Raw genomic sequence first — 144179 nt, forward strand, 5'->3', positions numbered from 1 at the left:
AGAAAAAAAATGCCTACAATTATATACCTAGAAAAGTTATACTAAAAAAAGGAAGAAAACTTTTCTCTAACAACCAAAAACTGAGAAAATTCATTACCACCAGTTGTCCTTGCAAAACGTTAAATGGAACTCTTCAGGCAGAAGTTAAATGATATAGGCCAAATCTCAGATCTACATAAATAAAGGAAGAGACATTGACATAATACTCCATTCAACAACAAAAAATGTACATTCTTCTCAGGCTTACATGAAGCATTTTCACCAAGATAGACTACATTTTGGGTAATAAAATTCAACTAAAAAAATGTATAAAAATGGGCAGCCCAGGTGGCTTCAGCAGTTTAGCACCGCCTTCACATTCGGCTCCCTGCATGGAGCCTGCTTCTCCTTCTGACTGTGTCTCTGGCTCTCTCTGTCTCTGTGTCTCTCATGTATAAATAAATAAAATCTTTTAAAAAAAGAAAAGTATAAGAATAAAAATCATACAAAATATGTTCTCATATCATAATGAAATTAATCTAGATATTCATAATAGAATGAAAGCTTGGAAATCCCCAAATATTTGCAGAGTAATCCACATACTTCTAAATAACACATGAGCTAAGTAACAAGTTCCAAGAGAAATTCAAATATTTCAATGTAAATGAAACTATAACATGTCAAATTACGTGCAGTGTAGTAAAAACGAGGTTTTGACAGAATTTTACGGTATTAAGTGCATATAGAAGAAGATAGTTCTAAAAACCAATATCTTAACCTTCATCATTAAGAAGCTAGTGAAAAAAAAAGAGCCATTTAAGCCTAAAACAAGAAGAAGAAAATAATAAAAAATAGAGCAGAAATCAGTGATATTGAAAACAAAACAGTAACAACAAAAAGAAAATCAACACAACCAAAATCTGGTTCCATGAAATAATAAATGACATAATGAATAACAAATAATTCTCTTAAAATCTCATATAAGGTTTGCTAAAATTTAAAGAAATGATAGTGAAAATGAATGGTAGAACAACAGGATCTTGTTCATTACTAGCAGAAATTAAAAATGGTACATTGACTTTGAAAGTTTGGCAATTTATCAGTGATAAAATGAAGTGATCTATCATACCACAAAAAGACACGAGTGAATCTTAAGTACTCATTGCCAAGCAAAAGAAGCCAGTGTATGAAGTCTCTGAAACATATGATATTCTGCAGAAAGCAAAACTATGCACATGGTAAAAAGATCAGTGGTTATTAGGAGTTTAGTGGAGAGACAAAAGGTTAAATAGGTAAAACGCAAATGGTTTTTTATGATGGCAAAACTATTTTTTTTTATAATACTGTAATGGCAAATACATGACACTATGAATTTGTCAAAAACCATAGAACTTTTCAGCACAAAGAATGAATCTTAATGTATGCAAGTTTAAATAAATATCGTTTTGGATATCTGGAGTTCCCAGTATGGAATAAGAATGTGACAAACAAAATAACTGTATCACAAATATGTGAAAAAAGCTCACGGAAAAGGATAGGGTGAGGGTAGGGGGAAAGTATTGGCCAAAGTAAGTTTGGAATTCATTAGAGACTGTATGATTAAAGGTAAAGGCAACTGTACTAAACACGGTACTCTTAATTGATAAAGTTAATTCCCACAACAATATGTGTTCACTATCACTGTTAAATATATCAAACTGAACAATAAGTAAATGTAAGGTTAATGAGGGTGAATCAAATTATTCACTGTTGGATTGAGAGGTTACGTATAAGCAGATGCTATAGGAGGCTAGAATGATCCATGTTTAATGGATTAGAGTTGTAATCATCAGTAGGAACTCATGTTTGCTTAATATGCATGCAGATGGTTACACACAGAAATTTTATGTAACATACGCACTGGTATGTGAATATACAGGGGTTGGTATACACACATGCGTTTCCTTGAACTGTCAAATCAGAATAGTTAGAAGCAACTAACTCTAAATCATAATAGTACATCTCATTTTGAACACACGTAGTACTCAGATACTATTTTTATTACTATTCTCCAATGGAAAACAAAACAGAGCTCCTTGAAGAAACTCTAGAATGGAATGGGAAATATACAAGATGAGCCTAGAGCACTGGTAGTGTCAGAAAATAAGGAAGTGTAAACACACTTACACACACATAATGGTGGAAATATGTCAAAGGGACACAGGAGCCAACTGGAAGAGCTATCAATGGCCAAAACTGAAGCAAAAAAATAAACAAAACTGTATTGGATTATAACTATAAATATAAAATAAATCTCTGAGTCCATAATATAAACAAGTGATTAAACAAATAAATGAGGGTGAATAAGCAAATCTCATACACAGAATTCTAAATAATTTACTTATGTACACATTCTACTGTAAAGGAGATAGAGCATGACTCCTCACTTCCATAAGTGTGGGCTGGGCACAGTGGTTTCCTTCCAAAGAATGATATGAAAAAGAAAAAAAAATAGTAACCTTATAATGGAGAAACCTGACAAACAATATATCAGCTATGCGATCAAGATTAATATCCTCAGTGCTAAGTCAGACTGACAATGTGTTCCTTGATATGATAATAGTGGGTACACTGAAGTGATAAAAATGACACTTTACTTCTGTGGTCTCCCTTCCAAGAACATGTAACTTTCGTCTAATTATGAGGAAAATATCAGACAAATCTCAATGGAGGAACATTCAGCAAAATACCTTACCAATACTCCTCAAAACTGTCAAGGTCATCAAAAACAAGGAGAGTAGGGAAAACTATCACAGGCAAGAGCTGCTTAAGGAGACATGAGGACTAAATGCAATGTGGTATCCTGAACGGAATCTTAGAACAAAAAGAGACTTTGTTAGAAATCAAGGAATCTGAATTAAGTATAGGCTTTTGTTAATAGTAACATATCCATATTGCCTCATTAATTGTAACAAACGAACCAACATGCTGAATGATGGTAATGATAGGGGAAACCCAGTATGGGGACTATGAGAAATCTCTATTTTACCCTCATACTCTTTCTGCAAGTCTAAAATGTTTATAAAATGAAAACTTTAACAATGTACTTGATTTTACACTTTCCTTGAATCACTTTATAACATATCTAAAATACTTCAGACAAATAAAAATGAAAGAAAATTTCCAGTTTTGGGGGGAATCAATTCTTCCTGAGTCTCTGTTTCTACACATCATGTCAACAGGGGAACTGATTATCTTTTATTCCAGGCTATCTTTTCAAGGATTTTGTATAACGAACATTTTTTGAAGGTGGAGACAGTGTCTGCCTCCACAGGAAAGTGCTCACAAGTTTCCTACTCATTTTTAAAGATTTGTTTGGGGCCACCTGGGTAGCTCAGTTAGTTAAGTATCTGCATCCAGCTCAGGTCATGATCCCAGAGTCCTGGGGTCCTGGGATGGAGCCCTACCTCAGGCTCCTACTCAGTGGGGGGGCCTGCTTCTCCTTCTCCCTCTGCTGTTCCCCCTGCTTGTGCTTTCTCTCTCTCTACTCTCTCTCTCTCTCTCTCATTCATGAATAAATAAAATTCTTTTAAAAAATTTTTTTCTGGTCGAAATTCAGAATTCTTTTGTAATCCAGCCCACTGTGCGTGCAGGCTTTAATCTGGGCCCATTGACATTGCTTAGTGTGACTTCAGGACAAGGGATACTGAAACAAATGTGCTGATGCTCCTGCTGCTTGCTGGACCATGAGTAATAATGTCTTTGTGCTTTGACCCAGTGATCACATGTCTACCATCAGCCTCCCTAAAACCATGGCAGTTTAATTTGTTAGCTTTCAAGTGGGACAAAAATCTCAAACCTTTCACAGTTCTTAAGAGTCTTTATATTTGAATATTACCATTGATTTTTTTCACTTATGAGCAAATTAAACTCTAAAACGTGTAGAAATTTTGTCTTAATGTTATTCTGGCTGCAATTTTCTACTAAATATGAACTTTCTTTCATTGCCCTTCTGTTTTCCATTTTATTTGACATATTATTTTTACCATAAATTTATCAATTCACTTTTATGAACCATTTTATATATGCATTACCCATGTGATCATCACAATAAACAAAAGTGGCATTACTGTCTTATGCACCAATTAAATATATATATTTTTTAATTCGTTATTGGTTAGTTAATAGCTATAGTTCCAAAACTTTTCTCCCCAGCTATTCCCACTGCTCCTGACCCCCAGGTACCTTCCCAAGATTCCCACACCACCGTCTGTTGCAGCAACTAAAAGGTTAACATTGGTTCCAGCCCAAGGTCAAGAATGGCTTAAAGAGTTACTGGCCTCCTGCATCCATAAGTTCAAATTCTTCAAAAGTGATAGCTAAATGTTTAATATTACATCTGGCAATTTCCACATTGTATTGACAATAAATCTGAGGATCAGAAAGGTTGGTAACGTACCAAGTTGCTTAGCATAGATATTCTGACGCCAGGATTTAAGTGGAGAACTGATTGAATCAAAAGACCTTACCTTGTCTTCCATGTCCTTTGCCTCTGCTATTCTAAGCAGGTATGTTATCTTTTCAGTCTTTTAAATGAGAAATGCTTATTTGCTTTAATTTATTCATATCTGTAAATATGTCCATATTAAATGACTCAAAATTCTCATTATAAGAAAGCCCTAAATGTTAGTGCAACAGTCTATAGTCTTAATACATGATGAGGAGTGTAAGATCTTAAAATGTAAAGCAAAAAAGTACAGATCTTGAAGTATTTCATATACCAGAAAACCTGCATTTCATCTACCATGGTTTATGGTCCTTTTTCTTAATTAATTCGGTCTAAGAAACAAATACCTAGGCAAAATGATAGCACTACTGAGACTTGATGAATAATCAAGACCTAAAAAAAATTTCAGCTATTTGAGCTACAACTTTGCTACTAACTTGAAAAATTTAGTATTTTCTTAAGTCTATCTATAAAAAACGTTCTTTTCCTCAAGCACTAAAATATCTTGGAAAAGATTTCACTTGAAATTATTATGGTTTTCCTTTTTTCTACTTTCCAAGGCTCTAATGGAATTTTGCATAGGTTAGCTGCAAGCAGCGTTTGGTAGAAAAGGCCTTTGATAACCTCTTCCACAACCAGATAGGCTCATGTAAATCTATGAAAATCAAATGACAGAATGAATGTTTGTGTTCTCTTTTTACTCATAGAGGGTTGGAGGGTAGATGTCTGGAGATTCAAAAAAGCAAAATTGAGTTCTAGATATAAAAGTACAGGACACCAATTTTCAAGTAGAAATTAAGGTATTGAAAGAGGTTATTTAATCTTGAATTTGCAAAATTACACAATGAAAAGTAATGATTTCAATAGGACTGGCAAAAGAGGAGAGTAGGCAGTAAATATCTTTGGCAAATTCCCTTTAGAAATTAATTCCTGCACATAAACCTTATCAAATAATCAGAAATACATGTATGATTTCAAAAATGCTAACACTTAAAAAACAACACTTTTCATGAGGGGCAATTTGTTTCTGTATTAACCAACTGTATAATTCAAATATGAGAATAAGCGTGTCACCAATTCATGGTTAAAAGACTGAACTGTAGCCCTCCCTCTAGACTCAACTAATTGGTTTATTGCTTTGAAGAGCTGGTCACAAGGAAAATAGTTGGTAGCAGGGGCTTTCAACATAGGTTGTTATATGAAATAACTAATTTAAGCCTTCTCAGACTCAATTACCAGCTGGTCAATATGAGACCACATCTTCAGATGGATAATGAGAGGAATGGTGCTCTAGTTTAGAATCAACAGCTACACTCCAACCTAACCTTTACCACCAATGTCAATAGACCTCAGGAGCTCTCTATTTCCTGTCAAAATCCTTAAATTGGTTTGTATGATTTGTCCAAATATATGTACTTCCTCTTAGCAAAAACAAAAACAAAGATGATGGTATTAATATCAAATGAAGAATCTTTTCAAAGAAGACGCATCACATTATTTTTATCAGACTATATTTTTCAAAACATTTTATCATAGTTCAAATTTGGATTCACAATCTAGCTATGTCATGCAGACAGGAGATCAGAGGGTAGTATATTTGCTTATTTTGAAGAAGCAAAGACAGTTTTTGTTCATTAGTAGTATATTATGATTTTAGAAAATTGCTATGGCTGCTAATAAAATGCTGTTGACTTTCTAAATGTGATTAATCCAGTTGTTTTCAGGTTGTCCACCTATGACTGAACATATAAGGTATATGACTAATAGGTAAAAGATGATCAATGATGTTTAAGTCTACAAGACCATTTCTGTGGATTCTTGACCTTCATTGCTACTGGAGCAATGCCTCATAATCTTTAAAGTGCACATGAACTGCCTAGGGACCTTGTTAGAATAGAGGTTCTGATTTAGGAGATCTGAGATGGGACCCATGATTCTGCTTTAGTTGTGATGCTGCAAATCCATGTATCACAGTGTTGGCAGCAATGTGCTAGTGAACACATCTGAAAAAACTGGCTTTCATATGATACTCTGAACCCAGTAGGTGTCTTTTCAAACAAGAGTAAGTGACTACCCACCCCGTGATACTAGTTTATTTTCCTGCTTGATGAGATTCTAGGAGAGCTTTCTCACAAATATTATAAATGTGCATGTGAATTCTAAAATCATTACTTGTAGCACTAAACTTAATTAGGGCTTTAAGATATATTTTAATCTTATTTTTATATGTATCTATCTCTTAAAAGTCACCAGTTCATACTAATATTCCAAAAACAAAGAGCTCATTCTCATCTTCCCCCTTTTCTTAGTGCTAACTTCCTTTCCCAACAGAGACCAGCCTGTTTCTTACTATCCAAATCTATTTACTAATTTGCTCAGTCCTGAAGGTAACACAGGGAATTTCAGAATTGCTAACAATTCTGGTTTCAGAATTGCTAACACAAACTATGGTGATAAATACTTACTGATTGGAGTACATTTACAATTTGATTTGTCCTCAGTTACATAGTCAACACGCTATTCCAAAATTATTTAAGTCCATTTTTCCTGAGTACCATCTTCTCACATTTATGGAGTAGGTAATATTTACTTGAAATACACTTCGGCATACTTGTTTCAGTTGATATTCCATATTTTTTCTTTCATGTCCTCCGATTTTTGCTGATATTATAGATCTATTTCTTAACTGTGAAACACTGACATGGTTCTAAAAATCAGAACTTTATCAAAATTTACACTCAGAAGAGTGTCATTTCTCATCTCTTTCACTCAATGCCCTTCCCTCCATCTTCTCTACTCCCACTTCTTCCTGTGAGGCACCAATCTCAATCATGTTGCTTATCTTGTTTGTGTTTCTTTTTGGATGAATGAGCACAATCTATGTCCCAGAGCAATTTATTAAAAATTATATCTATGAGAGGACAATTTTATCATTTACTTAATTTCCATGTGTATCTGTTTGAGTTCTGAACTTTGTATTCTATTCCACTGATAGGTTTGTCTCACTATGTCCCAGTACCTTATGTTTTATTACAGAGGTTTCTAGTATGCTTACTATTAGGTAGGAATCAGCTTCTTCATAATCTTTTATGGAAAGCTAACATATTGAAGATACTATTTTGCTTTTTCCTTCCTCATTTAACGGTATATCCCAGAAATCACTCCATATAGGTTCAAAGTTCTTTGTAATTTTTTTCAATGTAATAGTATTCCCACAATTCAATCAATTACTTGGTTTTATATGAGCATTTTGTTTGCTTTCCAATATTTTCAAACCAAACCATACAGTGAATAACCATATGGAATATCCATTCCATATTTTCAGAGATGTATCTTCAGGATAAACTACTGGAAGTAAAATTACTTTGCTAAAATGTGAGTGTTTAAATAGTTTTGTTAAACATATTTTTTTTATTTTTCTTTTAAAATGGTTTACCAATTTGCTTTGGTAAACATTTCACAGCTGTAAATGAGAGTATCTCTTCCCATACAGCCTCACCAAGGGAATGTGTTGTTGTACTTTTTAATTCTCATCAATGTGATAAATGAGAAATGGTTTGAGAGTATAGTTTCAATTCCCATTTCTCTAATTTATAAGTGAGGGTGAACATCCTTTCATGGACTTAAAATGATAATACGGACTTAAAAATCTATGAATTATCTGTTTATATATTTGCCCTCTTTTCTATTAGTTTTTTGGGCTTTTTTCTCTCATGTTTTAACAATTTGAGAAGTGCATCCATAATTCAAGGAGTTTCTAAGTGCACTCAGTATTTACTTTCTACTGTCCATGTTGGTTCTTCACTGCCCGTGTGTGCCGGCTCTCTCTCCCAGCAAAGAAAGAATGTCTAGAGAGCAATCAGAAGCTCCCAGAGTTCTAAAGGCCTTGGCTGGCACTGACACAGATACCTGCCACAGATGATATTCGTCAAAGCAAGTCAAAGATTCAACAAAACTCAAAGTATTGGTCATAGAGAAGTATCCTTTGTTCCACCCCTGGAACAAATTTCTGTTGCAAAGCAAGCAGATACATCAAGGTCAGGGAACTGAATCACTTTTGCAATGTACACCAGCGATCTTAAAAGAGAGGTGATGAGGGAAGGTAACAGATTGGATGATTATAATTTACATTGGAGAATAATTCAAGACATTTTCAAGGAAGAATTTTTGAAGATGAGATGTAAAATTTAAATAAGAACCACAATAATTAAGAGAATAGCAAGACCCAGGCATAGGAACCCAAGGCAGGAATGATTATAGTGCTAAAAATCTGATGAGCTAACTATAATAGAATTTACAAAAGGCCTACTTGCACACTAATCACTTGACAAACAATTCCCTGTAACATAAACCTCATAACAATCCCATGAAAAAGGATGATAACCCTTTCTTTATGAATGAGGAAATGTGTTCTTGCCTAAGATTACAAGCTTGACCCCATAATAGAATTGGAATTTTAAATCAAGTCCTTAGTTTGCTAAACCCTATATGAATCCCTCTGTATGAGGAAATATCTATTTCAAGCAATATTTCCTCCAGAGACTATCTCACAGTTCAAACATGTCTTGTGAAGTGTGTGAATGATTTTTTAAATAGCAAATTACATACTTGTTCATAGTAAAGATTGTCTTGGGTGCATAATTCTATTAAAAAATCTTCTTCAACTAGCTCTCTATTTAGAGGAAGAATCCATGGGATCATAGCCAGTCATTATTTTGGGCTGGTATACTTTTCTACCAGTGGCTCTCTACCTCAGCTAAATATTTTAATCATATAGGGAGCAGTTTTAAATAATCTAGAGGGAAGGGCCAAAGTGAAACATATCAAATTAGAAATTTTAAGGTTGGAACACAGGAACTGGTATTGATTTTTCAAGCCCCCAGAATACCTACATGAGCATTCATCGCTGAGATTCTGATCTAGAATGAAACTAACCCACTGGGAAAATAACACTGATGAGCCCCCTAAAACAAAACATTAGCCTGAATTCACCATTTATAATATTCTATTCCCCAGGAAATAAGTATAACCTTCATTCCCATGCAAGCCATCATATCCCTTATTTATGCACTTTTTTATTCATTTTATTCATATTTGTTGATTTTACATTCTTAATTCAAAAAATAATTATTATATTTATTGCAGGAGTTTTTATTGCATATTTGATAATATTTGAGGACCCAGTACATAAAAGGTATTGTGAGAAAATCAGTAATGAAAATTCCTCTCAAGAATTTATTGAATAGATATAGAAAACACATACATGAAAACAGTGCAAACATTTTCACAAAATAGAACTATATCACAAATTGGCATAAAATGCTATGAGAATTGAAATTGAGAAATATAATTTTGACTGAAGGTATTAGGGAGTTTTTGGAGGAAGTGGCTTTTAAGCAAGGACATCAAGAATGGATAAACTTGCTGACATTATATGGATTAAAATAATCATGTTCTATATAGATTCTTACTAATAATAGCAAGGTATCTGCCATTTTGAATTGTACAGACAGCCGGAAATGTCCATGCTTCTCAACTTTCTGTAGTGGAAGTATCTAATAGTGATTTAGAAAAATCAATAGCTTTGGAAACTCTATAGCCAGCATCAGAAATTCTAAGTATTAAATGGGATGAATGAGTTCTTCCTTCTAACATGGAATATCATTTGTGCTTTATTACAGTGTTATTAAACTAGAGCTTACTCTATTAAAGCAATACAAGAAAAAAAAAAAAAAGCAATACAAGAAAAAAAATCAGAATTAATAAAAAGTCTAAATTTTTAAAAATAGTCTTTAATTCACTTTCAATTGCTCAGTATATCAAAGTACTTTATTACATGTTTCTAAGGAGGACTGTTTGGATAAAAAGATGCCTTTTGCAATTATTATATTATTTATCTGTAAATTTAAAGAAGAAAACAGTATTTGGAAAATGGTTGCTATTTTGAATGATCATCTATCCTGATCTTTTTTGCACTTCTTACTTTGTTTAAAAAATTATTTTTTATTCTTTTGTCATAGTGTGCATAAAGGTTATCTTAATGGCTTTATATATGTTGGTTTTTAGGTATTTCTAAACACATTAGGAATAAATAATTTCTTATACTTTTAGTGCTCATGGGGCTTATTCCTCACTTACCAAGAACTAAAATAAATCATATAACTGCTGAAGATGATGTTGTACAGAGAAGCTCCCTATATAAGCATAAGTTCAATTATCTTCTAAGTCATGTAAGAATTATGGAAAATCTTCCTTGGAAAGAATAGTGACCCATAGTCCATGTTGGATATTTGATTTTCTTATAAAGAGGTTTTTGAGGACCTTCAATTTATGTAATTTTACAAATAAATTGAGCAATAATATCTTAGTGAGTTTTAAGTGTATTTTCTTGTTTATCTATTGAACAAACACCTAATAATCATCTACTATATGCAGGAGACTATATTAGGTTATGTTCACTATTTAGAAGAAGTTAATTCAAGATTGGTAATTTTTTACAAAAAGAAAATTGGATCATTTGGTCATTTATGATTAACTGAGGCTAATATGTATGAATTGGGTCAGTAGGCAATAAAATATAGTTGGCTTAAGTTAAATCATTGATTATAGTGCTCTGAATGAAGCTAAAACACTATTTTCACTAGTTTACTTAAAATCAGCATAACCATTATATTTTACATTAAATTTTCATTCAATAAAATTACATTAAATTTATCTAAATCACAACTTAGAGAGTTAACAAACTGATGGAGATTGGCTACACTAACTTAATGAAAGAAACATGGTTTGAGACTTAATTGTTTTTAGAATAGCTACAGTTTTCTCAAGAAGGCCTAATAACCTTTTCAATCAGAATCCTATTGTCAGTTTCTTTTTCCTCTTTCCAAAGAAAAGAGCCCATCCCTAAATAAACATCTCTTACAGAAACCAGAATGCCATCTACTGGCAGCCGCCAAAATTTTAGCTTTTAAACAACAACAACAAAAAAAATGTATTCTTAATCAGTTTAAAAAATATATATTTTAATGAAGAAATGCCTACAGTTTGAAATAAACACCTACATTAAATGTTTGTATGTTTAAAAGTTGAGATATTTTCTACATACACACTGCATTTATTTCCATCATAGGAAAACCACTTTCATTGAGTCATGTAAATAATATAATTATCAAATACCTAATACCATCCCAACGTTCTTAATAATTGGGAGAAGTAACACTCCCTCAAAGAAAAAAGATACTCTGAGTGGGAAAATACTGTTTGATATTTCTAGATATTATTAGTCACATATTTACCTCTTACCTTAATATTTAGTTCCAAAGAATATTGATGGAAATTGTATATAGCATAGTATTGAGAACTTTATTGAAAACTGATTTTGTGATAAAAGACTCCAGTGAAGGCACAGTGAAATTCTCCCATACTTAGTTATAGAATTAATTGACTTAATCATATTTTTTGAGGTAAGGCTTTAAAAACATATTGTTACCAAATATATAATAATTATTTTTAAATAGATAAACTTAATATTGAATTTATACTGTAATGTCATAAATATGTGTCTGTACCTATATCTATATATAGTGTATATATACATGCATATATACCAGATGTTTCATTCAATTGATTCTACAATAAAAGAAGGTAATGAACATGGAAAATCAACTTTAGATTTTAAAGTACCAATAAGCTCTTTCAAAAATAATCCATGCATCATTTTAATGGTTTACTACAAGCATATTCTTATCTTTTTTATTGTTCTTTCAAGTATAATTTTGCACACTTACAAGATTTAATTCCATGAGTAGAATTCACACAGAGATTATGAAAGCTTGGAGAATGGATGCATATCATAATCTGTCTCATAAAGCACCCAGTCCCCCTCTATTTTGCAGAGGACTTGTTTCCTCAGTCACGAGTAGGAAGCTTGATAAGGAAAGCCCAAAGGCAGCAGTCAAGCCAACCTAGGAATGTGCATAATTCATGCATAACAATGCATTTCAGGAAATCTTGAAATCTTGTCATGTCTTTTTCACTTAAAGTACGAGAGGAGTACTTAAAAAGTAAGTCCTATCAGTCCAGAAAGGCATTTTTAAAAGGCCATTATAAAGGAAGTTCTCAGAACTCTGGCTCCAGCGAAGACATAAAGGTTAAAAATTGCCCAGGCAGCCCCTACTCTATGATCATCTTATTTTAAATGCAGATTGTCAGCAACTTTGAACTATGCATGTTCATGAAAAAGTTTAGAGAAATGAAAAGATATGGTAGTAAGAACAAGAGCATTTTCATGCACAGAAATTTGAGAGCATAACATATTGAATAAGCCAGCCTTAGAATTGTGATGATTCTTATACAAGGCAAAGAAGATAGTATTATTAATACTTAATTAATTGCCCACATACATTAATATTGTGTATGTTTTTAATTTAAATATAAGAATTCCCAGAGAAAGTATTCTTTAGTGACATACTCAAATTTTGAATGATCTATATAAAACTCTTATATAAGTTTTATAAGCCGCTTTTAAAATTCTAAAAAAGATCCTGAAAATTAATCCATGAAGAAAATTCAAATTAACTTATGCATGTACACAGATACATGTATGACCTGTATTGCTTAAACAAAAACAAATTATAAAGAAACTAGACTATCTTGCCTTTGTAAGAGACACTGCACTGCTTTAGATCACTGAACAATTTTTAAAATGAATTAAAATGTTACATATCATCTGCTCTCCTCTCCATCCTGAAAAAATTTTGAGGTAGCCGACTGTTTTGAAATAAATTTCCCTGCAGTTGCTATAGTGATGATAATAAAGTTCTTGCTTCTATTTGTGTGACAGAGGTTCCTAGCAGAACACTTGAAAAGGTAAGCTAATCAAAATGAAGACACTGTTAGTTCTCGTCTTCAAGACAGCCTTCTTAAAGATAGTTCACAATTACAAGACTCAACCATTGTCGACAATTTTATTGTATGTATATTATCAAAATCTTTCTCAAGGTAGCCCTAAAAAATTATACAGCAGAGATGAGTTCTCCTTTTTTTTATTATTATAGGTCAAAGTCATTGGACAAAGGATATGTAAGTTAATTTTGGATATTTTTGTATGAAAATTAATGATTGAATCAAAGATACTGGTCCATTAACAATTTTTGTCCATTACAAAGCTTTATTTTTCAACAATACAATGATTGTATGATATTTTGCTTCAGTAGTATACGTTGTTCAAGTCTCATTTCATCTCAGTGTTGATGCAAACCAAAGAGCTCAAAAGCAGACAGTTACTTGTCAGACTGGATGAATCATCAAAGATGTGTCATGGATAAAGCAGCGTGGCTTAGATACATGTCCTACTGCATCGATGTAAAAGTCTAATAATATTTACCTTAAAACATTTGAGAAATTTAAATAGCTTTAAAAATTATTGGTTCAGAGAGAAAATATGCAAAAGAGCTCATACGAGTATAGAAGGTATTTTATGTCTTTTTGATAAATAAGCAGAAATATTTATCCTGACTCCCAAAACCCAAATAGTTAAAAATAGCAATCACAGTTCAAGGAAGTATTTTATTAAAATACTCACCATACTTCCTAATCATGGCAACATTAAAAAGATGCATAACTCTTGTGTATTAACTAGGACCTGTAGGTATTTTATTCATAAGCATGCATTCTCTTTTATATTTTCACTAATCTTTAGGAATGGTTCTCTTGCTTACAAATAAACCATATTCTAAATGGTTTATATTCATTTTCTTCATTTTCTACTACAATGTGACAATTTATCTCAAATTTAGTGACCTAAACAACAGCCTTTTGTTAATGAATCCAGGTGCAGAGTGATGGGCTCAGAAATCACCCATTGGTCTTGGTCAGAATTCACCCATTCTAAGGGTGAAATCAAAATGTTAGCCAGTCTGATTTTTCATCTGGAGTCTTCCAGGGGATCTCTTTCAGTATCAGTGTATGGGAAGAATTCAACTTCTTGTCCTTGTAGTACTAAAGAACATGTTTCCTTGTGGACTATTATTATTTGGGGGTCCACTCTGCCCATAGAGGCTGTTTGCATTCCTTATCTTATGGCTCTCTATAACTTCACAACCAGAATTGGAGAATCTCTCTCATATAAAATCCTTCTCACACTCTGAATCTCTGACTTTAGAAAAAGCACAGTCCTTTTAAAGGGCTCAGCTGATTAGGTCAGGCTCACCTCAGATAATCTCCCTTTTTTTTAAGGTCAACTGTGGCATATAAATTAACCTAATTATGGGAATAATTAGATTATGGTATTCATAGTCCTGGGGTGTACATACTAGAGGATGGATATTTATGGGGCCATCCTATAATTTTTCTATCATGTGATACAAATGTATTTGGTTATTCCATGAAACAGAGGGGATTTTTCATCTATTTTCATCTTAATAGACTCGAGATAAAACACACATAATATGTGCTAAGAAATTGACTTTAAAAATCATTTGTAAGTTCTTTCCAAGATAAAAGATAAGTACACTGATATGAGGCATTATTAGTATTCACACAGCATTATGTAAAGGGTAGGTGGTAATTAGAGCTCTCTCTTCCTTTTCAAAATTTCCAATAATAGATGATAATCATAACCCAGAATCAAATTCACTGAAAGGCAACTTAAGTATTTTACAAAAGCTCAGTGGTCAAAAATCCTAACCCTGGTTCATTTTCCTAACATTTTTTCTTTACTAGTAGATATTTGATCAGAAAACTGAATATTATCTAAATAGCTACACCTATATATATTTATGAAAATTCAAATGAAATTTCTGTAAATATCAGAGAACACCTAAACTGAGAAAATTAATTTCATTGTCTACACAAATGTCCTATTACATTAACTGGTGGCTTTAAACCATGTGACAAACACAATCTAAGTCATCTTGGTGATGAAAACAATTGTATGTGAATTTCTGATGATAAGGTTAATAATTTATTTTACTATGGACATTTTAAAACTGAAATTTAAATTTAAATTTAAAACAGTATTTTCCAAAGTAGTATATGCTTATAGGTCAGCAATGTAAAGCCATAACCTGACCAATGACATTCAGGTCATGAGCAAACATATGGTCTGCCACCGTGACTCAATTAACCATCCATCAATGTAATTGCATAATACATCAGAAGAGGTAGTCTCCAACCAGCATTTGTATTAAATTTAACAGTAAAAAGCATCACTTTGATGTAGTTTATTTGCCCTTATCATGTGAAATCTTTTAAAATAATGTATTTGATATTGTATTTATATTATTTGTTCCTTGGAAGAAATTTTTGACAAACTTGAGTTTGGACTGCTGTTTAGGAATGATTCCTCTTGTAATAAGCTGGTATAGGTGAAAAGCACAACTTACAAGACAAGTATAGGACTTTAATCAATTCTAATCATATTAATATTGTAATAAGAAGATAGGCCATTTACACATTGTGCAAATTGTGCATAAAGTTAACACAATACAAACTTCTAAGAAAATCCATGGCAAAACTGATTAATGAAACTTTCTAGACTTTGAATCTTTCTAGAATACCACGCGCGATAAAATAACGGCAACAATTTATAAGTAATATTTTCTTTAAAAATATGTGTATAGAAATTAACCTGGAGTAGAAGCATGATAATAAAAGAGTTTGAAATTATAAGCAAATAAACAATGTATTGGGCTTATATTTCATAATTAAGATGATTTAGGAAATGCCACATTCCTATCTGACATCTTTCTCTTTAAGTTCGCATCCTGAGGAATGGTTCCACCAATATTATGTGAATTTGCCCATAAGCCTTAGTGTAAAGGGGAAAAAAACTGGAAAGGATTTAAAGAGAGATTTTACTCAATTAGTAAATAGATACTATTTGCATTACCTTTGGTGAAGGGAATCATCATTGGCTAGAGCCCATTGCTATATGATTCTTGCTATGGAAAAAAAAAATTTGTGCTGTTAGATTATTTTTCTATTTTTCCAGGATTTGAAATTCCTCTGGTATGATTCTATTTTTCTGACCTACAGTTGTTTAATATAAAATCTTACTAAATATCTGGTTTTCTTTATTTTTCCCAAACTGGCCTGCCATTTTAAAATAAAGTATGATATTTCACACAAGAAGTATAAAATGTTAGCGATATCTAAATTCTAACAAAACAAAAACTGTATATGGTTTCTAATTACCAGTTGTGTTAGGTATTAGTTTAAAAAAGGAAAAAAGATGACGGGTCAAGAAGAAGAAATGAAGAAGGCTTCAAAAACTGTATTTGCCATAGAAACTAAACTACTGTGGCTGTCAGCACTGATGAAGATGGCTAAACTGTTTGAAAAAGAAACCAGACATTGCAATGCAAAGATAGTTTCCATTACTAAAATTAACTTGAAAAGTCAACATCTACACAGACTATTTACCCAGTTGGTCCCAAATATGAACTATTCTCTATTTGGAAGTTGTCAGCTCTTCCTATTCTTTAAATTTGCATTATCAACAAGCCTATATAGACTACTGATAATTCTTTAGGGTCAAATGTGCTCTATTTACCATATTTTTGAGATACAGAGATTTAATTAAAAAATAATGTCCTTGTATACTTTGATGCTTCTGAAGAAACAAATGCTTTTTGCTGCAACTTCACTTCTTCAATAGAAAGTCATGAGGCTGCTGAGATTACTCTTTACATCAAAATTTTTGTCATGTTGTATATGTCATACTATCCAAGAGCAGTCTCTATGAAGTTTCCCTATACAAAAGATAGCCGGCATGTGCAGTGCCAATGCCAAAGCCATTCAAAGACATTTAACTGGTAAATTTCCACTTGAAAATTGTGAACTGAAACTGGCTTGTTTTTACCATTATGGATTAGTTTGGAGGCAACCTCGGTCCATTCAATTGTACTAAAGCAATGAAATCCTTGTAAAGTAGCGATGTCTGATGTTACTTCACACTTTCATCCAGTAAAGAAGGAAAGGCAAAGGTTAGATAAGGATTTCCATAATAAAATAAAATCTTTCTGTTATAAAAAAATAGCTTTACATTTTATTTTGAACAGATGACTCCATTTTTTACTTGATTGAATACATGAAGGTCATAGCAGTTTAATGCTTGCAACCCCCTTTATTCTATCTCCATGTGTATTTATAGCTTCTCTCAGCTTTTACCTCTTTCTAATTTTGAGGCCAATGGTTTTTAACATGGGGATTGGGAGGGTGCTCTTCTTAGGATTTAAGGTAGGTAGGATCAAAATCAGAACTATAACAGAAGTCCACATTATCATTGTGGAGAAACTGAGGTGTCATGTCCGAAATCAAGGTACCAGGGCAGCCCCGGTGGCGCAGCGGTTTAGCACTGCCTGCAGCCCAGGGCATGATCTGGAGACCCTGGATCGAGTCCCACGTCAGGCTCTCTGCATGGAGCCTGCTTCTCCCTCTGCCTGTGTCTCTGCCTCTCTCTCTCTCTCTCTCTCTCTCTCTCTCCCTCTCTGCATCTCTGTGAATAAATAAATAGAATCTTTAAAAAAAATCAAGTTACCAGGTGAGAATAATTACCATGGAGAACTTCTGCTCTGCATGAAATTATGCTACTTTAGGTTCAATATCATTGTTTATCAGAAAAATGCAGGTTGAATAAAGAATGAGCTACTAATAGAATAACTATAAAATAAAAATTAAAGGGAACAATTCCAAGTGCTGACAAGGATGCAGAACAACTTCAACTGCCCTACATTGTTGGGGAAAATGCAAAATGGTATAATCACTTTGGAAAAAATTTAGTAGTCTTATATTCATACAAAACCTGCTCACACTTATTAATAGCAGCTTTATTTGTAATAGCACAAACTGGAAACAACCTGTCTCTCAGGGGAGGAATGGAAAAACAAAATGTGGTACATTCATATAAAGGGATATTACTTGACAGTGAAAAAGAACTGTTTAGTGAATCATGCAACAATGTGAGTGATCAAATGCATTAAGTGAAGGAAGTCAGTAGAAGGCTATAAATCCTACTATTCCTTTTATATGAGATTCCAAAAATGCCAAAACTATAAAAATGGAGGACACAATATTTGTTACCATGGGTTAAGAATGAAGGAAAGGTTTAAATACAAGGAATAGCACCAGGGAGAGAGGGTCAAATTTTATCATAGCTTGATTATAGTGGTGGTTATGAGTGTATGTGTTCATCAAAATTCATAGAACTGTTCACTTTATGGTGTGAATTTTTAATGCATGCAAGTTATAAAATTTGAATAATACATACTTTGCAAATTTTAATTTTGAACAAGTAGGAGGGCTCGGTGATGGAAAAAGTATGACTTTCTTCTTTAGAGCTGTAGAGCATTTAGGTGCAGGTACCAGAACATGATGACTGATGAAATTTCTTGGAAGCAGCAATTCTTGGAGGATAAAGGCTTGGTCAGGGAAAATACAACATAAGCCTGGAACATCCTGTTTTGACACAAATTTAAAAAGTGCTAAAAGAAGCGTGCCTGGGTGGTTCAGTCAGTTAAGCATCTGCCTTAAGCTCAGGTCATGATCCCAGGACCTTTGGATCAAACTCCATGGGCTCCCTGCTTGTCAGGAAGTCCCCTTTTTCCTCTCCCTCTGCATTTCCACCTTGTTCATTCCCTCTCTCTCTTTAGCTTGCTCTTTCTCAAATAAATAAATACATTCTTTAAATAAATAAGATAGATGATGATGATGATGATAGATAGATAGATAGATAGATAGATAGATAGATAGATAGATGATAGATAGATAAATTGTGCTAAAAGAATGATGAGACATACCAAAAAGACATCAAAGTCACTTTGAAGGACTGTCCACTTACAAATTTGAGATCATTTGAACATTAAAATACATAACACTATTAATGGATTAGAACCCTTTGAATAAAATAAGAGTCTGAGAGACAGAAAGACAGGGAGGAAGGATGGAACGAAGGAAAGAAGGAAGGAAGGAAGGAAGGAAGGAAGGAAGGAAGGAAAAAGGTTTTTCTTTACAACAAACACGATACTAACAAGTACATTTAGTAGACATTATGAAATTAAAATTAGAAAATAATTATTAGGCAACTGTCATGATAAACATTAATAGATGCTAAGACTAGTGGGGTAAGACTTTATAAGTGGGATATTTAAAAAAAAAACTACCCACAAAATACTTATTAATTACAAACAGGTAAAAAAAAAAAACAATAACTATAAAATGAAAAAACTAAGCAGGCACAACTTTAATCAAGTGATTAAAGTTAGCATAACAATGAATGAGACAAATCAAAATCATATACTACTTGATAAAATGTAATAAAAGGAAGAGATCTTCTCTACAAGAATCTTGCCAGAGTGCATAAGATGAATTTAATATTAAGAAAAAATCAGACAAATATAAATTGTAGGACATTCTCCAAAGTAACTAGTTTATAATATTTAAATATATCAAGGTTATAAGTCAGAGAAAGACTGACTATTCTAGACTGAAGAAGACTGAAACAGCATGGAGCTATGTGGTCCTGGATTGGATCTTTTTGCTATAAAAAAATTATGGAGATAATTGGCATAAAAAAGAATGGGTCCCCATATTGATAAAGTTATGTATCAGTATAGTAATGTATTGATGTATCAATATTACTATTGATATAGTAACATACTGGTATTTATTGCTCAATGTTGATTATTATGCTATAGTTATATAGGAGAATGTCTTTGTTCACTAGAATACTTATTTAAACATTTGGGGATAATAGAGTATCATGTCAGCAAATTACTCTCAATTGATTAAAAAGTGTACTTTTTAAAAAGATTTATTTATTTATTTATTTATTTATTTGAGAGAGAGAGAGAGAAAGCATGTATGCATGCAAGTGGGTGAAGGGGCAGAGGGAGAGAGAGAGAGAATCTCAAGCAGACTGCCTGCTGGCTGGATCTTGGGATGCTGAGATCATGACCTCAGTGGAAACCAAGAGTCCAACTCTTAACTGACTGAGCCACCCACGTGTGCCTAAAAAGTCTATTTTTTAAACTAATTTTTCAAAAAATATGAGATTTCAAGATAGCCTCTGTTGATTGGTTGTATCAATCTATGGGATTCCGATAAAGCATATGAAATGGTTTTCAGGATTGTCTTGTAATGGGGTGGATAAGGAAAGTAGTTTTCTACTAACTTCCTATCCTTTATTGTTTGGGTTGCCTAATGAATATCAACTCTCTTATACTTACAACTTGCACATTATGTGAACAGAATGGGTTCTTTCTCTCTTGACACTATAAAACCAGTCAAGGAGAGGAGATTAAATGAGTACAATGTGGGCTTGAAATAATGTGTTATCAACCAGGAGATTACACAAAGTTGTGCTGACCCTGTTTGCACAGAGGTGGCTGGCAAGAAACAGGTGAGGTGAACTATCAGAAGTGATATGAAAGAAGTGGTCAATGTGGTACACTCCTGGCATCATTCAGATCCATATTTGGCTGATATCCTATTATATGAGAGCCTGAATTTTTGGCTAAGGGGGAGGAGGTACAAGGTCAGTTCTTCACAGGGTCAGTTCAGATGTTGGCTGGACACAAGCTGCAAAGTGGTAATGCAGAAGAGTTAGTGAAAAAGCTATAGTGGCTAGAGCTACTGAAGATATTTTGAGAATATTTATTGTTTACTACAGAAGGTTATGTCTTTACTCAGGAACCCAGTCTATACTCCTACTATCCAGGCTTGCCACATAGCAACCCTTATCCAACAGAAACTACTAACACCTTTGGGTTGATTTGATCATAAAGCTTATGTAGCAGGGAAGATTGTGCTTTCGACTGGACGATATTTGAAACTTGCAGCTTTCTAAGTCACCTAACAAATGGATTGGATCAGTAGTTGCCTTCAAAATGCCCTGTGCCTCTTTCTAGTAGTTATGAATTGCTAAAGAAATTAGAAAAAAAAAAACAAAAAACAAAAAAGATGAAGGGGATGTATCAGGATGGATGCCTCATGTCTTTAAACACCCAAAATTTTCACATTTTTTCTGAAAGCTTAACATTCCACCCTCTCGTGCATGCCTTGTGGTTTACTAGGCCTTCAAGCATACTTCCTAATCCTTGCTCACCTGGTCCAACTGAAATGATATTAAAATGTACTGTGAACCAGTATGACAGCATGACATCTGCACAATGTCAAGACTGCTTCTCAGAGCCTTGGTAGAACTGGTCACTACATTAGTGAATGAAATCAAAGACAGATAAGACCAACAGGTTCTGAAGTGATAACACAAATGGTGTCTAAAACAAGCCAGTAGCAAATAACAGAATCTGGAGAATGCTGCGTGTGTGTTTTCTGTTGCTGTCATCCACAAAATTTAGTTGCTTAAAACAACCTCCATTTATTATTTCCTATGGTCTTTGCTTAGGGCCTCCCTTAGAGTGGCTCTATGTAGCTTTGTCTCCGTCACCTCGGCCCTTCAATCTACCCTCTGACTTTTCTTCCTTTTCATAAATAATGGCACATATTTGCAACTGAGTATCCTTCTCAACTTCCTTCCTTCTCATAGAATAGACTTTTTTAAAAATTATTTCAACACTTTTAATGCAAGCTGGTAGTGGTTCCTCCAATATAGCTGTCTTTAAACGATGTGATTGTATGTGGTATGGATGGAGCCCCTTCATCTAGCTTTCGGAGGCAAAACTTTAACTCTTTTTGATGTCTCAGAAAGTGTCCTTCACTCTCAGCATCAGCTTGATGTTTACTGCGAGGTCATGTGTAACTAACTAGCAGCACTCAGACGTTGATTGTGACCTGAGCTAATTTCTAATTTTGAAAATCTTCTGCTGGGACAGCCCAGGGATAGGAAACAATTTTGTTTTTTAACACAGCAAATCATATCTCTCTTATGTTTCCTCTACATTTTGCTTAAATTCTGAAATGCTATTTTTTAGCTCATCTAACTTCTTTCATATTTTATGATAGGAAAATAAATATGTCTAGTTGCCACCTCAATATTATTTCTAGAAATCTCAGAGGCACTAATACTTTTTTGATGTTGCTGCTGCAGATGACAATCTTACTAATTATCCTGTGGTACAAGACTACAGTCCTCTTTACTCCAGTGTCTGATAGAAATTTCCCTTATGCTCTTTAGGACTTCACCTGTTAGCTGGCCCCTAGGCATATGCCATAAAATTTACTATTTTGTTATAATAGAACCTTACTCTGGGTACAAATCTTGGTTTCAAATTATCTATTACTGTCTAAGAAACCACCTTAAAATCTAATGGTTTAAAACATTAAGTATTTATTTGTTCATGATCCTTCAATATTGACTGAGTATGATTGGAATTGCTTGGCAGTGTCCCACACATAGTATCTACTGGGGGCTGGATGCCCATGAGAACATCTTCTTTTTTTTTTTTTTTCACATATCTGGTATCAGCTGGGATAGTTCGAAAAACTAGAACCAGGCTGAGTCTCCCTCTTTACCTCTCTCCATATTTTCATCTCCTTCTCCTTCTTCTTCTTGTTTCTCATTTTCAAATGATCCCTGTATTCTACAGAAAAAAAAAATTGAAGGTCTTCCAAATTTAGAGTGGACAGAGCTCCATTTCCCTACATCTACCATCCATCACTGGACACATGAGACACTTTTTTAACTCTATTACACATGCTCATTTGTCTATCAATGGGTTCTCTTCACCCAGAATGAAGAAATTCTACTAATTTCTAAAATCTCGACTAATCATCAGTTCCTTATTTTTTTCAACAACCCATACCTTACACTCTCCTCTTACAGCTAAGGTTACAATATATTCTGGTTTGCTTGAAACAATCCTTGTCTACTCCTATTGTTTCAATGCAAGTATTAATAGCTTACTTTTCACTATTGAAAGTATCCTGTTTTAGAGCTAATACCTTTCCACAATTAATCAAGAGACTTCACTACTAATATATTTTAAAGAATATGTATAAGATGTATGTTTTTTCTGTTATAAAGTGAACATTTGGAATACTTGCTTTATTAGTATTTATGTCTTTGGAGGCCTGTTACAATGTCAAGGCTAAAAGTGTTTCTACAGTAAAGCAGAGTTTAAGAATATACAGAGTAATTAAAATCATTTCCATATTCAGTATAACTGATAATGGTAATTCCCATGCAACTGATAACTGTATATTTGAGGCCAACCAACTCACCAGAAACAAATCATTGAATGCCAAAATTTAGTGTGAATTGGTCTTTCACTAAATTGGACATTTATCAATTTGCTTTTAGGCAAATTGGCATCCTATGAATTGATTCTTGGTAAATTTCCTAATGCTTTCTGTGTTTAATGGCCTCAGAAGAGTCAACCTATATAATTGAAGCAGTTGATTTGGGGTGGTTTGCTTTGTAGGGAGAGCAAATTAATCTGCATAAAATTGACTCCTTTATAGTTATTTTTGTCAGGAAATAATAATTACTTTTTATTTTCTTCAGTGTTTTAGATTTCAAAAACCTGGTCAGCTTAATTAATCCTATCTTTAAAAAGGAAAGGAAAAAAAAAACACTTTATCTTAATACCAAACCATTTTGAAAGTCATCCAGGATTTTGAGAAAGCCTACTAGGTATGTGAGCATTATACTTTGCTCCTGCCCCCACTTCTATTCAAAGCATTTCTTTTCATGTGTTAATTCAATAGAAAAGAGACTGGGCTTCAAGTCTGTCTCTCTAGTATGTACTACATACTGGGAATGTGATAAATGTATTTATTCATTTTAACCAAATTCTACCACAACAAAACAATTTAGAGGCCCCATGGAGTCCATTATAATGGGATTTTACCTGTACTTTGATTGAATTAAAGAATCCTATATAGAAATCAGCTATTTAAACATCATCCACTAGGACCTGAATCACAACGTTTTTCTCTGAAGGAGCACATTATTTACCATAGTTTTGGACAGAGCCTAATTAATCCACATTTTGGATGGTACCACTGCTGGCTTCTGACAATGTGCTCTGCATCCCACCACTCACATAATGCTCTCCATAGAAAGCCTGCATGAAATTTTCTAAGCAGGAATCCACATGAATTTCTTGGAAATAAGTCAGACTTTTCATTATGCCTCTGGTGTTTATAGGAGGATTATTTTGTTCACATTAAATAATATCATTTATTTAAAATCAGAAAATTGTTTACACAATTTTATCTTATCCATTTACCTTTCTCCCCAAAATGTGTTTTAATATAGATGGTAAATACAGTATGATTACTTTATATAGTCATAACATCAACCGAAATAGGATATAATGACAAGCAATAATCACCATAAAGCCATCTCATTATGATTATTTTAGCATTTGATAGAGGTTTTGCCTAAGGCAAAGCCAGGAGCTTCATTTATTTCAAAGAGATAAAAACAAGGAAATATGCACATTTGGCATTAAATATTATTATGCAATCAAGATCTATGAAAGGTGGAGAGGAAATTTATATTCACATGTACATTCTTTCTGACCTTTGAGACTTCCTAGTGACCACAGAGACACTGTCATCCTAGCTATTCTGCAAGCGTAACTGCAGCCCAGTCTGAAGAGCCAAGGAGGATTGTACACATCTTTGTAATAACATCAGATTTCCATGTGACAAGACATTTGCTATTATATGTTATTTTTTTAATTGCAAAGCTGATGAGTTTAAGTCAACATATTTCTTGCCTGCTCCTTCTGCTTGTCAGCTGTAGCTGGATTGATAAAATGCAAATGAACAAATCATTAACGAGTACTGGTTATGAATCTCTCAGGCAGTTCAGGACCCTATCAAATCCTGCACCTATTACTTTGTGTGATTGATGTACTATTGTAAGTGATTGTTCCTGATCTTATTAAATCTTATTGATTTTTTCCCAGTTTCTATTTTATGCAGGGCCAGGCTTGGACTATTATGAATGTTGCTGAACACTGTTAATCAAGCTTACACAGCTATTTTGATGGCAAACAATTAGAACTCTGCAGCTCTACCTTGCAATTAGCTTCAGGGATATGGACCTCAGCACCATAATAATGAAAGAGACCTCCTTCAAGCACGGTAATGAGATTTACAATTATGACCCCAAATAACCTCTGAAAAGAACCAATCTGCAAATTTAGATGTGTTTATCAATAATTTCTCCATTTTTATGAAAATGAATTTGAGAATTTTTCTCAAAAATATTTCCTAGCAGAATATTCTTCTGTAATATTCTTTGATAAAGTATCACAAACAAAGCTTAAATGGTTTTATATAAAATTGCTGTTATAAATACCTTGTATGTGATAGCTAACTTACACCTGCATATGCAGATAAAAAATAATTATTCAAATAATTTCTCAAATAATTGCATGGAATTTATATTTTCCAAATATGACAATAGAACTTGTTAAATGGAATTTAGAATATAAGTATCATTTGTTTTACTTTATTTATTTAACATATTTATTAAGCATCTACTATGTGAATAGCACTGCAGTTGAATCTATGAATCATACAAAGATAATTGAACATGACCTCCTTCTAGACTGCTCTCATATAATATTACACATGTTTAAATTAATATGACAAAATTATCCACATCAGTGTAATTCCATTTGAATATTTTGGAGAAAATCTCATGGATACATTCTGTTTTAAACCTTTACATTCCTTAGATACAAATTCTTTTTTACTCCTCATTCCTAGCAAGACACATCATTTCCTTCTTTATTTAGAATGTAGTATCTGGTGAGATTTTTCTTCTTCACATCTTTTCCCTCTTGTCACTTAGGAAGATATGCTATTGCTTCAGCAATGATTTTACTCTCACTCCCTCTCTACTTCTTATTTGCCATTAGTTTTATGTTTCTAGTTTATACTCATTCTCTTTCCACTGTTCCTTTTTTCTTTGAAACACATGGGATCCCCCTCCCTAGAGAAAACAACTAATTAACAAACTATCCCAACTTATATTTGATGCTGATGTTACATAACTCTACATTTTCTTTCACCTTTCTTTCAAAATTCTGCATCTAGTGTTTGATGACTGTGGTCTCCACTGTAAGGCATATGGCATTTTGAAGAAGAGCTCTGTTGGCAAAGGCTAAAAATAAACCATTAAACTTCCAGAGTGTTTAATAGCAAGAAACATGTTAAGATAGACCTCTCCCATCCTGAAGCTTCACTATATGTCAGACATGGGGTGAGGTTGATACAAGGTCAGAGCTGTGATAAGAGTCAGGGATATTAGTTGTCTACAATTACTAACTCGTGCCCCATTATAGGCTGGCCTGCATGTCTCCTGGCTAAACAAACAGCCATTCTGATTTCACTTTCTTATTTTTCTTAGTGGTACCTTGCCATTAGAAGTAGAAAGAGCAAGATAGTCGTTTTAAGGTCAGAAAATAGCAAATTTGGAGTCCTGTTTAAAATCACATATGAGTTATGTAACATTAGAAAAATTACCTCAAATCTTCTGAGCCTCAGTTTCCTCATTTGATATTTAGAATTCACCAAGAGCCATTGTCAAGGATTAGAAATTATGTATTATAATAATGTCCTGCACTGCACATGATCATAAATTGTCTCCCTTCCTTATGCCATCTTCCCAGAGAATATGTCTCTACCAGCCCAACTTTGAGAGAAGTAGGCTTCATAACCCCTACTCATCTACCCATTGTCCATGCTAATTAGATCAGGAAAGACATGTGACCCCAGCCTGAGCCAAATGCCATTCTCTGTTTTTTGCCTCTGTCTCTTTCTGTCTCTCTCAGTCATTCTCACTCTCTCTCTCACTCTCTCAATCTCTATCTTTCCCATTTTAACTAACACAAGAAGTTTATCATCATTTAAGAGTGACATTCTATACTATAAAATTAAAGCCATAGTCTTCATCAATGAAAGACAAAGCTAAATGCAAGTTGAAATTATAGGGAACCATCTGGACAGCCTGCAGGTACACAGCAGAAAATGGTGCAGATATGCTTACAAAAATAGGGTAAGATACCCACGAGTGCGAAGTGATGAAGAGGCAAAGGTAAAGCAGGGTGGGGAAGAGAAAGAGAGAGAGAGACTGATGTAGCACACTAGCTCATCCAGACAAGCCCTGTCCTGGTTCTTGATGTTCTCCAACTACTATAAAATCTGCCTGTGTTTTAGTGGGATCAAACTTTATAATCTTAACTCTCCTTACATTTTGTTGTTGTTGTTGTTTGTTTTATTGAGCTAATCTTAGTCAATCTATGTTCAATATATTGCAAGTGCTGCTATTTATTTGTTCGAGGTGGAGAAGTGGGGGTTCATGATGCCCTAGTCCAGGCTTAGAGAGCAATAGTGAAGAAACCAGATAAAAACGCTGCCTTTTGAATCTTCACTTGAACTTCCTCCATTATAAGTCTTCTTCTCGTAAATCCTTGGAGTAATTTGCAGCACTTACTATTTTAAATTCCTTATCCAGTTCACCAAAGAATCTTGGTAATTCTAACTTACAGGTATTACCTATTCTTTCCACTGACTCTGCCCTGAGCCAGTGCCTGGTGAGAGCATACACCTACTGCGCAGGCCTCCCTTTTTTTTTTTTTTAGGATTTTAATTATTTATTTATGAGAGACATAGAGAGAGAGACAGAGAGAGACAGAGACAGAGACAGAGATAGAGAAGCAGGCTCCACACAGGGAGCCCAATGTGGAATCTGATCCGGGGACTTCAGGATCACGCCCTGGGCTGAAGGCAGGCACTAAACCTCTGAGCCACCCAGGGATTCCCCAGGCCTCCTTATCTCCTTTGTCACACACCTTTCCAGACTGTCCCACAAAGTTACAGACAAATCATAGTACCAAACTTGGACTGTGTTATTTCCCTGTTTTTAAAAAACTGATGACTAAGTGTTCTTACCATAGTAAAGTTTAAAAGAAATTGATGACATTTTACTTAGCCATAAATCCAAACTCCTTTAGCCATATATTAAAAGCTCACTAACATCAACCAATTTTTCCTGCTAGATTTTCTACCAACTTCTAAATCAATTTTTCTACATTATTAATACTATATATAATTTTATATTTGCGTCTCTTGCTTGTGCTTATATTCTATTACTTTTCTAGAGTGAAGTACTTTTCTGAACGTTTACTTCTGGAAATGTTTTAGACTCTACAATAATACTTTCTGGGTTTAAATCTTGGCCTTCTCCTTTTTTCTGTTGTGTAACATTAAGGGAGGCATTTAGCCAACCTATGCTCTGATTGTTTTATCTACTTAAAATAGTACTATCTCATAAAATTTTTCACTTGATTTTTTTTTAGGATTGTGGTAGACAGCCTCTAATGGGCTGCGGAGATCCTTGGCTTTCTGGTTTTCACACACTTTGTAATGCCATGCCTTTGACTATGGGACAAACTTCTTTTTCTTTTTCTTTTTTTAATAAAATAAAGATTTTATGTATTTATTTATTTGAGAGAGACAGAGACAGAGAGAGCAAGCATGAGCAGGGAGGAGGGCTGGTGGGGAGGGAGAAGCAGATTTCCTGTTGAGCAGGGAGGTAGACACAGGACTCAATCCCAGGACCCTGAGATCATGACCTGAGCTGAAGGCAGCAGATGCTTAGCCAGCTGAGCCACCCAGGGGCCACCCTCGGACCAAACTTCTTGACTTGATTCTAATGTATAAAATATGGCTAAAGTGGTGGATGTCACATCTGAGAAGCCACAAATGACTGTGGCTTCCATCTTGGGTGCTCTCTCTTGTTCTCCTTCAGAATGTTCACCTTGGAGAAAGACAGCTGTCAGGTTGTGAGGTAGCCCTATAGAGATGCCCACTTGAGTGAACTTGTAAGATCTTCTAAGGCCTGCTAACAACCAAGTGAGTTTGGAAGTATGTACTTTAGTCCCCATTGATCCTTAAAATTACTGCTATATTGACTGAATGACAGCTTAACTACAACCTGAGGAAACATCTGGACCCAGAGGCCCCAGTTAAGCTACACTTGGATTCCTGCCCACAGAAATTGTGAGATAATAAATGTTTGTAGTTTTAAGCTGTTAACTTGGAGCATACTTTAATATCCAGTATAGATGACTAAAAGAAGAATTAAATAAGATAATGGTAATTCGTGTAAAAAGCTTAAATGCCAAAAAAAAAAAATAAATAAATATATATATATATTAACCACTAATTGTATTGCTAATACTATGGGCCACATTCACATTTCTCTCTTCTGAATTTTTTGGGATCGATACATTACTATGTATAGCAATCTTACGTTATAATTTTGGAACCCTAGATTGTTAAATAAATTATATATGTATATATATGTGTGTGTGTGTGTTATTATAATATATATATACACCAACACTGGAATATCAAAATTGTGTTTCCATCCCTAAGACTTCCAAGCATTGCCGTCACCAAATTTCATCAGCCAACTATCTGCTGTGGCCTGTCAAACAGAATCCACGTGCATGATCTGGATTTTGGTATGTACTTGAGAATTTCCTGGGCCAATTCCTAGGGGGTGAAGCTTATGGAATTGAAAGTGTAGTTTCTCGTGGAGAGGGACTTTGGGGGGGCCTTCATGACTACCAGATGGTTCTGCAGAAGTCACCAGTGTACATCATCAGGGGACTTGCACTGAGTTCTAGGTTGGACTAAAAATTGCCATGGAATTTAGGAATTTAAAGAAACTATATATATATATATGTATATATATACACACACAATATATATATGCATTTTACATATACAGATATGTATATGAATTTAAAGGAATTTAAAGGAATTTAAAGAAGCTATATATATATACATACAATATATATGCATTTTACATATACAGATATGTAAATATATTTGCATATGCATGTTCACATATCTGTATCCATATCTATATAGGCATTATATATATTATATATATAATATAGATAACCATATTTATCACACATCTATATGGATATATGTATATCTTTGAGGTCGAGACTCATTTGGCTTTATCTTTTTTCAAGTGCTGTGTTAAGCCTATACAAAATGTGAATTTATTGCATGAAGAATAAATTGATGCCAGATAGAATGACACACTTTGATCCATTAGGCTTGCTTTAAGAAAACTGTGCAAGCTGCAGAACTGGTATTTCTGGAATCCATTTAGGGGTTACTGTGAATTGGGTCAAAGGGAATTAAACAGATGGAATTATCTGGTTTCATTTGAGTGAGCTGAGAAAACAGAGATAGCATAGCCTTGACCATAGGCAGCAGCATATAACTTTTCATTTAATATTGGACCAAATATAGGTAATCAAGACCAATATTATCAAAAATAATTTTAAATACTAATAAATACTAAGCCTACATACCACTAATTTTGAAACCTTGTGATGTGGAGGAAGAAATTTGAATTGCATCGTGTGTGCTTTAAGTGTTGTCAAACAACTAGTTTATTTGTTTATGTGCCCTTTTTCATCACATCCATTAGTTTAAATATTACATGGGTGCACAAATTAAACTGATACAGACATTCAGTTAGAAACCTGGAGGCAAGTTTCTGACCTAAAAAGCACACAGATTTGGTAGACTGACAGATCTGGGCTCAAATCCAGATTCAGTCACTTGCTAAATTTGTGCCTTTGAGCAAATTATAGAAAGTTTCTTAATTTCAGTTTCTTGTTGTCTAAAATGGGGTAATAATATTTGCCTCATAGAATTATTTCAGGGATTAAATCGAGTTATATAGTATCTGGTACATGGGAATCACTAATCTTTTGCTCATGCTATTTTTAAAGCATGTTTGTATCAATGGTACACATTAAAAAAACTAAAACAGGAGAAACACGGAAATGTACCAGTTAGCAAATATCACAAAAACATCCAAGTTCAAAAATGATCCCTGATGTCCAACTAATTTTCATTGACTATTTCATGGTGGCAGACCTTGAGTGGGGCCATGTTATAGTGCCAGGAACAATAGCAGCCAAGCTACTAAAAAGGACTTTCTTTGCCCATCATACTTCTATGTCTCAGAACTGTCGAATTATCCAAAGGAATTTTACAAGAGAGATTATTTTAATCATTCCTGAGGATATAAGTCACTTACATTTTCCTCTTTGCTATTAAGTTTTCCTAGGTCCCAAGTATATGAATATTAATTGTCATCTATTTTTATTTCCTTGTTTTTAAATTGCTTCTCAAAATAATCTGGATACTTACTGAAGAACATATGTTAAATGATACTAAAAACATTAGATTGAACAATATTATTTTAAAGATTTTATTTATTCATGAGAGACACAGAAGGAGAGGCAGAGACATAGACAGATGGAGAAGCAGTCTCCTTGCAAGGAGCCCGATTTGGGACTCGATCCCAAAATTCCAGGATCATGACCAGAGCTAAAGGCAGATGCTCAACCACTGAGCCACCCAGGCATCACTAGGTTGAACAATATTAAAATAACAACTTGAAATAAAAACAATTTCTGTATAAGTTTATACTAGTATTTTGAAATGGGGATTTAAGAAAAAAAATCTAAATAATTGATTCCAAATAAATCATTTTTTTCTGCCACCTTTATAATCACTCCCTTGCAATTGGCCTTAATGTTCCTACATTTCTCTCTCTCCTTGTGATTTTCTGATGAGGCCATGACACTAGATAAAAATTAAGCCCAAATATTCACTTACTTTGCACCTCACATAGGGTTGCTGACTAGGTAGGGAGAAAAATCTTCAAATGCTGAGTAACTCTACTCTATGACCATAAATAAACTGACCACCTACCTAACCTATTTGTCCTCTACTACATAAAGATAACTATTTTATACCAACTTTTCTTTTCTTTCCCCAAAGATTTATTTATTTATTTTAGAGAGAGGGAGAGAGAGAGGCAGAGACAGAGTGCTGGTGGGGGGTAGGCAGAGAAAGAGGGAAAAAGACTCCTCAAGCAGACTCCATGCTGAGCACAGAGCCCAATGAGAAGCTTGATATGGTGACCTGAACCGAAACCAGGAGTTGAACCCTTAACAGATTTTAAAGGTGCCACCCACGTGCCCCTTTACTAACTTTCCTATTCAAACTTTCAATATACTCCCCCACCTTCCAGTGGCTCACCTATAATCCATAACTGCCACCACCAAACGTATAACCCAGAGACAGAGAGAAGCACACAAACTGATATTCTAGGTTTAATAATACCTTCATTTGCTTCCCACAAAATCTTTCTAACACCTTCCTTTCAGTTATAATGAAAAATGTGCCCACTCAGATCCAAAGTCAAATCCTTTCCTACAGGTCTAGATTTCAGTTCCTTCTCACATTCTCAAGGATGTTACCCATACAATCATAACTTATCTCTTGAATTATTAATTTTCTTTTTTACTACTTGTGTCCTTAATACACAGACATACTCTTGGACCTTCCACCCTGAAGATTCCACTGTTAATCTCATATCTTATTTGTTGACTTTCACTCATTCACAGAAATTACTTCAAAAGAGTCGTCCATATTCACTCTCTCCAAACACCATGCCATTTTCTTTCTTTGACTCGTGAAGTAAAGCATCAGTGCCCACTCTTTCAGTGAAATTGGTCTCATCAGAGTTGTACAATGAACTTGTGTGCTGCAAAACCCAATAGTTACTTTTTTCATTCTCAGCTTCCTCCCGTTCCTAATAATTTCTGACATAATTGATCAATCTTTTTTTCTTGAAGCATTCTCTTGGATTTTATGGCAATCAGCTCTCCCTGTTCTTTCATACTCATACTGTTACTTTCAATCTCTTCTGCTGACTGTCCTCTTTTGCTCACACTGTAGGTCTTGTTGGCTCCAGGATTTCATGTAGGTCTTTTATTTTTCTCTAAATTAACTGTCTGCCTAAATAAGACTAATCCATACTAGACATTTTCATAAGTGCTCTACAAAAGTATGAAAGAGACAATAAGGATGTAATCATAAAACATATTTTTTTCAATTATTGCCTTCAACTATGAACATTGAAGATCTCATAATAGTATCTATGGCAGTGAACATATCTTTCCAGTTACTTTCAGCCATCATAGTATTCAGCCAAATTAAGTTTATAATTTAATCTCTTATCCAGTTCCATAATTGTTTTGTACCTGCTCCTGAAACTCCTAAGGTGAAGGATATATCCAATGGCACTTTGGTAGCTCTCAGGAAACATGGAATACACCTAGCACCTATTATTTCAACTTTGGAGCTTTAGTCATCTATCTGGACACCAGGAAAGGAAAGCCCAGGGCATCCTGCTGCACTTGTATATTCAATTGCCTACTGGATATTTCCCCTTGGCTGTACAATGGGTGTCTCAAAATTCTTATGGTCAAAATAGAACTCTAATTTCCCAAGCCCTCCCACAAATCTATTTCTCTGTCAGTCTTTCATATCTCATTACATGTCACTATAATCTATCAGATTGGTCGTGACCAAAACATAGTTATCTTTGATTTTTCTTTAGCCTTTCCCTGCTCCTCCCCCAATCCAACAGCAAATCAATGTTTTTCAATTTAGAGTTTGGTAGTTGAAAAGTCAAGTTTAGCTACAGTCTTTTTAAGAGCTATAGAAAATCATAGAAGCCAATATTTCGATGAGTTGGCCATTGTAACTAGATAATAAGTTTATTTCCCCAAGTTATAGTGACAGAAGGTTGATCTGAAACTAGGACCCTGATCCCCTATTTCTTAATCACTCATTTATTTCCTGACCCTTGATTTTAAAGATTCGAATTTTTGCATAAAGTAACTACTGTTGGTTTTTTTTTTGTCTTCAATTTGTTTAATTACACTGAAAGAATCCTCTATCAATACTCTAAAAAATGATACAATTGTCTCCAGCTAAGTTACAAATTATTGAAATAAACTTCAAAGCCTTGTTCACTAGGTATGAAAAAAGACATAGATGCAAATAATAAATACAAAACAAAAGTGTTTATATACTTAAAAACTATCTCAGTCAGGTTTAAAGCTATGTTTCCTTTTTTTCTCCTATTATTCCTCTTATCAAATGTCACCTGGACATTTCGATTCTACCTGGAAAGTATCATTAATTTTTGTCTTTTTATTTCTATTAACATAGTTACAGTCCTAATTATCTTTTGCTTGAGGTTTTCCTGTAATGCCCTAAAACTAACAAAGTTGTAAAAGGTGATGTTTCTTCAGTGCTTAAGATTGACTTTGCCATGTACATCCACCATAGCTTCCTTGGAGGTCTGGAAAATTGGTGTATTAATTTGTTCAATCAATTAGCACATCTTTATTGAACTCCTATCCCTGAAATAGGCGCTACCTGTGTGGAGATCAAGTTAGTATCTAGCCAAGGGGCAGATCTTAATATAGCTCGATAAGTGCTAGAAATGTAACACGTAGAAATATGGCTTCATTACTGTAAGAGCCAGAATAAAAACAAATTCTTCCCGAAGGTATTGAAGAAATTTCACTGAGACGGTGACATTTTAGGTGGATTCCAAAAAACGACTAGACACTAGACACTTACTGAATTATAAAATGTTTGAAAGCTGCTCTGGAACTAAAGGTTTCAAGATAAAGAGTTTAAAAAATTGCTAACAGTCTAAAAAATTGTGAGAAGTTTAGAAAATTGGGAATGTAGGTTAATTGGGGAATAGAAGGTGATGCAGCTCCAACATCTAACATCGCATATATAGCCAGAAGGTTCTTTATTTTCTGGCTGACTAAACTGGTGCCTTCATCTTTCTACATAGCTCCGTGTGCATCCATCCAAAATCTATCTTCTTGGTCAAAGGAGGTTGAAGAATGCCTGAGGAGAAGTATTGGAGGTCTGGAAAAGAAGGAGAAACAGATTAGGGAGGCTAGTTTATATTTCCTTTTCTGAGATAATTTAGGTTTCATTCTTTAGGCAATAGGAAAGCAACAAAGGTTTTAAATGGTCTCGTTTATGAAGGATGAGGAGGTTTACTAGTGAAAAAGCTGAGGTTAACTAGGAGACAGATGTAGAGAGAGATTTTGAAGCTCATGGCATTGTGAAGCTCTAGCCTAAGGCACTGGGAAAGGAAGGATTGAAAGAAACAAAATTCAAGAGTCACTCTTGAGGCTAGAGAAGGTGTAGAATCTACAACTTTGTCTACTGAATGAGGAAGCAGAATCTAAGATCAAAACAGGTTTTATAGATGATAAGCCCTTGGGTTGATAGAAAAAAGAAATTTAGAGAATAAGAACACAGGAAGTGAAAGAAAGTGATTTACTTTGAAGACTGCGGGAAGGAGGTGGATAATAGGATACATTTTTAAACAAGTATCTGTAGATTAACGTGGGATAAATTAGATGTTTTTTAATAGGTAGGATTAAAAAACCATCAGGAAACCGGTTTTTCATGAAAAATAATATTTAAACATTATCAGAACTATTAATAGTATATACAAAATATTAGGATAGTACTAAACATGAAATCCTAAATTTAAGCCAAATTTAAATAAAATTGTCAATCAACTTAGCTTTATTATTGTTCTAAACTTTTTGAAAATTGTATCACTAGTTTGAATGAATTCTGTAAATTCATTCTTGTGACTCCTACTTGCATTCTGAATTCATGTTTCTTGGACTCCCTTCCCTCCCCCTCCCCATACACACAAAGTCCTTGGAATATGCACACCAAGTAACTACTGAATTTTAGTGAATCTTCACTGATCAGTATGAGTTTGTAACTGCCTTCTGTTAAGATGGTAAAATTTAGTTATTTGGACTAAGTAACTTCAAGCTCAAAATAACCTTGGGGCTTGAAGCTATTTCTAAGTAATAGCTTAAGTGACCCTAACAGTTATGTTTAGTTCATTCTGACTCAAGTTTGCTTGAGATTGACATATAGCAAAAATAGATATTTCTGTCATTTTTTTTCCCTCCAATGTCAAATTAGGGTGGAAAAAAGCTATTAGAATTACAGGCATCTTGCTTTTTAAAAAAGTGTTCTCACAATAATTCTTTATACAAACTATTACTTGATGATTATCTACTATTCTAAAAATGACTGGAAAGTCCATGGCCCACAGAAGTTACAAAACATCAAGGCAATTTCACCCTTTCAAAAGCTTTCTAACACAACTTTATGAAGTTTATCATTCTCTATTTGGGGAAAATATACAATGGGACAAGCTGAAGTCCCAAAATAAGAAATAAATCTTTTATGGTAACATTAACAGGCCACTTCCAAAAATCACCAAAATTACTCTTAGATGTGGGCACTCCTGAATTTCTGTTAGCTATTATTTTGCACCATGGAATGAGGGGGTTACATAGACAATGCCTGAAAATCTCAACTGCAGGCACAATGTTGCTTCTGAGCCAGGATCTGCTGATAAATTGTGGCTGCTTGTTAAAATTAGTCCCAATCTAGCTCTGAATTTCCTTTCCTCCAGGTGCTCAACAGCATAATCATCTATTCTGCAAAGAATGCCATGTTAACAGTTTTAAAAATATGTTTGTGTATATATATATAATTTATATATTTATTAAAATGTATATGTATACTTTATACATTTATTAAATATATGTATATACACATCTTAACATCACAATAAAAAGAGAATCCAAGTAAAACAAAGAGACACGATAGCTATTCTTGAGACACTTATTATCTAGTTGTAAAGAGAGGGTAAAAAAAACAATATAGAATAGCTTAGAAGTTGTGGTTATAAATAAAAAGTGATCAAATTTGACTCCTCTCCTCCCCAACACATACACAAAGTCCTTAGGGAGGACAGAGTAATCAGTCTATTTAATTAATAAAAATTTAAAAATTAAGAAAAAATGTCAAAGTTGATATTTTTTAGAGTACCATACAATATTTTAACCAGCTTAAAACTTTTTCATTCTTTTTTTGCAGAAAATATTAGAAAATAGAAAAAATAAACAAAAGTCATTTACAATCCTACTAACTAGAGATAATAAGCATATATCTTGTGTTTCTTTGCAGCTCTTGCCCCTATAATTATCTATTTTACAAATTTACTTCTCTTCATCTCTGAGTGGGACTGTGGTGTGCCACCGAGATGCCCCTCCAACCCTAAGGCATTCATGTCTCCACTGCTGGGAATATTGAAATTGTGGGTCCTGAGCTGATGACTCTTTGAGAGTCACCTGAAGAGGTCCTTGTGAGCCCAACTCCCTTGTCCCAACTACCTGGTAGTTCAACTCCTTTCTACTCAGTCCTGCTTCATTTCCTTGAAAGTGTTGATCCCAAGCCCAAGGATTGTCCTTACAAAACTTTCTGCAAGCAGATATCTCTCAAGTTTGTTTCCCAGGAAACCTCACTCAAAACCCTCTGCAAAAGATTTTTGAATCCATTTTCCCCCGCTTGAAAATATGCATTATCAATTCAGCATTACCAGTTGAAACCTACGTGTAAAATATTTTCAGGGACTCCATGGCCTTTTATTCTGTGAACATCATTTACTTAACAATTCCCTATTATTAAACATTTAAGACAAGGAATTCAGGAGATACAGGAGAGCTACAAGAAAGGAAGCATTGAACGTAAGGAACTGGGAGGTAACATGAGCAAGTGTAGGAAAGAAATGTATACTTACCTAACAAGAGCAGAGAGTCTCAAGAACAAAAATAGTAAGAAATGCAATTGACAATGGAACTCTGAAAGCAAAGATAGAGGCACCTGGGTGGCACAGTGTTTGGGCATCTGCCTTTGGCTCAGGTCAGGATCCCTGGGTCCTGGAATTGAGCCCCTCATCGGGCTCCCCATGGGAGCCTACTTCTCCCTCTGTCTGTGTCTCTGCCTCTCTGTGACTCTCATAAATAAATAAATTAATTAATTAATTAAAATCTTTTTTTAAAAAATGAAAGTAAAGGTAAAAAGGTAGAATTAAAATGAAAGGTAAGCAGATTACTTGATTAAGAAAATTGGGGAGGAGAGTTATTTTAGAGTGTACATGGGAATTAAGTACAGTGGAGAGCACCTGGATGCAAGGAAGTGAGTAGGTTTCTAGCACTCCTCTTCATGTGGAGGAGAGACCCCAATGCCTGGGATTAAGTGTTGGCTATTCAATTGGAAAGGGAGCCTCAAGAAACATAATAGGCTCCTCCCCCAAATGTCAAGGTTTAATAATGGGTTAGATCTAGTGAGGAAAATGGAAAGGGAAAATGATGATAAGACATTTAGCCTGGGGGACAGGAAGAAGATGAAGCTTTTAATGGTGGCAGATAAATTCAGAAAGGGTGATTCTTGGTAGGGGAAGATGATTAACTTACCATTTGTTAGGTTAAACTCTTGGTGTTACGATTTGCAACGAAGATAATGTGTGGGGACAGGTTCAATATATTTTTTCCTTCTCTGTGCAAGATATGTCAAAAATTAAGAAAGTTTTTAATTGTAGCAAGAGAGAAAACAAAGACATGTCACAGGAACTAGTACATTTAGGTATATGCAACACTGGGGTCATCTCAAAGAAGCAATTAGCATATTAACAGGAAGAAGCCTTACCTACCTACAAATTGTGTGTATATGTGTGTGTGTGTATACACATATATTCTTTAAGAATGTTATAATTGTACATTTCTTTTATAGCTTTGAAAACTAAGTTCTTAGTATAAAATTTCTTGGGACAATAAGCACATCTCATATTTGTAGAGAAATAAGTATATTATTTAAATCAATACTAAATTTCATTTCTCATCATAACAAAAGCATAGACATATTGTTATAAGTGGAATAGTTTCGCCACGTTTGGATGTAATTCATAACATATACCTGATGTTAAATATGAGATGATAAGGATGATTTGATGAGTGAAAAACGTTAAAGTGGTTTTGAAAGATTAGCTTGGAATGTTAAATTCTTGCTACGGTCGATTTAAGGATTATTCATTTTTGAACCATTTTGACAAAAAAGCACAAGTGTTAACTGGTAGTTTATTAATACAATCCACTTATCACTGATTCTCACCCCAGCTTGCCCACATAGTCTGTTCATTCCTTACCTTCATACCCAACATCTTAAAGTTATTTCAAGGAACCCTTAGGGGAACTTCCATGCTCTATATATTACACTTAGTTCTGGACTTCCAGACTGATGTTGGTGGCCTAAGAAGCCATTTAAGAGTCCCTGGGTTCTTTCCTTGCTTCCAAAACCCATTCAGATAAGGGTACCATTTAAGTGCCAAGGGTGCAATCTCTCAGTGTTTCAAAAGTCGCAAGTCAAATGTCAAAGTTGTACCAATTTTTTTGCAGCCTCAGTGAGCCTAAGGAAATAAAAGAAACCATTTCATAGGCTTCCTTACATTTTGTCACTTTGCTCCTTAAAGCCTCTCCTTCCCCCCACAAAATAATACCCCATAAATAAATTTCTTTGTATTTATTTTTTTTTCATTTAGAGCTCTTTTCTATCAGGCCCTGAGAGAAGTTCATGATATCTGAGACAATTACTATGTTATCAAGCCCATGATTTCCTTCCTCTTGTATGGAGCTCTTAACTCTTTGCTCCCCAATGTCCTTAATAAAAAGCAATGTTGGGATCCCTGGGTGGCACAGCGGTTTAGCGCCTGCCTTTGGCCCAGGGCGCGATCCTGGAGACCCGGGATCGAATCCCACGTCGGGCTCCCGGTGCATGGAGCCCGCTTCTCCCTCTGCCTGTGTCTCTGCCTCTCTCTCTCTCTCTCTCTGTAACTATCATAAATAAATAAAAAAAAAAATTTAAAAAAAAAAAACAAAAACAAAACAAAACAAAAAGCAATGTTGGTGAAGAAGACATCCCTCCTCGTATCCCCTCTCAGCAACAATTTGGCATCCGTTCATGGACAAAGTGCCTTTATGGGAGCTTTTTTTTCCCATCAAGTAATTTGCTTACCCTTCATTATTCTATGTCCAAACATTTTATTCTTACATTTAATAGAGGTTACAAAAGGGTTATATGATGCCCAGGAAATTCAGGGGCTCATGAACTAGCTGCATACATTTTCTTAGAATATGATATTTATGACAATTTTTCTCAGTCTGCATACACATGAAGCTAACCTTCAGAATAATTGTGAAAGCCCATATAGCAAACATTTGTGCTATGCACAGAAAGCCTAGATGGTAAAGGCACAGAGAGCACAAGGGAAGAGAGAAGAATGCTTCTCTTCTTTATGTCAGCTAAGTGAATGTCTTAACCTGACTGTAAGAACCAGGCTAGCCTTCGGAGTTAATCTAAGTTAGGACAACTTTGAGACAAGTGGCCCTTTCTCTTCACTCCCTCTTATACATTTTTGCTAGTACTTGTGTATATGTTATTTGCCAAAAGTTCCCTTTTGGGGTAATAACCAGGACACTATAATTTCAGGAACAAGGGACAAGATACAAAGTGACCGAGGCTTATCTTCCAGAGCCCCAAGGTCACAATTTGGACTACAAAGCTGGTTCTATCTCTTTGACAAGTTGGGCAAGGAATCTTGGCTGAGAGATGCCAAATACAAATACACATTTGTATTTGGGCTTTGGTGCCACTGTTTAAAAAAGCAAAAGCGTCCTGACTTTGCTTATTCTTTCCATTTTAATATACAATGAATGATCCCTGAGACTTCTTAGAGAATATAGTGTAGCTGAATCAGAACTTCCTTTAGAATTATTTAGAATTCTCACTCAAGGTACCATGTCTAAAATAATTATTTAATAATGCTATTTCTACTATTTTATAACTACTGTGTTATTACATTTATGGCCATTATTGTCACACCAATATGTATTGATTTTTATTGATTTTTATTTTTTATTGAACTATAGTTGACACACAAGCTTGTCTTCATCCACCCTCCATGCTGGAGGACAATAAAGAACACTGCTGGTTAAGTGACATGCAACCCCTTATTGGAATCTCTGGGACAGACTACTTGCTGCCCCTTGAGGAAATAAACCTATAGAGAAAAAAAGACATGTTTTATGAGTAAGGATCTCACTATTTTGTGAAAGAACTAAAAAAGAAAGTGGATATTTGTATCACATGGAAAAAAAAGAAAGTGTACTAAACAAATCCTTAACAATCACCTTCTTGTCAAAAGATGTAAGAAAAATTAAAATATAAACATCTGTACTTTCAAAATTAAAGCAACTCAAACTTGAACAAGGATACATTTTTTACCTAAACCATAGGGTAATTTTATTTATTTATTTATTTATTTATTTATTTATTTATTTAGATTTATTTATTTGAGAGAGAGAGAGAGCATGGGATGGTGAGGGGTAGGGGAGAGGAACAGAGCACAGAGCCCAAAAGGCAGTGAAAATATTCAATAAATTTACAATTTCAGGAGACATTTCTACTCTGAAAAGCAGTAATAAATTAGAGAGTCTAAATGTTACTTTGTATATTATGGGTTACCTAATAAATAGTTGTCTTAACTCTGACAGTAGCTAGATAGTTAACAGTAATGATTTAAAAAGATATGATATGTAAAATTATATTAATAATATTTTTTCTCCTATTCAAAAAATCAGTGATTATCATATACAGCATCTGTCTTTCAAATCTATCAAGGTACAATAAAAAAGTGGGTTTTTTCACTTACATTTTCCAATAAATTTTGATAATACATGTATATGAATAAATATAATACATATGCAGATTGCATAAGATAAACAGTAAAACACTAATGTCCAACTTTTACAATATGCAACATAGTAATTGATGATTAATATAGAGGGATAAACAAACCAATATTGCATAGTATTTGTAAATAGCTTGTGATTTGTAAATCATGTATCAGTATCTATGCTACTCTTAGTTAATGATATTTATTTTTATAGTAAGGACTTAATTTGCCTCAAAGAATCTATTGTTTTTCTTATAATATCTGGAAATCAAAGAATCCCTTCGGGTACAAGCATGGGGTCCTTCCTAACATAGATAAAGGTAGCTTTTGTATTTATTAGGCTGATACTCAGTTAAAAAAATTAAATAAGCAACTGGAAATGTGCAAAGAAAGCCTATTTTTACTTTAATCATTAACAACGAAAGAAATTAGCTATTCATTTCAAGCCTTCATTTTAGCTGTGTCTAGCATTTTATGTACATTTTTTCATATAATTATCACAACAGCCTTTTAAGAATTACATGTTAACGGCCAATGCTGCAAATAATGGAAATGAGTTGCGGTAAGATGAAACTTGTCCAAGGACTTGGGGTCCTTAGGACTCAAACCTGAGTGTACCTAATTCCATAGCCAGCACATCTAGCTTCTGCACATTGGCTCACTCTGCAATTCTACCTTTCTGTCTGAATTCTGCATCATAAATCTTGCCTGCGAGATTTCATAAATCTCCTGCCACTGTTCTCTAGACACCTGAATTGAACTAGCAATACATACCATCTAGCCTAAAGAATCATGTTACAATATAAAATAAAGTTTCTACAACAATATGGGGAGTACCTTCTTCATATCCTCACACTCCTGTTTTTTCTTCTCCAATGCACAGCTTAGCACCCTCCTTTCGCTGGGGAGATAGCATTGATGCTATGGGCGAGTAAGACACTGATTTTCTTCCTCCTAAGGAAGGAATGTCACAAAATATACTGTGTTGATAGGTCTGAAAAAAACAACCTATCGTGTAACTGAAATACAGCTTGTTTTTACAGGAAGTACTATTTTCAAATTTGGGAGAGGTAAAAATATATGATGAAAGTGTGGCAATAACAGGAGAAAGAAAAATTGGAAAAGATTTGGTCTAACTTGCTTCCTCCTCTTTGCAATCACCTTTATTAATTTTCAGTAATTGCCACAGTAGCTACTTTGGTAGTTATTATTTGGTATAGAAGCAGTAGTAACTTGTCTCATTGACATCTTCAGGGACAGGAAACTTTAACTCATCAAACCCAAGAAATTCTGCATTTCCCATTATGCAGGTTAACTCTTGAATAATGGTATATCATCACCAACCTTGCTCCTAAAGACACAGGTATCAAAGTACCCATGCCACATAGGAAATGTCGTTAATGCTTGAGATTGATATTTATTCCTTATTTTTTGGTTTTGTTTTCAAAAGAAGTTGTGTATGTGTGTGTGTTTCCTTCATTTTCCCTTTGCATAAAGAGCAATTTCTTGTAGAGTAAGAGTAATATTTCAATAGTTTTGCTGATTCTATATGAGGAGAATCCAAGTAATATATAGCATACAAAGTTTAGTACACAGTATATATGTTTAGTATACATACATATATAATAGTATAAATATAGTATGCATATATATGGTATAGATATGTGGTTATATATATATGTGTATATATATATATATATATGGTTATGCATTAAGTGAAATAAAATCATCCAATCATGAGTGATTTCATGTGTAATATTAGATATTCTGTGACTTTGAATTGTTTTCAATCCAGTTTGCAGGACACAGTGAATTGAAGGGAATCAGTGTGATACCTCAAGAAAGTCTTCTAATTCTTTCTTTCAGGAGGGGACTTGACATTTCAGTAAATTAGAAAGTAGAGGGTGCTGGTGCCTTTCACAAGATGTAAAACGCTTCACTTGGTACTAATGTACGTAAAGCAATTAGTTACTTGTCATGCTGGGCGTTCCCCAAGGCAGTACACTTTCTCCATTAGTATTTATATCTACATGCCATTATACATTGGGTAGCACTAAATAGATGAGATAGGTTCAGAGAATTACTCAAGTCTTGTGCCATCAAGAAAAGAGATATTAGCAAACATTATTAGCATACAGGTGGAGTTGGATCACTTAGTTTCCAGTGAGATATTTATTTTTAAATGCTTGCTGAGAATGCAACCGTTTAAAACTGATTAATTAACCCTTAGAGAAGTTATTTCTTTATTGATCGGTAAATATTTTTGGCTAGTGAACATGATCATGACAGTTTTGTTAGAAGTCATCTCCTCTCCCTACCCTTCTTTGAATATACGGCCTTCTCAGCTTGAAAATTCTAAGCCTTCTTGTTTTGGGGGAAATACTACATTTATGAAGAGAAACTCAATTAAGGGATCTTAAAGATACAGCCGATCATGTCCCGTCACATATTAGGCTTAGGGTATATAGCCAAAATGAAAGCAAGTTTATGCTATTTCATGTTATCTCCCTCTAAATACATTCTTTCTCTCCCCACCCCACCCCCATTTCTCTCTCTCTCTTTCTCTACCCAAAGATGTTGAATATTCATATGTCTTAAAAGATAATCTATTTTCAATTTGGCTCTTTTCAAATATATGTTCTATTTAAAAAGCTATTAAGTTTTGATTCATCAGCTTTTTCAGTGAAATTATTAAAGCATCATCTGCCTCATTCACCAGACTTGCAGAAAATATTTATGAGTGTCTCATCTATTCAAAGTACTGAAAATGATCAGAGAGTCTGTCCTCTGGGTTAGCTCCCATAGGGTTCATATTTTGTTTAGAGCTTGCCACACCATATGACACTTACCTCTATGTGGGTTTCTCTCTCATAACTGTTCACAATGCATTTTCAGGCCAAAAAGAATAAACCTGATAAATATTACTGAAACACTGAAATGCTGAAGCCCTATATCAGAGTTACTATTGATATTCATCTCAAGAATTTGAAAACATTCTTAGTTATAATTCATTTAAAAAGCAGGGCTGTTTTCCAAGTAAGTTCCCATGCTCCATTAGTGGGGAAGTAGCTAAGATAATTGGTTCATAGTCTTATAAATATCAGACTTGTTTTTATACAAATATGTTTAATTATCAAAATTAAGTATTTTATATTGCTGTTGATTGGTAGTATTACCACTTACACCAATTCTTTGTTTTATTGCATATTTAGAAATCCAAACGTTATGCAGAGGAGGTAGTGCAAATAAAAGCTTTCAGATATACAGAAGTTTTGAATTTTAAAGGATTTATTGTATCACCACCCACCTACCATAATTTGGGGATCAGTACATATCTATTTGATATTTGGTAATCAAAACCCATCCGTGGCTTAAAACATATAATATTTATTTAAATCATGCTTTCTAAACCTTGGAAATTAACTATCACAGGAACTAAGTAAAAGTCACCTTTCCTTATATTCTCATAGCCACTTGGAGATAGTAAGACAGAGGTTAACGAAAATTGGATTATAAAATATAAACATATAACTCCTAAAACAGTAAGACAAAGATGTTGCTGCATGTGCATTGGTGTTTAAATTCCTCTTCTGTGCATGGGTCCCTGCACAGTATTGTAGTTGGGGCATTCAGTACACAGAGAAAACATGCAATGTCCTTGAAGAATCTTTTCTATTGTGAATCGTGGGCAGGGAGAATTTAGCCTTGAGTATGTACTCAAGACAAAGTCTATAGAGAATGAAAAAGACTGAATAGTCTGGAAATATATCCAGATCAACATCCTTCGAAATAACTCAGAGAGAAAAATTCTTGTCAGAGAGATTTAAAATACTGCACATGATGAGCCACTCAGGACAGGATCTAAGGATTGTCAGCCTTCTCTCCACCTATAAAATCCTACAAGTCTTGTTTCACCACTGCTTTCAAAATATTAATTATACAAATGTGCTGCCAAACACTGCGCCAACCTCAAGAAAAGTCTTAAAAAATTAGCCAATGTAACAGAGTTGATTAAACAGTGAATCACTACTTCCTGCTGAATATATTTTTGCTGTTTTTCTAAGGACTTCAGTCACTGTAAGCAAAATATCAACTATATCTATCAACTCAAGGTCAACTATGAAATTACCAAACCATATTTTTCTATATGTTAGATTAAACAAATCATTTTCTAAGCATAAAAAAATCTTTTCCAACCTGTATAAAATGCTGTCAACTTTTTCATCTATGGCAACACAATGGGATAAGAGTAAATATTAAATTTATCGAAATATTATTTTTAAACTTTTCCTACGAAAATAAAGGCATTGATCGAGTTACTTGCAGGTGTTTACCTGCTGTTTTTTCAATAGAGGAGAGAAGGGAGTATGGAAATTGGCAAACAATCCATTTAACAGATATTTATTGAGCAATTACTTAGTGAAAAATACATTGTTAGGACTGACTATATAATTTGTGGGGCTCAGTGTGAAAGGAAAATTTAAGGACGTTTGCTCAAAATTTAATAATTTCAAATTTTAACAGCAGAACATTAAACAAAGCACAGGGCCCTACTAAATGTGCAGCCCAGTGTAACCACACAGTCACATGTGAAGCTGACCCTGCTGCTGGACAATATGGAGTTCCAAAAGATGAATATGACATTTCTCCCTTGCATAGAAATGAGGAAGGGGCACCGGGATGGTTCAGTAGTTGAGTGTCTGCCTTTGGCTCAGGATGTTATCCCTAGGGTCCTGGGATGGAGTCCCGCATGGGCTCCCCACAGGGAGTCTGCTTCTCCTCGCTCTGCCTGTGTCTGTCTCTCTCTCTCTCTCTCTCTCTGTGTCTTTCATGAATAAATACATAAAATCTTTAAAAACAAAACAAAACAAACAAAAAGAAATAAAGAAGGGCATAGGTGGGTTTATCGTGTCAGCCCTCACCTGGAAGCTAACCCAAACCATTGCTTTTTTCTTGAAGATTCGGGGAGCGCTTGCAAAAGAATTAGTAGCAAAACAGGATCCTGAAAGGTATGTTGGGCTTAACCTGGTGAGAATGGGGAAAAGAAATTATTTTTGACAAGGGCATGTAACTGAGCAGAAACTTGGGGAAAGACCAGAGCAGGTTGTGCTGGATATAGTGTGTAGGTCAAGTTCACGTAGAGTCGACAGGAGTGAAAAAATTATAGGTTGGGATCAAAACAAGGAATTACATGAATGCTAGTATAGTGAGTTTGAATTTCACCTTGTAAGCAAATGGAAGCCTTTGCGTAACATGATCACAAACAGGCTGCAGGATGAAACGTGAGTAGAAGATGGGCAGAGATACTAGCGTCCAATGTCTAATTAGTAAGCCAGTTATACCAGTTACCAGGGCCTGGATTAGGGAGACACCTCGGATGTGGAAAGCAAGGAATAGGTAGTATCAAAAGCATTGCAAGTGAAGCACTGCTATACGGGAGAAGCAGTGGAGGATTATTTAAATGACCGTAACTCTCAAGCAACTCAGCAGAAAAGAAGAAAAAGCAAGGTTCTTGGACAATTCAGAAATCATCAGCTGAAAAACTAGATGAGTCTGTTAATAAATTTAGAAGTAGGAAATGCACGAGGCAATAAGTAGGGATCATTTGGTCATATACTAAAGGATAATAATTGTTAATGAGGATAATTATACCATTTGAGAGCATGATGATTCTGTGAGTAGGCTTAACAGTAAAGAACAAAATATTTTGATGTTGTTATCTGTTTCTGTAGCAAGACAGTCAAGGATCATGTATATGCCTCGTATTGTCTGGGTTGAAAGTGTTTTCAGTGAATTAAGTAACATCTCTTTCCATATTAAGTGCTATATGGAAAGCAATAATAATCGTCTTTCTTTTTGAATCCCTGAAACCCCATATTCTTCAAATCAACAAACAGTGGAAAACACTGAAGGAAAATACGGGCAAGAGATGTCCTCAGGTAACGCAGGGTGCCATAGGGAAAACAGATGATAATACTCATTCTAATAACAGGTTGGCGCAGCCAGGGAAAAGAGAAAATAAGTCTTTTTATAGAAAAGAAGTCAAAGATTTCTTCACAATAATGATTCTTGCACTGAATCTTTAAAGGGGTAATTTTTCCATTCATGAATGCATATTTAATTATCTGAATACATGAAAATGTCATGGATTCTATAGCAAATTATTTTTTATGGATCTTCCAAAGATAAATATAACAAAATGAAATACTTGGGTAATAACAAAATATTTTCCGTTCAATGTTTGTATACCATTTTGCCAATAAAAGTGGACAAAGTGATGTTTCAAACTTAAAAATATAGTATACTGAATGCATAAAAGCATAATACTCTTAGCTTTTTGCTGATGTGATTTTTTCATTTTATAAACTTAAATATCTCCTTTCATTTTAGCTCAAAATCTCCATTGTATACACATTTATAATGTGCTTGAGCATTGAAAATTGAGCCATGTATATTTTAGGACAAATATTGGGGGAAGTTATGTTCAATACTAATGTCTATACCATTTAAACAATGGAAGCATCAGGTAAGTAACAACATTTGGACAGCAAGTCAATATGACTATGAAAGGTCTCCAATAATGAGCAAATTCAGACCAATACACAGTTTGAGTATTTGGCCTTCTTATTGACAAAGGTTGCTTTCAATCACACTGTATCTATTACCATATCAATCATCACTCTAAATGAATACAATGTTATCATTGACAAAGACATCACTTAAGCAGAGAAAGTAAAGATTCTAAATAACAAAATAATGAAAGGTAGGTTGTTCACAGCAGGAAAATGAAAAATATACCTTAAGAATCTATTCACAGGAAAGTTAAAAAAAAAAAAAAAGACGACCAATATAGAAATATTAAAAAAAAAAAACTTCATTGCTCACAAGGACCTTGAAATGGAGTACAATTAATATTACATTGCTATTTGTTAAAGTTAATGCAGAGGGGCATTTTCTTTGGTATACAAATTAAGATATGGGATTGAACTGATAAAAATGATTTACATGCAGGATTAAAATATTGGCAGCTTTATAGAGTGAAATGTCACTATTTTGCTGTACCTTCAAGTTTTACATTTCCTCCTTTGAATCCCTGTCAGCCTTCATGAACAGTAGAGAGTTTAATCAATGCTTGAAGTAGCAGTAGGATAACATTGAATATTTCACTTGCTAATAATCAAAATGATGTTTAGTAAACATCATAAAGTAAAATGACACACATATAGGCTAATTATCAAATTACAAATTAAATAGGGCTCCATGTTTTAAAAAATGCTGTGCATTTAAAAGACTGTATTTCCACTAAATAAACTGTTTTATATTTGGTGGTTTTAGCCTAAGGCATTTGGCTTGCCATAAGGAATTCAAAGATCAGGAAATTCAAAATCTTTAGATCACACTTGAAACCATGTTAAAAAAAAAAAATCTGTGATGCCAAGCTCTTGTAGGATGAGACTCTGTGTGTGTGTGTGTGTGTGTGTGTGTGTGTGTTAATGTTCTTCAAAGGCTTGGATTTAGTTTGAAATTTTATTTCATTGTCATGAAATATCCTATTAAGATTGACTCTGATTCAGATAAAGAAAAGAAAGGATGTTATCATAACATAAAAAATGTGAGGTATTTATTTAGGTTAATTTGTTAGATATCAAAACAATATTCAGGAAACAAAAGAGAGGTAAGGATGCATAAAATAATGAAGGAAATGAAGAGCAAAATTTCCAGCAGATTCGGCTGAATGAAGGGACCATGTGAAATAGCATGACACATCTGGCTATTAAGGAAAATCATACAAATGAGTGTGAGAAATGGCTGGACAATTTTATGGTGGGGGGTAGGGTGAGCGTGCAAAATGTGGAAGCATAAAGGTCACAAAGAAGGGAAATGGGAGGAAAGAGGCTTACAGCAATCTACCTTTATTAGACCAACGATTACCACTCACTTAGAATTGCTTCTCAGGCCTATAAAATAGCTGAGCTTTAAGTAAAAAGGAAATACTGTTGCTGTTTATGAATGTTTTAAATGACTGGGATGTATGTCCTCTTCAAAGGTTTTGAGAAAATATTCTAACTGGAAAATGAAACTTATTTTGTTTTCAAAATCATTCCTGTAGGGTTTTTTTTTTTTTTTTTTTTTTTTTTTGCTATTATAAGTGCAACAAAGTCTTTAAAACTTTTGCATAATAAGGACAAATAACAAAAATTAAGAGATCTTTTTCAAATGCAATTTTTAATACATATTTTTGCATAACACAAAGCTGGTAAACATATCTTCAACAGGTAAAGAAGATAGGACAATTATCCTTGGTGATAGTTAAAACTAATCTTTTTTCTTATACTTTCTATGTTAGAAGCATGTCTCTCATACTTAACTCATTTCAGAAATTTCATTCTCTTTCTGATTGGCATATATCCCTCACCATACATACTAGATCCTTCTTGCATATATAGGTCTTTGCTTCCTTAAATTGAATTATACAAGGTGGATTACATTTTGACTTTAGTCCTTACGATGACATTGCTATTTACACCTTCACTTTTGCTTCAAATTCTGACCTATTTGACCCTTGATATAATTGTATCAGAGAATATATTTTTCACATATTTTATAGACTGAGTATTTAACATAGAGAAGTAGCATATTATTCCTCTAACGAGTGGGACTTAACACTGGTCTGGGCCCTTCATTAAATCACAACTTGAGCCCTCATACAGTATCTTTCAGAGCTGAATGCAAATGAAAACTTTGGTTATTCCATGAAGCATACTGCCACAAACTTGTAAAAGCTTTATAAACACCAGAACACTTATTTAATAATCCCTTTTAGAAGAATTAATTTGTCATAAATTAAAAATAGGGGGGAAAAAAGTGGAAAATAAAAAACCTGCAGTGAGATACATTTTCTCATCTTAACACAGAAGCTTTGGATGATCAGATTACCCCACCAGAGTGAAATGGGCATAACACAGACAGATTCTTATCTGATCACAATCTAGAAATAGAAACCGGGAGACACCACCAGGAGTCCTAATTAGCGTGAAGAAAGAGACCGCATGTAGAGCTATTTTAATTTCCCCAATATAAAATAAAGAATTTATGAAAGAAAAATTGGTTTAAAGAAAACATGTTGTTTAAATGTAGGGGAAAAAAATCTCTGAGAAATGAGCAAAGAGAACTAGCAAGCAGAACAACGTTCTCTACTAATGGATTCAGAAAGAAATTGTAATAGGGGCACATTATAAAACCCTGTGTGCCAGTGAAAAGGGAAGAGAGGAGAACAACAGAAAAGGATTTGAGTAACACTTCTACCTGGGTCTCAGAAATAGCATATAATCCTTAGCGAGGAGGAAAAAGTAAACTAATAGGAGAAATAAAAGGATCACTACATCTCAGTCAAGCAGCATTGTAGAGATCAAACATTATTGTTTGCAAATCTGTTTACTCATGAATGTTACAGCTGAAATATCTCAGAAGATTACTAGTTCTAGCCCAAGGCTTCAAACAAATATAGTATTTGTGTTTTTATTACATAGAAATACTTGAGGACCAGGGAGTTGCAAAAAGTAATTACAGCAACAAAAATAGCTACTAAACATATAGCCGATATTAATAATAGTATCATTAAAACAATAATAACTAAGACATATACCTACATAAATACATATCTTTATTTAATGCCATTTGGCATGAGTTTTCAAAGAAAAGATATTACCAGATAATTGCTTTAGCCAGATTCTGCATCTAATTTTTGTCAAGATACTTTGGATCTCTGCTCTTTAGAAATTTTGTTAAGCCAGTTTGTAGGGGGTTAATAAGGCAGCTGCAGCTAACGACAGGTTGTCACTTGAATAATTTGTCCTAGTGTATTCTAGTTCATGTCATTCTAGTTATGTCACCCACAAAACCTCTAACAAACTAGGCACCCTGCATGGATGCTGGACAAGAGCCTATCTCTAAAAGTGATCAGCAGACTCAATTGTTTACTCCAGAAGTGTTTGTTGAAACACTCCATAAGTCCATGATCGTATGTTATGTAAACTCACAAGAACTTTGCAAATAAATGATACACCCACTTCACAAATGAGGAAGTTTAGGCTCAGTGAAAGGCAAGAGACTTACTGTGGGTCACAAACCCAGTGAGCGGCCACTAGCTTGTGGGACATAAGAACCCTCGTTTTTTTCTGCAAGCCCATGCAAACTTCCATCACCATTGCCAATCATCCTCTGGAATTCTTTCCTCTATTAATTATCTGATGATACAATCTTATAGTAATGAAACTTTGAGCCTAACACCTTTGTCAACAGGAGTATAAAAAGAAGATATTACAGGACTGATTAAAAATCTATGGATTACTATAAACAATTTTAGATGCTTTAAAAATGAAGAGTAAGAAACTCAAAATGACCAAAATATAATTTTTAGATGAGTAATAGAGTGACGTAAATAACGTAATGTTATCACATTGCAAATAATAATAATATACACATATATACATATATATAACATATACATGTAAATATACATACACATACATATTCTCACACACACATATATATTTTACTCATTCCTTAAAACCTTATATATTTTTCTACAAGATAAGATTTTTGTTGTACACATGGGGGATGAGAAAAAAACACACCCATATATATATTGACTAGTATGATGCTAAAGAAAGAACCTAGATCTTAAATACCTTACTTTTCAAACTCTATACAAACTATTCAATTTCTAAAAAATGAGAGACCATCAGACAATCTCTTAACCTCTGGTAGTCTCCCTTTCCATATCCATAAAACTAAGATAATATTTAGATCTAGAAGATCATTGTGAAGCTTCTGTATAGCACATAATAGGTGCTCAATAAAGAGCAGGTTTCCTTTTCCTTCTACTTATTTTATCAGTTACCACATTGTTAAGAAGTGAACATTTTTTCTCTGCTTGTTTGGTGTAGGTCAGGAAAGGGGATCCATTCACATTACCAGCTTAAGTCCTATCATGTTGTATTATCAGCAAAATTGACAAATAAGAAATTACCTTCTGAACTTTTGGACAAGGCCATCCAAAGTATTAATTCTAAAAAGAGCAGATAGAAAACATTTGCAGGGAAGGAAGGAGGAAAGCTAAAAGAATGAGAGCCATTCTTTGCTAAAATTGTGGTCAATGCCTGAAATTAAAGGAGTCTGGCATAGCCTCTCTTTCCATGGCAAAACCAGCAGCACACAGATCAGTGGAAAAGTTTTCTCAGAAAGTGGAGACACCTATACAATTTAGTCACAATTTTTGTTTGACTATTTGGTCTTATGTTTACTTACAAGCCTGATTTTTTTGTTCAAGAGGAAAAGAAAATGAAAAAGCACAATTATTTATGTATTAATTAGTTCAAAATTATACCGAGACTGTTATGTGGTAGGTATCACAAATGATATTAAAGAGTTGGCACACACCATCTACTAATTTTCATGGAGAATCTGGGAATAATTAAAAAAGAAAAGAATCCCAAACTAAGGGAAACATTCACGTACGGATGAACTGATTCTTTAATATTAGACACAAGTTTTTATTTTTCTAAGAATTACATTTAAGGGATGCCTGGGTGGCTCAGCGGTTGAGCATCTGCCTTCAGCTCAAGGCGTGATCCCAGGTCCTGGGATCAAGTCCCTATTGGGCTCCCTGAGAGGAACCTGCTTCTCCTGCTTCTCTGCCTGTGTTTCTGCCTCTCTCTCTCTCTGTGTCTCTCATGAATAAGAAAATAAAATCTAAAAAACAAATTACACTTAAGCATTATGTTCAGAATAAGGTTTATAGTTAATATATCGTTCCCTAAATATTAATTCTTAAATCTCAATTTATAAACTCTGCTCCACACATTCTCAGTTCATTTGCTTAGATTGTTAGAAACATGATTTCTATTAAGGTGAATGGAAAAAGTGTGGCTTTAAGCTCCAAACAATGCTTTGATAAATTACTCCTAAGTATTACAAGTCTTTCCAGCTGCTGATATTAATATTTACCAAAAGCTACACTTAGAAAATGTCCACAGATGTAAACAATTTTATCAGAATTTCCTTTATCTTTTTTTGTTGATCACTTGAAGAGTGTTTTCAAGTAAGTTAAATTTTTCATAGGTCAAAAATTGCTCTTTTTATCAACTTAGCAATTTTCCTGTCCAAACAGGAAAAATATGTATACATAAAAACAATAGCAAATACTAATTTTATATAATCTAAAGACAAAAATTAAAATATATCAGAAACACATTCTCAAAAATTTATTACACTTGAAAAACTTTTCCAGAAATTGCATGGAATTTCTACATCTGAAAATAAAGACAGAAATTGTTTAGTATTCTTATGAAGATACTAGAATGTATTTTCAAGGGAGGATTTAAGGAATCGGTGCCTTCCCTTCTTAAGACGGAGATGCCTTAAAATAGGGAATTCAAGGTGATAAGTTAACATCAAGTAAGTTCCCATCATGATTGTGAATGTGGAGAATGACAAACGTTTATTGTACAATTTTAAAAGTTAATGATACGTTACTAATCCACAGTGTTTGTTCTGCTCATATCCATTTCCTCTTCAGGGCTAACCAAGTAGCACTTTTCAAGCAGACAATGGATCCCATTGTATAATTTAGTAATAGTAATTTAGTAATAGTAATGGCAACAACATTTTTTGTATTTATATAGTCCATTGCCATTTACAAGCATTTTCTTTTGGTTGCAGTTTTTCAAAGAATCCTTTCAAGAACAACTCAAGTCACTGCATATGGCTGCAGTTAGGTAATGTTCTGACTCCGAGGCAAACAGTGATACCTAGAATTGCACAACCTGAAAGCTGCACTTTCAGGCCCAGCCCCACCTTCCTGTTTACCCAACACTTCTATGTACTTCAATGTCCTGCTTCCACTTCTGCACTTCAGTAGCCCTTACTAGTATATGATTATGAACGTTGGCTAAATTTATATCTGTCTTACCAACCACACTGTATGATTCTTGAGTCTGGGCTCCACAATTTTTTCTTAAGTATCCTATATATTTATTCTAGGGACATAGTAGACTTGAAAGTTTAGTAGAATAAATATAAGTCCTTAATTTTCAGGTGAGGAAATAAAGACTAATGGGGACAAAAGACCCATTTCCAATACCAATTAATTGTTAGTCCTTTAGCTCTTTGAGATGTAGCTGGCTGCTTTTCAACATGAAATTAGGGGCTCAGGCTCAGTTGGTTAAGCATCTGCCTTTGGCTCAGGTGATGATCCTGAAGTCCCAGGATCAAGCCCCAGGATCAAGTTCTGCTTCAGGCTCTCTGCTCAATGGGGGGTCTGCTTCTCTCTCTTCCTCTGCTCCCCCTACTCCAGTTCCTGTACTCTCTGTCTTGCTCACACTCTCTCTCAAATAAATAAATACAATCTCTAAAAAATATATGGAATTAATTTCATGTGGGAACTGGATTCTTAGGATCCAATGAACTCAAATAATGTGACAAAAGAAAACAAATGCATGAATTTTATCAAATATTTATGCTATTTACGGGTATCCAACAATTTTGCAAACTTCAACTTTACACTTACCCTAGGTCATCAACTTTGGTCATTTGTTTGCTGTGGCATGTTGTAAGCTCTAAGATCAAATTCTCTGGGGTCACAACTTGGCTTTGACATTAACCGTTGGATCTTGGACAAACTACTTAACTTCTATGTGTCCCAATTTTCTCATATATAAAATATGAAAACTAATATTGTCTTCTTCCTCAGATTGTTGTGAGGATTCCTTGAATTAATACATGAAATATTATACAAAATAGTGTACTTGGCAAACAGAAAACTTTCAATAAATCCTAGCTATTATACTTACCATTTTTAATTTATTTTTCACAGTTTCAATACTTCAGATGACCTTGGATTTGAACTACATCTGACTTTTCCAATTAGCTGTTGCTAAATATTCTCAGAAAGGTAGCCAACTATATCTAATGCTGACCCTAGAGAAATTCAGTATACTTGTGCCCAGTGGCAGGATTTTCTATTCTGAACATTTTTCTTTTTGAAAACTTGCAGTACAGGCTAATTTCAATCAGAGTTTTAGGAAGTTGTGTTTCCATTATTAAAGTAGAGGTGAAGGTGGAGAACTTATCATTATAGGTGAATTGTTTGTATCCATGTTTCAAACTTACATCAGTAAAATCCCATTTAGTTTTAATTTGAACTATGTCACGTGAAAAGCTCATATGGATGCTTTAAGATTGTACTCAACTTTCTCTTTGCCTTGAAATTATTTTCTCAACTGGGAAGGTAATAAATAAATTCACCTGAGTCCACATAACATCTGTAATTTGAAATGGAAAAATAAAAGTCTATCTCCAAAGTTGTTACTAATAGCTCACTTGATAGCCATATTTTTATTTTTTTGTATCTTTTACTTCAATTTAGTCAAGATCATCTCATTTTGAAAGATATCAATTTATGTAAGTCCTTTCTTTTTTTTTTTGCCTTTATTAGTTTGAGACAACATGCAACATTATTTAAGTCAATTTTGTCTTTATTTTGTCTTTAAATTGAGTGTATATTAAGTAGATCAAGGTTACCAAAAGGTTCTTGGACTACACATTATGTTTTTACCGTAGGTTTGCATTATATTTTGTAAGACATTAGGAGAGGCCTTAATCAATTTAAATATCCTAAATAGGGCAGCCTGGGTGACTCGGTGGTTTAGCACCACCTTCAGCCCAGGGTGTGATCCTGGATACCTGGGATGGAGTCCCACATCGGGCTCCCTGCATGGAGCCTGCTTCTCTCACTGCCTGTGTCTCTGCCTCTCTCTTTCTCTCTGTGTCTCTCATGAATAAATAAATAAAATCTTTAAAAAAAATCCTAAATGAAAGGTTAAAATAAAGTCATTCATCTAGATATATGATCTATATTACATGACCCAACTGGATTGTCTAAAATACCTGGTTGACTATTGGACTTCCTCACTTGTTTAGCTATTTGACTTTACATGAGCCTATTCTTAAAGGGTGTTGATCACTTGAGGATATAAAAGAAATTCATTTTCGACAGAGTAAATAAAAATACAAGTTAGACATTCCATCCAATGGAATTTGTTGTAATCATAAGACAATGAGTTAAGTGTACAAGATCCTTTAATGATGAAGGGAATAGAATGTCATTGTCTTTTTTAGTATGATGAATATTTATTCGGAACTGTCAGGAATGCTTACTACCCACTATGTCATGTTCATTAAACATGTTCTACAGCAGTCTGTCAGGGAAAGAATCAAAAGATCTGCTAGAGAAAAATATGCTTCACAAGCAACCGAGATCATCATTAATTCAAAAACAGAATACTCCATTCAAAACAATATTTTTTTTCTGCTTCTTACCCAGCCCCCAACCTTCAAAATTCGGTAAGATGGTATCAAATATAAAATGTACAGTGGATACAATCCCAAATCTTCCCTTGATACATATTAGAAAATTGGAATAGGATGGTTACATTCCTGATAGTTGAAGACTTTAGTACACAAGATAATCAAAAAGAAAAAAATATTTTTACAGTAGTGATGGCTAAAAAATAACTAATAATGAGGGAGTATTGCCCCAATCCAGTTCTCCAAATTATATCATCATCATCTTCATAAAATATTGACAGGAATGGAAGAAGAAGAAAAAAAGGAGGAAGAAGAGGAAAAAGGCAAGGAAAAAAGAAAGTATGTACTATTAAAATCTCTATAGCAAAATATAGACTGAGTTTCCATCATCTTATGACTCAATCTGTTGAAGAATAAATAATATGAAGCAGCTTATTTGAAAATTGAAATAAAAAGGAGAAAGCAACTCATAAATAAGTTTACATTTTCTTTTTCTTAAGTTTATTTTTAGTTTACATTTTCAAAGCAATTCTGTTAATCTCTAATTTTTATATCCTGAGCGTGGTATATTTATAATTTACTACTTTAACCAGTTATGTTCTATGCATACTGAAAAAGTCATTTCCTTTGCTTTCAAATTTATCTTTAATTTCTTTTTAAAAATATTTTATTTATTTATTTGTGAGAGAGAGAGAGAGCATAAGTGGGAGAAACAGACTCCTCAGTGAGCAGGGAGTCCATCTCTGGTTCCATCACAGGACCCCGAGATCATGACCTGAGCCAAAGGCAAACATTTAACAGACTGAGCCACTCAGGTTCCCCAAAATTTATCTTTAACTTCTAAAAGAAAAATAAAAAAACGTCTGTGAGATGTTCAAAAGCTACCAACCTAGGATGTTTTTAATGTCAGAATGGGAGTCTTAGGAAGAGGTATGAAATAATTCCTGTAGACCAAAGTAAACCATTCTTAGGGCTTTTGGGAGTCAGAGTGTTGCATTTGTGAAAAGCTATTTAATAGCAGTAAAAAAGTATTAGTAACACTTCCTCTTCTTCTTTCCCCAGGGCTCACCACATTTGTTGATTTTTTTTTTTTTCTGCCAAGAATGGCTACAATGCAGAAAATTAGAAGATGTAGGTGTTTAGGCCACTCACCAGTCATGAGGATGTGGACATTTTTTACAGAAGTTCACTTTTCTTGATCTGAAAGTGGAGACAATCATATTTTTCCTACTCACAAAAGCCAACTTCCAGGATGTTACGTTGATATAATACATGCAAATATACAAAAAATAATCTATAATTTGTATTAAAAATATGCAAGAAAAATATACTTCATAAATAAGGAAGGTCATTATCAATTCAAAACAGAATATTCCACTGGAAATAATAGATTTTTTTTTCTGCTCCTCAACCACTCCTCTGATTATTTTTTCTTACTTTCCCTGGCATCACTCTACTCTCCCCCCCAAAAAAAAAAGAAAAAAGGAAGAAAGAAAAAATAAGAAAGAAAAACAAAAAGAAAGAAGAAAGAACAAAAGAAAGAAAAGAAAAAAATGCTTTCCTTATATGTTTTTGTTTTGTTTTTAGATTTTATTTATTTAGTTGAGAAAGAGAGAGAGAGAGCACATGAGTAGGGGAAGGGGCAGAGAGAGAAGCAGAGTCCCCACTGAGCAGGGAGCCAGGCTCTGGCTTGATCCCAGGTTCCTGAGATCATGGCCTGAGCCAAAGGAAGCCATTAAATGACTGAGTCACACAGGTGTTCCTGCTTCATTTGTCTGAATAAATTTGTGATGTAACTGCTTGTTAAGATGATAATAAAAATGATGGGAGAAAAATATTTAGGAAACTGGTCTGAAAATTATGAACAGCTACCATATTTGAGCAGAAAGAAATAAAAATTCCTTCCATATAGAATTACTAACATGTAAGTTTTAATATTAAAAATAACAAGTCTAAAACAAAACAAAGTAGAAACCTCAAAAGGTAGTATATTTGTAATATCCTGTTCTAGAATAGTATTACTTAGCATTTCTGTATTGATATAGAATAATTATGATTACTGGATACAATGCTACATCATAAATCCAAGAATAATTTCATAAAATACCAAAAGAATTGTTGAATATTTTAATGTCTATATTTGAGATCATTTCATTATAGTATAATTCTATAAACACAGGCAATCTATTTTTGGCATATAGAGATCTACATCGATTATTCCCTTAATTGGTAACTGATTTTCTAGCCCTGCCAGGTGACAGTATCCTGAACTTGATTATCTGATTTGGAAATAGGAGTTATCCAAATATCAAGTGGCCATGTAGCTAATATTGGCTGATTATTGAAAAAAAAAAAACACATGTAATTCCAGGAAAAGTCATCTTTTTTCCTGCACCGTACTTTGTCTAAAATTAGTCTTATTTTTCAGTTTTATCAATTTTCTTATTTCTTTCACTGTCTTTACCATTTTTTAGTTGTACATTTAAGAATTCTTGACATCACCTTGACTTTCTTTTCCTCTCAGTTCCTGTCATTTTTCCTCTCACATATCTTTCAGATTTGCTTGCTCCACCTGTTCTCATGCCACCAGCTAATCTAGGTCCTTATCACTTCATAGCTGGATTACTATGATAGCCTCATAACTGATATGTCTGATAAGTTTCTCTCTCCTCCAATCCATCTTGCATACTTGGACAGACTAATTTTGTAAGGGGCCAGTTTCATCATTTTACTTCCTTGGTCAAAAATTGAAAAGGGCTCCTCCTGTCTACCACATTGAGTCCAAATTCTTCTGCCTGCCTTTCTGTTTGTTTTATTATCTCTTTCTTCCCCTTGCAAACTTATTTCATGTTATTATGCGAGAAAATCTGTCAAAAGTGTCTCCTCTTTGCCTTTTCCAAATCCAGTGATTAGTCTGTAAACTTGCCATGTCCCCCTACTCCCAAATCACATTCAGTAAAGAGGTTTTCTTTGCCTCTTTCACATCCAAATGCTAGTCATTTTTAAAGTCCAATCATTTCACACACTTCCTAGAATCCATTAGTTTATATTGATTTCTTATTCCTTTATTTGAAGTATTTATTGTCAGTTTCAATGCAGTCAGTATTTCACACATTAATAATTAATTTTTATTTCTGAAACTTTTTCCTTGGCCAAACACTATGCTTAGTATTTTACAGACATAAACACATTCAATTTCACAGGTCTAGGAGGGAGAGACCCATAATGCCTAGTTTTGTGATTAGAGCCTGAAGATTTCAGAAACAAGTGACCATGAAGATCCAACATTCTCATTATAAGAAATTTTTATTGTGCCTACTTTAGGACTGACATATTTAGTAAATAAAAGTACAGTAGGAAACACATAAGTAGACTTTTATTTCTATTAAAAATCAAATCAAATATTATTCATTCATTGTTTATCTGAAATTTTTTTTTTATAGAAAATATCCCATAACTTTAATTGACCCTTGCCCTCCCCAGGCACACACGGCCCCATAGATTCATACGGTGAATCAGACAGGGAGCGGCACCCACATCCAAGATGTCAGTCCATTCAGAAGTTGAGGGACAAATTAGTTCCATATCTCATTCAGGCGAGTGCATAGCTGTGCACTCCACTTGTTATCTCATTTAATCCCCATACAGAAACCGAGGCTCAAAGTGGTCAGTCCTTACAGGAAGAACAGCAAGAGACTCCACAGGTCTGGAAAACAGCCAACAACAGAAGCTCAGGGATGAAGACCGGGGAGGCACTGCTGAAATGCAGGTGTGAGGTTGTTCTGAAGGCACACTCTTCATCCACGTGAGCCAAGGGAGGGAGTGCTCGTCATGGGCTTCCTGAGGAAAGTCAGTGCCACCGCAGAAAAGGCTAGAAACCACATGATACAAAGATGTCTTTTTTTAAATATTCTGATTTTTTTTTAAACAGAGAATTAACAAATCCTTAATATAAGAGCATATCCTGTCCTGGATGAATCTGGGCTTGACTCTTTGGGTGTCCATGGCAACTTCTGCTTTGTTTGTAGGCGCTGGGACCTTATCTGGTAAGAGTATCACTTGAGAGTCTTGCTAAGGTTGGAGAAACCGACGCCAACACAGGTCATCAGCACTTTATCCCCACCCTTGAGTTTATCTGAAATTTAAATTTAACTGGGTTCTTGTATTTAATTTGACAATTCTAGTGTAAATCTGATGCGGATTTCAAAGATTTCATACTGAAGAGTATCTTTTTCATACAATATTAAGAATATGGACAATATTAAGGCTTCTTTTCCCTCAGGCTTAGTTTAAACTCTTAGTAAAAGTAGAATAAGAAATTTGTACTCTGAAATTCCTCTAGATTGCTTAAAACACATGAATATTGGGCATAAATATAGAAATAAAAATATGTGATATTCAAAACAAGATTAATTTTTCTGGGACCAAAAATAAATAGAATTAAAATGCAAAGCAGTGAGTGAGGCTTAAGCCACATGTCCCTTAGACTGTTGATCAAGAAGCAGGATGAGAAAGCCAGATGACCAGCTCATGAAACACAGCGGAGGATAAAGATGCTAAACACAAGGTAGAGTCAGGAATTATGTTCTCTATTTGAAACTAGGGTTTAAAAAAAAAAAAAAGAAACTAGGGTTAATGTAGTCTTTTTCCACTCATGAGAAGAGGTTGAAAAAAAAGCCATTACCAAGTACATTTCAGATTATAGCCTATGTGATATTGATGCTTAGGGAGGTAGGTACATTAATATCTACTATTTCTAGTTTTACAGACATTCAGTCAGATACAAGTTATATGCTTGCCCATCCATCGCCCAGTTTCTAAATCAAAGAGAAAATGAAAATCAGGTTGTTTGTTTTAAATAAAAGAGAAGCATAATTTGAACTTCAAAAGTCAAATTGTAATAGATGATGATGGCTTTAAGTATGTCCAAATGATCCTTTTGAGCCCTTTGCAGTTACAATACAGATATATTAACTTATTTAATCTAACTGTGTATTTGTTCTTGTCCACACATCACCTACTCTAAATGTGCCCACCTATGTGTTCCTGAGCGTGAAGATTTCTATACAGAGGCTGGGTTTGATTAGCTGGTGCCATGGCTCCTTTGTATTACATAAACAATGCAACTTATGGAACCTTATCTATTGTTCCTACTGACTCTTCAAAAGCAATATTTTTTTTTCCTACTTTTCATTTGTCTACTTACATTGTTTATGTTTTGAAATAATCTATGTATTCACATCTGGCAGTTTTACTTTTTGAGTTCTGTCTTTGTTGTCAGGCTTAGAAAAAAATCCCCCTCTTCCTAATATTATGTATGTATATATTTTTTAATATATTTTTTAAAGATTTTTTTAAATTTATTCATAGAGACAGAGAAAGAGAGGCAGAGACACAGGCAGAGGGAGAAGCAAGCATCATACAGAGAGCCTGATGTGGGACTCAATCCAGGGTCTCAGGATCACGCCCTGGGCTGCAGGCGGTGCTAAACCGCTGCGCCACCAGGGCTGCCCTCTTACTAACATTATAAAAATATCTCCTCATATTTCTTCTAGTAGTTTCTTCTTTAATATGAAAATTTGATTTAAAAGGGATTTAGTTTTTGGGATGCCTGGGGGGTTCAGAGGTTGAGCACCTGCCTTCGACTCAGGGGTGATCCCCAGGTCTGGGTTTTGAGTCCCACATCTGGCTCCCTGCGAGAAGCCTGCTTCTCCCTCTCCTTATGTCTCTGCCGCCTCTCTCTCTCTCTGTTGTTTCTCATGAGTCATATAAAATAAAATATAAAATAAAATGAATTTACTTTTGTTTAAGTATGGGCTATCTCCCCCATAGCATTGTGATCCAGTTGCTTTAACCTCATTCATTCTACTGTCCATCTTTTTCCACTTATTTGAAAATTCATCTTTATCATACATCAAATTCTAATGGATATTTTAGTACTTTTCTGAGGTCAACCTGTTTAAATGATTTCTTAAAAATTCATTTGCCACAATATTTTGATTGTGATTTTTTTTATTTGTTCAATCATTGATTTATTGTAACTAAAATGTTAAGCTTAAAGTTCTTTGGGTTGTTTGCTTGTTTGTTTTGTTTTTTGTACACAGTTCTATGATATTTAGACACGCTTAGTTCTGGTAATCACATGACAGACTGGATACAGAGGAATCCCAACATCTCAAAATATCTTTTCATGTTGTCCTTTGTGTATGTATAAATTGTATTTCCCTAATGACTTTTTTTTAATTTTTATTTATTTATGATAGTCACAGAGAGATAGAGAGAGAGGCAGAGACACAGGCAGAGGGAGAAGCAGGCTCCATGCACCGGGAGCCTGACGTGGGATTCAATCCCGGGTCTCCAGGATCGCGCCCTGGGCCAAAGGCAGGCGCCAAACCGCTGCGCCACCCAGGGATCCCTATTTCCCTAATGACCAATGGTGTTGAACATCTTTTCCTGTACTCACTTACTGTCATTATATCTTCCTCAGCATTCTGCAAAAATATTTTAGTCATTTAAAATATATTGATTGTTTTTCTGTTGAGTTTTGAAAGTTTTTTTAATATTCAACATACAAGTTCTTTGTCTAATATATGACTTGAAAATATTTTCTCCCAGTCTGTGTCTTATCATTTTATGCTCTTAACAATGTCTTTTGTAGTTTCCTTTTGGCTGGAACCGCCATCTTCCAGTAATTCGCCAAAATGACCAACACAGAGGGAAAGAGGAGAGGTACCCGCTATATGTTCTCTAGGCCTTTTAGAAATCTATAAGAAAGGTGATATTGTGGACATCAAGGGAATGGGCACTGTTCAAAAAGGAATGCCCCACAAATGTTACCATGGCAAAACTGGAAAAGCCTACAATGTTACTCAGCATGGTGTTGGCATTGTTGTAAACAAACAAGTTAAGGGCAAGATTCTTGCCAAGAGAATTAATGTCCACATTGAGCATATGAAACACTCAAAGAGCGGAGATAGCTTCCTGAAGGGTGTGAAGGAAAATGATCAGAAGAAGAAGGAAGCCAAAGAGAAAGGTACTTGGGTCCAACTGAAGCGCCAGCCTGCCCCACCCGGAGAAGCACACTTTGTGAGAACCAATGGAAAGGAGCTTGAACTGCTGGAACCCATTCCCTATGAATTCATGGCATGATAAATAACTGTAAAGAAAATAAAAGACTCAGGATTGAAAAAAAAAAAAAACAATGTCCTTTGTAGAGCAAAGATTTTAATGAAATGCAGTTTATCCAGTTTTTTAATTTATTAATTGAATTTTTGCTCATACCTAAGACCACTTTGCCTGACTAAAAAGGTCACAAAGATTTTCTTCTATGGCTTTTTTCCCCTAAAAATGTATATATTTACATTTTACATGTATGCATTATATTTACATTATGATCCACTTTGAGTTTAAATTTTGTATAGAGTGAGAGATGTAGATTGAAGTTGATTTTTTCCATATGGACCTTTTTGTTCCAGGATTTTTTTTTTTAAGATTTTATTTATTAAGTAATCTTTACACCTACATGGGGCTTAAACTTACAACTCTGTGATCAAAAGTCACATGCTCTACTGACTGAGCAAGCCAGGCATCTCAGGATCATTTTTTTAAATTTTTATTTATTTATGATAGTCACACACACAGAGAGAGAGAGAGAGAGGCAGAGACATAGGCAGAGGGAGAAGCAGGCTCCATGCACCGGGAGCCCAACGTGGGATTCAATCCCGGGTCTCCATGGTTGGCGCCCTGGGCCAAAGGCAGGCACCAAACCACTGCGCCACCCAGGGATCCCTCTCAGGATCATTTTTAAATGACCTTGTCTTCATAGTCTGATTGCACGTCTTCCCTTGTCTTTTACTCATAAAAATTTATAGACTATTCTTTACTGTTAATTATTCCAAATATGATTTTGAATTACTTGTTCAGTCTCATCCTACTCCTTAAAAATCTATTTAGAATTGTGATTAGAATTACATGAAATTACATTGATTAACTGAGGAAATTTATATTCTTAAAATAGAAATTTTGATACAGGTTAACCTTATGTCACTCAGTAAAATTTGATAATTTTCTTCATGTAGAGTTCTAAAATGTACTTAGTAATCTTATATATGTTGCTATTGTGAATGTCATCCGCATCTACTATATTTTCCAAAGTAGTATTTCTATTTTGTAGGAATGTAGATTTTGTAGGTTTATTTGTAATCTATTTTTCAGAACTTGTTATTTCTGAAAAGTTTTCCATTTATTCTCTAGGATCTCCCTAATATCCATTGTTTTATATATACATAAAAATTATTTGTCTCTTATTTTCCCATGTCTGTATTTATCATTTCCTTTTATTCTGATTGGAATGATTAGAACTTCCAGTATTCTAAGAGCAAGCATCCTTAACCAGTTGTGATTTTAAGTGGGGATGCCAAATTTCATTGTAACGTTTATTGCACTGTTGAATTCAGACAGATAACCTTTAGGAATCATCTTCTATCCATGATTTAATAGGGATGCAGGGTTTTTATTTTTAATCAGGAATTGAGATTGTATATTATACGACTTTATGTTTTTTATAAAATAAAAGTATATTTTATACTTTATATAAGCCTTGTACAGAGTGATACTTTCAGTACCACTCTACAGTTATATTTTGTGTTATAGATATTTGATAGTTCTCATGGAACATAGCTAAGGTTTAAAGCAGTCTTTCTAGGGAAAATGCTTTAAGTTCCAAACAACTAATTGATATATTAATTAAAGAAAGCCTCTATCTACTTTTAAAACAGAAATACTTCAAAGAATTTTTACACCTGTTTTATATCTCATCATGTATTTGTTATTATTTGTCATATTTCTTTGATGTTCTGATAAAGGTAATGCTAGAACTGATACTTATGTCATATATGCAGGCTGGCTTATGTAATCACTAGCAGCGCTAAGTTTTTCTGGTATCTTTTCTTTTATCCCCTCCCTTCCCCTAAGGAATCTAATTCATAGATCTCCTGGACTCTATTCTCCTTGGCTAATATATTCCAATATTTGAGGCCATTCTTCAGTCACTGAATCAGATATATGACCTTTTCTGTTATTGCTCATTTCTTTCTTCCAATATCTCCCTTACTCTCCCCTAATATTACTTACTGTTCAGGTATAATGGTTTAATTACTAAACTCTACTGCCTCTCCTTCATCTGGTTCTTTTCTTTTTTTTCCTAGCATTTTCCAAGTATAGTAAACAAACTTAAAGATCAAAGACGAATACAATGTTAACTGAATTAGAACAAACTGTCTCTCTTTTTTTTTAATCTGAACAAACTGTCTTAAAAAGCTACTCTGTAGGATTTCTACCCATCAGACTACTTACCAACAGGTGTTCAAAATTACCCTGAATTTGAGTGGACATGAAATCTCAATGAAGAAAATCCTAGAAGAGATTCTCAGAATATATGCTCTAATTGTTTCTAAGTGTATTATTTTAGCCACTTTGGCAAATATTAATAACATATTTATTCAACTCTTATATTCTGGCCATCTAAGAATATTCATTCATGTCATTCCCACAACAAAACTTTGAGGCGGGTACTATTAAAAACCCTCTTTATATGTCAAGTAGCTGGGACACTGAAAGGCTTAGTATTTGCACTAGTTCACAAGCCAGTACATATTACAGGAAGTGTAGAACCAAAATTGTTTCATTCTAGAGGCTGTGAATGTAACCGTTAGGTTAGTGGCCTTCTGGTGATTTTGAAAGATCTTGAGTTATTCCTTGTGAAACTGGAGCCCTAGTGATGCCTAAAGTTAAATTGTGTGGAACTGGAATTGCTGGTAACTCTGTAGAATCATATACACAGGACCACTGGAGAGTCCTCACCAGCTCTTGGAAATTCTAAGATTACAACCCTATTTCCAGATTATATTTCAGCCTTAACCATTGAAAATGTTTAAACAGGAAGTGTAACATGAGTTAATCAATCCACAAAGGGAGAAAGAGGTTTCCCAAAACAATATGGAGGAAAATTGCTTTGAGTAGTTGGGGATAAAAGTGCACCTCCTAAATTACTGAGCACTTCTTATTTGTCTCAAACTCAGCCATACAGAAGATGATCAGCCATCTAAGAACTAATATGTTTGACTCTCAACCTGAGAAACAGGCTTTGTAACAGCGAATTTATCAAAATCATACTCAAAGACCTGGCTCCATAAGACATTGAAAGATACAAAATGAGTTTGTTAGCTATATTTTTCTGTATCTCTACTACATGGCAGGTACTGTCTCATTGAACTCAATTATTTTTTAAAATGTTATTTTCATTGTATGGTTGGTGAATTTGATTTTAGTAAATTGGCTGTGATTGTGTCAAAGCATTCTCTACTCTAAATTGGGGAACTACTGTATTCCTTTCTCAGGCTCAGAATCATTTTATTCATTAAAATGAAGGTAAGTATCAAAATCTTCATTTTAAAGATGAGCAACCCAAGACTTCTAAGGTCTCATAGTTACTAAAAGGCAGAACCAAGTTGTAAACCTAGGTGTCCTTTGGTTCAAAACAAAACAAAAATAACTCTGAGATTCTCTATTGTCCAAAGTAACATGGTGACATTTGAACAGCTCTCATTATATTCAGCATAGTCTCTTTTCCAAGATAGATTTCCTCCGTTCTCTCAACCAATGTTCATATGAAATAATTTCAAGACTTCTTCACAAGGCTGGCTATCTCCCTGTGAAGATTTGTCAAGATACTTTAAAGAAGATATCAATAACTGACCACTCTTGTCTGACCTACAGACAGTTGTGTCTCACATCTTACTCTTCCTGGGCTTCTATTTCCCACACATAGGTATACAAAAATTGCTCATGTATTTCACAGAGTTGATGTGAATTTCAATGAAATCACATGTTAAAACATCTTAAGTATACAAAGCTATATAATTTGTATCATTAATAGAAGAATAAGTACATTAAAGTTTAAAAATATTTCAAAAATTTGTACTCATAAACCTTTCTCTTAAAAGACATAATATTCTTTCTTTTGATACACATTTTACATTCTTCAAAAGAACTCTATAGCATTTTCTAACTATTAGCTTAGCATTTTGTATGGTGCACGGACCGAATGTATTTTGTACTATCTCTAATTTGCAAATAGAAAAAGACATGAAGTAGGAACCATTTGGTAAATTAATGAAACATTTAACAATTATACAGATTTTGTGACTCCAAATCAGTACATTAAGGCTTTTGATTCACTTATCTTTAATTCATGTGTAGTTCATTGATGCAAATGTTTTGGCTATAACATTTCTATTGAATCAAACATATGCTCCATTAAAGACTCCATGTGACCTTAGGGCCTTATCTGACTTTCTAACTTAACTCAAATGATATTAATGATGGAACACATTCTCATTTCCTGTAAATTTTTAGAACCCTTTCATACTACTGCTTACGAAAATGATTGCTCAGTAACCACTGGTGGCAATTTTTAGTACAAAGTAAATCTGTGTGGCATTTGTCTATCTAATTTACATGATTAGCATGGAGACAATTTCTATGATTAATTTTATTTTTAATTTCAACTCTAAGATGCATAACAAATATATAGATAAAATGACATCAATAAGCAACACCAAAAACTAAGTCATTATTACTAAAAGTACATATTGATGTGTCTATTTCCAGATATTTTTATGTATATGTATTTTGTGCAGTTATGTTTTATTGTATGCTTTCTTACCTAACTATAAATTGTGAACATTTACCAAATCAATAAATACATTTCTTCAAAATCATTTTTATTACTCTCTAGTATTTCAGCATATAAATGAAATGAAATTTTCTCAATCACTCTTTGTCGAAGGGCCTTTATATTATTTCTAAGTTTATTTATTAAGTGATACAATAGTAGTTATATCTGCGGCTAAATCTTTATTCTAGAATTTCACTGTTTCCTAAGGTTACAAAAAATGGAATCGCAGAATTTTTAAGGTTTTAGATCTTTATTGTGAAAGCGATTCATGGAATGGTTCTATGGATTCCATGAATTCACGTTCCACAACTACTTGTCCTAAGATAACCGTGGCTGTGGTTATTTTTAAATTTAAATTAAATCTTTCCCAATTGACTAAAAGAGACATGGTGTCTTCTCAGAAATTGCGTATCTGTCTAAACCGTATATATTGAATATGTGTATGGCTATTTTTATATCTTCTCCTGCATGGTTCTTATTCATGTTCGTTCTTTATTCTAACTGGAATTTTTATGATTTTTTTGTGATTTCAAGTGTTCTTTATAATTTAAGGATATCAGTATTCTCTGTGTTTGGATTTTTAAGCTTATTTTTAAATTTATGATTTGCCATATGTAAATGTTCTTGGAATGTAGGGAGGCAAAATTTTATCTCTTCCCTTTTATAGGGTTTTTCGGCTGTGCCTGAGAATTAAACTGTTGTGAGACGGATTAACAGGAGAAAAGTATGCAAGTTTATATAAGTTTTACACGACACAGGAGAGCTCATAAGGAACTGAAGCTCAAAGAAGTGGCAAAACCTAAATGCTTTTATATCAGATTGGATAAAGAGACGCAGTTGTGAAAAAGAAACTAAGAAATATGGAGAGGCCAAAGGAAGATAAAAATTATTTTAACAAGGTCTGTTTGTGCAGAATTCTCTCAACTTTGACTCCCAATTGAATATTGCTTTTTTCCTGGTAAAGGAAGGGCATCTTTCACATGGGAATTTTTATCTCCTGTTTTTTGAAGAAAAGGGGAGATTAAACACTTTGCTTGCATCTGCTGTTTGCTTGTTTCTTAAGTGCCTTTAGCTCAAAATAATCCTTAATGCCATGGTGGACATATTTTGGAGTGACGTGTTCTTCCACCTTTAGGAATATAATTTTTCTTTACTTTTCCTTATGGAAATATATTAAAAGTGTATATGACTCAATTGATATTTAAGTTCATTGTTATTAAGTTATTGATTTCTGCCTTTGTTATAACTTTTTAACATATCTTTATATGCATATGTATAATTTGATACTCTTATTATATGCATATATATTGCAGTATATGCATATATATAAAATACACATATTAACACTCTTATTCTCTTTAACAATTTTAATCTCTTAGGAATTTATTTTGACTTATGGTTCTCAAAATCATTCTCTAGCCATTTGATCCAAAATGTTTATGAAATAATGCATCCTTTTCTACTGGTTTGATCTGTAACATTTATCATATTTTTGTGTTTACCTAGATATATTTCTGAGGTTTCTCTTGTCATTCATTTTGCCTCTTTATTACATCAATATGACATCATTTTAAGTAAATAATATATTTTAATATCTAGTAGTATATATTTCTTATTACTCTACTTTTCTAAAATAAAGCAAAATTATTATGTCAAGTTCTAAAGGAAATCCCACTGGCATTTCATAGGGATAATATTATGTGTATTCATTAATTCCAAAAGAACTGGCATCATTATAATATGAAGTCTTCCAAACAAGGATATGGAATTTATCTCTCGTTATTCATGAATCTTTTATGACTCTCAGTAAAGTGTTTAAAGTCTGAACACAAGTGCATTCCTTAATTTTGATAAACATATCATGGTTGTATAAAATGTTAACATTAAGGAAGGTGGAGAGAGGATATACCCGAACTCTGTGCTGTATTAGCAAATTGTCTGTAAACCTAAAGTTATTCTAAAATTTAAAAATTGTATTAAAACTATTACTTTTGGTTGTTTCCATCCATTTAATGAGTATTTCAAACATGCTTTACTGGGCTTACAAGTGAATTTTATGATGATAGGAGCCAGTGAACTACCCACTAGCCACATAATCACTCAGTGCTTGCAGAACCCTGAATACCAACAAGAAAGTCTCAGTAAGAAACAGATGATCACTTAGCCAAAGAGGTTTCTTGGAATTCTTACTTTCCTTCTTCCTTGTCCTCCTCTTCTCTCAGGAATTTTCCAGCTGTATGTATCTTCAGGATGTGAGAAGGGTGGAAGAGTTGTCTCATCAACACACACAAGTGCACTGTGAACACCGTGCCCCAGATGTAATTAAAAGACATAGAGGCACTGGCCTGGGTCAGGCCTGCTCCATTTAAAAATAAATAAATAAGGGCAGCCCGGGTGGCTCAGCAGTTTAGCGCCGCCTTTAGCCCAGGGCCTGATCTTAGAGACCCATAATCAAGTCCCATGTCGGGCTTCCTGCATGGAGCCTGCTTCTCCCTCTGCCTGTGTCTCTGCCTCTCTCTCTCTCCCTCTTTCTCTGTGTGTGTGTGTGTCTTTCATGAATAAATGAATAAAAATATTTTTTAAAAAAGATAATTCTCAGTAGCCAGTGCACAGGGCTAGCAGGCCCAGCAACACTAAGCTGGATGAGTCAGCTTAGGTAAGTAATGTACATTAACGCTGATCCCTCCTTATCTAGACATTGATACTGCCATGTAGTTGCAAAAGGGGTAAGCTCTAGAAATCGCCCTGGAACTTAGCAGCTGTATACTATGCACAAGTCACTCAACATGTCTAAGCCTCAGTTTCTTTGTCAGTGAAATTGTGTTCCTCTTTCACATTTCTGTGCCTCCCCACCCCTGTAGTTGTATTTTAACTTCGTCAAACTATATCATGACTTCTTGAAAAATACAATGAGAGCCAATAATGAGGTAGCCAATTGTTCTACCTCTGATGCAGGAGGTACACTAGTTTCTCTTACACTCTCTAGACTGATTAACTTCATGGCAAGAAGCAATTTTAATTTATTTTGCTCTTACCAGCTCCCAGCACCAGCCAGCTCTACGAAGGACCCCAGGAATATTTAGCAAAGGCATTTACTTGACAAATGGAGCCTCATACATTGTAAAACTACTGAGGTGTCCCCACAAAGTAAGAGATACTCTGATCCCTTTTCCACTCTCTCTGAAGTCCTGAGATCTCAGAAAAATTCCATTTGTTGTTTGGGGGAGTATGAAGGACCAAGTTTATGCCTGCAGAAGGCATAGAGCGGAGAAGGTAGGCTCTTCTCATCAGGTGCTGCCTTTTGTAACTTTCCTACACCTTCTGCCATCATGGAGAGAAATGCATTCATCCAGTTGACTTGTCACAGCAGTAAAGTCTGATATGCTCTGAAGGGTATGAATGAACCCGGGGAACGTGTCTGGAGAATGAAAGTATTTGCCTATTGTGAGCTTCATACAATATTATCTAGAGTAAGATCATGTTTGCCTTGGGTCACCTGAGTGGCTCAGCAGTTGAGGTCTGCCTTTGGCTCAGGCCCTGATCCTGAGGTCCTGGGATCGAGTTCCACATCTGGCTTCCTGCAGGGAGCCTGCTTCTCCCTTGGCATATATATCTGCCTCTCTCTCTATCTCTCATGAATAAATAAGTAAAATCTTTAGAAAAAAAAAGAGCATGTTTGCCTAGCTCTCAGGAAATTCAGATGAAAGGGATGGTGCTACTCCAACATCTGAATGAAATACAGGACACCCTCTAGGTTTGTAGACTTAGGATTCCCAGTTTTCAGTATTTATTATCAACATGGCATGTGCTCCATTGATTGATGCTCCTCTGGCTTGCTTCAGCCCCACTAGCTTCATTCTCTTGGCTGGTCTAGTTATATAAATGACCCAGGGCTGGGAACACAAGCTCTTTGTTAAAAGAGGGGTTAGCAAATTAAAGAAAGGTGCTAAAGACAAACCAGCACCTAATATAGGCTTCCTCTCTGATATAATCAGAAGAACTAAAAGATTTAGGGGGAAGCAAAAGAAGACCTGTGGGTGGTCTTGGGTCAAAATCCACAACTTTTATGTTTGCCCAATTCTAGAAATCTTTATACATTTCATTATTCAAGAGAGAATATTCTTGAGCATTGATTTACACACTCAGAAAATGAGTTTCTATGAGATTTGACATGGCGTAATTTGAACAGGAAAATAAAAATATGATTAATGTCTAATTTTCAGGATTCTTCTTCACATCCATGTTATTATGAAGAGCTAATGTTGGTAATACCAAAATCACAAAAAAAAAAAAAATCTAAAACGTGTTAACAACTATCTGAAGGAATCCCTGATCTTCATATTCCCCTGCATCAGAAACCAAATATTGTGTTTAAGGACACAGAATTAATATGCACAAAAATATATTGTGGAATCTTTATTGCACATGTCCAGATTCCCTCTACCATGCAAAACCTGTGGTTACCAGTTATTCTTAAAATTAAATAGGGTAATAAGTAGCATAAATGAGAAGCCAGCAACAATCTGGGGATGTATAATTAACCACTAGAAAAGCATAATGGACATTATTTTCGGTTTGCCTAAGAGTCAGGTTATAGCCAAACATAATTCTTGGTCAGTGATGAAATGCAGGCTGTTGTGACTCTGCTTTTCAGAGGAGGCACTTGGACAAATGGAAAAGGCAATCAAAGATTTGTGAGCCATGCTTAGCCCATTTATTTTTGACAGGGTGTTTTCTGATAGTGTGTGTGCTTGTGCACACATATATATTTGTGCATTTGGTTATCAAGTTACTATCCAAACTATGCAAACAGTGATTTATTTATTTTTCTTTGAAAACAAAATTAAGCAAGTGCTACTAAAAAATTAATAACTGCTGGCCCTTCATCTAACCTTCGGTTCTGGTACGCGTTCTTGTAGTCCTTTCTTAAGAGACTCCGTAAGGAATTATAAATAAAGTTTTATATTAAAAATGACTTTAGAAAATATAGAGTAATTCTACTAAAGCAAACTTCTCAAACCCAAATCATAACCTCGATCGTATTAAATTGCTTAGGAGGTTTCACAGAAAATCGACTTTATTTTTAAAGAGCTAAAAAATTCTAAATCAAAGGATATAAATTGCAGTTTGTTATATCAGATCTTTCAAGACTGCGTTACTTCCAACACACATTTCTAATACATAGGAAGTCAAGAAAAGAGCAGGTTAATTTCCAGTTAAAATATTTACTGAGGAAACGTCTGAGTCATCTATTCTTTTTCTTCTCCCTTTCTCTTCCTTTTGCAATGTTTCCTCATTGACCCTAAAGAGGATTTTAAGCTGAAACGTGCATTTAGTGAGGAGGTATGTTCTTAGTTTTGAAATGTTGATAAGTAGAAGCTCATTTATATCTTTTTCTCTTATTGACAAGTTAATTTACCTTTTATTCTTAACCACCTCCCAGCTCATTTTATATTGTTGCTTTGTGGTTTATAAAAGAAAAACTGTCTCTTGTAACTTTAGAAGTAACTGATATTTATAACATGAAGACATGAAAGGTCTCCATAACTTCTAGTCTTTTATGTTAGGAAGTAGGTTTAGTTTTACCTGAAATAGTTTTATCTGAAAAAGACTCAAAGTGTTTTCTCAATGTTGGGTAAAGACAAAGCCCTTCTAGTGTGTAGCTAACAAGATCTTTTGTACAGAGGCTTTTGCTTACAATCTCGTCTCTTGATATAAATACTTATTTGGCATCAGGATGAGCATTCCACAGCATGGTTTCCCAGTAACCCTCCAACCATGCCACATGTGGGGGCGTGCTTCAAAAAGTCCTTAAACCATTTCTTCTGACCTTGCCTCAGTAGATTAACTTCAGTTAATCAGATTAACTCCAAATCTACATTGGAGGACCTTGATATTTTAAGTATGGCTTAAAAGAAATAAGGACAAGAACTACAAAGGAGTGGTCCAAGAAGCTGAAATGCAGAATCATCTGTGGGTTCAAATTCACCATAAACCCGGAAGGGTGATGATCACTCTAGAAGCAAAAGAGGAAACAAATTCAAGGTAAATTGCGGACATTTTTTTTTTTTAATTTGGTCTTCTCAGATCCCTTGGAAAGGTAAATTGTGGACACATTTTATGTGCAGGATATTTTTCCTATTCTAATTCACGGTGGATATTAACCACTGCATTATACCGTGAGACATTTGCGATAACACTCTTAAACACTGTGTAACTCTTAATCCATACCAAATCATCAGTGAATTTGGGTTGTGGTACTATGTGTGCTAGCTGGGCCTCAGAGAAGGCTCTTCTCCATTCATCTGGGAACAATAAATTCATATACATGCTCAAGATTGTGATCCTCTACAGTGAGTTTTCTGTGGCCCTGTTCTTGACAGGAAGTTTCCTAAGAATTTCCATATGTTCCCATCCTTTAATTATCAATCCTGAACAATTCATTTTGCTTTATTAGGGTTGTAGTTTGGGGGCAGTAGAAAGTCTTAGCTGTAATTCTCCTCGCCATCAAATAAACTTATCATCAGTAGACTTTAAACTACTGTGTTAGAATTTTTGGCTTAAGAGACTCATGCAGATACTTGACCTGCTACAAAATGGAACTGATACTCCTTTCCATCAAGCTTTAACTGGTAGCATTTATTATTGTACTTTTTGATATCACTTTTTGAAAATTCATCTTGCCTGTGTAGAGGACAACTTTTCAGCTTTCAAGGTCCAATTTCTTTCTCTCCTAGTCTCCCACCTTGTCTGCCCTCACTGTAACTGATGACTCTGTCCTCTGCACCACATCTTAGCCATCTATGGAGCAATACTGGGGAACTTTTAACACAAATTACAACTACTGGTTTATTTATTCCCTTCTCCTGTTAGATAATGAGCACATTCAATGCAGTACATTCAGTTCCTAGAACACAGCATCAAATCAACGTCTATAGAATGAATTTATTAATGAAACATGTTTATTTATTAGGCATGATTAATGGAGAGAAACTAAAATATGAAACACACCATTTAAAAAAATCTTTCAAAATTTAGATCATTGTAGAAGTTGATGTGAAATTGACAACTTATACCTTCTAAAAATCACAAAATAAAAATAACTTTAGTCATCATGGTAACAGGTAAAGAAACTGAGATGAAAGTATCCATTGTTTTATTCTATTATTTTAGTTTGTGAACTTATAAGTATTTGAATATATTCTGAATTGTGGGGGTTTTTTCTAATTTTTAGACAAATGTATTAGATTTCAGCTAAGCATTAATAGCAATGACAAACAATAAATCTTTAAATTGGGAAGCATTAAAGATAATCATAACAAAATATTTCCTTGACACTTATGAAAGTAAGTTTTCATGACAGCATTTAAAAAATCCTATAATGTTAGCTCTCATTGTAATGTAAGTTACTTCAGAAAGATGTGCTTTGGTCTGGCAAATGATTGAAAGAGAAAAATAATGAATAAATGATCAGATTTTGCACTGGGGCCTATTTATATGGGAATCAAATAAAAGGCTTCCCAGCACCATTTGGTTCCTTTGTACAAATACCAAGTTACCTAAACACTGGCACAGAGGACAGAAATAACTGTGTATTTACTCTGTAATTATATGATACTCAACCTTATAATTAAAGGAACAACAGTTGCCATGTACACAAAGTAAGTGCACTATAAAATAAAGCAATTACTGAAATAAACTATATAATTAAAAATCTCTTAAGGCAGCAACAAGGCTTGCCCAGCTAATTCTGTAAGCACCAAGATAGTTACTCCATATGCATTATCCTGTAGTTTACAATGAGTAGAAAATATATCTTTTTCAGATCATGTTCTCTGGAAAAGGACACAAACAAGCTAAAACCTTTTAATTTGTTCCCAGATCTGGTACACCCACCTGGTTGAGGAAAAGGCTGAAGTGAGAAGAGCATTTTGAACACTAATGCCCAAATCTATTTTTGACAGTAATTGATGATTCAAAGCATACCTGTCCGTTGACTTTAGGAGAAACAGCATCTTTTTTCAAAGGCTCATCCCAATAAGTCCTGTTATTTCTCCAGAGAAACTACAAAGATAGTTGGGGAGATATTCCCTTTTAGAGACCAACAGATGCTTGACTCTGTCAATCCTCCATTCCAAATAGGTCTGTATGAAAGAATTGAATAAAGACCAAGGACAATCTTATACACCAACTTTCACAATGGTTTTCCCAGCAACAGTTTATGTTTCTACCCTTATTTTTATTTACCTTTTTATAATTACTTTTAATTACACCCTCTTTTGGGGAGAATAAGATTTTATAAGGCCTTCCTGATTTCATATCACAGATAATGCCAAGGGGCCATCAAGAATGATTCCCAAGGGACGCCTAGATGGCTCAGCGGTTGAGCACCTGCCTTCAGCCCAGGCGTGATCCTGGAGTCCCAGGATCGAGTCCCACATCAGACTCCTCACATGGAGCCTGCTTCTCCCTCTGCCTATATCTCAGCCTCTCTCTGTCTCTCTCTCTCTCTCTCTCTCTCTCCGTCTTTCATGAATAAACCCAAAAAATCTTAAAAAAAAAAAGAAAGAATGATTCCCAAGTTTCTGATCTTTGCAACTGAATGGATGGAAGAGCCATTCACTGATAAAAACTACTGGAAGATGAGAAGCTCAATTTTGGACATATTGGATTTGGATTTGAGATTATTTTGGAATTTATGGGTAATACTTCAATTATGCAAGTGAGTATACATGCATGAACTCTGAAAAGACATCAAGAGCTCTACAGAGGGCAATTGAAGTCCTGGGGATGCATAAGCTTATCCAACGAAAGAGCACATCGTAATAAAAGGTTGAGCAACACTAACAGGGAAAGGCATGGTAGAACAAGATGAGGTAACAGTGGAAACTCAAGGGGTACCTGGGTGGCTCAGTTGGTTAAGCAACAGACTCTTGATTTTGGCTAAGGTGGTGACCTCAGGGTCGTGAGGTCGAGTTCCAGGTAGGACTCCATGCTCAGTGCAGAGTACGCTTGGGATTCCCCATCTTCCTCAGACCCTCCCCGTGCCTTGCTCTCTCTTTCTCTAAAATAAATAAATCAAATCTTAAACAAACAAACAGGGGCTCCTTGGTGGCTCAGTTAGTTAAGTGTCTGCCTTCAGCTCAGGTCCTGGGATGGAGCCCCATGGTGGGCTATCGGCTTAGCCCACCCCTTTCCCCCTACTCATGCTTGTGCATCCTCTCTCTCTCTGAAATAAACAAATAAAATCATAAACACAAAAAACAAAACCAAAAAAATGGAAGAGAAAAGACCAGTCTTGTAGGAAGAAACAGGAGAAAATTTTGTCAAAATGCCAAGGAAAGACCACTTTTCTAATAGGCAAGAATAGTCAAGACTGTTAAATGCCACAGAGGCATGAAGGGATAAGAGATTGAAAATACCCTTTGGATTGAATATCATAGAAGGCATTGATGGCTATCAATGGTGACTTCCAGAGTCACCAATGATATTGGAGTTTTATAATATTTATGTGAATCTGAGGTCTTTTTTTTAAAAAGTCAAAAAAATGACTACAGAACAAAACAACTTTATTGATAGCTATCCATTTAGTAATAGATCACTAATAAAATAGGTAATACAGATACTATTACTTCTGTAATGCTTTCAAAGGACTTATTTAACAGCACATATTTGAAAAAAAAGGAGTACATATGTATTCATGACTGTGACACATTGTCTTTGAATCACAACTTTTAGATCTACTTTAATTCTTTTAATGGACTTTCTTTTTTTACAAATAAGCAGAAATCATTAGTTTCTTTAAAAATTAGTATATTTACCTATTTTCCATTCTGACTCCATGTGGAAAGGCAGATGAATCAAAATATAAATGAATGCTTCTTTCCTCTGAAATTTTTGAAACCCTGTCCTTTTTGTACCATTCTGATTGTTGTTATTTTCCTGTTTTAACTAGTAGATTCCTGTTTCCTTTTCTGATATCCAATAGGTATGTAATAGCAGCTCTTTCTCTTTTTCTAGGATTCTATTCCAGTAAGAGTTGTTGGGAACGGAGTGTGTGTGCTATATTCTTCCCATCAGAAGAGATGTTACTTAATTCCTGGCATCTTGTTCCACCAGTTATGATTCCTCCATGCAAGGAGGAGAAAGGCAATTAATGAGTTAGGGAGAAGAAATCCTCCCAGTTTCCTTCCCACAGGTATCCCCCTCAGGTTGTCAAGGGACCACCAGGAAACAGACGTACTGCTTTGCTACTCCATGTTGCTAATTTTACAGAGGCACCTGGGCAGGCCTGTGTTTGTCTAGCACCAATTGCATTTAGGTGTCTAGATTTGTCTAACTTGGGGAAGAATTATTAGAAAGTACTGCTCACACTAGGCCTATACTTTTCCCAATATCACCGTTATAAAGGTGGCCTATGTTCAAGTCTCTTAAGCCATCTTTCAGCAGTTTCCACCTTTAGGCAGGGAAAAAAAGCATTATTCACTGTGTCCTCTAAAAATGCCAGCAAGTATAAACTCGAAGTGGAATCTGAAGTCCTCGCTGAGATGCCAAACTCCTCCTTCCAACTATGCTTCAGCAAGTCATTAAATAAATATTAAATCTTTTTTAACTTGCCAAATTTTAGGTTGTTAAAAAAAAAGATCTTAGGGGTACCTTCGTGGCTCAGTCTGCCTTCAGCTCAGGTCATGATCCTGGGATCTTGGGATTGAGCCCTAAGTCAGCCTTCCTGCTTGATGGGGAGTCTGCTTCTCCTTCTACTTCTGCCCCTACTCTCTCTCTCTCTCTCTTCAATAAATAAATAATCTTTTTTTAAAAGCCTTATTCTCGATATGTATCTTGGGAAATTTTTCACTACATATTTTTAAAGCAGATGCTTTTTCTTTGACTACAACATTTCAAATACAATAAAACATAAAGAATATAGTTATAACCTTGGGTTTCAAAAAAGCTAATAACTTAGACTTTAAATGTTCTTTTGAGTTTTGTGGCTTACTCTTATTTGTAAACACAACTAAAGCCGTGCTGAGAGTGACTGAAATTATCATTAGCAGAAATGAATGAGAGAAGGGGGAAGAAGGAGATGCCAGTTTCAAGTACTTGGTCCTCATCCACCATATATCACTCTCTCAGCCTCAGAGCCCACAAGTCCAGCTCAGCCCAGTGGATGGCCCTTAATGGGTTGGCCTGCCCAAGGAAAGCATTCTATTCTGGTTCCCATTCTCTGCCTTCTCTCTCCATCCAACCTCAGTGACATTTTTGAGCTCCAGAAAATGCTATCTCTATCTAATGGGATAGAAATATATTGGTAATGCTACCAGTAAAAGTAGCATTAGCTAGACAAAAAAGAAGAAGGATAGGGCAAAAAGAATAAAAATTAGGTTATTTTATTAAGGAATACAAATCATTTCTTCTCACATATAAAAATATAATGTGACTGAAAAGAGATATATTATTAAAAATTATTTTATTTTATTTATTTTTAATCTTTTAAAAAATATTTTATTTATTTATTCATAAGAGACACAGAGAGAGAGAGTCAGAGACATAGGCAGAGGGAGAAGCAGGCTCCATGCAGGGAGCCTGATGTGGGACTCAATTCCAGGACTCTGGGATCATGCCCTGAGCCAAAGGCATACACTCAACTGCTGAGTCACCCAGGTGTCCCTAAAGAATAATTTTAAAATAAAGAATTATAAAGGATTAAAAAATATCAGATTCAAAAAAATATCAAACTCAATTCTGACTGACTAATTAAGGAGAGAGTATTGGGAGATATAGTTTTAAAACAAATATTAGGGCACGTGGGTGACTCAGTCAGGTAAGCATTCAACTCTTGGTTTCTGCTCAGGTCATGATCTCAGGGTCATGAGACTAAGCACCTCCCTAACCCGGTACCCCCACCCTTCTCACCCTCCACCCCCCCACCCCCTATCCCCACCAGCTGCCTGTGAGGCTCTCTGCTGTGCAGGGAGAGCTTGAGATTCTTTCCCTTTGCCCCTCCCCCCATATGCTCTCTCTCTCTCTCTCTCTCTCTCTCAAATAAATAAATCTTTAAAAAAATAAAATAAAACACAAATGTTTGCAGACTCTATATTCAGGAAGCTAGATCCCATTTCTTACAATTCTTGACCACCTATACTAAAGTGGATTTTCTTACATATAATACATTACATATATTATATATACAAGTACTTATTTTTTAGGGAAAGATAAAGCATGGGATTAAAAAATATTTAAAAAATAATTACAGTTACTACAAGCATATTCTTTCCTTTGAATTTGTGTGTAAAATATTTCTTAAGTTTCAGTAAATGACCTATTATGTTTTAGCTTTATAGAAAAAGTTAAAGATCTCATTTGAAATAAAATGGTACAAGTGTGTTTGTTAAATATCTAGTTCACACTGGCCCTAGTTCTAGGTGGGTTACAGAGGTGATTACTATACAGTCTCTGTCCTCAGGAAACTTGCATTTTATAGGAAGTAGTTTACATATGTACACACACATACAGGCACACACAAATAATAGGAAGAAAAAGGAGTCAGTTTTACAAATGGTTGCAAGATTTAGGATAGTAGAATGTGACTTTTCACTGTGGAAATCAGAAAAGAAATATCTCAAAGGAGGAAAAATCTCCTTTTTCCAAATGGCACAGACAGATCAAGTCAGATGGAAAAGAAAATTATCCAAGGAATTTGTCAAGAAGACATTGGTGAGCAAAGCTGGATCAAATGCACCGATGTCTCTGGGAGTGTCAGAGATAAACTAGGCCAAAATAGGCCAAAATGTTAACATCTATAAAAGGTGGGGAAAAAGCTATAGACACTGACTAGGGAAAGAGGATGCAAGTGTAAAGGTAGGCAAAGGAAACCAGATTTACTTGGTGGAGAATGGGTTATCATAGGAAGCTGATGCAAAAAATGATCTCCATTTTTATATGTCTTTTTAAAATTTTTTCAGCTTTATTGGGATATAACTGGCACAAAACATTGTTTAAGTTTAAGCTGTATAATGTAATGATTTGATATACATATATATTTGTGAAGCAATTACCACAATAAAGTTAATTAACACATCCTTCATCTTACAAAGTTACCATTTTATTGTGTTATTCTTATTGTGAGTATATTGAATATTTACTTTCTTTGCAACTTTTAGATATACAATACTTTCTTGTTAACTATAGTCACTATCTGTTACATCTTTTTCCAGTTTCTTGTATAATCCTAGATTTTATTTAAGACCTTTTTTTCTTGATGTAGGCCTTTATCATTGAAAAGATGGTCTTAGCTCTATTGTCCTGCCTTTGATTCTTTATCAAATGGGGTGACTATATTCTGTGGGTCTATTTCTGGACTCTCTATCCTATTTCATTGATCTATTTGTTTATTCTATCACAGGACTGACTATTCTGTCTTGATTATTGTTGATTTATAGTAAGTCTTGATGTTGTGTAGTGTCCATCCTCCAACTTTTGTCTACTTCAAAATTGTGTTGACTGTTTTGGGTTTTTCCCTCTCCATATAAACTTGAGAATAATTTTGTTGATATCAAACTAAGACGCTAAGATTTTGATTACGATTACACTGAATTTATAGAACAAATTGGGAAGAAGTCGTATCTTGACAATATCGAGTATTTCTATTCATGCACATGGAATATCTCACTATTTATTTAGTTCTTTGATTTTATTTATCAAAGTTTTGTTGTTTTCCTCATATAAATCTTGTACATATTTTGTTAAATTATTTTGTTACATTTTACCTAAATGTTTCATTTTGGGTGTTATAATATTTATAAGAATATTGTGTTTCTTTTTTTTTTGTGTGTGGAGAATATTGTGTTTCTAATTTCAAATTTCACTTGTTTGTTGCTGGCATAGAGGAAAGTGATTGGCTTTTGTGTATTAACCCTGTATCTTGCTACTTTGCTCTATTCATTTATTAGTTCTAAGAGTTACTTGTTAATTATTTCAGGTCTTCTACATAGATGATAATGTCATCTGTAAACAGTTTTACTTCCTTCTTCCCACTCTATATACGCTTTATTTTCTTTTCTTGTCTTAATGCATTAGCTAAGACTTTCAGTATGATGTTGAAAAGGAGTGGTGAGAGGGGACATCCTCTCCTTGTTCCTGATCTTACTGGGAAAACTAGTTTCTCACTATTAAGTCTGACATTCTATGTAGGCTTTTCTGTAAGCTTTATCAATTTGAGGAAGAGCCCCGCTAGTCCTAATTTACTGAGAATTCCTATTATAAACTGATATTAGATTTTGTCAAATATTTTTCTGCATCAAATGATATGATAATGTTACTATAATTATTTTTTTTTAGCTGGTTGATATGATAAGTTACATTAATTGATTTTCAAATGTTCAGCCGGGCTTGCATACCTGGTTAAGTCCTATTTGGTTGTGGTGTATAATTCTTCTGCATTGTGGAACTTGATTTTCTAATATTTCATTAAGGATTTTTGCATCTGTGTTCCTGAGAGATATTGGTCTAGAGTTTTCTTATAAAGTTTGGTTTTGGTATTAGGGCAATGCTGACAGAAGGAGTGAGGGTCTTCCCTCTGCTTTTAACCTTGAAAGTGATTGTAGAGAATTGTTATTTTTTTCCCTTAATTTTTTGGTGGAACTTATCAGTAAATCCGCTTGGGCTTGATGATTTCTGCTTTGGAAGTTTATTAATTATTGATTCAATTTCTTTAATAGATATAAGGTCATTGAGACTATTCTTGTGTGAATTTTGGCAAATTGTGTTTTTCAAGGAATTGGTCCACTACATTTAGTTTATTAAATTTGTGGACCTAGAGCTTTTTATAATATTCCTTTATTATCCTTTTAATGTTCACGTGATCTTTAGTGACGTCCTCCCTTTATTTTCTTATGTTAGTAATTTTTTTTTCTCTTTTTCTTAGTTAACCTGATTAGAGGCTTATTGATTTTATGGATGTTCCAACAAACAGCTTTTTGTTTTGTTGCTCTTCTCTATCGATTTCTTGTTTTTTATTTCATTGGTCTCTACCCTAATTATTATTTTTTTCTGCTTACTTTTGATTTAATTTGCTCTCTTTTTCTAATTTCTTAAGGTGAAAACTTGCTGATTTTAGGTTTCTTTCTTTTTTCTTTCTTTCTTTCTTTCTTTCTTTCTTTCTTTCTTTCTTTCTTTCTTTCTTTCTTTCTTTCTTTCTCTTTTTTCTTTCTTTCTTCTTTTTCTTTCTTTCTTTCTTCTTTCTTTCAGAGAGTTTGAGTGTGGGGGAGAACAGGGAGAGAACTTCTGAAATGTACTGACTACTGGACCTGTCCTAGTGGACCTGTCCATTTCTGAAAGAAGGGTGTTAAAGTTTCAACTATAAAAATGGATCTAGGGGATCCCTGGGTGGCTCAGCGGTTTAGCACCTGCCTTCAGCTCAGGGCCTGATCCTCGAGTCCCTGGGGATCGAGTCCCGAGTCGGGCTCCCTGCATGGAGCCTGCTTCTCCCTCTGCCTGTGTCTCTGCCTCTCTCTGTGTATCTCTCTTGAATAAATAAATAAAATCTTTAAAAAAAATACGAAGAAAAATGGATCTATATATTTCTCCTTGCAGTTTTGTTATACACAGTTTGACTCTTTGTTGTTAGGATATCAATTTTTTTGAAAATAAATTATCTATATTCCTTGCAAGACTGAACAGTCCTGAGGATTCTTTTTCATTATTACATGTTCAGTTCCTGGGATTGTAAGTTAGCACAAAGTATATACTCAATAAACAGTTTTCAAATGAATTAATAAAAATGTTTTCTATCTAGTAATTATACTTGCAGAAATGAGTTGCCATGGAGAATAAAAAAAAGATTTGCAACACTCCCACCTGCATATTATCTTCAGTCAGTATTGATCACATTTTGGAGTGGCATGTAATTTAGGCTTCCTTTAGGTGGGAAGTAGGAGCTAGCATCCAAATATTAGTACTTAAAATTGAGTGCTTACTGTTTTTCTGGTTAGACTATTTTATCTTCATTGTCATACTTTTAACAGTCATATAAAATATGGAATATTGTCACCCTTATTTAATAGATGAGTAACAGAAGCTTAGAAAGGTTAAACAATGTTTCCAAGGTTAACAGTTATTAAGCAAAGATCTTGGATATTGAACCAGATGTTCAATTCCCAAAGCACTGCTCTAGACAACTAAAAACAAAGGTATCAGAAATTAGATCTGTTCTAGTAACTTCATGTTTGCTTTAGGAGATTGGTCGACATGTATGAGTAACCCAGTTAGTTAATAAGCAAAAAAATGTCCTCATTCTTGGGCAGCTACGGCCTCTTTAACAATGAAAAAAAATACTAGGATAAATCCTTTTGTGACAGGAGAATGGTTCTCTGACTTAGCTGTTCCATAAGTTTGGATTTCTAGTACATTGGGTAATCTTAAAGTGGGACTCTTGGGCACTTGAGTTGGAATTACCTGGATTATCTAGGCAAAATGTGTTTTGAGCTCTCAGGGACTTAATTACAGGAGCAATTGTACAACTCTCCACTTCAGTTTGGCCCTTTAGATACAGCAACCGAGTAATTGAGATGGTTTTGTAAAATTGTGGTTTCTCAGTTTTATTGTTACTTCCTATAAATTGAAGCCCCACTATCATCATCCTTTATTTTCTAACATGATAATGTTGATAAGGGTTATGGCTAGTGTCCAAGTGTGGCTTTAAACACAAGTGAACACCTAATAGCTTTTTCATCTCTATAAACACAGAAGGAGAAATAATTTATTAATGAAATCAAAGTTAATAAAAATACTTTATTATAATAGAGAAATCTATTGCAAAAAATATCAATAAATATAAGACATATATTCAGATTGTGTAATCCTGAGATAATATTTATCATTTTTAGAAGCATTGAAATATCCAGTCACATGTATGTATGTATGTATGTATATATTTGTACATTCAAATATATGTCATTCTTAAAGTTTTCCTGCAGAAACTTTATAATGGCCATTAAGCAGTGTAGCAGAACAAAATGCATCAGGAAAAATAAATTAAATATACTGGATATGTAAGTAATCAAGAAAAAGTTTTTAAAAATTGGAAATGACCCAACAACAACAAGAAAGTTAGAGCTTGAATAAAATTGTCAATATGTTTAGCCTTTTTGCTTTTAATCATGACTTGTGCAGTTCTCCTCAAGCTCCTTCTCTGATATCATATAGATTTTCAGATGCCAGTGAAAGCAGTACTTGGTTTGTGTCACATACTGTGACTAAATTTGAAAGAAATTATGCTCAGTCTAAGAAAGAGACCTTAGCTGTAGTGACTGGAGTAATGAAATTGCCCAAATAAATTCTTGGAAGAGAAATTACCTTGACAACTGCCCATAAGCTCTTATTTGAAATCTTAAAACCCTAGATTGGGTAGCATCTGGAGCAGCTGCCAAAGTGCTGCAATGAACTTTAATACTGTCATATATTCAATATAAATATTTTCTGGAATACTCTAATGCAGATGTCTTTCCAAGGCTATCCTGAGAAATGTTATCACTGAGTCTAATCTAAAACATTTTAAAACCTCTTCTCTTTAAAAATTATAAATAAAAGGATAAAGTATATTACCAAGGAAATAAGATTTTAAAACAATTCTTATTTATAAATGTGATTAGAACTCAGTTCTGATTATGATGGGAAAACCACTTAATCATTTACAGAATATAATCATGATTATTTATTGACTGTTTTTAAGATTACTAACTACCATCTCTGTACTAATTGCTGTGTTTAATCCTCCATGAGATTATATGCTAATCATTTAAAGATGATTTACCATGCATATCTTAAAATCTAATTTCTCTATCCTCTTTGTGTGTTTAAGTGTATAAAATATGTGCTCTGGTCAGAAGTTGTCGGTTGAGTTTTTGCTGCTATTGTTCGACTTGGACAACTTGGCACCCTTCAGAGTATCTTCATTCATAACTGTAAATATATGGAAATTGTATATGATAAATAGAGTGAATTAAAAAATATACAAATTATTTTTATTTTTCATTACATTGGGAACCTAGAATTATCTGTAGGTTAAATTTCCTATCACACTAGGAGCTATCACAGTATATTACAAAAGATGGTTATTTTTTTATTTTAATTTTTCTTCATGAATTACAAATGAAAGTCTGAAAAAACTCACTAATATTATCAATTAGTGTAAGAGTTTTTGTTATATACTTATCTGAAAAAGAAGAGGAGACAAAATTCAGTGTCATGAGTACACAAAAGGATGGCCAAAGGGTCAATGACAGAGGAAAATACTCTGCCATGATTTCCTAACTTAAAACATATGGTGTCCAATCCTGATTCTCAGCCTGACTAGTTTGCCAGTCATTTTTTATTTAAAAAGTATTCACTGGTGGTAAGGTCAGAGTTATGGCTGCATATTTGCCCTCAGAATAGTTAGAGTTTGGTTTCTGAGTAGGAAATGTAGGAGTCTAAAATCTCAAAGACCTGAAGATAAAATAAAAATCAAACTAAAGGCATTTCAGCTTGTTTGAAATATCAGTAATGTTTCATGTTGCTAAAAATAGACTTTATGTTTCAGAGTAAGCAACCACCTCGTCTCTATACAAGAAAAGGCTTCTACACTGACTTCTGGTTTGTCTGCATGTATAAGCTGTAATCCTGTTCTTGTTTGTGTATCTCCCAGCTCATCCAGTTCTCTACAGAGTTATGAACTTGACCCATGGTCATTACTTGAAGCAAAATGGTTTGAATGAAAGTGCATGTGTCCACTTCACAACTAAGTACATCTTCTCCCTTCCGTTTATCTTCTTTGAACTCCTCTCCAATATTTCCTCCAGTGGTTGTGGTTCAGAATTCTGATCAGTTAATCTATGGTGTAGTTGCTGAAATAAAAATCAGTATACCTCACTAAAAATTCTTTAAATATCAGAACACCAATTTCATGACATTTTAAAGAGAGATAATATTTAAAATGAACAAGAATCATTGGAAATGGGACTGCATGAGTGATAGAATAATGAATCTATTGTTTTCTCCTCCTGTTTAATTATTACCCATAAAATAAGCTAAAAACTGATACAAAATATTTAAGCTAGGGCTAACTTGTGATAAATAATCCCTTTATGAGGAAGGAATGACAAAATAGACTGTCATTCTTAGGAAATATCTGCAGGAGTTGTTATATTATCGCCATTTATAGGTACACTTGATTTAACAAAACTAAAAAAATACAGTTTTCTACATTTTGCATGATATAAAGTTTTTTAAACATTTTCTACAAGAAAAAAATAATCCTCAGTAAAGTGTTTCTGAAAACAAAATAGATATGTGTCTATTTCAAGTACTCTAAATATTTGCTCCTAATAACATTTCTAAACACTATTCCTTTCTTGAGTGTAGCACTCTTAATTTTATAAGTATTTAGTAAGTAAATTGTCTAATCAAGTAATCACTTGCAAATTATATATTAAGCAGAGAGACTGAATGCATAGTTGATCTAAAATATTTTTATTTTGATACATTTGTAAAATTGGTTAAAATTCTTACTACTGCCACTATAATCACCAGAGAAGACAACACATTTTGTCATGAATGATACCACAATACTTATAACTATGAAGCTTATGAAATTAATATAGCTATTTATTCTTAAGGTCTTTAATTATAGCTTAACCACATCAGATTATTAATCACAGACAATAATCATTTCAACCATTTGGATATATTATGGGACTCTTAAGTAAATATTTTCAGCTGGTTAATGATTGCTCTTAACCTATCAAATGTATTTTCAAAATACAATTATTTGATCATTCAGCAACAGATTCTGTACATAAATTCAGTCACCTGAACCATCAACCCCTATACATCTTATACGGTCCATTGGAAGATGGTTAAAAAATAAAATGATGTCAAGAAGGGTATGACATGTTGAACTCATGATTTAAATCATCTTGGCTTCCTTGTATCTGTGTGATTTGAATTGAACTTGGTGAAGTTGTCTATTAGAGAATGGCTAAGTCTCAAAAAATTTAGTTATAATGTAAATGTCATAAAGGCAATTTCATAAAATAGCAATTCCAGTTCACTTATTAACATAAAAATACTATACAGAAAAAAATACCTCAAATGTGAGATATTAGTAAAATTAAATGCACAGAGCTATTAAAATATTGTTTAAATATGTAAAATGTTATGAATTATAAATGTATATTTAGTACTAAAATCTTTTTATAGAGATCGTATAATAATATCAAGCAGGGTATTAATTCCCATTGTCTATTTTGAAGCTTAGAGTTGCCCAATCACTACTTTCAAATTGCTGGAAACTATAGTTTTTAAAAAATTTAAATAAGATGCAAAATGTTAAACTAACTTAACTAAGGAAAAATTTTTTTTGTCCCGTCTGTAGAAAAGAAACCACAGAACTCATACATCACACATCTGTTTTACTTTGATGATGGAGTTGTAGTCAAAACAGCAATTCATAAATCTCTGTCCTTATAAAAAACCCTTTGTAGTATAATGATGTTATACTTGACCTAAATCCTTATTTCAAAAAAATGGTAATATTTTAATATATGTCCTGAAATACCTGTTAGTTTTTTATATGTGTATTCTTTAAAGTATTAGAACATTTAACAAGGTAATTAAAAATTTGATTAAAATATTTTGTGAGTTTAATGTACAATTAGAAGATTGAGAAATAATAGGTGTCTCAAGCCTACTTTATTTTCCTAATCTTTTTGTTTGTAATTTCCTAATTTCTCATTTGATTGTTTTAGGAAGAAACTTCAAAGATTGAGCTGACATCTTTGAAGCATCATCTGGGAAACTGAATCTGAATAGCCTTTTTTTACAAAGCACTGAATATAGGATCTCACAAGGCTCAAAAAGAAAATGACCTGGCCTCTGCTCCTTTGCACAATAAGGGTCAGGCTCAGTTTTGCATTTACAATATAGCCACCTTTGTAATTCTTCTGCATGCTATGGCACATTTAGTTATTATAATAAGTTCACTGACAGTGAGCTTGCAACTTAAATTCTAAGTGAAAAAAATTAACATTTGTCAATTTGAAGTATGCATCTCATCAAAATCTGAGCTCATTCATAAAAGAGTTGTTTTTTCCTTGTGGCCAACCCATTTCTCTTATCAAGAATAAGCTTTTAAGTAGATAAAGAGAAAACCATTTAAAATAGATCAGGAAACAGAATTGGCACTTCTTGTGTTGAAGAAATAAAGGAATGAGTCCTTGGTCCAATATTCATTTCTTGAATAAATTTCAATACAGGCTGTCTTGACATAAGCATCCACATTCCACTGACCTTTATTTTGTAGTCTAGAGAGACTGGGACCACACAGAATTGGTGCTGTTATAGCTAACTGTACTTAAACTTTGTGTCTGATCAACTTAAGTGTATTGGATTTGAAAACAGTTAGTCAATTGTTTCTAGTCCCTAGGTGGTGGTTTATGGTAATGTTTGCATCAATACTAACAAAAGCCATACCACAGTACAAAGTACATCAAGGAAATGAAAGACAAGGCTGCCTGTTGTCAGTTCTGTCTACAATAAAGGCAGGATTCAGAGCTGGGGCAGAGATCGTTAGAGAAACACAAAAATGAATGAACCACAAAAATCGTAGGACTGATGGTTCACATCAAAGGTTTGGGGACTGGCTAATGGGCAAGGTTGCACACAGGCCACAAGACATATACCCAGGACTCATTTGGCCATACAGAAAGGTCACCAAAAAGAAGGGTAAAGGTTCGTAAGATAGCATGAAGCAGTCTTCTGGAGAAACTACATAAAGAGAAGGAAGAAAAGGAAGCCAGCGTTAACAGTCCTATGTAAAAGACAACCACTTCAAATAGCATTTTTGGTGAACAGATCTATTTATATTTTTACTTCTGACAGCAAAATTCCTAATATTGAGAATTAGAACATGAAGCTTTTATATTTGCTGGGTTTTTTTTCTGTCCCCAGAAGATAAATACAATGCATAAAGTGTGGATTCAGTGAAGTTTAAATACTTTGAACCTTACTACATCAAATAAAATGGTCCAGAATGTTTCTTAATTTTAAAGAATCATATATCTGAAGAACAGCTGGTGTATATGTAAGCAGATGTGTATAAATAGGACAATAATGATAACAGAATTGATTTTGATATTTTTCTCGCTTTGTCTGAATCAGCTTATCATGTATAATTTTAAAAGCACAATTAAAGGAACTAAATGCTACAATAATATGACATAGTCATACAATGGCATCTATTAATGTAAGAATGTAGTTATCCTTTATTTGAAGCCTACCCTCCAGATACCTGCTGTGCTGCTAGATGCTAGAATGTCAAAGAAAAATAAGTGAAAGCATATCTCATCATGGGGTAAATTGCCTGTTGAAAAGAAATGTACTTAGTTTCTCATTTGAATGCTGCTTTCAGTTAAAAAAAATAGGAGGGATTGTTATCAAGGTAAGGACTAATCTTTCCTGACCCAAAAGAGAGAGAGAGAGAGAAAGAGAGGAGAGAGGGAGAGAGAAAGAGAAGGAGAAAGAAAAAAAAATGTTCATTTGAACAAAAGCTGCAGCAATCTAGAAAAAAAAAAAAAGGCCAACATGGTATTTTAGGGCTATTTTTAAGCTTTTAGTATCAATTAATACAAAGTAAAATCTACTTCCTATTGAAGAGACATACAAAATCACTGATTTTTATTACGAAAAGAAAAAATTCTGTTGAAGAGTTGTATGTGATTTTCATAATACTATTTAATCACGTATAGCTGATAGTCATTTATAATCTGTGAGATATATGCCAAACTATACCTTATTATTTAAATGACATACATTAGTCATACTTCAAATGGATAGGCATCCCCTCGAGTCCTATAGATAAGGATTTAGTGTATCAAGATGTGTATTTACACAGGTAAAGCATTTTTGCAAAGCACATTTGCATTGAAACAATTATCCAGTACTTTGCAAATAATATTGGATCATTTCACTTGAAATACATTTGCTCTTTCTTTTTCCTAGTGTATTTTCAAATAAAGAAATAATACTGATCATTTCTGTAAATTAAAACTCAAAACCCACCCTTACCACTTAAAGTAAATATTAGTTTAATATGAATAGATTAGTAACAAATTATCATAGGAGGAAAAATCTTTTTAAAGCAATGTCAATGCTTAAATAATTATTACCAAATTTCCTTGACCTGTTTTATAAACTGCAAAGCACCAATTCCCTTGGGAGGTCTGCAACGTAATTTACCCAACAAATTTTTCATTGATTCGCAAATAATTTTTTTGTAATTTGCTACTTTTCAATTTGCCTCTAAAATACCATATTTTTTAAAGCTCACAAGTTTGGCATTGTGAGCCAGAAACATTTATCCTTTTTTAAAAACAACAATCCACTTACTAATAACCTGAGCCCCATGTTGTTCAAGGATGAACATAACAATATTCATTTTTCCATAGAACAGTTTTTATATGATGTTCGTAAGTTCCATGGCATTATATTTTTGTGATTTCCAGTGCTATCATTTAAAATAGTTTTACAAAGAGGAAAAGGCAACATATTTCTGAAACAAGTTTACTGATGTATGCTTACTATAATGAGATATAATTTGAAGCTCCTATGTAAAATTTTACTAGACAAAAAAATTATTCAGAGAACACATATAACAAATAAAGAAACAAATAAAACCCAATGCATTTGCAATAACAAAATGAGTTTGGCTGGATATTTAAAAAAATCCAAGGACGTTTGAGCGTTAGCTGTCATTATGGTCCAGTTCACTGTTTATTTCCTTGGTATGCATCTCCTGACCTGTATATAAAATTCATAGTTTCAAAAGTGACATGTGCAAGCCTTGGACAACTGGGGAAAAGGCATATTTCCTGACCTTGTAACCATAGCAACCACTTGCTGATTGGTAGCAGGCAGGCTTTCCATCCTTTACCACTGAAGGCAAGTATGTGAGGTTGTTGGCTTTGTTTGTGACTCTGGCTTTATTTACATGCAAACAGGAATACCAGACTTGAAATCATTGTTTTCTGCTAAGCATACTATCATAGAATTAGGGGGGAAAGCCTTAATTTCATAGCTTTATAATAATGTTACAATTACAATGAAATCAGAACACATTTTTCTACCGAAGCTGTGTATAGAAGCTTAACTTAGGATCTTGTTCTATTTAGCTTTGCACCCCACCATCAATCCTCTACCCCAAGAACAGAAAAAATATGTATGGATAGCAACATGTAACTTTTAAAAAGATTCTACAAAATCAGTATCATACTTTATTTGATGATAAGATTTACATGTAAGGAAAAAAAATAAACTCCTTTAAATTATGCTAATGACAGAGTCTATTTCCATAAATGACATTAAGTGGTAATTAGCCAAGCATTTATGTATTGTTTGCATCCCTGAGAAGCTAAGCCATTTAGAATTCCCTTCTGGAATGACCTAATAGAAACTTCTTTGGATGACTTTGCTTCATATGCACTATATTTGTCTTTGGAGAGCACAGACCTTCCTTTTCATTTTCTTTGCCCCAACTATTCCACTTTGTTCTCATAACCAGCTTCTCACCCTCCTGTGATATAAATGAAAAATGGAATTTTGTTAAAATCACTTTGGTGAATAATCTGTTCATGGATTCAGGGGGATGAACCAGGCACACACTGAATCCACTCTAACCCTCCAATTGGATCTCCCCTCCCATGTCAAAGTTATGTGTTGTGATAGAGAAGCCACATGAAAATTCGTCTTAGCAAATCCTGGCTTGAGTGCAGAATAATGAAAGGATACAAACTGAGACTTGAACATTATATTAAAATATATTTATATGCCACAGCCTAAAAACCAAATGCTCTAATTTTTATATAAGTATATTATACGATTTCTATTTATTAATAAATTTTGTCAGAAACCAATCAATGAAATAAATCCCATGATTTATAAAACTAGCATTTTCCTGAACTTACTTATTAACATAGACTCACATACTATTTTACTGATGTGTTCTACTCTTGTTTATGAAGCAAGCATATTTTCATAAATGCATACAGATTTAAAACATATTTTGCAATATGAATAAATATTCAAAAATATTTCTGATGAAATCAGATCAAATTTCAAGCAGAGTAGATCTCTAATAAAATACACTTACACATGATTTTTACTTATAGAGTTGGAGTATGAAAATATAATTTTCCATAATATTAAGATAAAGATAAAATGAGCAAAAACTCAAAATGAAATTATTTTTTAAAACCATTATGCTAGTGGTTTTATCTTCTTAGTAAATAACCACTGAGTTTGAGCCTCAAAAAATGCTCTGTAACATATAATACATATTAAAAAATGATTTAAGAATTCACTATACATGTTCACAGTCTCTCTGGGACCTACTTAACAATTCTTCCTTATAAAGCTGTCACCCTTACCCTTACTTGTTTTTTTTGTTTTGTTTTGTTTTGTTTTGATTTTTGTTTTTCTCATGGAAAGGTCATATTCTGATTTATTTGTATTTTTTAGGTATCCTTCAAAGTGACAGGATGGTGGGGTTTTTTGCTTAATAAAAGATAGTTTAAATTAATGCTAATAATTTTGTAACAAAACCCTGTAATTTTTTCATAACCTTTCAAAGATGTGCATACTTTTAAGATGTTAATACTTTAGTTTCATATTATTGTATTTCTATGTGGTATAAAAGAAAAATGGTTGCCTTAATATAAACATTAAAAACATAGAGCTTAGTACTAGTGCTTAGCTAAGATGGGGAAAGGATTTTTTTCATTTTTGTACATAATGGTAGTATTCAGACATAATTTGATTTTAGTATATTCCTGTAAAGTTCTTTTCCTGCCCTGATGTACTATATAAAACATTTCTTAACTCATTAATGTCAAGTATAAATTAGTTTTATATTGGAATTTTAACAGTCTAGCCTCCACGGGCAACATAAAAACTGGACCACTGTCAGACATGGTGTTAGGCTGCATGCAAATTTAAACCAGGTATCATTTATCATCAAAGAAAACACAAGATATATTCAACTTTCCAGTGCTCAGACCATCATTTGTGGTCTCCAGGACCACAAATGATTTTGTTCATCTTTACTCTTAAAATATCAATGGTTTTTGCTGAACACACACAGAGCCATTTCAACAATCATATTTTAATGTGCTCCCTGGATTTCACCAAATCGGAGTATGACTAATAGTCAGTGTTCAAATGTCTAAGATACATTTTTTCAATATATATATATATATGCTCTGAATTTCTGAACAGGCACGTTGTATTGTATTAATATCATAATTCAAAGGGAAATTTATTAACCCTCCAGTATTCCCATCATTGCTAAAAGTTGCAAATTCTAGGTGGCAGAACTTAGACAGTAATATCAAATTTTAATAACAATTCCTCTTCTTCCGTCAGGGCTACATTGGAGAAAAGCATAAATTGCTGTGACTGACCATTGGTTGTTGGAGAGGCAATCTGACTTCTCCACACCCTTATTTCAGTGTATCTGCCCTGTCCCTCAGCTGTATTAATGATAGCATGAAAGGTCACATGATAAACGAGTGACAAAAATATCAAAACATATTAGCCTGTAGCTTTGTTATCAGTGTATGACAGAGATGACAGAAAATTGTATTTTTTCCCCTGAATAATTTTGCGTTACATTTTGCTGGCTAGGCAGAGTGAATTAGGGAGAAATTCCTGCCTCTGACTGTTTGTCTCCTTTTCTGACATACTTGAAGTAATAATATACATTAATAATAGGGGCTGTTCTCAGAGAAGGGATAAGAATTCAAGATCCAACAGCCTCCGTTCCATCACCTGCCCTCCTTGTTTTTATTCTAGCAGAAACAAATTTTCTCTCCAAATATGCAGAGAACTGAGCATTATTAACGTTAGTGATAATAGGCTATGGTGTAATATAGACCCAGCAACTGAATCATAGAACAATTTAAGAAAAAAAAAAAAAGAATCTGAAAAGCAACCTGAAGGCTCCATGACATGATATTTCAAACTGTACTATTTTATATTTAGAGAGAAGCATGTCCACTAATTAAATAAAGGCAATCTCAATAATGTCTGATCTATCTCGTTGGGATGTGGACTCAGTAATTACAAATTACAAGCAGAATTTATACCTGCTGGTTTACAGACTGTCAGGGATTGTAGACCCTGGGGAGATGAGGTTTGCAATCTTTGAGAAGAGATTATAGAAATTGGCCAGGGCTTAATGTCCTGCAGAGCTAGGGTGTAGTCTCCAGGGGTAGGTTAAGTCCTGTCTTGTCTGAGCTACCCTTTCCTGGGTAAATGACAACATGGCCAACTCAGTCTTATGCATCTCTTAAAAGGCATCTGTCTGTATTGAATTAATTGACTATTACTGGAATATTAATGTAATTAGACTTCTTCTGGAAGGCTATTCGATGCATGCCGTCGTGGAATATTTATATGGGCATATTTGACTTTAAATTTTAAAAACACTTCAAATTTACAGAGATTAAGTATTTTGATGTTATCATTTAAGAATACATTTAAAAGAAAGGTAGTCTTATGTTAGTGAATCTGATGAGGCTTTGGGCAAAATGTGGGTGATACAATAGTAGTTAAGGGCAACTACGTGACCTCAAGGAGCTTAAACTCTAATGAAGTAGACAAACGGTCATTATAATGTAATGATAAATCAAGTCTTGAGAGAGAGGGACATCAGGAGTAGAGGACAATGCTTACCTACCTGGCCCTACCTAATAGCTTCAGAGGGAGCAGATTTAAGGACTCAGCAGCTGATATTCTTGGTGTAAAGCCAAAGCTCAGAGATCCCCTCATATTTCAGAGAAAAGGAATTTTCTCTTAAATATGTCCATTTTTAATGTGACAGGTTGATATTCAATTCCAGTGAAAATAGATTATCCTAGAAAATGACCTAGAAAATTTCTTTGAAATAATGTTGACCTTTTGAAAACAAAATAACAACAAAAAAGGAGAAAAACTAAAATGAAACTCCACAAATGGCTCAAGTTTTTGAATTTGTGTATTCCTCTAGCACTTCCAGTGTTCTAAATAGGGACACTTGTTAAAATTGGAGAAACACATGACTAAAATCCTCAACCTTGAGGGAACAGAATCTGAGAAGGATGACAGTTATGCAGACAGATACAGTTTTATAAGCACCCCCACCGCAGCTGTTTTTTTTTTCCAACGAACAATACTACCATAGAAAAGTTCAATAACACAGAGGACAGATTTGAAAGAGGTGAGATATTACTGGCCATCAAAGCAGGAGATAGAAGTTAGTCATTCAGAAAAATAAGTATGGATCTGGGCAGGAAGCTATCCTACAAAGACTGGGGGTGTAATGTGGGTGTACAAATGCTTATCAGGTTTGGGAAATGGTATTTAATTCTATTTGCAGGTATGGCTCACTGGCAAGAATTAAAATGGATGAGACCAAAATAGTAGTTTATCATTTACTATGGGTTAGGCTACAAATAACAGGAAAACCACTAACAGTGGCTTAACCCATAAATTTAAAAAGTTTATTATTTGCTCAACTGGCAGTCCAGAGTTACTTTGGGGGTTTGCTGATGTCATCAGGAATCGAAGCACTTCCTATCCTTCCCTTCCAATATGAAAGTGTTGATTTTCATCATTGGGTTTGTCACCTTGTGGTCAAATGGTTGCCACTGCAATTTCAGACATTGTGCCCTTAAACTGATTAAAGCTGAAAGGTCAGCAAGGGAACAAATGTGGATCTCTTCACCTACTTCTCTCTCTTTATCATGGGGGAAATTCCTGTCCAGAGGACCCTCAGGGTTTCTTTGCCCAAAACTTAAACCCCCGATCTCTTCTATTTACAGTGGAAGAAGGAAAAGGCTGTATCTGCCTTTCACGGAAGGGAGAGGTTGAGAGAAAAAAGAGTTAGAGATGGCTGTTAGAATGGCAGCACCCCATGTATGTCCATGGGTGGGCTTGTAGATGGGATTGGAATCACTGAGACTGTGAGATGCAGTAGAAAGAGCATAAGGAGAGAGCTTTGAGTTAAAACCTCACTGTACTAGTTATTAGTGTAAAAGCAATGTATGTAAAGTATGAGGTGCTGTATCTAGTACATTAATTAGATTGCCAGCACATATTTCGTTTCTTTTATTTCTTCCTTTCCCTTTCTCCCTCTATCCCTTATATCCTTATTCCTCTCTTTCTCTCCCTCTTTCTTTCTTTCAACAACAGGCAGCCATTGAAGCTTGTTAAGTAAGTTAAAAGGATCAAATCCAGTGGCTCTGAAGAGAGAGATTACCCTGAGAAGGGACTAGATGCTATTGTAATAATTTAAGAGATGCAGAGAACCTAGTCCGGGGCTATGATGATGATGACAGTCAGAAACAACAGTAAGTGATCTTTTAGAGAAACAAAAACCAACAACATGCACCAAGTGATTTGTTCTTTATTCTGGAGTTAAGAAGAGGGAAGGGTGAAGATATTTTTAGTGGATATGGGATCAATCAAGAGAGAGTGCAGAGGTTTTAGTGGGAGAATTATGGCAAATTTACTTATCAGTTTCTGTTGAGTTTGATATATCAATCTGATCTCCCCTAAGGAACTGTCTAATTGAAAGCTGGAATTATTGTTAGAACTATTGGACTGAACCAGTTGAGAACCATGGAAGACAGGTGAGAAGAGAGAAGGATGGGAAAAGTAGCTGGAAGTATTTATATATATATATATATATATATATATTTTTAAGAGAAATACAGCATAGAGGTGGAGGGGGCAGAGGGAGAGAGAGAGGGAAAGAGAATCCTAATCAGGCTCCATCCTCTATGCTGAGCTCTGAGCATGAATCCCACTCAGAGCTCGATCTCACAACCATGAGATCATGACCTGAGCCAAAAATCAAGAATCAGAGGCTTAATGGACTGAGCCACCCAAGTGCCCCAAAATAGAATTTTGAGAATAGGCAGAGGAAGGAGAATTACAGGGAACAGGGAAATAGATAAAATGGAATTGCAGAAACTCAGGGAGATAGACATTTTGAGTCTGTGCTAAGGAGAAGTAAACTGGAACTAAAAGTTTTTTTTTTTATTCAATTTGTCAACTAAGACATCATTTTTTGACCTCTGAATGAACAATTTTTCCACAATGATGTGGGCCAAAGTCAAACTTTAGTGGGCTGCCATGTGAAAGGGAGACACAGAGAAGAGAGGAAAACCTGACAAAACCAGACATAAGGTGATTTAGACCAAAATGATAACATTGCCAAAAACATCATTTAACATAATTTTTCATTAGTTAATGTCAGCAAAATATTATTTATAAAGCTATTTACTCTTATGCATATAATTATTATATTTATTTTAGAGCTTATTCTTCCTTCATTTAGCATTCCTAAAGATAAGCATTAATTTATTATGTTTCACTAAATAATTATATACTTTCTCAGCTGTGTAGCCTTGTGTTCACTGATAGCATAAATTAGGCTTAATAATTCAAATAACTATTTTTTTATCATTAGAAATATATACTTCAAGACCTGTTTACCTAATAGATAGTGTCTAAATTATCTCTTAATCTTCCAATAACTCAGCAATAGTCACTGAAATATAATTACATCTTAATTAACCATTTAAAGTATACGTATTTCTCTGAAAAATTATGGAGCATTTATAGACATACACAAAATAGAATAGTTTTTACCTACAAGTTGTCTTTTTTTTTTAATTTTTAATCCAATCCATTTAGCAGTGTAGGCAAGGTTACCTTAAAGGACATTTTTTTTCTGATTATATCAAATTAGATCTTTTAAAATTACTGGTACAATAATTTTCTCTACCTTTATTCTTCCTATCCATTATTTATGTAGTATAATTGGGGTACATGATATCTTATAATTTACAATCTAAATTATATTAAAGCCATGGCTAAATCATGTATTTAAATTCTTATCCAATAATACTGAATACTAATTCCTTGAGTTTTCCATGGGGATGAGAGGTTAAATTTCAATGCATGGGCAATTCATAATGGCTATGCTTCAGATCTGATCTCTGAGGAATTTCTCAATTTCTGATTGTAGTTCACACATCACGATGGTAGAAATAAATGATTACAGACAGCTTTCTAAATATTAGGTGGTACTTATTTTTAAGGATATTATTTAATACACAAACATGCAAGTTATATATATATATATGCATACATCTATACAACATTTAAATATTTGTTCATGCATGTGTATAAATGCGTTGTGTGCACACTTGTAGGGAGAGAACATTGTGTAATTAAAAAAGACTTTTTAAGATGTTTGATATTGTTTTTCAATAATTCCTAATAATTTAGCAGTGCTGATTCAAGAAATGCTAATCATTTATTGGAATTTCTTCTCTGACAGACACAAGATATTTATAGATTATACTAGTAAGTAATCAAATATTCAAATTCTCCACTACACCAGACACCAAAATAACAACAATTTAGGCAAAATAGATGTTTCTTTCTCACATGTAACAGACCATGAGTCAGTGTCATACATTCTTAATATTCAAAGTACAGTTCTTGGGCTAACAACATAAGCATTTTCTGGGAGCTTGTTGGAAATGCAGTATCACAAGTCCTACCAAGATGTTCTGAATTAAAATCTGAATTTCTACAGGATATGCAGGTGACTCGTATGCATATTAAAGTTTGTGAATGCTTGACTTGGATAATATTCCAGATGGATATGGTGTCTCGGTGAGGCAGAGGTCCAAGTTCTTATCTTGTTGCTTTTGTTCTCAAACCAGAGCTTCCACTCTATAATATAAGATCGCCTTTCCTGCAACCCAAAAGGGTGCAAGAAAAAGGGAGGGCATTTTATTTGTTATCATGACAAGACCTGAAGCTTTAGACCATACAACTGCCGATATTCCACTGAATAGAACATAGTAGCACAACTACTATGCAACAGCAAAGGAGAAATTGACTAGATGTCCATGTGGCTCATTAAATCTGGGCATTCATTACTAAATTAGGAAGGATGGGATGCGAATATTTGTTAAGCAAAAGTCTGGTTCTGCTATTCATATCCTATCTGATTTAGTCCTTATGAAAGGTATTTTTGTGTCACTCACAGATGAAAGAACTGAAAGTTAAAGATGGTAAAGTAAAGATGGTAAGCAAGTTACTCTTCCTTCTGTGTTACAAGATAAGCCTGATTCCAAAATTCATAAGATTCATCACCACATTATACTGATATATGACACAGCTTATCGATGTGCTTCATTAGAATTATGAAACTTCCCTGTAATAACCAGAATTAAAATTTACATTCAGAGTTTTGATGAACAAACAACAGTGACACTGTGTAAGTACATTGTTAAAGAAAAATTATTCATGACATTTATTAAAGATGATAAGGCAGATTTTATTCAGGGCCATTGTAATAGATGTAAGCACCGGGATGCCTGGGTGGCTCAGCGGTTGGGCATCTGCCTTTGGCCCAGGACATGACCCTGGGATCTGGGATCAAGTCCTGCATCAGACTCCTTGCGGGGAGCCTGTTTCTCCCTCTATCTCTCTGTATCTCTCATGAATAAATAAATAAAATATTTTTTTAAAAGATGTAAGCACCTAAAACTGCTATCAATTTTTTCAGTAGGGGAGAGAGTGGGCTCCATGCTGAATACATGAGCCAGATGGAATTTATGGCCAATGAACAGGGTGAGGATTATGGATAGAAAATTACTAAGAGAAAACATCAGTGGTGAGGGGGAGTCTGGCTGAACCACTCTTTTTCAGCCTGAAGAAATCCCTTTAGTATTTATCCATTGCATGTATATTTATAATAAATTCCCCCTATATTTTGTTAGATCTACGTTTAAGGGTTGAGGGACTTTTTTTGGTTTTGTTGTTGTTGTTTTTTAATTTCAGCATTTAAATAGTGATATTCTGGTATCTCTGGACTCTTTTTTTTTTCCCCTAGGAAGTCAACTTTTATTCTCATCATTTTCCCCCACCATATAATATGCATTTTTCCTCTAGCTGCTTTTAATGTATTCTCTTTATTTTTGGTTTTCAACAATTTGAAAAGAGATGCTTAGATATGTTTTTATTTGTGTGTATCCTGTTAATAATCTGTGGGTTTCTCAGAAATAGGGGTTTTGTTGTCAAATATAGGGGTGGAATGTCCAATATTTCTCCCTCATTTCCTCTTTTCTTTCCTTCTAGAATTCCAATTATGCTAGCACACTCAGTAATATCTTAGAAGTCATTCAGATTCTGATAAGTTCTTTTAATCTTTGCTCTATGTGCTTTATAGTTTACGTTTTATAAAACATATAAACTTTGATCTGTTTTCAAGTCACTGAGTCTTTCTTCTGAAGTTTACAAACTTCCATTAAGTCCATCAAATGAATTTTTTATTTTATATATAATATATATGTGTTTTATATATTTATTATTTCTAGGATTTCCATTTGATTCTGTTTAGAGCTCTCACATCTTTTCTTGAAATTTATAATCTTCTTATTCATTACAGTACCATTTTTATTGGTAATTTTTAAAATATATTTTAATACTCATTTAAAAATCTTTACTCTTTTCAACATATGGTCTTTTACCAGTTGCTTCAATATAAGCCAACTGTTTTCATTATTTCTTGATTATTTTTTAAATTATCTTTATTTGGCTTTAAGTAATCTTGATTATTTCTTAAATAATAATCTTGATGCATAGTTTTTGTGTCATTCTCAGAACTAGCAATTTTTTAATCATATACTTTGTAATATATAGATGATGATGCATCATAAAGACTCTGGATTCCATTTTCTTCCCATGAAGAGTGTTAAGATGTTTTTCTCAGTAATCAATTAAATCACTAAATCAACTAAATCCTGACACTTTATCAAGGCAGGTCTATTTTGCCTTTGTACTTAGTCCAAAGGAATATTCCTTAGTCCTGGACTTGATCCTTACTCTGGATCAAGTTCTTCTGGAAGTTTAATTGAGAGCCTAAATTGTTAACTTGGGAGAAGTTGCACATCAGGCTATTTCTACAGTAAAGAGAATTTGCGGAAATTTATGCTCTACTCTTTTTCTCTTCTAGCGATGGCGATGGCTTTTTCATCATGCTTGCACAGTTTTGGTATCAATCAGATTTTAAATGACAATCCATAGCTAAATTTTAAGGAATTCCTTCTCTGTCGCTTTTTTCTTGGATTTTATCACTTAATTTCCAGGCACTCCAAATTTCAAATTCTGATTCCTCCACAAAGCAGGCTGCCACTTTCTGTTTTAGCTCTATTCACTACTACGTGAATAAGAGTATCTTTAAGGAAAACCAGTATCTTTAAGGAAAGATAAGACAAGAGTATCTTTAAGGAAAAACCAGTCAAATGTGGATGTCTCCTAGAGTTCTGCTTTCTGTTACATAGTTGCCCATCTCCACTCTCTGCATGACTTCAAAAAGTTATTAGTTAAAATTGGTATTTCCAATTGGAAAGAGTGTTAGTCCAATTAATGCTTCTATGCCACTACTAGAGGCAGAATATACATTTCCTTTTTCAAGTACTGTTCTTTCCTAACAAATTTATCAGTAGGATGTTACAAATATTGTTTCTAGAACTACTTTTTATGCTGGGATGAGGAATTTGGAGTAAACATATTTTTTTTATTTTCATGATACATTGGATTAGCATATTGATGCATTTTTCCACTCTTCATCAAAGAATACGATGCTGTATTAGAGACATATGAGAAAAATAATTAAAAATTAGATATTTAATTAGGATTCCACTCTCTATGTGTAGTAGAGTTATTTATAGCTATAATAATTCGTTAGTTTTCTTTAATATTTAATTTCTGATCAATTTAATTAACATAGTATGTGCCTATAGATGGAGCATTTGATGTAATTAAATGTATATAACATTTGGAATATGATTTACCTAAATCTTAATTCCCAATTTATCTTTATGAGCTCAATGACACTAAATATTTTTTAACCAGCTTAACCTTCAGCTTCCTTTTCTATAAAAATAGAGATCATAATATCAGTTATATATTAAATAATATTAATCTAAATGAGCCTTGTTAACCTAATGTACACTGAGTTAATCATCATTACCATTTTTGCACTTTGATAATATATATAGACATAAACATATGTAGAATTATGGACATATATTTACTGTAAGTACACATTGTACATTTTCACTACATTTTAATTCTAAACTTTGGGGGGATCCCTGGGTGGTGCAGTGGTTTAGCGCCTGCCTTTGGCCCAGGGCGTGATCCTGGAGACCCAGGATCGAGTCCCACATCAGGCTCCCGGTGCATGGAGCCTGCTTCTCCCTCTGCTTGTGTCTCTGCCTCTCTCTCTCTCTCTCTCTGTGACTATCATAAATAAATAAAAATTTTTAAAAAGCTTTAAAAATAATAATAATAATTCTAAACTTTGTGTGGAATCTTAGGGAACTAGCATAGTTCAAAACTTCTTGAAAAAGAATAAAATTGAGGACTGATACTTCAAAATTCAAAATTTACTACAAATCCACTGCAATTGAGCCAGGCTATTACTGACATGAGGACACACACATAGGCCAATAGAATAAAGAATCTAAAAATAATTTTTCACATTTATGGTTCATTGATTATGACAAGGATATGAATACAATACATTGGTCAAAGCAACAAATGGCACTGTGACAGCTAGATCCCTACATGTAAAAAATGAATCTCCATCCTTAACCTCATAAAACATACAAAAATTAACTGAAAACAGTTTATGGATCTAAATGTAAGTTCAAGAAAACTACACAATTCCTAGAAGAAAGTATAAAAATAAATGTTCATAACCTTGAGTTAGGTAATGGCTGATTTGATATAACACTAAAAGTACAAACAGCAACAACAAAATTTAAACAGAGTCCATCAAAATTAAAAATTTTTATGTGGCAAGTAACACCATCTGAAAGCCCACAGAATAAGAGAAAATATTGTCACTCATTTATCTGACAAGAGATTTGTATCAATACTATTAAAGAAATCTTCCAACTCTATACTGAAGAGAGAAATAACCCAATCAAAAATGGACAAAGGATTTGAATTAACATTTTTTAAAGGAAGGTGCATGAATGACCAATAAACACACAAAAAATTGCTTGACATAAGCTATTAGGAAATGTAAATGATATACCACTTCAAACACATCAAGATAGATAAAATAAAGAGTGAATAAAACAACAAATGTTTATAAGGATGTGGAAAAGTTAGAATCTTCATACACTGTTGATAGAAAAATAAAATAGTGCTACTGCTTTGGAAAACAATTTAGCAGCCCTTCAAATGTCTAATGTAGAGTTACCATTTGGCCAGAAATTCCACTTTTAGGTCTTGTTTTGTTTTGTTTAAAGATTTTATTTATTTATTCATGAGAGACACAGAGAGGCAGAGACATAGGCAGAGGGAGAAACAGGCCTCCATCCTGATGCAGGCCTCGATCTCAGGACCTCAGGATCATGACCTGAGCAGAAGACAGACACTCGACCACTGAGCCACACAGGCATCCCAACACTTTTAGGTTTATACATAAAAGAAAAGAGAACATATGTCTATGCAAAACCTTATACACAAATGTTTATAGCAGCATTATTTATCATAGCCAAAAAATCAAAATAACCCACATGTCCCTCAAGTGAGAAATGTATAAATAATATGTAGTGTATTGATACAATGGAATAAAAATAATGAAGCCCTGATACATATTACAACATAGATGAACTTTGAAGCCAATGTGCTAAGTAACAGAAAAGTAAGAGAAACATATATTGATGACTCCATTTATGTGAAATATGCAAAATAAGAAACTCCGCAGAGAGAAAGTAGATTACTGGTTGCCTAGGGCTCAGGTGGCAGGTAGAGCTGGAGCTGGAAAATAGAAAAGAACAGGAATGGAGAGTGCCTGCTAGTGTGTATGGAGTTTCATTTGGGGTAAAGGAAATCACCTAAAATTAGATTTTGAGGATGGTTGCATGACTCTGCGAACATGCTAAAAGCCACTGAGCTGTACAAGTAAAATGGGTGAATTTTATGGTATATGAAATGTATCTCAATAAAATTGTAAAGACAGTTTTACAAGACATGCCATGCTAGTTGTTCCTTAGATTTTAATGTTTGACAGTAATAAAATTCAAGCTTTCTCTTTATTTTGTTTTAATGTTGGCAAGATGTTTTATTGCCAAAAAATCGTTCCTGATTCAAATGAAGTACAAACTTTACCAAAGGCCCTACCAAACTTGCATATGCTTTTATGTTTTATATCCTTCCTGTTCCTGTCCAGAAACAAGGTTTAATTTAATTGTAATCATGAATTAGAACATTGTTTGCATTTTGTCTTCATTATTTTTTAAAGGATAATGACATTTGGGCTTTGTGACTAATTCAAAGTATTTTTCAAGTACAAATCATTAGTACCATTTGTGTATGAGTAAATCCAATAATGATTCCTCTCAAAATTTTTTTCAAAAGTAGTTGGACAAAACTATGCAGTATTATAGAATGCTGAAATGATTTAAAAACAAAAACAAGATGTGAAAACTCTACCTGAAAAGATGAATATGGTGGGAGAGTAAATCATAACCAGAAGAAAAAGATAAAAGACCCATTTCTATCTCCTGACTCCCTTTCTATCGACAGAGATGAGCCAACATGTCCTGTCCATATCATGTTTTTCTTATATCTGAAATCACAGAATTTTCACAGAGGGCAAGACTGCTTTGCTCTTGAAAAATTCCAATGCTAATATATTTAAGTATGTTTTCAAGTATTAAATCATAACCATAAGTGAATTTTGAATGTAAAGTGAGTGTATAATTCTTTCTTTTGAATTGAGTCATAAAATTCTCCTAAAAAATTTAAACTAGTTTTTTAAAAGAATTATGTAAAATTTCTAGTTAATGATATTTTTTCTACATACCTTTGGTAAACTGGGAACTAAGTAAATATATATCAAATGAATTTATCTAATTTCAATTACAAAAATTATTTAAAATGGAGAATTAAAACACGTTATATGGATGAAGAATTGAATTGTGAAGATAAAGTCTAAAATATGAAATTGTTGACTACAGATAAAAGGTTATATTTAATCCATATTATATACAAATTAAAAATAAGTTTAAAATATTTTTTACTTGAAATTTAAGATCTGTGTTTATAGGGATCCCTGGGTGGCGCAGCAGTTTGGCGCCTGCCTTTGGCCCAGGGCGTGATCCTGGAGACCCGGGATCAAATCCCACGTCGGGCTCCCGGTGCATGGAGCCTGCTTCTCCTTCTGCCTGTGTCTCTCCTCTCTCTCTCTCTGTGACTATCATAAATAAATAAAAATTAAAATAAAAAAAAATTAAAAAAAAAGATCTGTGTTTATAAATTACTGAATTTAAGGCATATTTTCTAAAGTAGACATAAACAATGCAACACTATCTGAAATCACCATACAAGATTCCGTTCCTACATGTTGAAAAATAATATATGAAATATACTCCAGACTTTCATTTTTGGGATCTCAGCATAGGACAGAAATCAATTATTTGTGAAAAGTAAACATTCATTAATGAACGCTAGAATGGTCTTCTGAAATTCACATGCAAAATTTACAAAAGCCAATCTGCTAGGGAAAAAAAGGCATTAAAATATTTTATATTTAAGATCTCAAATTATTAAAATGATACCAAACACTCATATCATACATGTTGATTATCTTTCTTCAGCATACATAACCCTATACACTATAGTTTATTTCTCTATGCAAACATGTTTCTTCATAAACCAGCTTGTTGGTGATTTCCAACTTTGGAGTTAAATACCACATTTTATAATTTTTGTCTTCAACATTGTATATTTTTTCATTGTCAACTTTTTAATATTTTGATTGCTCACACATTGTTACATTTATTATTTAACATGAAAATTGTATTAGTCTCCTAATTTCTTTAATCTTCATGTAAAATCCACATCAGTATGGACAATTTTATAAGCTATCAAGGAGTTCCTGGGCTTCCTTGATCATCATATTGGGTGACAATGATGGAGATGAATGGAGAGAATTTAAGCCATATTATTGAAAACCCTGCATTGCTTCCTTGAGAACAATAATGACACATTGTGTGGAATTTCATAAACCTGACCGTCACTTCAACTGCTTCTCACTTACTTTCCCCAGGTATAATAATATGAGTTATGTAGGTGAACATAGTGAAAATAAATAAGAGTTCAGTGTTCTTTTTACCTGTTTAGCCAATTTTCAGCCTGGACTCTAGTTCCCAAGAGTCACTTCACACCAAATTCTCCTATTGATTTGTGTTCTTGAAGTAGATTCTGAAGATAAGATATGCAGTCATTTAATGTATGCACAGATCCATGGTTTAACCACTCTCTACTACCACACACAGCATTTTGTCAGTGCTTTTCTCATTTCAGAGGGATTTCAGAGAAACTGGCCTGCACAATTCAACTCGATTTTGAAATCCAGATGAATGTGTTGTGATTTCTTCTGAAACATGTATGTTTATCCTTTAAATTTATCACTGAAACCTGGGAAAAATAAGGTAAGGGTATCCTTTTCTCTCTTTTCTCAACTCTCATTTTTTCCTCCAAAATAGTTTCTTTACCTGACGAGTTCACCAAGGCTAAGTCAAGCTGTGAGTTGACTCCTCAAAGTACTTCTAAAATTTGGATGACACTTTGCAAAGTGCAGAGAAGAGAGGGGCATCAGCCAGTATTGGACATATCAACTCCCTCCTAAAATAAAAACTTAGATTATCTTACCTAAAATAAAGGAGGAACATGAAAAGTTTGTTTTTAATTTCAGTCTTAAATGTAAGTTTTAGATTTCATATGGTATTGGCATTAGTTTAGAATTTAAGTCTAAGGTGGTATATGATGTGTGGTTGAGGCTTCAAAAAGTCTTAATGTAGCAATGAAAGACAGGAGGAGGGGCTGATGGCAAAGGAACTTTCTGAAGGTTCTTTTCATCATCATTTAAACAATAAGCACTGAGCACCTAGTAAATACAAGATACTAGTGACACAACAATGAAGAAAAACAGCTACCTTACATGGGACTCATTGCCTGCAAACACTGAAAGAAAATTAAGAACCTGGAAATGTTGGCATTATTATTGTGACTTTCCTTACCTGCATGCAGTTACAGTGAATCTGAGATGTCCTAAATGCACATGATACCACGAGGGAGTTAAGAGTAGCTCTACATGGCCTAGTAAAATTACAGCAGTGTCTCAAAGATTTTCCTTTTTTAAAATGTTCTTATCTGGGGTGCCTGGGTGGCTCAGTCAGTTAAGCATCTGCCTTCAGCTCAGGTCATGATCCCAGAGTCCGGGATCAGGTCCCATGTCCTTGTGCTCCCTGCTCAGCAGGAAGTCTCCTTCTTCCTCTGCCTTTCCTCCTTCCTCATTTTCTCTCTCTCTGTCCCAAATAAATAACATCTTTAAAATTAATCTTTTATAATTTTATCCCCCAATAAATTGTTTAGTCTTTAACCACCAGTATGACAAATAATTTTAATGGGTATTAACTAAAACAATAATAATGACTATATTAATTATATTATTTATTTAAATATGAGAATGGGTGACAGATTTCACCTGATAATCAATATAATTAAAAATATATTTTTTTAGCCAACAAAATGTAATAAAGTTTCAACTATGTTCTCTAGACTATGACAGAAAAATCAGAAGCTATTTAAAGAAATCAATTCTTACAAAATATTCTTTAATTATAAACCACACTTATAAGAAATGACTATCCAGTTTATTCTGTTCTATTCTCCTTTAATTGAATCCAATGAAAGTTATATAAAAGCCAGTCATTTCTTCTTATATTAGTACATTAATTCTAAAACCGGTAAAAGATATATGCTCAGAGAATTATTTGATACTGCCTGAAGTGATACCAGAAGAAGGATATATATACATAAATGTGGATCTATTTTTATGAAAAAAATACTTTTATATGGAATATTTATGCTATAATTGAATGTTAAGGATAGCAACTGTGGAGAATGAAGAAAAATGTAATCAAATTCAATGTAAATATAACAAATCAACAACACAGAATGTTCTAGAAACTGTGAGGGGTTAAATGGCATGGACTTTTCCTTGAGAGGTACAGGATAAATATAATTAGTGTTTATATTAATGAAACCAGGTGACATAATGGTAAGGTATATAATTACCAGGTGCCATAACATCACAGAAACAAAAAGAAAAACTTAAAAATATAATTTAAAAGACAAATCAGCTAAATCTCTTTATACCATAAATTCTACATACTCAGAAGCAAAAAAAAAAAAAAAAAGATTAAGAGTAAAAGGGCAATAGTGTCCTAAAGTAGAATCTGGGTAATATACTGCTATAGCTTCAAAGGATAACTCCTCTGACACAGAGTATGTATACAAGAAATATAAAGAACTGTTGGAATAAATAAGCAATTAAATGAAGCAGATAGGTGCTTCAGTCAGTTAAGTGATTTTAGGAAAAAGTGAATTTTACTTATAAGGTCCACTTATCCCTGAAAGTGTTAACAATTGGGTTAAAAGAAGTGAAAATGTTCCAGAAAAGGAACTTGTTCATTTAAGAGAAACAGACTTTTGGAATAAGTCTCTAACTTTTATTTTAGGACACATTGCATAAGAACAATGATGTCGAATAAACACAAGGGCTTTGACCAGTTTCTAATAGGTAGAACAGAAAATAAAAATAGATATATTAAAACCCACAGGCATACACAGACACACACAGAGAGACGGTTTTCCAAAAGCATATTTCACGGTTACAGAGAAAAGAATCTTTAGTCAAAACTCACCATAAGGAATTTCATAAACTCTTGCAGTCTTCTGTATGAGCATATTATGGACAAAGATGTTTGATGACATGGTGAAGTAGGTGGCCCCATCCAGACAGTCCATACTCAAGAGGAAGGAGAGGAAAAGAATAAAAGGATCAGTGAGCAAAATCCCATAATATTTGGGAGCAAGTAGAATGAGAGGCTGAAATAAAAGTGAGCTGTGTGTAGAAAAGGTAGACTTGAAGAACTGCAAGGCAAGTGCACAAAACTGGATTGTGTGACCTAAGAAAAAAGTTTGGCACACTCATTTTCATTTCATAAGCCCATGAGACAAAGCGAAAAATGATCCTACTGCTAAATAACATTTTAACAACCTGAGCACTTTAAGCTAGTTCGAGAATGCCAAATTTAACCAAAATAGTTTCCAACTATTTTGAAATAGTCTGACATTTGAAAACTGTAGAACAATTCCAAAAAAAAAAAAAAAATTACTGTGTGGCTTCAGCACTTACTGGTATCAAAATATTCCTAGTGAAATATCTACTTTTTATTAAGAAAACACATTTCAAGTTTTCCTGGATCTATTCTAATATTTCAAAGAGGGGCAATCTACCAGCCCCTGCCAAGATCCAAAGCTAGAAACCATCTGAGGCAACCTCTAATTTTACATCTATTTTCAATACCTGTTTAGTGACCAGCTCTGTAAATTCTCTTTCCAAAATGTTTTTTGAATCTGGACATCCTTGGTGTTCCTACCATTTCCTCCCTTTTAGCTTTCATTTTTTCATGTGTGCTTATGCTGCAGTTTCAACCTCTAAAATAGACCTTCCACGACTACTTTTCTGCCTCTCTGTTAGCACCTACTTGGTCCAGGCCCCGTCATCTCTATCCTAAAACACAGCAACCACTTCCTGATCATGCTACTGCTACTGGAGTTTCTCTCTCTCTCTCTCTCACTCTCTCTCTCTCTTAATAAGAATCTGATATATCACTTCCCAGACTCTGGCTTAAGGTCCTTTGATGTCTTCCTCTTGATTTTCAGATATGAGCAGTATGAGCACCAATGCCATAAATTGTCTTGCCCCACCTACCTTTATAAACTTATCCAGAATCATTCTCCCCTCTTTCTCAATATGCTTCAAGTCCATTGGGCATTCCTTCTTCCCCACCCATAACCCAATCTCTTTTTGGTTACAGAGTTCCTGTGTTTGTTGGCATGATGGTTTAAGCCCTTTCTTCCTGACTTCTGACAGAGCTGCTTCCTTCATCCTTCAGAGTGGTGAAACTCTTCTGCCTGCCTAGCTGGATAGGCTTTACCACATCTCCTTAATTATTATATTGTAGTTGGTATACAAGATTTTCAAAACATGTATTGGAGCAGTCATCTAGAGGATGCTACCACCAGTTGACCTGTGAGTTGGATTGGGACAATCAGAGGTTTCTAATGCCTTTCTCCCTGCACCCCTCTCCTCCTACCCCCTCCTCTGTGCTTAGAAGGTGATGCCATCCTAGTCTCACACTAGAGGCCATTTCAAGGACACAGCCTTGATAGAGTAACATGGTGTGGAGACCATCTGGACTGAGAACATGGCTAAATCCAGTTAAGGTCTTTGTATAAGCTTTTAAGATTCTGGTATGTGGGCGAGGAGTCCCATTCATCTTGCAGTTGCCCAAGACAAGCCTCCTCTGCAAGTTTCCTTATTAAAACTGCCACTTACCAATCTGTCACCGCCTGCCTCTTCTTTGGTCTTTCTTTGCAGGTGAGGAATTTCAGATTTTATCTCCCCAGGGAACTTCCAAAGTTGTGACCAGCAACATTCCATTACTATTATTTTCAAAGTAACAAAGACACATCAATTTACATTTCAAATAATTTATGGTGAAAAGTAATAGGACCCTGCTCCACTTTCAGCCCCAGTATCAACCCCTCTCAATCTGCTTCTTTAGGTCTTTAGCTCCATATTTGCAAATAGTCTGTTAATTCTATTACTCCTTGATTTTTTTCTTTTTCTTTTTCTTTTTTCTTTTTTTTTTTTTTTTGCTTTAGAGGAGATCATTTGACTTCTTAAAATTGAAAATAAAAAATTAGATCTCTTACATTTACCAAATCCTTCTAACTCTTATCCTCAAAATTTTGGCTTAAATCAGTCATCATGTTTATATTATCATTATATACATCATATACACAGTTAAGTCATGTAGTGTACAATGATTACATTTAATTTTTATAATATTTTTTGCTTAGTCTAGAATTGATTGCTTTATCTTTTCATCTACATTAATATTCTAAGAATCATGACCAAGTAATCTACAGACTTCACCAGAAGTATGTATTTCATCTTGATACATACAGATGTATTTGTCTGTTTTATTTTTAGGTGGAGACACCACTCTGGTGTCCTATATTTTTCCATTTCTTCAGCATTTTTACTTCATCTTATTCCTAGATGCCCCTGTTTTGAAAAAAAAGAGAGATAATTTGCCTTCTTAAGACTATACCTTCCCATTAGAACACAAGTTCCAGTAGAGTAGAGACTTGGTCTTGCTCACTAGTGCTTTGCAAATTAACAGTACCCAGCACCTAGCAGCCAATCAGTAAATATTTGTCTGGTGAACTCAGATTCTTGCTACTAGATCTTGCCTTGACACCAGGCTACCCTGTGTAATATTGCTCTGGTTCTTCATTGTCTATGATTATGCTTATGTTCTATAACCTGGCCTGCAAAGCTGCAACTCCTCTATCAATCTATCATCCTCTTCCCAATCACTCTGGGATCTTCACTCCCATCACACTACCATTCAGGTCACTTTTTCAGCACATTTATTTACCTTTGGCAAGGTTTTGCTCTGTTCTAACATTGATTCTTTATTGTGCAGGTTACATGAAACCATATTCTTTAGGACTTTTCCAGATCTTTACCTAGAGTTCATCCTTTTTCTTCTGTTCATGCCTTTTAACATGGCTACTCAAATTGTGTCCACAGAACACTACCATTGGCATCACCTGGAAATTTGTTTTGAATGCAGAATCTGGGCCCCAAAACAGACTTATTGTCTCAGAATTTACATTTTAGGAATATTCTCAAGTGATTTATATGCCTGCTGGCACAGAGAAACATGGTCTAGAGAATCTTTGTAGTTCATGTACTGTTTGCTACCAATTCCCCACCTGTAGACTGTGATGTACTGAAAGGAAAATTCTTATGGATCCAAATATTCCTAATATTACCTTAGTTTTCTGGCATATAGTAGTTTTTCAGTATATATTTCTGGAAGGAAGGAAGGAAAGAAGGAAGGAAGGAAGGAAGGAAGAAGGAAGGAAGGAAGGAAGGAAGGAAGGAAGGAAGGAAGGAAGGAAAAGAAGAAAAAAAGCAAAGAAGGGAGGAGAAGAAATCCTTTCAAACTCAAGCTCAGGCAGCTGTTTTAACCCTAAAATTTGCCTGTAGGCTGCAGAAAGACTGGAGGAATGCCAAAGATTGCTGGCAGCCCAGCAGAAGCTAAGAGGAGGCAAAGAAAGATTCTCCTACAAGTCTGAGAGGGAAATAGCTTTGCCAACACCTTGATTTCAGATATCTAGCCTCCAGAACTGTGAGACAATAAATTTCTGTGGTTTCAAGCTATGATTCTGTGGTTCTTTGTTCTAATAGCCCTAGGAAACTAATACAAATTCTAAGGCCAATTTCCCATCTAAATGTAGTAGCTCTGTGAGGTGATGAACAATCTCCTTGTTTTGATTATTTTTCCATGGGACTGTTCCAATTCTAGGACTTTGGCATAAACTGCTGGAACTATTAAATGATTCATTAAACACCATGCCAAACAAAACTTTTGGTATTTTGGTACATTTTAATGTGACCAGTGGAGAGATTTATTGTCCATTAAGCAATATTACATATCATTTCACATTTTATTTTAAAATTGTCTTCTTCCATGGAGTTGTTTAACTGATAATATTTTGTTAGAACTAAGTTTTGTATGTCCAGACTTTAGCTGCTTGAAAATAAAAATTGAAACAGCCAACCAAAAAATAAATGGAGGCACAAAACCATCTTCTGTGGCCTGCTGTTAAGTCTAGAAATATCTTATTCTGTCAGTGTGATTTCATAGCAGGATGAAAAATGTCAAAAGTGAGGATGACAAATCAGTCTAGTGAGGAAAAATGACTCTTGGACAAGAGATGTCATTTGTCATGATTGCCATTTGACTGCACTTTCCCCCTCTTCTCTTTCATATGAATGCAATTTTGCCATTAGTTTTAAATTATCTTAACTGCACAATGGCTTGATCATGAGAATTGTGTTCCCTTTCAAACAGTTTTGTAAAATAATAAAGTTTCGAAATCGAACTTATATTTGTGCATTTCAAGGACTTTTTAAAAATCATTAATGCTTAATTTATCAAATATTACCATTTTTTAAAAACAAGGTGTCCTGTTTTCCAAGATGTAGGTAGCACCACGGCTTTAAAAAAATTTTTTTTTCAAAACTGACACAGCTGAGCACAGCTCTCTGAGCCACTGCATAATACGGATGGTAATTAAGCCACAGCTTCAAGGTTGCATGGGCACAAGACAATTCAGCCTAATGAAGTATCGATCTACTGCAGTCGAGGTAAAACAAGTTGACATTCATTTAGAGGTAGCAATGTGAATATACCACAATGCCACCAAAGAAATAAAGGGAACAAACAATGAGGCTGAATTTTAATCTTGCAAACACAATTAAGAATCTTATTTATAGCATGCTGCTATCACTTAAACTAAAGCTAATTGCATACTTACTGCCCTGACATAAGATACTTAAATCAGCAGAAATTATATATCCTTAGCATAATGGCAAAAAGAAAGAGAAAAAGTGCAGGAAGTTTAGTGCTTCAATTAGAGACAAAACTAGTACCTTAGAAAACTATACTGATGAAAGTCTTTGAAATCAAATTGCTCATCTAGTTGTTTTGCATAATTAAGTTTATCGTAAGGTGCTATGAAGAGCGACTCCAGAGAGTAAAATCTAACCCAAATTAAGTAAACTTTTATTGAAAGTAGATTGATTTCCCTTCAATATTTACCATTTCATATGCAAAATGATAGACACTGATATTCAGTTAAATATAATTTATAATCATTGTTTTTTTTAATTCACTGAATTTCCCTCTTAAGTGGATTTTAAAAGGTTGTATCCAATTTATATAAGCTAAAAATGAAAGCAGTTCACCCATTTCTCCCACCCCCCTCTTCAACTACCATTATGTTCTTTGTATCTATGAGCTTTTTTTTTTTTTTTTTGGATTGCATACATAAGAGAGATTTACAGTATTTGTCTTTCTCAGTTTCACTTATTTCATTTAGAAAGCATAATGCCCTCTAAGTCCATAAATGTTGTCATAAATGGCAAGATTTTATTCTTTTTTGCAATGGAAAATACCCCACTTGTTATGTCTTGTTGATAATAGACATTCTAACAGGTGTGAGACTGTATCTCATTGTGGTTTTGATTTTGCATTTCCTTGATGATGGATCAGTGATTTGAGCACATTTTCACGTACCCATTAGCCATTTGTATGTCTTCTCTGGAAAACATTTGTTGAGATTTAACCAATTTTTATTGGATTGTTTTGTGTAACTGAGTTGTATAAGTTCTTTATATATTTTGGATATTAGCTCTTCATTAGGTATATGATTTACAAATATTTTCTGTCATTAAGTAGGTCTTTTCATTGTCTTAATAGTTTCCTTTACTGTGCAGAAGCTTTTTAGTTTGATGTAGTCCCACTTGTTTATTTTTGGATTTGTTGATCTTACTTTTGGTGTCAGATTGAAAATATCATCACCCAGACTTACATCAAGCCTATGTTTTCTTCTAGGAGTTTTATAGTTTCAGGTCTTATTCCTTTGTCATAAAGTAATTAGCCATATATCTGCAGGTTTATTTCTGGATTCTCTATTACGTTCCTTTGATCTATGTGTCTGTTCTATGTCAATGCCACACAGTTTTAATTATGACAATTTTGTAATATAGTTTGAAATCGGGAATGTGATACCTCCAGCTTTACTCTTCTTTCTTAAGATTGCTTAGACTTCAGGGTGTTCTGTGGTTCCATACAAATTTTAGGATTGTTTGTTTTATTTCTGTGAAAAATATCATTGAAATTTTGATAGGGATTTTGAATGAATCTGTATATTGCTTTGGGTATATGGACATTTTATGTATTTATTTTCTCTTTAAATTTTAATTCTATTATAGTTAACATACAGTGTTATATTAGTTTCAAGTGTATGTTATAGTAATTCAACAGTTGCATGTATCAGTGGTATGGACATTTTAACAATATTAATTCTTCTAATCTGTGAGCATGGAATATCTTTCCATTTGTTTGTGTTTTCTTCAATTTCCTTATTATCATCTTGTTTTCAAAGTAGAGCTCTTTTACCTGTTTCATTAAATTTATTCATAGTATTTTATTCTTTTGATGCAATTATAACTAAATATTTATTGAAATGGCCTTATTTTCCCAGAAACAAATTTCCAGGGACTATATTAACAATTACATATAGGAAGACCAGGATTTTTCACCATTAATATTTAAGTCTCCCTTTCAAATAAGCACTAAAATTGAAGTTGACTAGTAGGTAAAGCTATCACATGATATAATATTAAGTTGTCACTAGTATAAAGAATTGTGAAGATATATTGTATTTACTTGACCAAGTATCAATTTTTATGATATGATACTAAATATTATTTTAAAAGAATAATTACATAATATTTATAAAATATTTGGCCATTTTATAACAATTCCTTAGGATTTATAATTTAATATATATTTAAAAATATAATTAAGCATTAGGAATAATTATATTAAGCACTTATCTTTAATTATGAAATATTCTTAAAAATTAGCATGCTTTCTACTCAACAATCTGTTGGCATATTAAGAAGCATTTTTAAAAAAGAAGTTTTTAAAATTCTATCATATATTATTGCTTTAGTATTTCCTAAATACTAAATACTAGTTTCATTTATTTTAATTTTAAATAAATTGGAAGCTGAAATATGTTGTCAATACTCTAATGGTAGTCACAAAATTATTTATTAATCTAGTATCTGAAAAAGCTCACTTTTGACAAATGGAGTCATTGACTTACAACACTGTTGTAGGCTACTTACTTCAGTGAAGAGGCCAGCTTTACATCTTTCAAGAAAGCATACTTATTACATATTCTATCTAGAGAGATCATTCAAAAACTTCACATAGGAATTAGAACTCAAAATGCATTTATGCTAATCAACTGACTCAAAGTTACTGAAATTATATAGCTTTCAAAAGTTCTATTTTCTCATAAAAATTACTCCTAAATTAAAGAGTACTAATGTGTCTAATTACATTACAGACCTCAGGCAGTGGATATTTCCCTTAAAATACTGATGACCAGATCAGATCTTAAGATTCACAGAATTTGCCCTGCTTGTTACAGGAAGAAGGGTATATCTTGACTGGTTTTTTAAAAATTCAGTAATAAACTATTTAGGGCTTCAATTATGTGATTTCATATTTCAGGCTTATCACATATGATTTGAATTTTGTTTTTCTTTTGAGTTACCTATAAATTTTAAAAACCTCTTTATTATATCTTATCAGGTAAGTATAAACAATATTATTTGTGTTAGCAATATTTGAGCATTATATGAAAACCATGCTGTGATTCCTTCCTATCACTATATGAATTAGTTACTACATACAGAGCAAAACAAACTTAATTTTACAATTAAATTGTCTTCTAGCTTCCATCACACTATACTCTATTATTGATAACAGGGTTAAAAAAGAAAAAAATAACATTGTACTGACATGTATTTCTAAAACTATGAAAACAACACAAATAACAGATGGTACATAAGAACATATTTCTAAATTAACTTTTAGGTTTTTGTTTTCTTTATTTCTCCCATTATGCTTCATAGACTTTTTTGCTTATTAAGGATTCAGTAAATATTTGTTAATTTAGGGACTCCTGGGTGGTTCAGTGGTTGAGTGCCTTTGGCTCAGGGTGTGATCCTGGAGTCCTGGGATTGAGTCCCACATCAAGCCCCCTGCAAAGAACCTGCTTCTCCCTCTGCCCATGTCTCTGCCTCTCTCTGCCATCTGTCATAAATAAATAAATAAAACATTTTTAAAAATTTATTAATTTGAATTTTCTATTTAATATATGTAAAAGCCAATTATGTCAACTGAATTCTAAACTCAATGTAGTAAAGCTTAAAAGTAATTATAGTCTTTGCAAATGAAAGTTTCATTTAGTAGGAGGTGGTAAAATATTGCATGGTAATACTTATTTCCCTACTGACTATGGTATTTACCTAGTCTTATGTCTCCTGGAAATTAGTGGGACTTCTGTTGTTGTTGTCTTTTGTTTTTCCTTTTTAATAATCAGATCTTAGACCACATTAAATAACATAATACATGACCCTTGAGGTTGATGTTCTTAAATTCTTAAGGCAAAATATGAATATGATTTTTATGGCTAGCTAATTAAGAGAAAGAGACAAAACAAATGCTACTTGTGTGTGCATGTGTTTGGATTGTAACATACACTGATATGCATTTTGGCACATTGATAGATGAAAGTAGATGTATGTTTAGGTACTCAAGTTTGCAATGGCTAACAAGATATATCCTCATGTACACTGGTTAATTTCACTTTGTTCCTTTGTCCCATAGCTTTCCTAAAATTAGAGTAATAACATTGTATTGGTGCTACTAGAGTCCAGAAAAATGTTAAAAATGAATCTTCATAAATATGCAAGGCTCATGTTGTAATGATGAACTGATATAGGGCACTGGAGTTTTATAAAATAAATGTTACAAAAAATATAGTCCACACTGATACATTACTATATGATTAAATAATATACTTAGTCATATACTGTGTTTTAAATAGTCAGGGAATAATATACAGCACTTTTTGGTATAAACGATGCTGTTTACAAATTTGATGTACTGGAATCATTAGTTTTCAACTGTTCACAAATTAACATCCTCACTTTAATAACCATTTGTATAATTAATTGATTTACATGCATATTCACGAACCACTGTAAATAATCCTCTTTAAAAAAGAAGACATTCTTATTGTCTGTTTGGGCAAAAAAGTACTGAGAAAAATTCATCTTTTTTCCTGAGTCAATATTGAGTAAACAGAGTCACACCTACCATTCTATTTAACATACATATGTGAGAAATTGCAACAATCAAAAGATCATGGGACAGCAATAAGAAAGGAAACCTATGAGATAAAAAGGAGATAGAGTGGAGGAGAATATTGTAGTTATGCAATTCATGCAAGTATTAATGCCTCATTTTAAAACTTCTCCAAAATATAAGCTGAAAATATAAAGGTGTTGAGACAGTAAGAAATACTATGTAAATCTTTATAATCATAATCATTTAGATGATCTTATCAATATTTTCTGTAACATTGAGTTTTATTGAAGAATTTCTGTAGGAGTGTGAAGATAATCTGATTTTATTGTTATGAAAATTGCATGCGGCAAAAAGAAAAAATATAAAAGGAAATTGGATTAAAAAACTCCTACTTCCAATTTTTGTTCCAGTCCACATTTTTAACTGTAACTTTTGCATTTTTCCAGATACTTTCCTGCAGTATACACATAAATCAATTCCCTTTTAATCTTTCCCATAGAAATAAGAATACATGATTTCCCAGATTTGTATTACCCTCTTGTTTCACCTAACAATACCATATTTTATCCCCTCTAAGACACCATCTATTGAAAGATGTACCATTGGTTTATATTCCAATGAGAAAGAAAAATGTTTCTACTTAAACTATGATGCATATTTTTTATCTTTTAGGATGCTATTTTCAGAAAAAAATACATTCATCCTTTCAGTTTTAACTGAACATATATTAATAATGACTAACCATCTTGTGCATGCATTAAAAAAGGAAAATTCAAGTAAAATACATTGGGTAAGATTTACTGAAGTTTCATGTTCAAAAACTAACCACTTGAAATCACTTTTCAATTTGTAGTCATCAAAGTCTGTAATTTGTCTCATAATATTAATGTTCTATCAAGCCCTTGATTTAGCAATATTCTTAAAAGAAGCCATGAAAATATACAAAACCCAATGGCCTTTGGTAAGTTCTGAATGCTTGTGTCCCTCCAAAATTTGTATATGGAAATCCTAATCCTCAAGGTGATGGTATTAGGAGATGGGGCTTTGGAAAGGTGATTAGGTCATGAAGGTGGAACCATCATCGTGGAAATTAGTGCCCTTGTAAAAGAGATCTCAGAGAGCTGACTCATCCCTCTGCCAAGTAAGATTATAGGTAGAAGACAGCCATTTATGAACCAGGAAGCAGGCTCTCACCAGATACAGAACATTATCATGTGCCACTCTGCTCTCAGATTTCTAGCCTCAAGAACTGTGGGAAAAAAAAAATTTCTACTGTTTATAAGCCACTGAGGCTGTGATATTTTGTTACAGCAGCCCAAGTGGGGGACAGCCCACTTCCTGAATGTTCCAAAACATGTCAAGTTCACTAACCAAGCCCTGAGAGATGAGGTGAGTACTCTATTAATTTCTAGAAACCAAATAGTTGTCTCTGGAACTTTCTTCAAGTCAGCTTACAACCATTGCACAAATTTGAGTCTGATGTTTTGTTGTGCAGGAAATAAAACTGCCCCTAGAAATTGGATTATGAGATTATCTAGACTTCAGATATGTTAATATATGTAAAAATGTGTCTTAAAAATCAATGAAATGTGGTACATTTTGGAGATTTGCCCCATTCAGCACACACATTTTGACTTTACTTTTTACCCTTTTGATGGTGGAATAATAATGCATTTATATAAACAGTTTAGTTGATGTAACCAAACACCTACTGCTAGAGTTTTAGTTTCCCTCAATTCTTTTTTTTCTTTCTGTTTTATTTCTTTCTTCTTTATTGTTTTGGTTTATTTGCCTTGTAAGTTTTGTGCATGTGTGCATGTATATCTAGCAAATAAAAATCCTAGAAGTGAAAATATTTGAAATTTGTTTAAAAAAATTATCTCCCTCAAAGATTAATATTCTACATATTAGAGTTACTTCTTTCCTGTACTCACACTAATATTATGCATTTCAACCTTTTAAATTTTCAAAAATCTGAAAGGTGTTCTATGTGAATAATGAAGAGTACTCCTTATAGTTGTCTGATCTTGCAGGTCTGCATCAAATTTATTGATATTTTCAACCTTATATTGCAGGAATTGTGTGCTGTTTAGAGAAACTATCTACTGTCTAATATTTTTTTCAATCATATACGGTTTTAAAACGTTAATGTTTCAGATTTTTAAGTGGAATATATATATATATTAACGTAAATATATGTATAACTGTTTACAAGAGACTTATTTTAGACCTAAAGACACCTCCAGATTGAAAGTATGGGATAGAGAACCATCTATCATGCTAATGGATGTCAAAAGAAACCCAGAGTAGTCATACTTATTTCAAACTAGATTTTAAAACAAAGACCGTAACAAGAGATGAAGAAGGGCATAATATCATAATAAAGGGCTCTATACAACAAGAAGATCTAACAATCGCAAATATTTACATCCCTAACTTGAGTTTACCCAAAGTATAAATCAATTCATAGCAAACATAAAGAAACTCATTGATAACAATAAAATGATAGTAAGGGACTTTAACACCCCATTTACAACAGTGGAAAGATCACCTAAGCAGAAAATCAACAAGGAAGCAATGACTTTGAATGACATGGCGGACCAAATAGATGTAACAGATATATTCAGAACATTTCATCCTAAAGCAGCAGGATATATGTTCTTTTCAGGTGTACATGAGACATTCTCTAGAATAGATTTAAATACTGGGTTACAAATCAGGACTCAACAAGTAAAAAATGATGAAGATCATACCATGCATATTTTCAGACCATAACACTATGAAACTTAATCACAAGAAAAAAATTGGAAAGACCATCAGTACATGGAGGTTAAAGAACATCCTACTAAAGAATGAATATTAAAGAAGAAATAGGGCAGCAGTTTAGCACTGCCTGCAGCCCAGGGCGTGATCCTGGAGACCCAGGATCTAGTCCCACATCAGGCTCCCTGCATGGAGCCTACAACTCCCTCTGCCTGTGTCTCTGCCTCTCTCTCTCTCTCTCTCTGTGTGTGTGTGTGTCTTGATGAATAAATAAATAAAATCTTAAATAAAGAAAGAAGAAATTAAAAAAATACATGGAAGCAAATTAAAATGAAAATATGACAATTGAGAACCTTTGGGATGCACAAAAGGTGGTTAGAAGAGACAAATATATAGCAATACAGGCCTACCTAAAGAAGTAAGAAAAATCTCAAATACACAACCTAACTTTATACCTAACAAAACTAGTAAAGGAACAACAAATAAAGCTGAAAGCCAGCAGAAGAAGGTAAATAATAAAGATTAGAGCAGAAATAAATTATACAGCAAAACCTCAGTGACTAACCAGTTAAATGTCTGACTTCATTGGCTCAGGTCATGATCTCAGGATCCTGAAATCGAGCTCTGCATTGGGCTCCCTGCAGGGCAGGAAGTTTGCTTCTCCCTCTGTCTCCTTGCCCCTCTTCTCATTCATGCTTGCTTTCTCTCTCTCTTTCAAATAAATAAGTGAAATATAAATAAATAAATAAATAAATAAATAAATAAATAGAAATACACACACAAAAAGTAGAACAGGTCAATGAAATTGGTTTTTTGAATTAATAAAACTGATAAACCACCAGCCAGAATAGCAAAAAGTGAAAAGACCCAAATAAGTAAAATTACAAATGAAAGAGGAGAGATCACAACACCAAAGATACAAACAATTATAAGAGAATATTATGAAAAATTATGTGCCAACAAATTGGGTAATCTGGAAGACGATAAATTCCTAGAAACATACAAACAACCAAAAGTGAACCAAGAAGAAATAGAAAATTTGAACAGACCTATAACCAGCAAGGACATTGAATCAGTAATCAAAAATCTCCCATCAAACAAAAGTTCAGGGCCAGATGACTTCCCAGGGGAATTCTACCCAACATTTAAAGAAAACTTAATACCTATTCTCAAACTGTTCAAAAAATAGAAATGGGGGGATCCCTGGGTGGCTCAGCGGTTTAGCGCCACCTTCGGCCCAGGGCGTGATCCTGGAGTCCCGGGATCCAGACCCATGTCAGGCTCCTTGCATGGAGCCTGCTTCTCCCTCTGCCTGTGTCTCTGCCTCTCTCTCTCTCTCTCTCTGTCTTTCATGAATAAATAAATAAAAATCTTAAAAAATAGAAATGGAAGGAAAATTTCCCAGCTCATTCTACAATGCGAGCATTACCTTGATTCCAAAACCAGAAAAAGGCCACACTAAAAAAGAGAATTTCAGGGCAATATCCTTATAAATATGGATGCAAAAATTCTCAACAAGATACTAGCAAATAGGGATCCCTGGGTGGTGCAGCGGGTTAGCGCCTGCCTTTGGCCCAGGGCGTGATCCTGGAGACCCGGAATCAAATCCCATGTCGGGCTCCCGGTGCATGGAGCCTGCTTCTCCCTCTGCCTATGTCTCTGCCTCTCTCTCTCTCTCTGTGACTATCATAAATAAATAAAAATTAAAAAAAAAAGATACTAGCAAATAAAATCCAAGAGTATATTAAAAGAATTATTCACCACAATCAGGTGGGATTTATTCCTGGATTAAAAGGGTGGTTCAATATTCTCAAATCAATCAAAGTGACATACCACATGATTAAAAGAAAGGATAAGAACCACATGATCCTTTCAAAAGATGTGCCCCAAAAATCATTTGACAATTTACAGCATCCATTCTTGATAAAAACCCTCAACAAAGTAGGAATATAGGGAATATACCTCAACATCATAAAAACCATATATGAGAGATCCACAACTAATATCATCCTTAATGGGGAAAACCTGAAAGCTTTCCCTCTATGATCAGGAACAAGACAGGGATGGCCACTCTCACCATTGTTATGCAACATAGTACTGGAAATCCTAGACTCAGCAATCAGACAACAAAAAGAAATAGAAAGCATCTAAATTGGCAAAGAGGTTTAACTTTCATTAGTTGCAGATAACGTAATACTCTATGTAGAAAATCCAAAAGACTCCATCAAAAAATTGCTAGAACTGATACACAAATTCAGTAAAGTCACAGATACAATATAAATGTAGAGGAATCGGGATCCCTGGGTGGCGCAGCGGTTTGGCACCTGCCTTTGGCCCAGGACGCGATCCTGGAGACCCTGGATCGAATCACACATCGGGGTCCCAGTGCATGGAGCCTGCTTCTCCCTCTGCCTGTGTCTCTGCCTCTCTCTCTCTCTCTCTCTCTGTGACTATCATAAGTAAAAAAAAAAAAAAAAAAAGTTTAAAAAATTAAAAAAAATGTACAGAAATCTGTTGCACTTCTATACACCAATAATGAAGAAGCAGAAAGAGAAATCAAGGAATCAATCCTATTTACAATTGCACCAAAAACCATAATACCTGTAAATAAACCTAACCCAGGTGGTAAAAAGATCTTATGCTGAATCTATAGAACATTTATGAAAGAAATGAAAAACATTCCATGTTCATGGAAGAACAAATATTGTTAAGATGTCTATATTACCCAATACCATCTACACATTTAATGTAATCCCTATCAAAATGCCAACAGCATTTTTCACAGAGCTAGAACAATCTGAAAATTTGTATGGAACCATAAAAGATCCTGAATAGCCGAAGCAATCCCAAAAAAGAAAAGTAAATCTGGAGGCATCACAATTTGGGACTTCAAGTTATGTTACAAAGCTGTGTGATCAAGACAGTATGGTACAGGCATAGAAGTAGACACATAGGTCAATGGAACAGAATAGAAAACCCAAAATGGACTCAAAGCTATACAGTCAACAAATCTTTGACAAAGCAACAGAGAATATCCAATAGAAAAAAAACAATCTCTTCAACAAATGGTGCTGGGAAAATCAGACAGCAACACCCAGAAGAATGAAACTGATCCATTTTCTTATACCATACACAAAAGTAAATTCAAAATGGATGAAAGACCTCATTGTGAGACAGGAAACCATCAAAATCCTAGAGGAGAATACAGGCAGTAACCTCTTTCACCTTGGCCATTGCAACTTCATATTAGACACATATCTGGAGACAGGTAGAATAAAAGGGGGAAAATGAACTATTGGGACTATAGAAAGATAAAAAGCTTTTGTACAGCAAAGGAAACAATTAACAAAACTAAAAGGCAGCCTATGGAATGAACAAGATATTTGCAATGACATATCTGATAAAGGGTTAGCATCCAAAATCTATAAAGAACTTATCAAAATCAACACCCCCCCATAAATAATCCAGTTAAGAAATGGGCGGAAGACATGAATACACATTTTTCCAAATAAAACATTCAGATAGCCAACAGACAAAAGATGTTCAACATCACTCATCATCAGGGAGAGACAAATCAAAACCATGATGAGATGTCATCACCCCTGTCAGAACACCCCTGTCAGAACAACTAAAATTAACACAGGAAACAACAGATGTTGCTGAGGATGTGGAAAAAGGGGAGCCCTCTTACAATGTTGGTGGGAATTCAAAATTGTGCAATCATTCTGAAAAACACTATGTACATTCCTCAAAAAGTTCAAAATAAAACTACCCTATGAACTATATTTTTAAAATTCTGTAAATATATATTTAGAGAGAAAGATTTGTTCTAGTTCTTTTAGGTTTTTTATGAAACACAACAATTATATTTAAAGCAAATTTGTGAGGTGAAATATTTTTTAAATAAATCTATAAAATTATGGAACATTAGCTTTAGCATGAGCCTGAGGAATATCTAATTGATCCCACTCATTTTATATATGAGGAAATTGGGACTTAGCAAAGTTAAATGGCTTTTTTCTTTTGTATCAACAAATCAGAAATCTAGGACTCGAATCTGGGTTGCGAGTTTATTCCACCATAGTGTTAATGTCTCAAAATCTGAAAAGAGTAAAGATATTTGACCACAAACCATAAGAACTTTATTTTTTCCAAGTTTTTATTTAAATTTCAGATAGTTAACATATAGTGTAAGATTAGTTTCGGGTGTAGAATTTAGTGATTCATATCGGCTACTGTTGATAACACTGCTATAAACATCAGAGTGCATGTGCTCATTCAACTCAGTATTTTTTATCCTTTGGGTAAATATCTGAATAATGCAATGGCTGGATTGTAACGTAGTTTTATTTTTAACTTTTTCTTTCTTTCTTTCTTTCTTTCTTTCTTTCTTTCTTTCTTTCTTTCTTTCTTTCTCTCTTTCTTTTTTTTTAATTTAAGTAGTCTCCATGCCCAATGTGGAGCCCAATTCATGTCCTGAGCTCATCATCCTGAAATCAAGATCTGAGCCAAGATCATGAGTCAGATATTTAACTGATTGAGCCACTCATGCATCCCTATTCTTTTTTTTAAGATTTTATTTATTTATTCTTGAGAGACAGAGACAGAGAGAGAGAGAGAGAGAGAGGCAAAGATACAGGCAGAAACAGAGAAGTAGGCTCCATGCAAGGAGCCTGATGTGGGACTCGATCCCGGGACTCCAGGATCATGCCCTGGGCCAAAGGCAGGCGCTAAACCGCTGAGCCACCCAGGGATCCCCATGAATCCCTATTCTTAACTTTTTTAAGAACTCCATATGATTTTCTAGAATGGCTGCACTAGCTTGCATTCCTACCAACAGTGTAAGAGGGTTCCCCCTTCTTCACATCTTTGCCAACACCTATTGTTTCCTGTGTTGCTCATTTTAGCCATTCTGACTGATGTGAAGCAATATCTCATTACCGGCTCAATCCCACAAACCCTGAGATCACAATCTGAACCAAAACCAAGAGTGAGACATCAACTGTGCCACCCAGGAGTCTTAATAAGTTTTTTTAAATATAGATTTTAGATGCCCTTTAAACAGATATGTCATTTGCAAATATCTTATTCCTTTCCATAAAATAAGATCATGGTTAAAGTGTTTATTGCTGTTGTTGCTGAGAAATAAGCAAAGAATCTTGTGGTGTTGGAATGAGTATTTTGTCTACATTCCAATTACCAACTGAATATGATACTTTTGGAGGACTATAACTCCAAGGATAAAGTGTGTTCTGTTTCACCAGAGTCAGTGATTTCATTTGATGTTAGCCAAAGGCTGAGAAGTGAATCCAGAGCCAGTGATTTAAAAAACGAGTTAGATTTATTTATAAATAATTTCTTTATTCTAGGTGATGGTATATCTCTTGATTCAGAGTTAAAAAGTGTTTCATCTCACAGATTCCTAGCTCCCATGGCACATGAATATATTTACTTATTCATAAGACCTATCATTCATACATATATAATTTATGTATGCCAACCAGGCATTTGTGCACCAGTACATGGGGGATGGCATGGAAGAAGAGGAGTTCTCTGAGGTCTGAGAGGACCCGGTTGCCCTGGAGATGGATTATGAAGAATTGGACAGAGTTTATGGACAGCAAGGATGAGAATGAGGAATTATGGAGGATCCTGGTACCTGAGACACCTAGTCTTTCTCCCCAGTTTTATATCTCTTATTTCACTGTTTCCCTAATTCCCTACAAATACAATCAAGGTCTCAAGTAAAAAATAAAATTTTATGTTTGGTTAATAACAACCTGTTATAAACATTATTTATACTGCATACATCTATAATATTGAAATAAATAGCTGATATGGCATATTGCAGTGCAATGAGTGTTTATTTCAATAGAATATGTCTCATCAGCACTTTATTTTGATATTATGTCATCAGCATTTTGACTTATAGTGTTTTCTCAGGACTGTTTCTGCCTAAATATCAAACACACCAATCTAATTTTAGGTAAGCTATCCATTTTTAGTGGTTTGGGGGTAGCTTTGGAAAATCTATCACTTTTTTTTTTTTTTTTTTTTGTCCAAGTTTGGTGATGGGGTTATCTATTTGAATGCTGGTCCATCTGCAAATTGATTCTTAATTCAATCAGCAAACTTACTTGAGCTGGTAAACTTGGTAGTCCATGAAAAGTAGACAAGTGTATCTTAATTAAACCAAACATGATATGTTTCAGAGTTCTAAAAAAAGTGCAAACACTGCTGTATTTAACTTGCATTTAAGAAATAATATTCTGTTACTGTTTTATATCATTTTCCTAAATAATCTCTTCCTTCTTTAAACTGAAAATCAGACATGGGATCTAATGCTGTGAGTTCTAGATTAGAAATTAGGTTGAATTTGCTATTTGAATTAGGACTTGGAACACCTGCATGGCTCAGTGGCTGAGCATCTGCCTTTGGCTCAGGGTATGATCCTGGGGTCCTGGGATCCAGTTCCTCATCAGGTTCCAAGTGAAGAGGCTGCTTCTCTCTCCGTCTGTGTCTTGGCGTCTCTCTGTGTGTCTCTCATGATTAATAAATAAAATCTTTTTTAAAAAGAGAGTTAGGGCTCTCACTTAGGTACAGTAAAAGCCTGTGAATTGGAATGAGTTAATTTGAGGGAATTTAGATGGCTCTGCCTATACCAAATACATAAACTCCACTAGCCCATAGAATCAATCTCTTATCTTTTATTTGATAAGATATTCCTGCCTCATTGACAGTACTATTTTGACTTTACCTACCATAAAGTAACCAAACTTTCAATAACTTGATCATTTCTATTGGTAAAAATCCAGGGAATATGAATTCTTGAAATGCCAGATTATTTTAGATCAAATTAGATTTCTCAATATGAATGAATAAATTCATTCTTGATTGAGTACCTAAAAAGGGCTCTAATTTTAGCTTTGAAACCTGATTGGTCTGCTTATGATAGTGGCCTCCACAGAATGAAATTGAACTGTTGGAAATTCCTTATTATAATGTAGACAATTGAAAGAGAAGGCATTTGAGATGGGAATGTTGAAAGTGATTTATTATGTGCAATACACTCATCTACTCTCTAATTATGTCCCTAAGAGCATAAAGGACACTGAAAAATTGGGAAACACTTGGCTAGGAAGATCTACAATTGCCCTCAAAATTGCTGTAGATTTTGTCTTCTGTAGCTACCTGATACAAATCAGAGCGACTAATGCTATTACCGAAACGGGCTTCCAGACTTCATAGTGATAATGGAATCTGAGAATGGCAGAGACAAGGTGGTGGAAATTAAACACTTCAGGCCACATAAGTACAGTTACCAAAACAGGGATCAGAACCAGAGTGTTAATCAGAGTGGCATCATTCAAGGTGACCAACTAATCATGTAATCCCTAGAATTCTAAGACAGGCAGCACATTAAATCTCATTTTAGTAAAAATCTGAAAAAAATCTATAACTGTTAATTTGAAGCACATCTTGAATGACAATAGTAAGGAATCACAGCTATTTGCCAAAATCCCAAACCTAAATCAGTTTGGAGATAAGAGCCTCATAAATAAAGGAAAAAGGGAGCTACTTTTTTTTTTAGATTATTTATTTATTTATTCATGAGAGACAGAGAGAGAGGCAGAGACATGGGCAGAGGCAGAGACACAGGCAGAGGGAGAAGCAGGCCCTGTGGGGAGCCTGATGCAGGACTCAATCCCAGGACCCCAGGATCACACCCTGAGCCAAAGGCAAATACTCAACCACTGAGCCACCCGGGTGCCCCAAAAGAGGTGCTCCCAAACAAGATCACAGTTACATTACTGCAAATATTCCTACTGAGCATGTCCAAAGCTATGTGTGGCCATTTATAAAGATAACTATGAATTGGAGCAATAAAAATACCTTTGGACATTTGGGGAATTATTAGATGCCATTTTTGAACTCACATGAATTCCTGGGACCTAGAGAGCCATGTGGACAACTATTTCAAGTGAAGTTTTATGGAAATGAGAAGAAAAGGGTAATTTTCTCCAGGTATCTTCCAAAATGTGTTAAAGGAGTCCTTGAAATAATTCCGAATTAATTAATTTCTCAAATTCCTGAATGTATAACTAGAATAGATATATTTAAGACTTAGCACTCCCCCCCCCCCCCATCCCCGGCCATGGTTCTCTGTCTTACAGAATAAAACCTATTAGGAATGGAAGAGGTAGGTAAAACTCCCTCCAAAAGAGCAACCTAAATGAAAAGCCACATCTCTGGGGCAATAGCATAAATTAGCACCACCCTCTGAAACTGGAAAGATACAAAAATGAAGATTCCCATTACATTTCCATTTAATTCATTGATTTAGCTAATGTAGAAAAAAGTTGGGTCATAAAAAATAATGGTAGATTGTCCTAAACTTTATCAGATGATTGCCATTGTTATCATGGAAGTGTAGGAGTGTGTGTGTGTGTGTGTGTGTGTATAAAATACATTTTTTTTGCTAATTAGAAGACTCTATAAAATAAATAAGTTCAAAGAATAGCTTCAGATTGAATACCTATATACCTAAACCACATTAAGAAAAAATACTGTTTAGTTTGAAACCCACTGTGAGTCCTTTCTGATCATTCCTTGACTAAGTGTAACCTTAATCTTCAAATCAATGTTTAATGTCCCCTTGTTTATCTTTATGCTTTTATCATTCACATATGTACCTTGAAAAGGGCTCTGAAGCCACATATGGCTGTAGATTTGCTTTGCACTCTTGTATATGCAGTAGCTCAGATGCCTAAACATTATCATGGTCACTTTGGAAAAATGGAGTCAAAAGGAAAAGTGGTGTATATATTGATTTGAAAATTTGTAATAAAGAGTAACTTTTCCATTAGAATCTGATGACCTGTAACAGAAGATTAGCTATAGAAAATACCTGAACCAACAATTTTAGTTTTTCTGTTTACAATAGCTGCTTCTTAGGAATTCAGGAGACAAGGTCATGTGTGACTCCTCAAAACATAGAGGAGTTTTTGGCATATTTGGCAAGATTACATATTTAGTAAAGTCACTATATTTGGCAAGATTACAGTATGACTCATGTGCAAAAGGCTCAGTAGAAAGGAAGGAGTAGAGGGTTTTATTGTTTCTCCTTCTAATTCATCTTGGCCTTTTTCCAATTGTCAAGTGAAGTCCAAAAAGAACCATTCAGCAGAGTGAGAAAAGTTCCCTCAACTAACAAATAGTAAGTCATGTAGAGGAAGGAAATCTTTATCAGTGCATAGTCAAGAAAAGGTAGGAAATGTGAGCCAGTTTAATGTAGATAGTCTGTCCTTGAGTTCAATGAAGTAAGTGAAGACTAAAATAAAATATCTATTTCTTGCATTAGCTAACTATTATTAGGTAAGATATTAAAATAATGATCATAACAATCATAATAAAAATTAAATTAAAGCAAATTGAAAACATCAGAATTATCAAGACTATAAGAATTGCCTACAATAATTAGAGTAAAAAAATTTTGCAGAACCAGATTCAAAAGTTAAGGAAAAAGAAGAGATGAACTTAGCATTTGGGACTACTTTCTCATTATGATAACTGCAATTTACAGAAGCAACAGTAAAAACTGGCTAAAAGGTGAAGAACTCCAGTTAGTCTAAAAATACAGAACATGCTTTAAAATGAGAAAGAGCTTGGGGCAGCCCCAGTGGCTCAGCGGTTTAGTGTTGCCTTCAGCTCAGGGCTGGTCTTGGAGACCTGGGATGGAGTCAGATGTCGGGCTCCCTCCATGGAGCCTGCTTCTCCCTCTGCCCGTATCTCTGTCTCTCGAGAATAAATAAATAAAATATTTTTAAAAATAAAATAAAATGAGCAAGAGGTCAAAGTAAAAAAATCCCTATGGGGGCACCTGGGTGGCTCAGTCCTTAAAGCATCTACCTTCAGCCCAGGTGGTGATCTCAGGGTCTTGGGATCAAGCCCCACATCTGGCTATCTGCTCAGCAGGGAGTCTGCTTCTCCATCTCCCTCTGCTTCCCCCCACCCCAACTCGTGAACTCTCTCTCTCAAATAAATAAATAATATATAAATAAATAAATAAATAAAATTTTTAAAAGATCCCTATAGGGTTTAGACAATACTTGAAATTTAATATAATGCATTTTTAAACTTAATGGATACTACTAAACTATTTTTAGAGGAGCCATTAAAATCTTAAATCTATATACTGGAGAAGAATAAAGGCTAAATACTAACGATCTGAGTAACTACTACAAAAAATCAGGATAAGAGTCACAAACTAAGCTCCAAAAATGTACACAAAAAAGATAATAAAAATGAGCCAAAATTAATAAAATAGAAAAAATATATAAAATGAAGAGCAACAATAAAACAAATTTATAAACATCAGGTAAGTTTTATTAAACACACACAAATAACAAGGATATGCATTATCCATATCAAAAATTATAAAGGAAACATTACTACATATCTTCCACCCTTTACAAAAAATATTTACAATTAATCAACTTAAATTCAATAGTTTTAAATTGTTATTTTATAAATTACACAAAGAAAATATAGACCTAGATGACATCATGAAACCAAACCAAATTCTACCAAAGAAAATTATAATACCAGTTTTACATAAACTATTTAAAAGACTAGAAAAAAGAACCTTTTCCATCTTACTGTATGAAGGCACCATGGACTTGACAGTGAAAAAATCATTACAAGAAAGAAAATTACAGGACACTATCACTCATAATCATAGAAATACTTTTTTAAAATTCAACAATATGTAAATAAATTATATAAATAATTGGTTATTTGAGGATATGTCTGATTTTACATTTTTTAATTAATTAAAATAATTAGCCATACTGATAAAAATGAGAAGAAAAATCATCTCAAAATAGTCATCTCAAAGATGCAGAAAATATATTTGATAACATTCAGCATCAATATATATAAGAATTCAAAAGCAAATAGAAATGTTCTTAGTCTAATAAAAAGAATCCAGAAAACTTGCATGAAATATTAATCTTAACAACGAAATGAGAATTTTCACCTGGATTTGAGAAAGAAATAAGAAACACCCTTTCATCATTTCCATACCATAGTATAGTAGAAGTTTTGGAATAATAAAGTAAAAATTTAAAAAATAAAAGAACTTTGGATTAGAAATAAAGAGAAATAAAATTGCCAATTTTTTGCAAATAATAATTATATAACTAAAAATCCAAATAAATTAATAAATGAGTTTAACAAGTTTAAAAAAATATGAAGTCAATATACAAAACTCTAACTGAATACATGAACCAGCAACAAACAACTAGAAAATAGAACTGTAAAAGAAAATACGTTGATTGTCTATTGCTGCCATAATAAATTATCACAAATTTAGCAGCTTAAAACAAAATCAATTACTTGTTCTGTAGATCAAAAGACAGGGCCTAGAGTGGCTCAGCTGGTCTAGTCTCTGGGTTTCATAAGATCAAAGTTAAGTTGTTGGCAGGTCTACATTCCTCTATGCACTCTCTGGGGATTAATCTACTTCCAAGCTCATTTGGAGTGATGACCAAAATCAATTTCTTGAGATTATAGGTTTCTGTTTTCTTGATGGCCATGGGGTTCTAGAAGCCACCCATATTCCTCGTCTGATGGCTCCTTTCTTCTGTCTTCAAAGCCAGCAGGTGGGGTGGTGGTCTAGTTCTTATGTTTCAAATCTCTTTGACCTTCTCTTCTTGCCATGTCTCATCTTTGTTTCCTTTGTCCCATCTCTGATCTCTGATTTCTGCCAGAGAAATTTCTTTGCCACAAGTGATTAGTTTGCATGTGTGTGTATGTGTGTAATATATATATATATATATATATATATATATATATATATATATAATGAATAGTCCATGACAATCTTCCTGTTTAAAACTCCATTATCTTAATTATGTCTTCAAGGTCCCTTCACAGCAATACCCAGGTCAGTGTTTGACTGAATAACCAGGAAGTAGCATTCTGGCAGATGACATCTTTAGAATTCTATTTACCACAAAAATAATCTACAATTAGCACAAAACGCATCCAATTTCTAGGTGATCATTTAAAGATACAACACAATCTCACTTAAAGAAAATTAGAAAACTGGTTTTAAAATTTAAAAGGAACTGGAGGTGTTGGGGCACCTGAGTGGCTGAGTTGGTTAAGTGCCCAACTCTTGATTTCAACTCAGGTCATGATCTCAGTGTCAGGAGATAGGGCCTTGGTGGCTCAGCATGGAGTCTGCCTGTCACTCTCCCTCTACTCCTCTCCCCCACTCACACTCTCTTTCTCTCTCAAATAAATAAATAAAAACAAAATCTTAAAAAAAAATAATCAAAGGAACTGAGAGGTGCTCAGAATGATCAAACATTCTTTAAGAGAAACAATAGAAAATTTAAACTATAAAATTGTATGTCTAATTATAAAACTGCACTAATCAGGATATTAACAATGATAGATAAATAGTTTAATAAAGATAGATATTTATTTGTCACAAAGATAGATAAATAGTTTAATGAAACAGATGATCCAGAAGCGGAACCAAACTTATATGAACATTTGATTTATGATAAGAATGCCCTTGCAGAGAAGTAACCAAAGGAAAGTCTTATTAATTAATGGTGCTTGGGACAACTAGTTATCCACAGGGAAAAGAATGAACTTTGACTCTTCACTCTCATCACACTCAAAAGTAAATGATTATAGAAGTTAGTATCAATGGATCATAAACTAAAGATCAATGGATTATAAGATTTAAAAATCATATAGATTCTAGAAGATTATTGTAGACATCTTCTAAAGTAACAACCAAAGATTTTTGTCTCCTAATATCCATGGATAATCAGCTTAACTTGAGTGTAGGCTGGACCTAGTGACTTGTTTCTACAGAAAATGATAAAAGTGATGGCATGACTTTATTTGCCTCAAAAGAGAGATGACAGTAGGGGAAATTTCTTGTATCTATTTACACATGTGAAAAGAGTTTTCTAGGTTATATTTCTGGGCATGGAAATAATAGATTCGAGGTTATGTGAATGTTTAATTTTATAAAATAAAACATTTTTCCCCATAAGACTGGAAACAATTTATATATATATTTTACATTCTGGTATTGATGTTTTATGCTCTCATGATACATAATACTGTTAAAATTTGAGGCAAGAGGGTGTTGTACTAATTCAGAGCTAAAAACTTCACTGTGGTCCTCATTTGAATTTTTTAAATTCTTAAAGAGGTTAAATAGCTCACATGCTGATTTACTTTGTGTCTGTTTTTCTAGGAACTCTACTACTCTTGCCTATTTTTTCATTATATTTTGCTTCTCATTTTATAACTGCTCTGTAATGTTTCTTTGTATATTCTCCATATTAATTGGTAATTGTATAAATGTCTTCTCAGGCCTGTTTGTAGATGGCAATTTCCTTTTTTTTTTTTTAAGGATTTTATTTATTTATTCATGAGACACAAAGAGAGAGAGAGAGAGAGAGAGAGGCAGAGACACAGGCAGAGGGAGAAGCAAGCTCCATGCAGGGAGCCTGAAGTGGGACTCGATCCCAGGTCTCCAGGATCACACCCTGCGCTGAAGGCAGCACTAAACTGCTGAGCCACCCAGGGATCTCCTAGATGGCAATTTCCATTCCTCATGGTGTCTCTCAAAAGACAGAAATGGCTCAATATTAGGGTGTTCAATATATCATTTTGTATGTGTTTAGACTTTGACTTTTTAAAGTCATGTTTATCTAAAGAATGTTATGATATTCTATATTTTACTCCAAAACATCGAAGGTACTGCCTTTTTCACAAACTATTTAATTCCCTTGAGTCACTTTATATATGATGAGAAGTAGGTATCCAATTTCATTTTCCACATATGGATAACCAGTTGTTTTACATCATTTATTGGAGGCTCTCTCACTCTTTCATTGACCTGCAATACAATTTCCATCAAATGCTGTTTCCGTATGCATGAGGTCTGGTTCTGGATTTTTTATTTTATTTCACTGGTCTATTTTCTAGTACCAGCCAGTATTATACCATTTTAATTATTATATTGTCAAAATACAGTTTGATATTTTGATAAGTTTACTTTTTTAAAAAAAGGTTTTACTTATTTATTCATGAGAGACACAGAGAGAGAGACAGAGGCAGAGACACAGGCAGAGGGAGGGAGAAGCAGGCCCCAGGCAGGGGGCCCGACGTGGGACTCGATCCTGGGTCCCGAAGGTCATGCCCTGAGCCGAAGATAGTGCTAAACCACTGTGCCACTCCGGCTGTCCCAGTTTGGTATTTTGAACGCCAAGTTTCTCACACTTGAAGTGTATTTTTCAGATATTTGTTCTTCATTATAAATTTTAGTATTGGCTTGTCAAGTTCATTAGAAAAATACTGGTGAACTTTTTTTTGCTTGCATTAGACTTTATTCATAAAGGGATAAAGGGGTTATCTAATTAGGGAAAACTAGCTTTATAAAATTGATTCTTCCTCTGAATAAACATATTTCTTTTAGGTGTTATAGGAATATTTCAGAAATGTTATAATTTTAATATTTAAATTAATTATTAAGCTAAACATGAAAGTAAAGTAAAACTTCTTAAAAAAACTACATGAAACAATTTTTCTAACTTTGGACTAGGCAAAGATTTCATAGATATTACATCAAAAGCATGATCATAGGAGGAAAAATAGTGATATACTGGACTTCATAAAAATTAAAAACTTTATTATTCCAAGCTTACCAGTGAGATCATAAAAAAGGAGGGTGTTATAAATTGAGAGAAGAGCATACTTGCAAAATATATATTTAATAAAAATCTTGTATCCAGGGGCTTCTGGGTGGCTCAATAGATTAAGCATCTGACTCTTGGTTTCAACTCAGATTCATTGTCTCAGGATGGTGAGATCTGGCCCTGAAATGGTCTCTACACTGGGTGTGGAGCCTGCTTGGGATTCTCTCTCTCCCTCTCCCTTTGCCTTTCTCTCCCTCCACAATCTCTTCTCTCACTTAAAAAAAACGTTCTTCTATCCAGAAGCTATCAAGCAATCTTATAACAATAACAAAAAAGACAAAAAGCGGTAAAAGGGAAAATATCTGCATAAATTTTGCACCAAAGAAGATATATAAATTACTAATAAGCAATTGAAAACTTGTTCAATATAATTATTCAATGGGGGAATTTATTTTTTTTTAAGATCTTATTTGAGAGAGAGAGTGTGTGAGCAAGTTTGGGGGGCACAGAGAGAGGGATAGGCCGACACCCCGCTGTGTAGGGAGCCTGACTCTGGCTGGATCCAAGAACTCTGAGATCATGATCTGAGCAGAAGGCAGACACTTAACCGCCTGAGCCACCCAGGTGCCCCTCACTGCAGGAATTTAAATCGAAACCACAATAATCTTGAGTGTTGACAATACCAAGTTTTGACAAGTGTGTGGGAAAATGAGACACTCATGTATTTGTGGTAGGAATGGAAAATACAACTGTAATTTTTAGAAAGTTTAATAGTTTCTTAAAATCTTAAACATGTGCTTAGTATATGATCCAGCAGTTCCACTTTTACATGTCTTCCCAAAGACATGCAAACAAGTCCACAAAAGGCTTGTACGTTAATGTGCATGGTGACATTCTTTGTAATAGTCAATGCATGAAACAATTCATCTGTCCATTAATAGGTGGATCTATTACTTAAAAGATAAGTAAAATATGTTATATCTATTAAATGAAATGTCCCTTAATGAAAACAACAGAGCTATTGATATTTGTAGCAACATAAATCAATCTCAAGAACATTATACTGAGGGTAAAAGGAAAATAAAAATGACTATGTATTGTACAACTTGATTTTATAAAATTCCTGGAAGAAGTAAAAATGTAGATTCAGGGGATCCCTGGGTGGCTCAGCGGTTTGGCACCTGCCTTTGGCCTAGGGCGTTATCCTGGAGTCCCGGGATGGAGTCCCATATCCGGCTCCCTGTGGGAAGCCTGCTTCTCCCTCTGCCTGTGTCTCTGCCTCTCTCTCTCTCTCTCTGAGTCTCTCATGAATAAATTTTTTTTTTTTAAATGTAGATTCAGAAACCAGATCAGTATTGGCCTAAGGCTGGAGGTGTAAGTGAGGTTTCATGCTTTTTGCAGTGTTAGAAGTGTTCTAAAAATGGATTGTGTTGATGTTACAGAACTGTACAAATGTACTAAAAATAATCCAACTGTATATTTACAATGTGTCAATTTTATGGTATGTGAATTATGCCTTAAAAACTATTAAATGCTTAAATTTAAATACCACAAAATCACTGCCAAACATATTTCTCCCCAGGCTTCAGATGGTAAATTTAACTTCTATTCAGGATTCAACCCATACTGTTATTATAAACTAATGTTCAGAAAACCAAAATATGGTCTTCCATATCTTATATTTATTCCCAGTATCTTCCTTGTTATTGCTATTTGTTTGGTTGATTTTTTTGTTTGTTTGTTCTGTTTCCTGACTTTAAGTTCTATTCTTCATCTGGAAAAACAGATGAAAACATCTTTTCAACTTAAGCCAAGTAAACAAAATGGCCTTACACGTGTTTTCATAAGATATATTCCATATCCAGTCTACAGGGAAGATACTTCCTATGGCAGATACAGCTAACTGTTCACTAAAATTCAGGGTCCCTCTTCTATAAAACAAGATTATGATAGGGAAATGACTGCTTATCCAGAGACTAGGAATCCCAGCTCCACTTGCATTTAGGAACACCATGTACCAATGAGATATGAATAGAAATAATAAATATCACTTCTGGGCCATGATGGTGAAAAAACACATCTTCTTTATTCTCTCTTTCCCTACCTTGTGGCTGGCAACATCCATGGTAAATTGGAAATTCATGTGTGTGGAAATGGCAAAGCCTCCAACAGCCTGGAGCCAGGCTGTATGATTATATGTAACAGATTCCAATCCCACTTCCCTCCACCAAAAAAGGAACACTCAGATTAGACAGTCACTAGAGCAAATTACATTTCTATTGTGCTGATGTGTTAAGTCACAGAAATGTTGAGGTTAATTAATTATAGCACATGTGGTTAATTAGTTATGAACTAACATATTCTATGCCTCTTGATAGAAAGGCATCGAATACCACTAATTTTCTTCCTAAGATTTTTACTTGTTTGTTTGCTTTATTCTGTTTTTTAAATATATTTATTCCTTTCTACTAAGAATGACTAATCTTTACTCTTTCCTAGAAATGGTATAGCATAACCATATTTTTTCAAGTTTTCTATAGTCCTACACTTATTAGAGAACCCACATATCTCAGCTTGAATCCAACTCCAATTCCTGTCTTCCTTCATATCATTTTCTTCTACTGGCCCATTGCTTGAAAATGTTTTTAATGCCCATTAAGTTTACATTTTTGACTTCTTTGCAGTCTTTATCTATCATCTTATCTTGCTCTCAAAATCCGAAATGTAATTATCTCTCCTCTACTTATATATACTTTCTTTAATAGCCAGGAATATTAAAATAATAAAACATTTATTTAAAAAACAGCAAATGCTTTTACAATATATTTTGTGCATTAGGCATTATTTTAAGTGTTTTATCAGAATTAAACTATTTAATTCTCATAAGAGCTACTATTTTTAATATACCTTTTCCAAATGAAGAAATTAAGGCACAGAGAGATTAAGTAATTTGCTAAAAGGAATGAAGCTAGTAAGATGGGATCTGTCTAGGCAGTCTGACCCCAAAACCTACATGTGTAACCAACTATGTTATCTTTATCCTGCCTGCTAATTAATTGCGTATATTTACCCTGCAGGACACCCTAGGGATTGCCTTTTTATAAGGCATGTTTTATTATGTGTTGGCTCGACAGTAATGTCTTTGTGAGATATTTCCTCACCTGGGAAGTATTTCTTGATCTCATCTCGTTCTGTCTTCTTGGTATTGCTTCTATATGTTGTATATAATCTCATTATCTAATGACAATATTTAGAACAAGGCACAGCATAAAGGTATATATAACCCAATGAACACAAAAGTGTTTATGACTATACTAATAAATTACTATAAAATTATAGTAATTATAATACTTTAAAATTATAATTATATAATCATATTATAATTATAATTACTTTAAAATTTTCTTTTTCTATAAGACTCTGAGCTTATTGAAGACAGTAATGTATATCTGTTTGCATTTATTCATTCACCCAAAGCCCTCATCCTCTCTTTAGATACTATTTGCTGTTATACATGGTGCCATTTTATGTAATGGGCTCTAAGAGTGTGTGTGATTCATAGGAAATGTGTCTTGTGATAAAAATAGGTTTCATTTATTCAGCACTTACTCTGTGCCAGGAACTCTGGTGAGTAATTCCTGTCTGTAGTGAGGCTGGAATCCGGGTACCTCTTTGGCTCCACTCTATAGCCTGTTAATCTGCCTTTTACTTCAGCCATTTTGCAGCTACCAGCTTTGCACAGTGTGACCTGGCAGTGCTTTTGCCACTGTTATACCTCACATTGCTCATTTGTTCCTGGCTTTTCTCTGATTTTGAAGGAATCCTTGCAAAGAATCAGGAGCCATCACACCTGTGCAAACCTGGAAGTCTGAGGAACTTAACACTTGATCAAGGTTGTATGGCCACTAGTGAGTGGTCACAGCAGCATTATGTCCCACTCAGAGTGGTGACTGGCTCTATCAGGCATATCTGACTTCCTACTTTTTTCTCTCATTGCTCTCCCTAAAGCCTCCCTGACCCCTTACACACACAATCAAACTGTTTCCTGGGGAGGGGGGGGGGCGGAATTCAGACAAAAACAGGTCAAAATTATTACTTAGACTCATTTGTCTGGGAAAATGTGGTTTGATATTATAAAACTACTTTGACTTTCCTCAAGGGAAGATTTTGCAACTTTCTAGTTATTAATATTACAGTACCTGCTAGAAAAAACTATATCCTCTCACTTAAAATATCCAGTCTTTTCAAAGTTCTACTCCCTATCTGGGATGGTCTAAAAAGAAAATTCTCCTCAAGTAACCCAGTCTCTCCAATTCCTCTCTTCACCTCAGTGCAAAATGAGATTACCATGTCTTCATGGATGTGGAGAAGAGATCCTCAGATGTGGTCATTGTTTATTGGTTCTCTCAGGAATCATAAGGAAATTCCTGCAATGCCTACATATTGCATATCTTTGTGGTGTTTGCTCATAATATTTTAATCCCACTGCAGTAGTTGTTTTGGAAGCTCTGTTGAGTTAGGACCTGATAGCCTGCCATTGCTAACTATCTCACCTTCATTTTTGTGACAGATCTACAAAGTCTGACCATGATGCCATATACTAGCCCAGATCTGGCAGTGCAAACTAAAATTTCCCAGGCCACTTTTTGTTTATTCCCCATATGACCTGTGATACACGCTCAGTCCCCTTCTGAATCTTTTTCTCCTGGGTAGGTAAAAATTTCTTGCCCAGTTCATACCACTGGGCACTAAAGGTTGATGGTGAGAGTTCATATAAGTTCTGTCTTTGTCCCCACATGTCAGGGAAAAAAAAAGCAAAACATTTGTAGAGTAGTTAACCTACAGGATAGTCTCCTTCTTGAATCCAAAACATGAACTGGCAAAATATTTCTATCCCACTTTCACTCAACAGATTTATCTTTGGGTAGTTAGGCTCACCTGTATCACTCTGTTTATTCTTTCTCCTTTTTCTGTAATCTTCAAGAATCAAGATTAGATCTTTTTTCTCCCCACCTCCTCCCTCCTATGTATTTACCAGAAGGAGTGAGTTTTGTCTTTCCACGTCTTACACATCATGACCTTTTTCCACTTGACTCTAGCTTCGTAGCTTATCCCTCATAATGGACAAGATTCAGGAGAAGCCTGGTTAGCTTACCAACAGGTGTATCTATATTAGAAAGCTTTTCAAAACCATCATGCTTGTTGTATGTGCTCTATCACAGTTAATCCTCAGAAAATCCTATGAGATACATGTAAATAACACCATTTTGCAAACAAGAAAACAGTGAAAGATGGCAAGCAACTCTTCAAAGGTTGTAATGAAAAAGTGGTAGATCAAGAATCCAAGGCCAAGTTACTTCATTATAAACACTGCTGCCATCTGGCTAACCAAGACTCAAAGTTTCAGTCTGTGACTCAAAGTTCACAGAGTGGTTGCTCAGTAAATGAATCTTAATTAATAGAAATTAATGAAATATAGTTATCAAATTTTGAATCTCAGTTCATTCCAATACAAAGAATTGCTGAAAATGATATTTTGTCCTCTGTTGCTAAAGAGAAATTCATATGCTGTAATTGTAATTTTCTTCTTGCATATATATCACTTGCTTTTGAATCATTTATAAAATTTGATGGTAGAAAGAGACTAATAAGTCTGTCAGAAACTTATTTACAGAAAATCTTATGTGAAACACTCTGCCAAGTGCTGGAGATACACATATTTATACTATGGTTTCTTCTCCTGAAGGAGATAGAGAAAAGATCCCACACACACAAAAAGAAAATTGACAATACATGTGAGCATATATGCAGCAATTGAATGTCACTGAGAGTTATTGCTATATAGTTTCATATAAATGGAGAAATCTATCTAGAATAAAGTATTGTGTCCTGAAAATTAAGAAAGAAAATGTTTCAAGTTGGATAAATTAAACAGTGCAAAGTGCCACAAAGCAATTAATATCAAGCTAAGACTAACTTGATAACTGTATTTAGTTATTGCTCTTGGTAAGATCAATTCCTTATGCCAGGAAAGAGAATGTGTTTAAGGTACTTGAAGATAAAGAAGTGACAGGGATCACTGATGGTGAGAACTTTGGATAGAACTGAGCCCAGAGCACAGAGGAGTCTGGTCTGTCTAGTACTCATTTTTCTTACATAAAGAGAAATTTATCCATTAAGAACTTATTTAAGTCATTCTGGCTCTACACTTTGGTTTAGAAAAAGGAGAAGGAGATTTCGGAGATGAAAGGTGAGCAGCTTGAAGCAGACTAAGGAATGAGAAAAAGGCACAGCCAAGAGAAAAGGCAGAGAGAGAAGAAGAAATAAGGAAATAGAAAACAAAAGACAAGAAGTGATAAAAGAGAGGAAAGAGGAAATAAGGAGTAAGTAATGAAGGGAAATAGAAAATATGAAGACTAAGAGAAAGCAAGGAAGGAAAAGAAGCAGGGAAAGCAGAAGCTCATAAAGCAATAAAGCAGTGTTTAATTTTCTCACTTTTTCTCATCCCTATTTGTCTCAGAAATAAGTT

At 34.0% G+C, this 144179-nt stretch overlaps 1 protein-coding gene and 1 long non-coding RNA gene across 2 annotated transcripts; one reads left to right on the top strand and one right to left on the bottom strand.

The window, feature by feature from the left end:
- The first annotated feature begins 57168 nt into the window (after positions 1 to 57168).
- LOC121498608 (60S ribosomal protein L21-like) lies at positions 57169 to 64502 on the top strand. The gene is made up of 3 exons (XM_041768598.1): positions 57169 to 57389; positions 61002 to 61122; positions 64068 to 64502. Exons 1-3 carry the CDS (start codon positions 57169 to 57171, stop codon positions 64500 to 64502), a joined length of 777 nt encoding a protein of 258 aa, XP_041624532.1.
- Positions 64503 to 74891: 10389 nt separating this feature from the next.
- On the bottom strand, positions 74892 to 111175 carry LOC121498934. Its single transcript, XR_005989952.1, has 3 exons — positions 110976 to 111175; positions 77077 to 77234; positions 74892 to 75106 (listed from the first exon to the last, which is right to left on the bottom strand). It is a non-coding gene; the product is annotated as an uncharacterized LOC121498934 (long non-coding RNA).
- Positions 111176 to 144179: the final 33004 nt, after the last annotated feature.

This window comes from Vulpes lagopus, chromosome 9 (assembly GCF_018345385.1).
Source record: "Vulpes lagopus strain Blue_001 chromosome 9, ASM1834538v1, whole genome shotgun sequence".
Taxonomy (NCBI): Eukaryota; Metazoa; Chordata; class Mammalia; order Carnivora; family Canidae; genus Vulpes; species Vulpes lagopus.

Excerpts from the sequence above, each read along its gene's own strand:
- LOC121498608 (XM_041768598.1), top strand. The coding sequence starts at position 57,169 with ATGAATATTTATTCGGAACTGTCAGGAATGCTTACTACCCACTATGTC. Across the intron at positions 57,390-61,001 it reads CCCCCAACCTTCAAAATTCG|AAACCGAGGCTCAAAGTGGT; the intron begins GTAAGATGGTAT and ends ATCCCCATACAG. Across the intron at positions 61,123-64,067 it reads GAGGCACTGCTGAAATGCAG|AGGGAAAGAGGAGAGGTACC; the intron begins GTGTGAGGTTGT and ends TGACCAACACAG.